At 41.6% G+C, this 144,179-nt stretch overlaps 2 protein-coding genes across 6 annotated transcripts in view; one reads left to right on the top strand and one right to left on the bottom strand.

Annotated features, from left to right (window-relative positions):
• The window catches only part of SLC49A3 (solute carrier family 49 member 3), a 22,209-nt gene extending 8,214 nt beyond the window's left edge, over positions 1-13,995 (bottom strand). For both annotated transcript variants that reach the window (XM_027670264.1, XM_027670265.1), the window contains exons 1-5: positions 13,858-13,995; positions 5,473-5,631; positions 4,368-4,587; positions 777-853; positions 520-657 (exon numbers count right to left, since the gene is read on the bottom strand). In XM_027670264.1, the coding sequence (XP_027526065.1) occupies positions 520-657; positions 777-853; positions 4,368-4,587; positions 5,473-5,631; positions 13,858-13,986 (723 nt within the window). In that variant the 5' untranslated portion in view covers positions 13,987-13,995. The remainder of the gene's footprint in view (positions 1-519; positions 658-776; positions 854-4,367; positions 4,588-5,472; positions 5,632-13,857) is intronic.
• A 33,891-nt stretch (positions 13,996-47,886) lies between these two features.
• PCGF3 (polycomb group ring finger 3) lies at positions 47,887-103,260 on the top strand. 4 transcript variants are annotated; one of them, XM_027709680.1, is made up of 11 exons: positions 47,887-48,168; positions 73,809-73,851; positions 77,087-77,214; positions 81,410-81,527; positions 85,692-85,788; positions 90,721-90,776; positions 91,698-91,808; positions 92,308-92,396; positions 94,146-94,283; positions 96,012-96,092; positions 97,827-103,260. In XM_027709680.1, the coding sequence occupies exons 4-11, from the start codon at positions 81,419-81,421 to the stop codon at positions 97,872-97,874; spliced, it is 729 nt and encodes a 242-aa protein (XP_027565481.1). In that variant the 5' UTR covers positions 47,887-48,168; positions 73,809-73,851; positions 77,087-77,214; positions 81,410-81,418; the 3' UTR covers positions 97,875-103,260. The 4 variants fall into 4 exon arrangements, with proteins under 4 accessions (XP_027565481.1, XP_027565482.1, XP_027565483.1 ...); XM_027709681.1 differs by lacking the exon at positions 77,087-77,214; XM_027709682.1 differs by lacking the exons at positions 73,809-73,851; positions 77,087-77,214.
• Positions 103,261-144,179: the final 40,919 nt, after the last annotated feature.

The following is a 144,179-nucleotide window of genomic DNA, read 5'->3' as shown; positions in this document are numbered from 1 at the left end:
GGAGGGGGGGAAAGGGCCTGGCTCTGACAGTAGACTTGAGGGTGAGCAGGTGAAAACGCTGACAGGGCAACCCTGTGATTACTGACGAAGTATGGCTCTGTCCTGTCAGTTCAGCCAGAGGACAAGTTAAAATGGGGACCATGTAGGGAGGAAAGATCTCTTCAGTGCCCAAATTCTTCCTTCGTGTTGCCATGTGCTGTCCTACCCCTTACCACATATGTTCAGAGAGCTCAAGTTGTGTGGTCCTCTTGGGTGAGCCCAGGTGTGCCTGTGTGAGGTATCTGAATGACAGCCAGCCCACAGCTGAATGCTCAGATAGCATCTCTTGCAGCCTTGCTGTGAGCACCTTCCTCTCCCTGAGGAAGGAAGGAATCCTGATGTCCTTCAGGGGGCTTTCCATGGCAGGTTTGGGGAAGTGACGTTCTGAGTCTGCTTTGTAAGCAAATTCCTCAGCATACTCCTGTCTGGCAGGGCTGTATCCCTGACTCCACATGGCACTCTCTGTGCTATAGCACTTACCATTTTGAGCCCCGTGAAGAACGGCTGTGAGTTGGAGTTAGTGGCGCTGGCTGAAGGAGGCGTGGGAGGAACCTTCTCACGAATCCCCAGTGTTGCCAGGGCACAGGCTGTTACTGCTGGGACAGCATAAACACCCAGCTACACAACATAAGGACAAGACAAGTTACCAGTCTTTCCAGCTCCAGTGCCCCCAGACAAATAAATCAGCTGGACTCAAATTAGCCCAGTTAAAACTGATAAAAGCAGATTTCATTTACCATCAATGGAATGTGCTTTCCTTCAGGAACTAGTGCAGGTGACAACAAGTTTGCTATAAGAATGCCCAATGGATTGGCTGGAAGGAAATAAAAGAGAGACATATGATTTTCATGCAGGTAGTCAGAATTATGTGTCTGCCCCTATTGCCTGCCAGCACCAGAGCTGCAGTGTGCAGCAGAGTAATAAGGACAGAACAAGGTATATACAGGGAGAAACTAGTAGGGGAACATTCGAAGAAGCTGACTGCTTGGTCTTACTGTTGCCACATCTATTCTCTCACCCCCATGAAGCCCATCCTATAAAACCATTTCCCTACAACTCCCAACCCCTCTAGACTGTTTTTCATCTGTAAATTACGATGTACTCACCCTCAGAAGCCTGCCTCAGTAAATGTCAAGCTGAAGGGACAAAATTAAGGTGGATGAATCCATGTCATCTGTCCTGGTGTTAGATGGCAGGAGTTACAAACAGAGATGTTTTCCATTCTTTGTTACCCCATGCCATTAGAGGGAATACACCATCGTGTGTAAGAACCCCCTGAGGCTTCTGGAGGGTAAACAGTCGCAGCTCGCTCAGCCTCGGCTGGCATCACAGATGCTCCATTCCCTTAACTGTCTTAGTGGCTCTTAAAAGCACTTACACTAATATGTCCATGCCCTTCTAACATTGAAGGAATCAGATAAGCTGCAATACCTTCATTCTTGCAGACAGTCAAAACCCTGAATAGAGATAAACCTGGGCAACCTGGTCTAGCCAGGCCTGACTGAGCAGGGTATTGGATGAGATGATCCCAAGAGGTGCCTTCCAACTTTGTCTGTTCCACAGTTCTGCTGAGGTATCATTAATAGTGCTATAGCACACAACAGCTGTAGTCTTTCTGCTTTGTACTTGAGAAAGTACTAGCTTATGATGCTGGTGAAATGTTACCTGCTTCTAAGTACATGGACACAATTAAGCAACAGTTTCCAAGGAGATGGATTAAATTTTCTCTGTTGGGGTAAAATGCAACTGGGCATTGTCGAGAACATTTGCAGGTTGTAGCCTGCAAACTAGTCAGATGTTTTCATGAACTATAGGCATGTTGAAGCAGTTCCAGAAGGTATGGCTGAGGGTTGGAAATGTGAGCATTAGGCTAAATTTTAAAGGACTGAGACTACTTGAGTAATTACATGGTTTCAGCTGCCTTCTTTTCCTGGGAAGAGAAATTTTATGAGCCTAAACCTTCTATAAATGCAAAGGAGATCACTGCAGTTAATCAACTGCACATTATGGTCCAAGAGTCCTGGTGGATTAGCTTGCAGTACTCTGCAATGGAGCTATGTGTTTTGTGGTCAGTGATGCTGATGCACTGAAACTCCTCAGGGTGCAGACCACAGTAAATGAAGAATCCTATGGATGAAGCAGGGGTCACTTCAGTGGAATCAGACAAGACTGTCTACTTTTGACACAGGAGAATTTCTCATGGTGTTCACAGGAGATCTGGCACTGCTTCTCTGTGAGTAAGTCTCTAGAAGTGATGGGTAGGACCAGAATACAATAAACACTCCAGAGCCGAGTCATTAATCACTCTGACAGCTGAGTCATAGTGATTTCAGCTGCTCAGCAGAATCCTGGGTGCAAGGTCCATATTTGTCACAAAAGCCTGGGGAAGCCTACCCACTAATAGCAAGAGGCTGTAGGGCCAGTTTCTGTGTGCAGCACTGATACCAACCATACTGGAGTGCTGAGTGCTGCTCTGGCAATTACACAGGAAATGGGTATTGATAATTTGGAGTGAGATGAGAGATAAAGCTCAAGTGACCAACAGGAAGACATGGAGACAAGTGGGAAGAAGCAAAGGGAAATGTGGCTGTAAAGTTACTTTTTCCTAGACAAAAGAGAGAAGAGGTGATTCTGTCCATAACTACCTGACAAACAGGTGCAACAAGACTGAATAGCTGGGGGATAAGGAGCATCGAGATGAGATGTAACAGGCTGACATTTGCCAGTGATGTAATTAACCACTGGAACAAATGACTGGGGCTGTGGTAGGTCCTCGTTCTAGGCAATATTTAAATTTTCTTGAAATGAAATCCTGATTTTGTGCAGCAGACATTATGGGTGTAATCAGGCATTATAAATAGAAGCCCTCTGTACAGCAATCTGCAGGTGTTGCTGCAGACAATAATCACAGCCCATTCTGTCCACACTCTGATGTCCCAACGTGGCAGAGACTGAACGGTTTCAGGTTTTAGGAATCTATGGTTTCTTGCTCTTCAGTTTTATTCTTACCATAGTTAGATCCATTTGGTCCTGAAAAGACTAAGGAGCTATGTGAAAGAAATGCACTGTGGCTGCTCTGTCTGCTCTCTTACTTAAAAAGAGCAAGTTGTCTGCAGGCTGGGGTTCTTCAGGGCTATAAAGCACTGAGTGCCCAGTGGTCCTTGGTGGTATTGTATGGTGCCACACTGACAAAAGAGCTTCTTCTCCAGCAGGGAAGGTGAAGTTCTGTCTCAGCACTGGGAAACAAGGTGAGTCATTAAGTCCACCCTATTCTAGGAAGGGCAGCGCAAAAAGATTTTATTTGTTCTGACACCATAAATCCATTCTTGCTAAATAAGACAGCCCACGCTCTAGGCTTGCAGAAAGCTGTACAGAGGCGCTTCTGTACTGCCCTTTTGCCCATGCCTACCCCTTTTCACAACTCCAACACAATGGGGAGGGAAAGCAGCTGTTGGCTGTTTTGACAGAAGGACATACGGGGCTCCCACACACATGTAGGTAGTGTGAGATTTCCCAGCTGGAGCCAGCGAGCCAGCCCAGTTTCTGAAGCATTCCTCAGGTCCTTGGAGAAAAGAGGAAGAGATTTCTTTGGCTGCTGGGTAAAAAGTCACATGAAGGGAGGAAACAGGTCTGTCAAGTGCAGTATCCTGTCTCTATCTGGGCCCAAAGGAGCCAAGAGAGGAACGAGATTAGAGCAAGCTTATCTGGTGCCTCTCCTCCAGTTTCCCACCTTCCAGGCACTTAGCAAGGCAGGTGTGGTTTCTGTGTGGGTAGTCCCACCATTTAGCATCCCCAACATGTTTGTGTGGCCAGCTGAGAGTATTTTATCTGTGTATGCATACACACCAACTAGGAGTACATGCTCAGTCTTGCTACTGGACGAACAGGTGGACAACACTGCCACAGCAGTCCCAGCTCTATCCAGTTACAGAATTAGGCAGCTGTGACCATTGGTACCATATGCAATTTGGACACCTTCCTAAGAAGCTGCAAAATTAAGGCCATTGAAGACTTCGTACTTAGTAACATTACGGGCTGTCCCCAACCTCTATGATGTTTAGGCAAAGATGATAACCTCTTCATGGCAGAGAGGAAGAAGGCTAGAAGCCTGGGTGGCTTGCTCTGAACATAGCACCTAGATGTGGCTTAGACCCACTTCTTGCTCCCGTGTTTTGTTGCACGTGGCCACAAGAGTCTTGGGTGGAGCTGCATTTGCAAGGGCAAATGGCTGCAGTACAGAGGATTTCCTCTGCCTGCTACCCCTGAAAAGCAAACAAATGCTAGCAAGTTCTGGGAGGCAGCAATACTGCTTTGAAGCTATCACTTACCCATTGATGCAATCATATTTGCTGTCGCTCTCTGGTGGTCTGGAAACCACAGTGCTGCCAGCTTTGTTGGTGAAAAGATGATAAGAGGCTGAGCCAGTGCACAGAGGCATTGCCCAACAAACAGGTACCAGTAACTCCGGGAACCCAAGCTCAGGAACTTCAGAACGCTGAACATCCGGATGATGCTACCCATCATGTTCAGCCATGCACTCAGGATCACCTGCAGCAAGCAGAAACAGGGTTTGTGTGCTGAAGCTTGAAGGGCAGAACTTAATAAAATAGATTAGCATGAGCAGGGTCTCATATGAACCACAGAAGACACTGGGTGTTATTAATAAGTGCCTGCAGATCATCCCCACCTCCTTGGGCCACTGCAAGATGGTCCTGATCCAACCTGTCTCCTTAGGGAGCAATGTGGTTGTCTTGGCCCTGTATGAGAACTACACCACAGTGTAGCTTATGCAAGAGAGCAGACACTGGCATGGAATGGATGAGAAATGAAGTTCACTAATTACACCCTATTGGCAAGTTTGTGCCATCACCCATATATTTCTGTGACAATCTAAAGATCATGGCAATGAATCATCCAGCATATGGATCCTGCAAATGCTCTTCTATACCACTAGCATGCTAGTGTTTCAGTGCCACATTTCACAACACAGTTTTGGGAAGACTGTGTAGAGATCCCAAGCTGGCTTAGCAGAGACCAAGCTCTGAGCTGACAGAGGTCTCTTGCGTGCATCCTGCCCTGCTGCTCCTTAAACTCATCCTGCAAATGAAATAGCTATGCTAACACTTTTCCACAGCAAATCCTACCCAATTACAGCTCTGTCTTCACAGAGTCAGCTCACAGCATCTATCCCTGTCAGTGGGCTAAGACAACAAAAACTAAAGGAAAGTAGGGGTGCAACCTTATTCTGACTTTTCCCACTGTTCTTCACCTCAGAGGTGATGTGACAGCTGTTACTGAAACAGAAGAGCTTTCAACATGCTCATCCTCTGTAGCATTTGGCAAGGCTCCCATCTAAAGCATGCATGTTAGTGCTTTCTGCATCTGCTGCCTCTAGGTGAAACTTCCTCAGGGAAACAGAACACTTCAACTCACAGCACACCGGAGCCCCACGCTGTCAAGAACCCACGTTGCCACCAGACCAAACGGGATGGAGATGAGGAGGTACACTATTGAGAGCCAGTTGACCGTCTCCAGGGAAATGTGGAAGTAGGCAGCTGTCTTATCAGCCACAGGAGCAAATGTCAGCCATAGCTGCAGAGTAGAGACCAAACACGCGTAAGCACGAAAACCTCCAGAACAGAAATTCAGCATCTCCTCAAACTGAGTTGCGAGGAGGCTCACTATCTTAGTCTCTCCCTGAAATTAGGATTTTAAGGCCGTTAATAAAAATTCAAACCTCCAGTGTCTGCAGTTACTCGGCCCAGAGCACCCCATCCATTTCACTGCCTCATCCCCAATCCCCTGGACCTGATGCTGGAGGCTGCCAAAAGTAGAGGTCAGTACCTTTTTCTGTCACTATGTCCAACATGTTGGCCCCGATGCATGCACTTACCTGATGTAAAACACAAGCAATGCTTCTATACTAGCATAAACAAAATAGAGGCTGCTGCCTCCTCTCTGCAACTAAGAGCCTCTTAAACTCAGACTGCTATTTACAGTTCCGCTGGTAACTCCCAGACATCTTGCAAGAACAACTTTGTTATGTGTCAGCCAAGAGAGATACATTATTCCATGCTTTCCACTATACACTCAACTGATAAAAAAGGGCCTAGAAATTTGCATTATTCAATGTATCAAGACATGTAAAATGGAAGGTACACACAAAAGTAGTACTTTGATAACTATCTATATTTTTCTAAACCTTTTTTCAGGCACTAGTTTCACAGTTCCTGTCTGCTTCTGGTATCTTATAAGAATGACAAGACCTACTTGATCCTCAAATCAGGTCCTGAGATCGTGCCCACACAAAAGAAATTTAACCCCAAATTTAAGGATGTTTCTGTAGATATTTTGCAAAGATGCCTCATGGTGCTTTTCAAAAAGATTGGCCTAACCTGAGAACAGGTTTCAATAATGCAGATGTTAAGCTACTCTGGTGCTAGAAGATGATCTTGCTGCTGCTGAATACTCAAGATTATAAAGTTTGCAGAAAAGTGAATAAAAACTCCAGCTATAGCTTTCTACAAAAGAATTCCAGCCACTGTTGCTTTCCAGGTACTCCTCCCCGCCATCACAAGCTTCTCTTCCCAGTCTGCATCCTGCAGACAGGATAATCTGCAGCATTAATGTGTAACTGAAAAAGGGCTCAGGTAACCTCAGAGGAAGGTGTGTCCCTACACTCTACTTGTTATTTCCAGTGTTCTAGTACTTTTCTTACACACTAGGGACCAGATTAGACAGGAGCAGAAGGGGAGATGGACTTTTGTTCTTCCTAGTGTCACTGTGTGAGAACAGCCACGTGCAAATCACTGTTGAGCAGGTCTGGCAGGGGATGGATTTGGTATTTGCTCAGCTTCTTCAGTCAGGTGGATGAAGATGCTGGGTGCTGAAGGAAACTGTACTCTTAGACAACACGGAGGGTATTCCAGATCACTTCTCAGACTTTCATCAGACTGGGATAGGAATTTAAATATTTAATGCTAATGTAACTGTTTAGATGTTACAAGCATCACTAAGGCATGAGCATTAGTTTGATTATGGGATGCTAAACTGCTGCTAAACAAATCCCAGCTGTGTATTTCCAGCAATAGCAGTTCTCAGTTCCTCATGCCTTCCAGATGGGGGTGGTGATGATGGAACTCTGTACCAGGAAACAGTGTAATTAAAGAGATGATACATTTTGTAAACCAGCTTCAGGTAAATTTGCACCCCTCCTGTTCCTCTACACAAGACGCTCACCCATGCATGACATCATTAGGAGAGTCATGGCACAAGTCAGAGCACAGCATTTTGTGTACAACGTATGTGTCTACGCAAGCTGGGATTAAGTATTCTGACGCATTTCCATTAGACCTAGTAAAACCATTCCTTGCTGCAAACCAAGCACACGGGCTGCGCTGCACTCCTATCCTGAACAAGAACTCCAGTTCTGTGTGTGAGAGCACAGAACCTGGAAAGTTGCCACCTGTCCAAGCCTGAGACTGTACCTCAAAATAGGAAGTGGGTTTCCTCAAGGGTCTGGAGAGAGAAAGTATGTTTCGTTGTTTACCATGTGTTGCTCTAACAGAGAAATTCAGAACTGGGCAATGGAGCTCATGGTGTTACTACAGTCAAAGAGGCCACCAAATGCCCCTGCAACAAAGAGATGGCACTGTGGAGTGAGGTTTTGCCAACACAGGGAAATAGTGAGTGAGTATGCCACCTCCTGCTTTTGGTTTTCCCAGCTGTGATAATTTCATCCACAGTAGTTAGTAAGCTCTTCTGCTAGGAGCCCTTATCCTACATGTTTCTCTGAAACTCTGCACTGCCAAGGCTGGTACTTACACAGAGATTGCCCTGATTCAAGTCCCCTCAGGCAGAACAGGAAAAGAAGATGCAGTTCTTTCTTGGTGAGGTCAAAGTCCTGTAACATCTAAAGATGCATAATACAGGCAAAGGGAGGTTCCACTATCCTTCACTCTCCAAGGGCCATTGTCTTAACTCAGCCTTGGCCCACCAAAGCCACAGAATCACAGAATGACAGATATTCTGAGCTGGGAGGGACCCACAAGGACCATTGAGTCCAACTCCTGACTCCAGGTCACAGGGACAGATGCAGGAGGAGAGAGAACATGAGAGGTCATAGGATGTCAGCTCCCAAAATCTGGTTGCTTCTGGGACAGGCAAAGGAAAAAGAAACAGAGAGACAGATATCCCTATGGAAATACACCCCTGTGGTCTGGTCAAGCTGCACTCAGCTCCATTGCCTGAGAGGCCACACAGAACTAGAGCCTCGGTGTGAGGTGCAGAAGGCATCAAGAGGAGCCTGTGTTACGTGCTGCGCTGCTTTGTCCGTGTCCTCATCTGCTTCTCTGGAGGCAGCTCAACAGATGTCACAATGTCAGTTCCTGTTTGCGATGGTGACAAGCAATTTTCACTCACCTACTATAGCTCATGTGCCTTCAGAGCCCTGCCAGGGCTACAATTAACCAGAACCTTTCATCACACTTTGACAAAATTCCCAACTTGGCAAAAGTTGGAACAGATGATGTTGGAGGTCAGCAGCAGTTCACATTTTGGGCCATGGCATGTTAGGTCAAGGGATTTATACAAAAGCCCATGCAGAGCTAATAAAGCACAGGGACTCTTTCCTTTGAAGACCAAACAGCTACAATGAGTGGGTGAGCCCAATCTCTTAATACTTGGCAAAACTCATTTCCCAGCATTACCTCACAGATTTTGCATTAGTTGTTCTCAAATGAAGCTTCTCCTGTAGTATAGTCCAGTGTCATTGGTAATGTCCACTCGTGTTGTAGAGAATAGTATTTGCTCCTTCAGCATTTCGTATGGACCATTCCCTCCTTTCAGATATGCATCTAGCAGGATGTTGGAATAGCTGCTGTAATAGCATACACCATTTCTTCTCCAAATACACGAATTGAAGTTCCCACACTCCTCTCCCGAGCTCAAGCCTTAGAGTCAGATTCATCTCACTGTGATTTCTGGGTTTAGGGACAGCAAAAGCTTCAGTGCATGCTAGTGTGGGCTGGAGTCCTACCTCAGCACACATTCTTTGCTGTAAAAACTTGTGCTCTGCACAGCAGGCACAGCAGCTGAGGAAGTGGACAGAAGGTCCCCTGAAGACCTGCAAGCCTGTTCTGGTTTGCAACGGAGTGCAGATGCAGCTCCCACTGGTACACAGCTGGCTGACTGGGGAGCCATGCCCCATCACCAGATGAAAAGGACAGAAATGTTTTCCACCCAGAGTCTACTTACATCCCTAATTACAGGGGGGGCCCTCCACACTTTCTTTAACAGTGTAGGACAACCAGGGAAAGCTAGGGCACTGACAGTCAAACCAGGTGATTGGTATGGATGTTGGAGGGGTCCTGGCTCCACTTTCAGCTCTCCCTCCCTTTGCTTTAAGCTTCTTCTTCTAGCTTTTGCATTTAATCCTCCAGCACCTCCCAGGGACTGCCTGGTCCCTTCTCCATTAACTGAGGTTTAATGTCCTTTAAAGTGGGCTGACAAGAAAGATGGAGAGGAACTTTCTGCCACATAGTGGTAGAACAAAGGGGAATGGCCTTAAACTGAAAAAGGGTAGATTTAGATTAGAGATTAGGAAATTTACAGTAAGATTGGTGAGGCACTGGCACAGGTTGCCTGGCGAGGTTGTGGACTCTGGAGTTGTTCAAGACCAGGCCTGAATGGGGTTCTGAGCAACCTGGTCTAGTGGAAGATGTCCCTGCCCATGGCAGGAAGGTTGGAACAAGATGATTTTTAAGGTCCCTTACAGCTGAAACAAACAATTGCAAGCCTTCATGGGCATTCCTGTAACCAAGAACAAGTTACAGCTGTTCTCACCCTGATTCCATTCCTGGTTTTCTGTTACATTTTCTGATACCCTCTTAAACCCTTAACTGATTTTTAAACATGGATTCAGCCCTCTTTCTCCCAGAATCAGCCCAAACCCTCTCATTTTCCTCCTGCTTTCATTCCCCTTCCACCTCCATCTTCTCCTGGTTCAGTTCTTCCACCATATTGCCCTCACTGTTTCCACACCCACACAGACTCTCCAGGAACTATTTCACCCACAGGACCCAGTTTCCCTCCATAAATTCCAAGGCAGCCAACAGACCCCAGCTTTGCCTACGGCAGTTCTCCCAGTCCCAGCATGCTTTCTCTCATGCACCTGGACACTGATTACAGGGCGATGCAGGATGTCTTTCTGCGGCACGGAGGCTGCCCCCTCACCCTCTGAGACCAGGCTACAAAGCCCTTACATCACAGTCCTCATCTTCAAGGTTAAAAGGGCCATGCAGTCTGGAAGCAAACAGCCCCTGGCCTCAGACGAAGGCACAGGAGCTGACACAGGAGCCTAGGAAGTCAGGACAGAGGCTGCCAGGGGCAGCAGCTCTGTGTGCATGCGTATCTACAGGGGCACTGCTGGAGCAGAGTGGTGCGGGTAAGGAGCGTGTGCACCCTGCCCTGGAGCACGCCAGTCTCCACTTATGCAGCTCTCCTTCCTCTCCCAAGTACACTAAGAGGTGTTGTTAAGTCCTTCAGCTGGTGAGTCAGGAACCACTTGGCCAAGCATGAGCCAGCTTCAAGTCACTGCTCCTCCCCAGCTTGCTCCAGCTGACAAGCACAGAAGAGAACAGTAAACGCACCTGGTTTCATTCTTCTGTATTTTTCTGTGTCCCCAGTGTGAGAAAACAAGAAAAAGTTCCTCCCCTGAAACGTAAATTTCCAACCTGTTTGGCTTCACAGGAAGGAGGCAAGAAGGAATGAGGCATTTGCTTCAGCAGTTTACCACTATGGCAGCTGTGAGCACACCATGAATACCCTTAAACATTAAGTCTTTGGATGAAAAAACCCACGCTTAAAACCACAGCATCAGTTTGGCAGAACAAACCTGGGGAGAAACCTCAGGCAGAGTTATGTCACACCTCACCAGCTGCAAGAGACAGCTGGGGATAAATCATCTAAGCTTAGCTGTGGCTAGAACATCCTCTCTGCCCAGGACTTTAGGTAGCAATGAATTATGCTGATGTCTATGGTGTTTATGGCCTTCTTAAGACAGGGTGGGGGTTTGTTTCTTACACTACACTGTCAGCAAGGAATTCACAGAATAGCTGTATTTAGGAAATGAGAACCAAATCCTGCTAAGGCAGTACCCGCCTTGTACAGCAAGGAGAGACAAAGGCTTTCAACCTCAGGTCAGTGATAGAGGTACAAGTAAGGGGCTATTTATTATTGGTGTAAAAGCCTCTATTACAATATTAACCCCACTGTGCTCTGGTTAATGAAGGAATTGCACGCAGTGATGTAGAGCAGAGGGATATAGGAAAGAGCACCCCTTTCGTCACCAGACGGTCTGTCCTGGTTTTGCTCAATCATACCCTAAACCAGATCGAACTAAGAAATGCTCCTTTCTCAGCCTGCCCTTCCTGCATGACCAAGCATCCTTTCCTGCAGTTAAGTTGCTTCTACCATGTCTTCCTGCCACTGACAGGGACCCCCTCTCAGGACTGTCTCCTGACTGCCATTTTTAGTGACACTGAAGGCCACTAATAGAAAACTGCCTGTGTATGTGCAAGAGTGGCAAATACAAGGCATCATCCTGGAAGCTTGGTCCAGAAAATGAGGCCCAAGTCAGACAATTCAAAAGTTGTATGTTCTCATCATATGCATTTGTAGATAGGCTGACACAGGACTACAGAGAACAAAGTGCTGCATGCAACATTTGCACAGGAATCAAGGACGCATCTTAACTTGCATGGCAAATTTTCACACCACAGAACTGGTAAATTAATCTTTTCATCTGGAACTTTTAAATAGCAACCAAACACTTTGATTTCATGGACTTTCAACCACTCCCTCCATTTTAATGTGATTTTTATCAGAAACATTTCAGAGAAACTTCAGCATGGGTAAATGTTTGGTTACAACTTTATACATCAGCATACTTGCCATTCCAGACCTTTGCAATGGCTTAGAAACAGTATTTCCACTCCAGGATTAGGCACCCAGTTTTGAAGTGATAAAGTTCCGGTCTAATTTCATACTGTGGAAAAATAATACTGCAGATAGTCAGGAAGTTGTCAAGAGAACAAGGAAACAGACAACAGGTCAATCTCTCAGGGCTACAAAGTTTTCAGCAACATGACTCAAGACACAGTTACACTTGCACATGCACTGAAAGGACCATTTTAAGTAACCCTCCAGTTTGTTTCAGTGTTAGGTTTCAGCAAAGTCAGAATCTGACAAGACATCCTGAAAAGGCTTTGTACAGCTTCCTCCACCCCATGCTGTCACTGTCCACTTTTAGCAGGGTGGGGGATTTTTTTGCCACATAATGTTCTTCTGCTGTGCCAATGTAACTGCAAGCAAGCAGTCGAGCTTTTCTGCAAGGCACTTTTTTTTTACACTCTTAAAGGATGCACTGATTTTCTGTTGAGAAGGTGCATTTTCTTTTTTTTTCCCCATATAGAGCCAAATTCTCACTATGGTTTTCCATTTCTCTACTCCAGTACTCTTGCATCATGGAATACCTAATCTTCCTTCCAGCACTTAAATGTTTGCAGGTTACAGCAACTGATCCTGTCTGCCAGACAGTCTGCATTCACAGCGTGGTAATCCTCAAGCACATGAATAATTCTACATCAATCTGATAATTATCAACAATGTCCTCAGTGACTTGATGAGCTTCTGGGCTTCTATCTTGTGTAGTAAGCCTTGCTAAGTTTATGAGTTTATCTCAGTAATTACTGAACTTAATTTAAATCTGTTCAACAGGTGGCATGGGATCAGGCATCCCATTTTTTCCTGGTCTTTCAGAATAAGGCAGTAAGAGTAGGCAGTAAGTTCACATAACCCTCTGTTTAGTGAAGAATCACTCCTATAGTGTTCTGTTTGTGCAACAGACCCTGAAAGTAAACCTAGTTGCTCCTTTTCGTGACCAGATAAATCTGCTGTCCCAGGCCAGCAATGAGGCCGAGCTAACTCGTGCTTCTCTCCCACGGCGTTTCAACACTGCTCTGCTATTCTTAGGCTTGAAACATGTGACGCTCACAGACGCTGAACACTTTCTCTGTCTCCCCATGGCCTACGAAGTGGATTCGGCAACAACTTTTGCTGTGCTCCAGGACACACTTTGCTTCATCCCAGTCTGACTTGACGCTGCGGTACTTCCTGCTATGCTCTTGGAGATCACACACATCCTCCCGCCCCATCCTGCCCTTCCCCTGTCACCACCCCTCCGTGTCCCGGATCCCACCGGTCAGAAAGGGAAGCGTGCAGGCCGAGGTCGCAACCAGGGAAACAAAGTTCAAAAGGAAAACCACTTATTCGGTCCCTACGGCACGGCTAGGCTGAGGCTTCTCTGAGCTGTGGGGGTACGACCGAGTCCCGGTGCTCCGAGGATGAGGGGGTGGATCTGAGACAGGGCACTGGGGCAGAGCCCTGAGGATTGCCTGGCTGCTTCTAGGAAGAAACAGGAGGTGGTTTCGGCTCTGGAAAGCCATATCAGCCCGTCCTCCCTCCGCAGCATCGGCAGAAGCCAGAGCTGCTCTGCAGAGCCCCTGCACAGGCGGGCGGGAGGGAGGGCTGTGCGCGCTGCCTCCGCCTGCGCTCGGGGCACGCCGGGGCTGCCGGGGCGGCCGCCCCCTACCCCACCACCCACTCCCCCTCCGGAGGAGCGCCCCGCCGCCCTCCCGCCCCAGCCGCCCCCGTGGGCTCCAGCGGCGCCGCGGGAGCGGCTCCCGGCGCGGGGGCAGCGGGACCCGGCGCGGGGGCAGCGGGACCCGGCGCAGGTGGTGCCGCCGCCGCCGCACTCACCATGGCGTTGGAGCAGTTCAGCAGGCACACGGCGGCCAGCAGGAACCACCGCCGCCGGTACGTCTTGAACTCGGCCAGCTGCCCTGGGCTGCGCTCCCCCAGAAGGCTCGCCGCCTCGCCTCCCTCCATCGCGGCTCGGATCGGATCGGCTCGGCACTGCCCCGTCCGGCCCCGCCCCGCCGGCCTCCCTGGGGCGGCCCCGGCCGCGCCACCGCCCAGCCCGGCACGGCCCAGCCCGGCCCGGCACAGCGCAGCATAGCACGGCATGGCACAGCCCAGCCCGGCACGGCACAGCACAGCCCAGCACGGCACAGCACAGCCCAGCACGACACAGCACAGCCCAGCATGGCACGGCACAGCACAGCATGGCACAGCACAGCATGGCACAGCCCGGCCTGGCACAGCACAGCCCGGCCCGGCCCAGCCCGGGGCTGCTTCGAGCTGGGCGCCAGCCCTTCCCCGGGGTCCGGCCGTCCTGCCCGCGGAGCCGGGTATGCCCCACCGCGCTCGGCAGCGAGGGAGAGCCCCGAGCTCCGAAACGGGGCTGCCGAGGTGCGCAGGAAGTGGGGAGCCTTGGCCAGGAGACGCCTCTCCCTGCCCCCTGTGTCTTTAAAACAAGAACAGCATCTCCAACATCCTCAAGCCCGTTGACGGCTCCGCGTTACCGTAGGAGTCACCGCTAGTCTTGCCTCCGGGCAGCACCGGAGCGGCAGCTTGAGCGGCTGAGGGTGCAGGTGATGGCAACAGGAGGGAGAAGCCTTGTGGGAGCAGCACTGTCCGAGGGTTGATCGCTCACTGGAGTAGAAAAAGGACTAGAGGAGAATAAAGGGAGAATTTTAAGACCCACAGGGGTCTATCAGCCATGGGATATATAGTTTGGCTATGAATTTATATGACTGGTTTTGCTACAGGCAGCAGTATCTTCTTTCTCCAATGCAGAGACACCCACAGTAGCTGTTAACTCCTCAGAAACTCACCAAGGGCAAAAGCCAAAAGTGCAAAGGGAATCCCCCGTCCTTCCAAACAAGACCTGTGACTTCAAGTTGGTCAAAGATTGATAGTGCCTGGATGTCTTTCCCCCAATTCTGAGATCTAATCACCCTCCCACATCCACCATACCCCCACTACTCAGCCTCAGAAGTACTGAGCCAACAGGCCAATGGATTCCAGAAATGGGCCCAAAATGTTATTCAGCCCTTTGAAATCCTTGTGCCATTCCTCATCACAACCTGCTAAGAGCACAGTACCTTCTCAGTCAGAGGCTGGGGTCACTTACTGTGAGAAGGACTTTATTCCAAATGCTTTGAGCATACTTGGAAGAGTGGATAGGGAAGGTTATCCTGCATGCAAGTATTCCCTCATGGACAATTTTAGCTGAAAATTTCTGAGGGTGTGGAGGGAGCAACAGGGAGTGGAAAGAGGGGAAGGAGTGAGAAAGAAACCATTTCTACCTCATGTAAAGCCTTCTGTCTCAGGGTAGAGAGAAGCATGGGATGTTTGTGCTAGCAAGCAAGAATTTACTTGGATTGTGCCTTCTAGTCTCTCTCACCTTGAATTGGGGGTTGACATTTCACAATAGCAGTTGGCATTTTGTAACAGAAAGTGGGAATATTAAGGTAATATTACTGATTGACATGTTCCGCTGTCTACAAGTGCCTGACCCAGTTTGGGGGGCGTGTGAGCTGCTGATAAATGAGCACTGCTGTTTGTTTGCTGTAGGCCCATGCACAGAAACTTCTGCCCTGCTCTGAAAAGACATGCTGTGGCCTGGGTTGTGTGAACGAGTTAACTGCCCTCCTGACCCAGAAGCACTGACACATGAGGAGAAACTTGTACAGCAACATGCTAGAAAGAGGCCGAGGTGTATGGGACAGCAGAAAGACACAGCATCCCGTGCTGACCAGGAGAACCACCGTTCCCTTCTCTCTCTGGTCACTGCTGATGGCAGGCAAGGCCTGCATGAAAATGAACTTCACTGAGGCTCTGTCCATATATGATCTCCACTGTGCTTACTCCTTTTTCGGGTTAAAATCTCCATTATCAATAAAGATGTCTGAATAATTCTGTCAGAAATCAAGATCCCACATGAAAGACCCTTACTGCTTCATTTTTTTAGTAAAGTACATTAAAAGCTCAAATTGCACATATTTGTAGGACAGATCAGAATCAAGGCTGCCCTGTTTATCCTCTTTCTGCATTATTTCTTATGTCAGGATAACATGGTGTGCTGCTTTCTACTTGAAATAGGGTCCCAGAGTGAGTTGTATCTGGAAAGTGAAGAAGTTGCTCTCTGTGAGAGCTCTGTCACTTTGGGTGCAGATATCAGAAGGCAAGTGTGAAACAGGGCCACAGAAAGGCAAAAAGACAACTGCAGCAGGAGAGAACTGCTTTGCTGTTTGGAGCAGAACAATCAGCAGAACAATTTACTCCTACAGCTGGGACTAAATTAAATCTTTTTCTTCCCTCATATATTCCCTAGATGTTATTGTATGGCTGTACGTACCCTACAATGACTAGGCTGGGGTTGCAGGAAGGTAAGAGCACTCAGAGCAGCTCTGTGTACCTTCATTCCTCTGCTCTATACCATATCTCCCAGGAACACGGGCACCACCTGTTACTGGCAGCATACCAAGGACAGCAGTAGGATTTGTGTTGAAGGAGAATGACCCCATCTGCCTTGCACCTTCTCATTCTTTCCTGATGCTCTGCTTCTTCCTGATATATCTCTGTCAATCCCTTTCTCCCCAGCATCACCCACTCTTTCTCACATCTCAGCACATCCTATAACCTATTTTCATCCTTGTTTACAGAAACTGGAAGCATAAGCCAGATGTCATAGGGGCTTCTCAGCTAAGAAGTTTCTTGTTTTGTAGGTACTTGTACTGAGGTATCGGTGGTCTCTGATGTGTGAGCGTATGTAAAATACACTGAACAGACCCAGCCATGCAACCTGTACACTAAAAAGTTCCTGCTAAAAAAAAAATAAAAAACTCATGCCCCGCCCCCCCCCCCAAGTTTATTTTCTCTCAGGGAGATAAAAACTTATAGGTGTGGGAAAGACAGTTTTCAGTGATAGAGTAGTTGGAAAAACGGATGTAAAAAAACTTTGTGCTGAGAGAGGATTCTGCATCCATAGCACTTTTCCAGTATTGAGTCCCTCTTACAGCAATTACAGGATCATCCAGGTTGTAAGACACCTTTAGTCCAACCTCCTGTTCAAAGCAGAGTCAGCAATTGTGGCGTCCCACCCTTAAGGGGAAGGAAGCACCCACAATTCATAGATGCTCATGGCTGAAATAAATTACAAAAGTCAGGGAGTCCACAAAAGCTTACAAAGTTTTATTTGTAAATTACACACTTGGCTTAAAAATTGGTACATGTTAGTCCTGGACCTACTATATAAGTACACGGCCATGGGTTTTGGATAAGGGAGTAGGGTAAAAGGGAACAGAGGGATGAATTGAAGAGGAGAAGAGAGAAAGAAAGGAAGAAAGTGAGAAAGAGAGATCACCAGTCCTGGCTTCAGTGTTGATCCAGCTGATGGGATGTCCAGGATTCTGGCAGTGCCTGTGCATCCAGGTTTTGTGGAGGTGCCTTTTATAGATAAATTTCCCCAACTTGGAGACAAATTTCTCACTTTCTGGGCAAATTAGTTATCCTGTACAGTCCATTCTCCTAGACCTTCCTGGGAATGGGTTGGAGGGCTTCAGGGATCTTTGGTGGTCTTGATCCCCTCCTACAGTCCCTGCCCACTTCTCAAACTCATTCCTGTGCTCACGCTGTGCTGTGTTGTGTTTATCTCCAGGAGCCAGAACAAGGAAGTTTGTCCCAGAAATGTGCTGCCCTACATTCATACGGCCCCTTCTCCAGCCACATCCTGTTCTTTCTCACAGTGTGTTATCACCAATAATCCTTGGCTGTTGTTACCAAGAATCCATGGTTTGATCTACAGCTATTTGGCTAATGGTGTTTGAGACATACACATCAGCCCCCTTGTCTCCTAGGCTTCTACAACACTGAAGTCAGATCAGTTTGCTTGTGACTCAATCTGGTCTTGAAAACCCTCAACAGTGGAGACTGCACAACTTTTCTGGGCAGTGGATTCTACTGCTGGATTGGTCCTAGGATAGAGCCACAATACAGCCTTCAGATAGAGTACAACCAATTAAGCACAACCCTCTGACCAAATTCAAAGTTGGATCAGTTGGCTACCCATTGAGACCATAATGTCCTAACTTAAATACAAGAACAGTGGGAGACGGAGTTGAAAATGTTGCTAAACTTGTGGTAAATGCAGTCAGGCAGGTTCATAGGTATGATTTACCCTTTGTAAACCCATGCTGAATACTCTCAATTGCCTACTTCTTCTTCTTCATGTGTTCAGAAATATCATCCAAGAGAATTTGTTTCATGTTTTCTTCCCAGAGATTGAAGTGAGACTGGACAGCCTGCAGTTGCCTGGGCTGTCCTTCAAGTTCTTTTTAAATATATGTGCAACATTTCTACAGTTGGCAGGGGTATCCATGGCTCCTCAAAGATGATTGAAAGTGATCTTGTGCTGGCATTAGCCATCTGTCAGCATCCTTGGACACAGGCCTTCTGTTTGCAGGATTTCTCCAGCAATTCCTAACTCACTCACTAGTGGTCATCTTTCCTCTCCATGAATCCCAGGCCCTCAGGCCTGGGAGCCCTTGCTGTGTAAAGAAGGCATTGAGTTCCTCAGGTTTGGCTGTGTCCACTTTCCATAAATCACCCACCCTACTCAGTGACTGACTGCCATTCCCTTGTTTAGCCCTTTACCACTATGCAGCAGTTGAAGCTCTTCTTGTTAGTATTGACATGCAAGTTAAAACTGAGCTTTGGCTTTCCTGACACTGTCGCTACATGTCTGGGCAATGTTTTCAAATTCCTCCTGTGTAGCCCATCCCTGCTTCCATCTCCTGTATATTCTTCTTTTGCACTGGAGTTCTGCCACGATTCCCTACTTATCCAAGCTGTTTTGCTTATATGTTTCCCTTTTTTCTGAAAACTGAGATGGCCTGTTCTTGCACCTGGTTGAAGCTTCAGAGATCTCATCACTGCTGGAAACAGTGACAGAGCGAAAAGCAGCTCCTTCACCTGCTGGGCACTGAAAGAGGCAGGGAACAAGATGTCCTGAGCTGCAGAACCAAGAAGCCAGATACTGGGGGTTGATTAGCACTAAGTTGCAACCTTCCATCATGACTGGGGCATTAGTAATATCCTCCTGCTGCATGGATCATCTGCTTGCTGCTGACACTGCAGGTTTTCTGTGCTGTGGGACTAATAGGTTCTTCTCTCTCTTTAGCCACAGGTTTTCATTAAACTGTAGGGACTTTGCTGCTGTTGAGAATGCTGTCCCTCTGTCAATTTCCATTAAAACTTGGTAACATTAAAAAAAAAAAGGGAAGGGGAAGGAAATAGGCAAATGTACTAGTTTATTGCATTCCCTACCTTCTAAGGAGCACACTTTAAAATGGTACCTGAAAGTGTAATTAAAGACCACGCAGGCTCATTAAGTGCAGAGTGTGTGTATGGGGGTGGAGGTGGAATGAGGATTGCTCAAGCAATTTTTATTCTGGCATTTCCTAATGTTTTAATGTTTGAATTAGCAAGTCTCAATTCATTTTCATTACACAAAAATATGGTGAAAAGTTTGTTGTTGCATAAATGGATCCACTGTCCACTGCTGTTTTCTTACTAGGTCTAGTGTTAGAAATGTGAGGAGATTTCCCAGGGAATCCTGGATTTTTGTTTATTCTGGACCTCTTAATGCTAATTAAAGTGTGTATTTGAGTGGTTTGTGGCAGAGTGGGCCCTGAAGACTCATCCTGCAAACCTGGAGGACAGCAAGCATACTGTTTGTTTCCATAGTGCACACTGGAAGGTGAATTGGAAGAAACCAGTAAAATCTTCATTTCCGAGACTCTCATGATGCAGGTCTAAGACCCTTCATAGAGCAGAAGATCATACAGTAAAAACAGCAGCAACAACAACAACAACAACAACAACAATAAAAGATTTAAAAAAGGAGAGCAATCATTGAGTGCAGGGAGCAAACGAGCACAAAGTATCTCCCAGACTGCAAGAGACTATTGCATATGCAAGTTCTGCATTACAGCCAGGCATGGAGAGGAAACAGGAATGCAGAAATCACTGCACTGGCATGTTTGCAGACTGCCAAACCAGACATTTTCCTCCAGAGGTAGATTAGTTGCTTGCTTCAACAAAGAGAACAAAACAGATCAGTCAAATCAGAAAAAAATATCATAGAAGACAGCAAAATGCAGGTTGAACAGTCTGGGTAGCAAAGCAGCTGTTGGGTGGCTGAGTCTATTCAGAGTGAAGCAGATCCTCTTGTTCCCATCTCTGGCAGTTGTAACGCTGGAAAACTGTAAGAGAACTGCAAGCAGCTGCCAAAGGTGCAGAAAGCTAAGTCACCTCTGCTCCTCTAAACACCAGTGAAAGACCCTTATGCAGTCTTATCTCTGAATAATTTTCTGCAGGATACAGTTTTAAAGACTTGTCTACACTTTGGCTCACTCCTCCTTGTTCCCTATCCCAAGGCCAAGCACAGATTTCTCTTTGTAGCTATAACAATTCCTGCAGATGGGGGAATCCAACCTCATGACAGGTCTTTTCTGGCCAAAATAAGTTACATGTTCCTTAGAAAGTTCTGTTTGTGGACTCTGAGAATGTGAAGAAAAACACACATTGGAACTGCGTTGTCAGTCTTTTCTGATGCCTATGATCACTCAATGCAAGACTTAAAACGTTACCTAATGTTTTAAAGTATTTTCTTATTTTGTTATTTAGTCATCCTTGAGCCAGGTTTTTGCCATTTTTGTTTATACTAAAGTTTCCCACTCATGTAGGACAAGTGAGTGGTATTATCTGCTTGTCTACATAAAAAAAATCAGTCCTTTATGAAATGACTGCTTCATTAGTGCCTTGTAGAATGAATTTTTCAAGGACAGAAATGGAAATAATATTTTATTTTAGTTTACTATTTTATTTGTTTTATTTTCTGCATGGAAACACAAAATAATTTTAATGGCTTTGCAAACATGAATAGCTGAAACTATTTTAGAATCATTATATGTGACCATATTTCACGCTCCATTTAAAATAAGTGAATGCAAAATCCAAACAAAGTAGATGCCCAATTTACATTTTGAAGCAAATGGAAATTTTAACAATTAGCTTTCCTGAGGCAGCATTGTCTCTGGGTTTTTTTGTTTTTTAATATTCCTTCAGCAGGACAAACATGGCTCACTGGGCCAGCAGTGGCTGGCCCTTGTCCCCCAACAGCAGACAGGTAAAGACAGGCTTTTTCCCAAAAACATTTCCAGATTTATCCTTTGTTCTCTGCACAAAAAAATATGTTAAATGGGAGCTAATGGATGGAGTAGGGATCCACATATTGCGAACAAGATTAGATGGTCCCAGAAAGCAACTGCTTCAATTCCAGGTGCACTGCAGCCAAGATGAAGATGAGAAGAGGTGGTCAGTGCTGGAAGTGAGCTACCCAGGTAGAGCACATAAGGGACATAGTTAAATCAGCTTTGCAAGGATATTGTGCAAGGGCCCTCTGGTTATCATTATTACACACCTCAACACATCTTTCCAGAAAGCAGTGATACCTGTGGACATTGGCTCCCTGTTCTCCCTTTCTCTTTTTCTCTCTCCCCTTCCTCTTTCATTTTGCCTCTCTCTGAAAGACAACAAAAAAAGGTTGGGTGACTTATCTGTGCCTTTCCTGCATGTTTGGTCATCTTAGTTCAATTTCTAGTGATTGGAAGACCTTTTTGTGGTAATTTCAATTTCTCTTCAGTGCAATTACTATGTGATTGGATGCATATTCCATTGCATGTTCTTTCAGCTGGACATTTACCTGGAATGGAATTCCCTTCTCAAACATAATTTAAAACACCAAAGATGATGTCATAATTTGTGATTGTTAATAACTACAGAGAAGTTCTCAAAAGCCTGTAGAGAGCAGCTACAATATGCAGGCTGGATGAGGAGTGTATAGGCTGACAGAGGATTTTAGAAAACTCAGTGAAAAGGCCTACGAGGACATTTCCCTCTCTTCTGTTTTGCCTCGCTCTCTGCATTCGAGAAATCCCCAGCAGGGGACTTCTTAATCCCTCTGCAGGAGAACACACAGGATACACAGTATGTTCACACACCCAGAACACATGGAGGTATGCATGCTTTCTTTACTCCTGGCGTTATGCTGTAATTGCAAAAGAGTAATTCAATATTTTTATCACACAGTGCTGCAGAAAGGGGCATCTGAAACCTTCAGAGAAGTCCAGAAGTTTAGGGAGTGGTCTCAGTCTTTCTTTTGTTCCTGAAATAGCTGTTGACCAGCAGACATAAAAGGAAACAGTTGGGCCCTAAACCACCCCAGAAGGATGAGAAATAGCAAAGCAACTATACTTGTCAGGCATGTAGTCAGTGCTACTGAAAATGAGAGGCAGCAAGTATTTGTGAAAGAAGCACAGTTCCCCCAGTGCTGCACTAGAAGGCCCAAGCCCTCGACAAGAGAAAAGGCCGTGATCTATATCAGTAACTATTTGTATCTCTTGACCAGCTTCAGTCATGCTGGATGGAAGGGTGGAAATCCCAATGATTCTGATGCCTTATAAATTTTGTAAAACTTGGTATCTAGGAGGACCAGAATGAAGACACAGTACTGTGTTTAAGAGAAGGCAGAGGCAGATAGGTGCCCTCTCTTCTGGTGAGCTCCCCAAAAGCTCAGAAGCAGATTTAAGCTGGGTAGTTGGCACCCTGTCTCCTATTCCGAGCCAGCCAAGGCACACACTACCTCTTGGCCCCCTGTCAGCTTAACCAAAAACAGCTCAGGGTCATTGGATGCACTCTAGGTCTTAGAGAGAGACCAAAAGAAGAGATTTACGTGGCAGAGTGGACACTGGACAAAAATGAATGAAAAATGCATGGGTTTTGTAGAAAACTCTGAACTGTTAGTGCTGAACTGAATTGCATTTTTAGATGGCTCCCTTGTAGACCGAAAGGTTTCCAGTAAGATCTTACATTTTTAACATAAATGGAGAAGTGTCCACACTAATTTCATAAGGTGAGTTTGCTTACTTTTCACCTATGCACTCAGAAAATGAATAGCACTGTTGAAAAAAAAAGTGCCCTTAACTTTCTCATGCCAGGAGTACTGTAATTGCAGCAGAAGATCCTATTGCCTACTCAGACATCAGATTCCTACGCTGGAAGAGGTGACTTCCTGCTGACAGTAACTCAAACTGCTCTCCTCTACTTTGTCTCCAAGTACAGCCAGCATGACTTCAACAGTAAAACTGCTAAGTCTGCCCAGTTACCGAACACTCAACAAGGCACAAGGAATTTTTACTCACTTTTGATTTGGTGCTGAAATCTAGAAAGAGAACCAACAACAATAACAACAACAACAACAACAACAACAAAAAGTCAAGTGGAGAAGGCTGCATCTTAAAATTCAGTTTCTCCTCCATGACTTCCTGTATTTCTTGGGTAGAGATGGTGTCTGCAATGGGCTATAAACTACAAGAGGCTTAGAGTGCTGCCTGGCACTTGTGCTTCACCACAGCATGCTCATAAGCTTTCCTTGCAGTCAGCAGCTATATGCTCATCACTTCTGACACTGGTGTGATTTACCTAGATTCCTGGGGTAGGGTTAAGACCCTTGCTTCTGAGATCTATTTCTAAAACATGTAGGCCAGGTTTTCTCCTCTGACCCCTGCTATATCTAGAGCAGTTTGCATTTTATTCAAAAAATAAGGCTTCCCTCTATATTGTTATAAATATTTCAAATACCTTTGAGAAAGCAAAAAGCCATCTCTCTGCAACTTAGCTATACAATCTGTCTTTCATATTTTCATTTTCCTAAGGGGACGTATTTTGTATAAGTCTTACTGATATCATTCTTTAAACCATAGGCATTCATCCATTCAAACTTAACTAATTTTCTTCTATGGCTTCTGACTGTTTTATACAAGAGTTAGCAGCTTCAAAGGTAAACCTATTATGCTAATTCTATAGTAAAAAGTCCAAAGAAGTTTTCTACCTTTATTTAGGTTCAACATCTAGGTTCACTTAGATAAAAGACTTCATAGTAAAATAATCACTGAAGATCTCAGCGAACTTTTCAAGCATGTATTTAGGTCCTATATTAATAGTTCATGTTCTGTTCTTTAATCTGGTTCTAAGTTGTTGGAGTGGCACCATTTCAAGTGACAGCATATTAACTAATTAAGGAAATAAAAGGCTAGGTAGAATAGTATCACTGAACAGCAAGTATGCTAATAATGTTCAATGTTTAAACTAGAGAAACCATTTTGAAGTTAATAGTGAAGAAACTGTGAATGGAGACACCTGTTATAATGAAGACGGTTGATGGGGGAAGGTAGATAAATCATAACAGCACTGACTGCCTCTTGCTGAGAATGTGCATGTGGCACTACCAACAAACACCAAAAAACAAAAAAGCTTCTCATGCTCTGTGATGTTGGTGATGCTTTGTCTTTCTTTTTGAAGGCTTCCTTCTGCTGTGGATTGTCCTGGATCACAGCATCAAATGCACAAATGGTCTGCCCTGGAAATATGGTTGAACTGCTGTGGATTAAGAATCAGTCACACACTGGCAGTCAAATCCCTTTCGACCTGTAGCTCAGGGGCACATCAGAAATACCACAGTTTAACTAATCTTATTACTAACACAATGAAACACATACCACACACACAGTGGAGGGCAACTGTTAGGATAAAACTGGTTTGCATGAAATTGTAGGAGTTTTCTATAGTCTAGTGTGAAAAGAAGTACTGTTTTAGCATGTTTGTCATATATTGCTGATGTTAAATGTCTGGAAAAAAAAACTTGGTGTAATGTGCCCTATTATCAAGACGGAAACATTTGATACAGGGATATTGGTTTTAATTAAGCCATAGAGGGTTCTGATTGAAAGTTGCCTGTCTCTTTGCAGAACTGGTTTCTATCTATCTGTGTAGATGGATGGATGGAAACTAACTTGGTAACCGAGGTCTCTAGCCTGCTTCAGGGTTGCTGCTTGAGAAATAGGTAGAAAAGCTTTACAAATCTGTTGCTGCATCCCCTCTGCAGAGCATGTGGCAAGGTCTGGCTTGCAATTTAAAACCAGGATCAAAAGCATACATATCATAGTAATGAATCCTTTCGTACAGCCAAGTTCCTATCTCCAACAAATCCTCATAAAAAAGACTTCTAACAAGATAATTTACAAGCCTGGCCTAAGTGGAAAAATGCCTATTATAAAACTCTGCTATGTCCTGAGTAAACTGGGAAACAACTTTCAGACAATAGCACATCTGGTATGGCAATGTGGTTTACAATATCCTTTATCAGACAAAGCAACAAGAGCAAAACATGAACATTTTTTGGCCTAGTAGTCAGCCCTGCATCTGCCTAACGTAAATATTCACTTATCAAGAAAAGATAATCCCTACTCTGCTCCATTTTCCTCAATGCTACCCAGATGTTAAATTACTCATTTAAGAGAAATAAAATGGGAACTTCATCCTTGTCTCCTGATCATCAAGCTTTTAGGTTCCCTTGTTTGATTTCCACATTATTTCCAGAAGACTAGATTTTTTCTTCTATATTTTCAAGAGGTCTTTTTAGTGAAAATTTTTCATTCACATACAGTCACATGTACCTTGAGAACTAGATCTAGTTGCAGGAAGATCTGGACTACAATAGGGTATGGAACCCCCAACCCCTATTTGCAGCAGTCTCTGCATTGTCCAATATGTTTTCCATTGTGGGTCTTTTTACCCAGTCTCATTCTTAGCATAAAATTTGACAACATATTCTTGCCATACCCACATCTCTAAATCACTCAATTTTCGAGAATTTTGTTTCTTCCTTCTAGTTAATCTGAGTCAGCAGTTGAATTATGTTTGTTCAATTTATGTCCAGCGAGAACGACTTGTTAGGCTATTTTTTTTTTAGCATCCTTTTGAACAGGGTTTGAATAGAGAGAATGACAAGATTGTTTTTGTTGGAAGAACATTAAAGAGCATAATAAATTAGATCAGCCATGCTCAGGTCGTTTCTGCATATAATCTGTAAAATTGCTTTTTAAAGTAACTTCAGAGGAGGAATGTATTTGTTCACATTAACAATGTCCTAAAGGGTATGGTAAATGAACTCATGTCAGCTCCTCCTATTCCAATGAATGTTCTACCTCTCATGTGCAGCCTGTTTTTCCTGCTGGTGGTTTGCTGTGCGTGGGTATGGGAGGCTGTTTGGAGCATGGAAATGTTATTACAGAGGCGAGTCAGGACTCCAAAAGCAAAGGCTCTCAAAGTCTGTGGCATCTGGGAAGGTTTTTTGCGTTCATCACACTGGCTGCACTTGTGTCTCCTGTCAATGACCTTACCACCACAGTACAGCTCTGGCCTTTGAATCATGCTGCCTGTGAGCCTGTGGGTTTTTATTTTCTCTGTCTCACCAATATGTCCCATGTACTGATCATAGCTATTACACTGAGGCCAGATAAAGACTCAGTCTCTACAAAGAGCTCCCTCCCATATATGGTGACAGCAAACAGTGAGTTCCTCAAGAACTGTGCCTTCAGCACCAAGCATCTTCTCTTCTTCCACAACAATGTGAAGCTACCCTCACCACCAGCACTGGCCTCCAGAGAAGCAGCCTGTGTCACCTGAAAGCAACTTCTCTCACATCTCATGTGGGAGCCTGTGCTTTCTGGGCTTCTAAGCTTTGGGGTCTCCTTGATCCCCCAGGTCAGGGCTTCAGCTTCATGCACAGGGCTTCAGCTCCAGTGGTGCAGCTCTGCTCTGCAGCTCTGCACTCCGTGATGAAGTGAGTGCCTCACCATTTTCAACCCCTCTTCAGCTTTCTTCTCAGTGTGAGCTCCTACAAAGCGACCTCAGCCCAGCAGGAAATCTTGCCCTCACCCTGCCATTGCAGCTGGTAGGGGTCTTGCTGGGCTCTGGTATAGAGCAGGAGCAAGGAGCTGAGACCTCCCAGCCTGGGGTTTGTCTGGGTTGCAGGTCTGTGCAGGGCTGTCTTAGGGTGGCAGCTGACAGCATCTCCTTGTTGCCATGGTGGGGAACACTGCATCACAGGGCTGCAAAAGTGGAGAGTGGAAGGGGCCTCTGGAGGTCCTGGTCTGGTCCAACATCTCTGCTCCAGCAAGGTCACTGAGAGCCAGTTGCCCTGATGAGATGTGAGAGTGAGCTGGATTTAATTGCTGAGGGAGTTTATGTTAGACAGAGTCTGCAAACTCTCTGCAATTAAAGACAGCTAGTGGCTCCCAGACTGCAGACAGTAATTATATGTGGTTTCTTACTTCCCCTTCATCTGAAAACTGATGCTGTAGGTTTGTGACAATAAGTTCTTGCCACTCAAAAGAAAGAGATGCTCTTGTTTTCTGCTCCTCTAGGATTGTTTGTGTGTACTTTTTATCTAAAATGATTACAGTAGGACTGAGTTTGAACCAAAACATTTACTCTGCTAAAGTGGTTGATTTTAGTTTTTCAGATTTAGATCTTACTCAAGCTACTTACAAAGCAATTATAACTGATCATCTTTGGAGTCAAGCTCCAAATCCAATAGTTTATTAAAAGAACCTAAAATGATTTCCATAGATTTTTGTGTCTAAAATTAATTCTCTCTTTTTGATAAAAAATTTTTAAAGACAGTTTTAGATTAATTCTTTCCTCCTGAAAATAATTAGTTTCAGTGGAAATGAAAAGCCTTTAGCTTATTGTACAAAGGCAATGGTGTAGTTTTGGAAAGGTACCTACAAAAATTTGAAATAAAATACTTTCATCAATGTTTAAGTATTAGTACGGTGTGTGTAGATACCCCAAGGTAAAGGTTAGAGAGTCTTTCAGTTGTTTCCTGCTGGACAAGAAAACCTTCTACCCTGGGCAGACAGGCAGTGAGACATTATTCATTTTATTATGCAAGACTATGGATCACTGTTTCACACATCAGCATCTGTCAGAAGAGAAAAGCAAAATTAATAAGTGCAAATATTTCACAGAAAATTCTGAGTTGGAAGGGACCCACAAGGATCATCAAGTGCAACTCTTAAGTGAATGGTCCATACAGGGATTGAACCCACAACCTCGGTGGTATTAGCACCATGCTCTAACCAGCTCAGCAAATCTCATGGCACAAAATAGATTACAACCTTAAACCTGTCACTTTTTTCCCCCACTTAGGAGGCCAAAGAAAATCAAGTACAAGAACTTAAGGAAATGACAGTGGAAAGGAACACATCTACTCCGGTATCCCTTGAGGACAATTTTAAACAGTGTTCCCCTGCAGGGCTGGCACAGTATTAAGGAACTACTCTATACACCCTATTCTGTGCCACTCACACTTTGATGTCTCCTCCTGGAAAAATCATTATCTTGTACACACTAATCTCTGACCCAAGAATCCTCTTGTCAAGTTCAGGAGAGAAACAAGGCCACTGTTTCAGATAGCTCTGATAGACTCAGCTGCCTAAACTTGCTTCTGTACCACTTCATCCGAATCTTAGGTGTCTTTATCCTTGCATCAGCATCACTGAGCCTGACTGCATCTGGGGACCTGTGTCCAGTCTGGCCTCCCCAGAGCAGGCCAGCCATTGACTCCATGGAAATAGTTCAGCAGGTGCCACAGAGATAGGGAGGGTGCTGGAGCACAGCCCCTCTGGAAAGAGAGGGAGAGAAAGACTCTTATTCAATCCAGAGACAAGAAGGGAAAGGAGGATCCTTTTGGATGTCTTCAAGGTCTTTGTGGTGGGGAAACAAAAAGGAAAGAGATTGACTCTTCTCTGAGGTGCAGAGGGATAGCACCAAAGACATTTGGCAGAGACAAAGGGGCCCCTTATTCCACAGCAGGATGCTTGGCCCAGAAGAGAGACCCAGAGAAGCCATGGGAACTCCACTCCTGTGGATCTTCCCAGCTCTGCTGCTAGACAACGCCTGTGGCAACCTGATTCAGCTGGCACCACCTTAAGCATGGATCTTAAAGGTGTGATGGGGCAAGTGGTGGACCACAGACCTCCAGAAGTCCCTTGTGAAAAAAAAAGAATTATTCTACAATACTATCTCACAGCTTCCCAAACATTGTTTCAGCTCATTTTCCTGAAATATCCTCTGCAACCTGTTAGCATTTCAGAGCTAATGGGAGTAGTAGTCAGTGTGTTGGGTGAATCCTTATCTTGGAGGACAAATACAGGCAATAGAAGATAATTTGTTGTGAGGTGGCTTTGCCATGAAGCTGTAGTATTGGTGACAACTGACCCAGTTGCAGGCTACCAAGTGTATTTCTATTTTCCATTCTGCATTAAACTATGATACCTGGATTTATCATGATTTCAGAAGTTAGTAGTGTTTTAAAATAAGAGACTTTTAATGCATCCTGTCACAGTCAGGCAAGTAAACTGGGATTTCTCCAGGTATAAAGCTTCAAGAAAGCCTTACAGGAAGAAAGGGAGTTGAGGCCTCTATAAGTAAATCTAGATGGTGCTACTAGAGAGAAGAAAAGTTGATGGTAGAACCTGTAGTAGCAGCACCACGTACAAACAGGTAGAAAATACTAATGGCCTAATCCAGGGAGGAAAGTAGCACAAGAAGATTCCTATGAACGTGTTACTTGAGGAAAAAGAACAGCTTAGCAAGGAAAGGGAGAGAGCTGAAGTTTAACACGGATACATGCTTTCAGTTTGTCACAATGGGAGAATACTATCAGTTTGCCTTGCTCAGAACATGAAGTTTTTTCAGAGGAAATTGAAACAGAGCTAAGGGAGAATGTGTTTCCCTTTATAGGTAGTCCTTTTGAGAAATACTGTGTGGTTTATGTCTAGATATGGACTTTGGGATTATTTTCTATTTCCTAGGTCTGAGCCTTGTGTCCCATGATTTGCTTTGGCTTCCTTAGCAACAAAACTTCAATGTGCATGCTGAAAAAAATTGAGCTGCAATGTTTTCCTAGTGAGCAGCTGAAAATAGTCTTTGTATTCCTTTGGTATCCAGCTTCACAAATGTGCCCATTGTTTCTGCTTGTTTTCTGCCTTTTGCACTAAAAATACTGAAAAAATAGTGCTGTTGTCACGGAGCTATACTTGGGAATCCAAGAGCTCATATCTCAGCTCCAAATTTCTGTGTGGCTAGGACAGTCTTTCTGTCTGTATTTTTGTTTTGTGGTCTGTTTGAAACACCTTCATCCTCCTTTTAAACTGTACTCAGGTTACTTAAAGATCTGGCTGCTTTTTTCCTGAAGCCAGGAATCCACCACTGACACCTATTATCACTATATCACATCTAAATATGACACTGCACTGGTCACCATAGAAATACCCTGTCACTCTGAGTCTTTCAAGCATTTCTCATCATGGAAATACATTGCTCAATTTTCTTTTTTAAATCTGAACTGCAGTAAGCTAACCCACAAATGACTTGGTATGATCACACTATTAATCACTGACATTGCTTTGTAGGAGCCTGGCATCCGGTGTTTGCAGTTTGCTCCTTGATATTAAGGCTAACTTGGGAGGAGGGAAGAAAAGTGGGATGACACCTTCACTGCCCTCAAACTCTTGCCTACTCAGGGCTGAAAAAGCTTATGGAAGTTCTATGCCACTGAAATAATTCTGCAGCCTCCAGATCCTCCCCCGTGTGCTTGGAAATGTGGCACAGATGGAGCTGTGCTGTCTGTGGGGATTACATACTGGGGGAGAGTGGCTACACACAAGAACCTTGTTAGTGTTTAAACCCACTCACTGGAGGCTCATGGGCTGAGTGGGAGGAAAAGAACACGAAGAGCTGTGACATCCCAGCACTAAGCTGGGTCCAGTCCCAGGCAGGGAAGCACAGTTTTTAGAGGCTTTCTTCTGACCACGGAGAGAGAGGTACCTCTGGAAGCCCACAGTGGAAACTGACTTCCTAGCACCTCTAGGAAGGCCGTAGGTGAGGCTGAAAAGTAGATTTTTTAATGAGCAAAAGAGTGCCAGGAAAAGAAGTCAAACTATGTATGCTTTGCATTTGCACGGAATGCAAGTTTACAATCCAGGGGCCCAAAAGGATCAGACCAGGTCAAATGGAAGTAACTCCTGGTTTTTGCTACTGTTCCCTGAAGAGCTATTTCTTCACAGTTCCTATTTTCAGGACACAGTAAGTCCTGCATGCTGCACCACTTGAAGGCTACACATACTACCAAATCAGGATGTGCCAAAAATCCTTGTGAGATAATTTTTCCTCCTCAAAGAAGAATCATGCAACGTTTTGTACTCAGGACAGTTTCAGATTTTCAGTGTCCATCTGGTGTTAGGCATGGGGCTAATGAAGAGGAATTACTTCTGAGGCCACTTACTCAAGTGGAGGTCTCTGAGCTCCTGCAGATTTTTTTTTTATTGCTATGCTTTTTTAATGATACTTGAGCATTATATGTATTTCAGATAATATGGTAATTGAGCTGGTGCTGTTGACCAAAGAGGTTATTTTAATGAAGTGGTGGATGGCTGCTCAGTATGCAGATGTCATAATGACACTGGACTCTGGAAAGTGAAAAGCACCCATGTGGGAACTGTATTCTGTAGCGTGCGATAAATCTTTGAATTACCCGGTGTTATATGAGTCAAGCTGAATCTTTAAGTAAATGGGTGTACATTAACCATTAGAGAATTATCTTCAGTAATTGATTGAATTCTAACCTGCAGGACTCAACAGAATCCTCTTTGCCAGAGATTTGGGCTCCACAGTGGGACCTGTTCCCACCCACAGCCACACACTGCGAAGTGGAAGGTCCTCCTGTAGTAATCTGCTGAGGGATCTGCTCATCTGTAAATGAGGAGGCCAGGATAGCTGCAGTCCATTGCCCAGATGGTCCCAGCATTGTCCTCAGTCCATGCCACAGCCCATTGAGGAAGCAGATCACTTCATTAGACTGGAGATAAATGTGAAGATTTGACTCTCTCTTTACATATAATGGAAATTTCATTTACCTATCTTAAGCATAGATTCAAACACAAAACTTTGTGTTCAAACTGGTGAGGTTGACATTGATAACTGGATCCAATTTCAGAGACCTCTGGCTGATGGAGCCATGATGGTGTTGGCCCTGTTAACTCCTCACCTTCTCCAAAGTCCTTTATTGTCAGCTGTGTTTTCTCCCAGGTTAAGAGTGATGGCTAACTCTCCAAACCCACCTAAACAGTGCTAATAAGCCAGCATTTGAGATAAAAAGAAGGAAGAAAAATGTTAAGGAAAAATCCAGAGTTTCAAAGCAGTCTATAACATGGTTGGTACTTCAGAAGTGCTCGCAGTTTTACTCAAGTGGATTAGGCAACCTACTTTGTTCTCAGAGAAACACGGCACACTTTCATTCAAGCCAAAAACTTCAGGAAATCTAAAATGGGATTTAAGAATGGAAGCAGGTTGCTGACATAATTTTGCTTCTCATAAAAAAAGAAAAATTAAAGACCAAAATATTTCGAAAGGGACCAAAGGTATTGATTTAAGAAACCAAAACCAGATGACCGACTTTCAGAGTGAGCACGCAATATTTCTTGTACTGTGTCTCTTTGAAACACCCCAAATCATTAGTCATTGGTGAATAACATCATCTTCAAAGTTCACAGAAGGGATAAATATGTTCCTGTCCATGACCAGGAACCTCAGCAGACTAAGATTCATTATTCAGCACTGCCTTTTCCTCAAGGAAAATGACAGCACTTCTAAATTTTATCTGTAGTTTTCATATGTGCTGGTGATTTGGCTGACTCATTAACCCTGGGCAGAGATTGTTAATCAGAGGATGACTACTATGCGTGCCACGAACCCATGATTCAGATTTGCTCCTTTATGGGAATGCCTGATGGAAATAACAGCGTGTCTTACATTAAGATGTAGTCTTCTTAGTCTTCTCATTTTGATCTTTGTTTTCCTAAGAAACATGGCTTTTGTAAACAGTCCCTGTCTTTCTCTGCCTTCCCCTAATCTTTGCTTTCCTTTGCCCACCTCCAAGACATTCAGCAACAGTGACCAGTCTCTGTTTGTCACAAGGTTTATGACAGGTGGCTCGTTCAAGACACACTATGTCAGTGTAGCTCTCTTGACAAGAGTTGCAGCCTTTACTAAACCCTGGTGGAAGAAGAAGCAGAGGGGCCAGGCCTTCACTTCCCCTGTTAGTCTCGGTGAGTGCCTCACAGCTTGAGGCAGGTCCTCCTTCTGCACAGCTTCTGCATACAGAATGGCTTTTAGATATGCAATTACAGATCTCCTGATGAATTACTTGCATTTTTTCCACCCAGCCAGTTAATTTATTTCTTTGTTTTTGAGGTAAATAGTTATTCTACATCCCAGCATGCATTTACAGAATGGGACAGATACTATAGGTGTGGAAAGGAGAGTTAGTAGACTTTATTCAAATCTTAGGATTCTCCAGTATAAATTACTCTTAAAAACTTATCTCAGTCATAAGTCTGTAAGTGTTGCAGGGCTTAGTACACAGAGATGGACAAAGTTGCCCCAGATTGGTCATTCCTTAACTAAAGCTGTTCAAGGGAAATCTGAAAAAACTCCTGAACTTTATAGGGGTTGGATTTTAGAAGAAACCCCATATGCCAAATGTCCTTTCAAAAATTGACATAAATTCAAAACTTCAACTATAACTTAGTTCCACATACTTTGTTTTGAAAGTGAAAGAGCAATGCACTAGTGTCAATTTGAAAGCACAACAAATCCAACATGCCAGGTGGCTTTAGGTTATGGCACATAACCTTGAGACACTGCCATGTAACCTTCTGGGCTCAGTCACAGGTCACACACAGAGCAGAAGGGGGAACACGCATTTTATTTTGCCTACCAATGCTTTCAAGCTGCATGCAATAGAGGAGTATGTTTGTGGAATGGATATCTGAAAGTGACAAAAGGGGAATCAGCTTTTACATATAGCTATTACACTTTCCATAAAAGTTGAGAAAAAAACAAATCCAAACTTCATATGCTGTCTTTACTTTCTCTCTTCCTCCCTTTCCTCCCCCACTACAGGCTTTCACAACAGTTCATATTAACTTTTTCCCCATTATCTGCAGTATTCTTCTCTCCCTCACTATTAATTTGTGCTTAATGTTTCCCTGCTTCGTTTGCCTAGTAGATCCCACAGTGCACATCTCCCAGCCTTCCTTTGCTCCTCTCACACAGCCCATTGCTTTGCTCCTGGCCATTTTTCCTCATTCCCTGCAGCCATGGGCCCATTAATTTGACACTCCTCCATTTCTCTGCCTCTTTTCAGTCCTTATTGTTTGCTCCTTCTCCTTTCTCCTTAGTCTTCTGTGTTTTGCCCACTTCTTTCCTTCTGTCTTGTTTCCCATCAGTGGTTGAGGCTCCCATGGACCCCTGACCTCTCTCCAGCTTTCCTCCCTTCTTCCTACTCAACAAGTGCTCCTTATCTACCCACGGTGAAACTCAGACCCAAGTTGTAGAGTTATTCACTTGTATGGGATTTATGTGACAAGGTTTCAGTAGCAGAGGGGTGCAGGGGGATCTTTGTAAGGAAGGGCCTGGGCTGCTCCGTGCCAGAGCCACCACAGGGCACAGCTGAGCCATTCAGACAAGACGGTGGCACCTTAAAAAAGGGGAAAAATGCCACAAAGGCAAAGTTGGTAAGGAAAAAAAGGTGTGAGCAACAGCCCTGAAGACACCAAGATCAATGAGGAAGGAGGAGGAGGAGATGCTCCAGATGCTGTGGCAGAGATTCCCATGCAGCCCATGGAGAAGACCGTGGTGGAGCTACTGTACCTCATAGGAGACACACATTGGAGCAGTTTGTACCTGAAGAACTGTACCCTGTGAGAAAGGCCCATGTTGGAGCAACCTGTTAAAGACTTTATCCCATGGAAGGAACCGCACAATGGAGCAGGAGAACAGTGTAGGGAGAAGGGAGCAGCAGGAAGGAATCATTATGGACGAAACACCACTCCTGTTCCCCATACCCCTGTGCATGAAGGAGTGACATTGAGCCTGAGAAGAAGGGGCAGGGTGAGGGGAAAGTGCTTGTCTTTGTTTCTTAACACCCTACTCTATTTCTAATTGGCAAGAAATTTATATAATTTTCACCAAGTCGAGTCCATGTTTGACTGTGATAGTGACTGGCAAGCAAATTCCCTGCCTTTATCCATGAACTTTTCCACCTTATTTTCTTACCCTGTCCTGTTGGTGATTGGTCACTCTCCACTAGGCATCCTCCTTCACCCACTTCCTTCCTTTTTTTTTCCCTTTTTTTTAAATTCACCACAGCTGTCCTCCACACTCCCCTCAGCTCTCTTCTCTCCTTTGCCCCAGCACTTTCTGGTATTCACTGCTTGACTGCTCTATTGCCTGTTGGCTGCAGGATGCCGTCGCTGTCCCATCCTCATGTGGCACTACAACTCTAACCACGTGGGTTAAGTCTGTGCTCAGCCCCTCTCTCACTGTTGGTTCTCTGTTCCAGGACATCCAGGAACAAGTTGCCTTCTGAAATCCAGTTTAAACTTCATCTTGGCATCCACTTTCCCTTCTCTGATGTAGCAAACTTCCCCTGCACCATTCTCAGTCACTATAATCCCATGCCCACACCTATTGCTTAGCTTCCTCCTGCTCCACAGAGGACTGGCTGCCCTTGGACACTAACAGTCAGGCACAGAGGAAAAGGCAACACAGCAGCTTCTCCTGACCACTACAGCAGGTGACATCTAGGGGCAATCCTGTTTGATGCTGACTGCTCTATCTGGAGAAAGCAATTATGGGAAAGCTGACACCACTCTGTGTAGACAATCCTATTCTGGTCATGACTGGGCTGGATTACCCGAGGGGATTGGATAAAAGTGTTAACCACCTTCCTTTCCCACACCACATACATATTCAAGCATTCTTTAGCATCAGCGAGGAAAAAGACTTCACTTTACTCAGCCACCTGGGCAAGGAGTGATCACAGCGCATCCGCATTAGAAATACAGGCAGTAATTCTCCTAGGCGAAGAGGAACTTGGTTTGCTCATCCCTGAAAATGAGCTTGCTGATTCAAACTCCTCGTACTGAATATTACAAGCATGTTAGCTTAGCTAGTTCTTTCAGGCCAGAGTAGAACACATAGACTGACCAATGCTGGAATGAAACAGTGCCTAAACTTACTTGCCTTGCAGGGAGGAGGGAGGACGCACAGCATCTTTCCAGGCAAAGTGATGTTGACACTAGAAAATATGGTGAGACTCTGGTGTTTGGAGTAGGGAAGGAAGGCTGATACAGTGGAGGAGAATTGGAAAATTCTGCCTTCTTTGGAAGAGTCATCGCCTGAGATCTCTCCAAGCCCACAGTCAATTGAAAGTTTCTGATAAAATCCTCTAATCCTCTTTGTTTTATTTGGCCATTGCCAAGCCCTTGATATGTAATAACCTGTGAGTCTTTTCTCTATCTCTTATCTTTCACCTTATTAGGCAGATTGAATATTTGTTCTTAGGCTATAGTTTTCAAGTAAGCTTCCAGAACTCCAGTTTTCAGTTCTGTCATTGGAGACATGAGCTTGGAGCCTGCCAGTGGCTCAGAACTCATTTTAGGACATGGTTTCTATTCCCTCCTGGCCTTCTAAGAGGGGATCTCATTAATGCATATAAATATCTCAAAGGCAGGTGTTGGGAGGATGGTGCCAGATTCTTTTCAGTGGTGCCCAGCAACAGGACAAGGAGCAATGGCCGTAAACTTAAACAGAAGAATTTTCACCTCAACATGAGGAAGAACTCCTTTACATTAAGAGTGGCAGAGCACTGGAACAGGCTGCTCAGGGAGTCATGGAGTCTCCCTCTCTGGAGATATTCAAACCCACCTGGACGAGTTCCTGTGTAAGCTGCTCTAGGTGACCCTGCCTCGGACTGGATGATCTCCAGAGGTCCTTCCAACCCTAACAATTCTGTGATTCTGTCTGGTCTAACAGCTGGTTCTGTTGGAATTCAAGCTTCCCCCATGGCTTCTAGCTACATCTGTCCCTTTGTGGTCTTATGATTTATTTTCAAACAGAAATCCTCACAGCTGTCAAAGGAAACACTGATGCCTGTATCCATAAATAAGTAATACATTTTCAGGAAGTCTTGTGGTTGTAGCAGCTTGTCCAGATTGCCTATGGTGTGCAGTGTAGCAGTTCTGGCTAAATTTCTTCAGTAGCTTGAAGGTTAGCATGTATACCTCTTGCTGATCAGCCATAGGTTTCTGCTCTACTTAGAAAAGCGGTTTTTGTTCTTCTACATTATCCAGGATCTCACTCAGAGCTGAGGCCTCACAAATTATTTTAATTTGCCTCTTTGTCCTAAGGGAAATAAATGCTAGGAAACTGAGGGAAGTCCACCTACAACCTCCAAAAATAATCCTTTTTTATCAAACCCTTTTCTTTTTGTAGAACTATAAAACTGGATCTGGGGTCTTGGAGCACACGAACTTAACAAAGCAGACCTATTCTTTCAACCCGAGATGCACTCATTGAATCAGAGGTGCTCTCAAATGAAGCTGAAAATTTTCAGCTTTTATTTTGAACAAGAATATTACAAAAGGATTTTCTGATGAAGCAGATAACTTATTTAGCACCTGACCTGTGAACAAAAATGTCTACTGACAGTGGTGGTCCCCTTCAGAAAGACCAGCAAGTGCCGACTCTGCACAACTGCTCTTGAGACTGAAGCTGAAGCATCCTTGAGGAACTATTGGAAACTCTACATGTTGGTGCAGTGGCAAGTAGAACTTACTGAAGCTCTCACTGCAATGTATTAAATCTCTCTGCAGTGTACTAAATAAATGTGAATTTTTCTTTGTTTTAAGTCATTGCACATGTCCAGAGGAAAACAGAGTGGTGCGCAAACTCCTCCAAAGTAGAAATGGAACATGAAGAAAACCGGAAAGAGAGAGGAAAAAAAGGAGAAATATTTGAAATAAGCTTCTGGAGGAAGAGTAAGTGTGGTATTGGTTCTGAGGTGTGCATTACTTAACAAGGTGACTGGTCTGATTTATAATAATGTCTGCTTGAATTCAGGGAGTAGATTGCAGGAAACCTGCCCATGACTTGGGCGTTGGACCTTATTTTTCCACTGGTGCAGACAGAAACTGTACAACTCATCATCATCATGGCTAGGCTTCGCGAACGAAGATTTGGGAAGGGCTCTACCCATTTTTCATGCAAGCGCGTTGGTGGCTAAAACAACTACTTAATAATTTAAATACAAAACTCTCCTGCCTAGGGCAAAAGTCTGCAAGGGGTGGCAAATATCAAGACAGTGGGTATATGCAGATGAAATGGTGGCCACTCCTGCCTTCCAGTTTTCAGTCCTGCTTCTTCAGCAGAGGTGATTTCCCCCTTAACAGGGATGGCCAATGGACGTGACCATTTGCTTCTGGTCACCAGTTACTATCTGTACTGACCTAAACAAGGAAGCTGTTCAGAAAGTGGACAATTTGTACTGTTCCCAAAGCTTTTGAGTAGGTACCAAGATTGTAGTACAATTAAAGTCCTTTGTCAGGAGAACAACAATTTTTTAAAAGTTTTGTATGTTTATACATAACCTTGAACAAGCTCCAAGAAGAAAATTAACTGTATCCCAGACAAAACTAGGACAGAACTGTTATTCTTTTGTTATGAATGTAAATTTAAGTAACACTGCTAAATAAAGAGTTGGGCAGATAAAAAAAGGGAGGTAAAATAGTACCAAACTGAAAATCAGACTACTGTAACTAAACTGTATTTAATACCTTCAAAAGGATCTTTTATTTTGTTTTCATCTTTCACTTTTGTTTAGTTTTCTTGATGGATTAGGGGATAGATGGGATGGTCAATATATAGTATTCCTTTGGTATAGCCAGCTGTTTTACCCTTATTCTTCATAGCATGAAGCATTTTCTGACTTGCTAGAAAATTAGGAGGCACTTTCATGTCTGTGAAAGGTTAAGCTGGTGTACTTTCTAACTCCTGACTGATTTCAGGAAAAAAAAATAATTTCTGATGCTCTGGTGAACTATTCTTCCTCTTAGAAGGGGCAGTTATTCACTGCAATGATTTGAAGGCATTGCTGGAATCCCAACTTCTGTTTATCTGCCTACCAACCCTGCAAAATTCCAAGGATGATCTGAATCCCTGCCCCATATTTTTTAAATCTTGCTGAGTCCTTGAAATTGAAATGCTTTCAAAATGTCACCTCGGACAAAAATTGTGTGCCAGGGAGTGATGCCAATTTGACTGGTAGGGTTCAAAGTGGAGGCAAATATTTGTGCATTAAATTGTTAGACTTAAAATCCAGAATCTCTCTAGCTCCCTCTTTCTGTAGTTCAGGACTTCCTAAATTATATGTCCTTTTGGTGGTATGCAAACCATTTCAGAGTAGTATTCTGCCATAACAGACTGCAATCTTTTCACTCAGGTTGAACTAGTAGTACCTCAGAAAAGTTTGGAAACCTTTGATCAGACAAGACGAATAGAAGATCAGTCATTCTTCTTCCTCCTCATCTAGCTGAGAGCTGGAGGCACAGAAGTAGTAGAGCCAGGATGATAGAGGATATCCATGGAAACACTGAGATTTCAACTTGTGTGTGCCCCAATTGCAGATTTACTGTTTCTTTCCTTGGGAGAGATCATACTTTCTTTGCTGGGTACATGGCAGCAGGGCTCTACTGGACCTGGCAGTCAGAGAACCTTAAATGCAAGTTCTTAAGCATGACAGCAGTGTCATCTCTGCAAAAAAAACAGTGCAGATTTCTCCCTGCTATGGCAAATTTTTCCTCTTGCTCTCTGCCTTTCCTGTCAAATCCCCAGTGGCCACATGGTTCAGGGAAGGCTCAAACTCTTCAGGATGTTACGTTGCAAATAGTTCATGGGATGACTGGATCTTGTCCTTAATCACCTCTCACTTGTACCCGTGTTTTCAGATATTGTTTCTCTAAGAGAAAAAGGAAAAAATACTACACAGTAACCCATGATGGGGAAGTGGAGGAACCAAATAAAGATTTATGAGTAGGTACTCTGATTATAAAGAATAGTACAGTTCAAACACTTCAAGTGTTAATATCTACAAGAGATTTGTCTTGACATGTCTAAGACTGTCTTTGGACAATTATCTCACAAAAGTATACCAGTATCACATCCGAAAGACAGAGCTATTTTGGGGACTTACACTCACCATTAAACATTTCTCTTTGTAACAGGTTGTGTCTCTTCCTCCTTCCTGGTATAAACTCTTCCAAGAAAATATCATAGAAGCAGGACACTGGTTCCCCTGTGAGACAAGATCACAAAGATCGACCAGAAATAAATTGACTTACAGTAAAGTGAAGTGCCTTGCCTTCATTGGGGGAAGGTGGTTATTTTTCACTGGGTCACATTAGCTAACTAAATGTTAAATTATAAACAGTATTTTCTAGGTGTGGGTACAGCTCTCTGTAAGTCCAGGTCACTAAGAAACTGGTTTATCAAACAGGTTTAGGTATCCTGTTTGCCCTTCACATATAAACATTTGAGTGCCTAAAGTTGAGTGTCTCACATGCCTCCAGGGAGCTTCATGGTAATGAGATGATGGTGCAAGTAGTTCCTGCTTTGAGAAAGGCTGTGAAAATGACCTATGTGATGATCTAATTATTGCATGGGATGGCTCTGTGTCACTTAGAACAGAAGGTCTCATGCAGAATCCCTGTAACCCTTTGAACACAGTCACAATGGAAAGTCCAGTTTGATGCCATCTAAAGCTGCTCAGAACATGTTTTCCCCCTGTGCCTGCAGGTACAGCCTATTCTTGCCACATTCAAGTCCAGCCATCTGATGTAGCTTATCATATCATAGTTTTTTCCATAATGGACTTTGAGTATTTCCTCAGACTGAGGTGTCTGTGGCTGCAGCTGGTGCAGTAGGAATATGCTAGTCTCCCAAATGGATATGATCAGAAGTTGAACATATGAATTCTTGAGGTCTTGATGGTAGTGAATGAGTCTTCTTGAGCTTTTTTCCCTCCCTATCTCTCTCTCCTGATTCCTAGATACACAGCATATTTCACCTCAAAAGCTGTAGCATCATCTTGAAACATTTGCCTTCTCGTACATCCGCTGTTGTCACCGATCTGACAAACTTTAGCATATCATCAGGATGTCCCTATATTTTTCCTGCCACAAGAAAGCTGATCATAACTTTATAAAACTTGTGGTGGTCTTTCCTGACTACATGTCCAGCTCCATGCAGATGACTTACCAAGTGACCATACTTATGAGGAGGAATGCTTTCTGCCCAGCTACTTCCAAGACAATTCATAAATCTCGTGTAATACCATTGCAAAAAATGCTGTGGGGGAAAGTACAAGGAGGCTCAAGGAGGGTCTAAAAACAAGACTATTAAAGGCCTAAGGAATCCCCATGACATGCTGGAGATCACAGCACAGACTATATGTGTCTTCCCATAGAAAGACGTATGTTCACTTCAGCCCACAAGACAATAGGTAATAATCATAGCCAGGATGCCACTGGCCTTCTTGGCCACCTGGGCACACTGCTGGCTCATGTTCAGCTGCTACTGACCAGCACACCCAGGTCCTTCTCTGCTGTACAGCTTTCCAGCCACTCTGCCTCCAGCCTATAGAACTGCACAAGGTTGTTGTGCCCCAAGGACAGTACCTGGTACTTCACCTTGTTGAAACTCACACCATTGGCCTCAGCCCATTAATCCAGCCTGTCCAGATCCCTTTGCACAGTCTTCCTACCCTGCAGCAGACCACCACTGCTGCCCATCTTCGTGTCATCTGCGAAATAACTGAGGGTGCAATCGATCCCCTTGCCCAGATTGTTGATAAAGATGTTAAACAGAGCTGATCCCAATAATGAGCTCTAGGGGACAGCACTAGTGACCAACTGCCAGCTGAACTTAACTCCATTCACCATCACTCTTTGGGCCCAGCTGTTCAGCCAGATACTTATCCAGCAAAGAGTATGCCCAGCCAGTTTCTGCAGGAGAATGCTGTGGGAGATGGTGTCAAAGACTTTACTGAAGTCTAGACAGACCACACCCACAGCCTTTCTCTCATCCACCAAGTGGGTCATCCTGCCATAGAGGGAGATTAGGTTGGTCAAGCAGGACCTGACTTTCCTAAATCCATGCTAGCTGGGCCTGATCCTCTTGTTGTCCTGTACGTGCTGCATAATGGCACTCAAGATGATCTGTTCTGTGTCCTTCCCTAGCACCAATGACAGACTGACAGGCCTGTAGTTCTCTGGATCATCTTTCCAGCCCTTCTTGTAGGTAGGTGTCACGCTGGTCAAGATCTAGTCAACTGGGACCTCCTCCATTAGCCAGGACTGGTATATCAGCACACGCTAGATATGCAAGAAGATATTTTTTTTACCCCTTTTTCTAAATGTCACTTTCTCTGTAGCTTTCTCCTCTTTCCAGAATTTACTTCTAGTTTTCCACTCCTGATTTTGATTTTGTACTGGTTATCTGGAAGTTTATCTGAAATTGAATTGCTGGAATTTAAGTGTTGATGTTTATGGTTTCTACAGGCAATAAAAAATCTCACCAGTGTTCTGTACATCTGTAAATCTCATCAGTGCTCAGTCTGGTATGTTAGAGCCAACCAATGGTCATAAAGAACTGCACCCGTCAGGAAGGTAATGTTCTCCTCAGCTTTAATGCAGAAACTACAGCCGACAGTCACAGGGACAACACATTGACTTGCACAATGCAGTAGGTTGCTGACAGCTTTCCTCTCACTGGAGCAAGCTCCAAGTTCCGAGAATGGAACATCCCAGATGCAAAACTCCTGGGAACTGAGTGAGGGTTTCTGTTTTTCTTGTCCCTGCTACCCCCTGCCCTCAGCATAAATTTCATCACTTGAAAGTAAGGATACAGCTGAGGCTTTTGTGCTTAAAAAACATGTCACTGAGGGAATCCAAATTCTGTTTATGTAAGTAGTTAGTGATAACAGATTCTTATTTTCTGAGTTACTGAATCCCTCACTATTTCCACTTTTCTATCTAAGGCTCATCTTTGAAGAAATAAGAGGTCTTCTGGTGAGGAAAAATTCATAACCAAAAATTTCTAATTACTAGCTAATAGTTATATGCTCCAGAAAAAGCATTAATCTTTTACTTAGCAGTGGGAATATTTGTAAGCCTAGAGACACTTAAATGTCTGGTATTTGCTATTTCATCTTTTCCAAATGATTGCTGAATCTGTATGTCTTATATAGTTGAGTGGATTTGGCTAGAGAATGAACCTGATTTATTTGACTTTGAGACGGGAGAGAAAACAAAGAATTTTTTTTTCCATAGGAAATGGAGGAACTTGAAAGCCAAGTAACTGTGAGGATATTGAAGAGCTCAAGTGGGTTGGAATGACTGAGGTTATAGTTAAATATCTATCTCTTGGGTTTAAATCTCTCTGAGTTTTATGGTATCCTTCAATCCTAAAAAAAAAACAATGCCGCAGATCAGTTTAGGAATCAAACTGTTCAGCTAGAGATTGAGAGCATGCTTTAGCAATTCTATAGAAGGGACAACAGAGAGAAAAGTATCAACTCCCCAAACCCAGAGACTATTGAAAGAAACAGAAATATCCTACTATTTTACAGATGAAGGAGGTGGCATAACAGCTATGGAGTTAAAAACTGTTATGGACTGTGCTTAAGCTAAAGTACACCTATAACAAAATGCTGATTAATTGTCTGAATTTTCAGAATGTCTGAATTTGTGGGGCAGTGAACCTCCAAATTTTCCCTTGCAGATTTAGTTTCTCTGGTTGATTGGCTTGTCACCTATACAGCTGTATCCACTGGGGATGGCATGTCATAGCTCCTCCTATAAAGGATCTCTAGGTCCTTTTTTTTTTTTTTTTTAAATCAGAGGATTAATAAACCACATTTCTGAAGCCAGAATATAGTTTTGGTAAAACTAACATTCAGAAGATTGTTTCCCAGTGATTCCTGAGCAAGAATGACATTATCATTCAGTCATTAGGATGTCCATGCAGAACCTACAATGTAAGAATGACAGTGCTTGGTCTGGTGATAACTAAAGAAGCAACACTGCCTGCTCTACCTTATCCTCCTTTGAGCAGGGAGGCTGTATTGGGTGATCTCCAAAGATCCCTTCAAAACTCATCCATGCTCTGTGCATGTTCTGACAATGTCCAAGTCTTACAGACACTTCCCATAAGAACAGGGTACTCAAAATATTTGTTTATGGTACATCTATGTGGAAGACAAAAGCTGGTCAATGTTTGGGTTCTTTGGTTTTAGGCTGCAAGATGTTTGAGCACAGCTATGAGATCTTGGATGACTCCGTGATTTTCTCAGGGATCAAAGTGAAGCTGTAGTTCCCTGAATTACCTTTCCTGCTATTTTTTCAAAGACAGGTGAAATACTGGAGTACTCTCCAGTACTCTCTAGGGAGTTCCCTGGTCATCATGATCTTGAAAAGGTAATAGCTGGGGAGTAGCCTTGCAATGGTGCCAACAGGCTCTCTCAGCACTCTCGGATGGAAACAGTCTGGTCCACAGACCTACAGATAACTCCATTGCTCTAAGAAACTACTGGAAATATTAGTTCTCAAAGTTGTTTTTAAACACCATCTTATAATTAGTCTTAAACTAGAATAATTTTGTCATATGTTTGCCTACTTTGTGCTTTATTAATTTTATGAGCTACTTTTGTGCTTTGTTCATGAAAGTATGCTGGTTCAGTTTCCAGCCATTTCCCTGTTTATACCATTACCATTAATGCCCTCATGCTGACCGATTCCTTTTCACTGTTAGAAGGCATAGAGGAGACAAAAAACTTCTTTTACTTGAAATGTTTGAGGTTTTTTTCCTGTCAAGAGGTCTCAGATAGATTCTGTTCCACAAACTGTTTTAGCTAGGAAATACATGTTCCCAGAAGCTAGAGATTCAATTTACCTGTGTTCATGTTATGCTCTTATTTGGGTGAAAACTGTAAAGACTAAAGTATGTAAAGCTAATTGAAAGAATCCTTTAAATGCAGTTCCTAGTTCTCCTCGAGTCACTCTCTGAACTTCTGTAGCTTCACCACGGCTCACAACTGCCATTCAAATAAAAAGTTTCACTTCTCTTCTAAAATCAAGCGTTGCAGCTCAGAAAAGGCACACTAGTATGATCTTAGGTACTAGAGTCACTGGCTAAACTTATATTTCAGAATCATCACTTATAGGCTAAAATGCACTTTAATGATATAGCCAAAGGCACTAGAAGTGATGTTAGGTAATGAGGTTGAGAAGAGACCAAACCATTGCCTGAGCTCTCCAGGAGTCACAACAGTCTTGCCATTAGAGGTATATTATAGTAGATTAACTGTTTGAATACGCATGGCTATATCATCTTGCTTCAGGTGCCAACTTCTAAAAAAGTTCTATAGTAAGGGAAAACCAACATCCATAGACTCTGGTCTTAATGGTTTTCCCAATCTGGAGTGCTTGGTCTGAAAACACTAGGAACAAAACAAAAGAAGCAAGCAAAAAAAGCAGACATTTAATTTATAATTTCATGCCTATTCTTACAGTTCATTACTTTTGCTTCTGGCTGCTTGAACCCCAATTCCAGAGGTCAGGCAGGAGGTCCCACTACTTTCTCTAACATATGTCTGTAAGCAAAGGCCCATGCAAAGTAATTTGTGGTTAAACTGGAAACAGAATTCATATTTCTGATAGACAAGGTGCACCTGTGTGACTACACAACTCTCGAAGCGAAAGAAAGCAAATCTACAGTGCTAACGTATTTTCCATTAACACAGGTTTAGCTTCTGGAAAGCTAAGCTAAGCTTTGCTCCTAGAGCAAAGCACAGACCCTGAAGTCTTGGTACACAATAAAGGCTTGGTAGTTTGTCGGACAAGGACAGACCATTGTTGGTCAGACAGACCATTTTCAGTAGCATTTCTAGACAAGGTGGAAGACTGCCTTGTGGCTTGTTCTTCGTTGGCAGAGAAGAAAGGAAGAGAGAAAAACATAGGTATTTTAATGCATTATATGGAAAATATATGCATAATTGGCAAAGTAAAGATTGCTTCAGTGTCTTAAGAGTTTGGACAGGTAAATTTTAAGTACTTGTCTTCACAAGTTTAGCATTCAGCTATTTGGTGTGAACTTGAACTTAGTATGGGCTTCCCAAGCTTTGTGCGTACTCCTTGACCTAAGACCCCGCGGCTTCGGAAGACTGAATCTTTGTCATTTCATCAGTTGGAAGTGTTTTGAGTCACCCGCAGTTTGACACCTGTGAGCTTTTGAGGAAAACCTTGAGAGAGAGAGGAACAATGCAGAGCCACATCCTGATGGAAAGCCAACCACCTTTGCTGACCTCACCCTCCTGCTCACAAGTTGGATTGATTTTTCAAGGCCAGGCACCCTGGGGTCTTACTATCTCTGCTCTTTGTTGGTGTGGCCTCACCTTCAATATTGTGTGCAGTTTTAAGCACCACAATATAGGCTGCTGCAAGAGAGAAGCCCCGAAGAGAAGATACAAGGACTCCCTGAAACAACATCTCAGCCTTGGCCATATTGATCACCATAACTGGTCTACTCTGGCCTCCAATCGGGAGGCCTGGAGACAGACCTTCTAGAACGCTGCTGCTTCCTTTGAGAACACATGGAGGATCACCCTTGAGGAGAAAAGACAACGCAGAAAGAATCGTGCCTTGCAGAATATTCCACTTAAGGAGTCCTTCTGCTGTGCCTTTTGCAACTGAACTTGTCTATCTCGTATTGGCCCTTTTAGCCACCAGCACACCTGTAACAAATGTGGTAGAGCCCTTCCCAAGTCTTCATTTGCAAAGCCTAGCCATGACAGGAAACATATTAAGCTACTAGAGAGTATCCAAAGGAGATGAAGGGCCTTGAGGGAAGCCGTATGAGGAGCAGCTGAGGTCTCTTGGTCTGTTCAGCCTGGAGGACACTGAGGGGAAACCTCATTGCAGTCTAGAACTTCCTCACGAGGGGGGCCAGACACTGATCTCTGCTCTGTGGTCACCAGTGACGGGACCCAAGGGAATGGCCTGAAGTCAGGAGGATGTTTAAGCTGGATATATTTCCCTGTACTCAGTGCTGGTGAGGCCACACCTTGAGTACTGTGTCCAGTTCTGGGCCCCTCAGTTCAAGAAGGACATTGAGGTCCTGGAGCAGGTCCAGAGGAGGGCAACGAGGCTGGGGAAGGGACTCAAGCACAAGTCCTCTGAGGAGAGGCTGAGGGAGCTGGGGCTGTTCAGCCTGGAGGAGGCTCAGGGGAGACCTCATCACTCTCTACAACTCCCTGACAGGAGGTTGTAGCCAGGTGGGGGTTGGTCTCTTTTCCCAGGCAACTATCAGTAAGACAAGAGGGCATGGTCTCAAGTTGTGCCAAGGGAGGTTTAGGTTAGATATTAGAAAGAATTTCTTTACAGAGAGGGTGATCAGACATCGGAATGGGCTGCCCAGGGAAGCAGTGGATTCTCCATCCCTGGAGATTTTTAAAAAGAGACTGGATGTGGCACTTAGTGCCATGGTCTAATAACCACAGCGGTAGTGGACCAAAGGTTGGACTTGATGATCTCGGAGGTCCCTTCCAACCCAACTGATTCTATGATTCTATGATATTAGAAAAAGGTTCTTCCCCCAGAGGGTGGCTGTGCACCGGAAAGGGCTCCCTAGGGAAGTGGTCCCCGCACCAAGCCTGACAGAGTTCAAGAAGCGCTTGGTCAATGCTCTCAGGCACATGGTGCGACTCTTGGGGATGGTCCTGAGCAGGGGTAAGAGCCGCACTCGATGATGCCTGCGCGTCCCTTGCAGCTCAGAGCAGCCCGCGACTCCACGCCGAGGTCACGCGCTCGGGGCCCGGCCCGGCGGGGGCTCCAGGACCCCCTTTCCCGGGGCTCCAGGACCCCCTTTCCCGGCCCCTCTCCCCGGGGGAGGGAGGAGGGGGCGGCCGGCGCCGCTCCCGGGTGAGTGCCCCTCGCGCATGCGCCGCGAGCGCGGCGCCCCCGCTCGGCTCCGGTCGGGCCGCGCTCGGCTATTTCCGCCTCTTTGTTTTAAACTCCGGGCCGAGCCCTTTAATTCCCCCCCCCTTTTTTTTTTTCCTTTTAATTTTCCTGGGAAGGGGAAGAGGGACCGGTGCTCCCCCTCCGCCTCGCGCTTCCGACCCGTCTGCTCTCTGCTCTACGGTGGCGCCCGGGGGAGGACGGGCCGGGGAGCGGAGGGTCGGCGGCGGCGGGGGGAGCCCCCGCTGTAGCCCCGAGCGGCGGCCGCGCCCCCCCCCGTCAGGTCAGTGCAGGGCCGGGGGGTGCGCGGGGGTCCCAGCCTTGCCCCGCCGAGGGGCTGGAGGGCAGCTGAGGGGCTCGGGGGCGGGGCGGGCCCGCCGATCCCCCGCCCTCCGCGGGGTATTTGCGGTGGGGGCCGCGGGGTACGGGAGGGGCGGGGGGGGTGCGGGACGAGGGTCTTCTCCGCCCCGAGGGCGTGGGGGGCTGCGGAGGAGCGGGCCGGGGGCTGGGGGGGGGCTGCGCTCGAACTTTCGGGGCGGGCGGGGGCCGGTCACAGGCGGGGTCGGGGTTCTGTGGGGTTCACGCGTCAGGGAGCGCCCTGCGGGCCGCGGGAGCGCCTGTCCCTGTCCCGCACCGGGGGAAGGTGGCTCTTGGCTGCTGGGGGAAAGGAAACCCCGACACCCCCCCCACACACCTTCCTACCCTCGGGAGGAGTTGCCTGTTGTGTGTGGGATCTGGGCAAGGCTCCAGAAAGCCTATGGCTTAGGGAGAAAGGGTCTCCGAGGGGGGAGTGTGGATGGCGTTTCCAGTGAGCTGGAGAACAGAGGGGGACGCGTCCCTTGGGTGTGCGACCTCAGCCGTGCAGGTATGTGGATCCAGTGCTGTGTGTCTGGGATTTGAAGTCGTGAGAGATAGGGAAGGAATTGGTACTTGCAGGTAAAATGTAGAATACTAGTGCTTTGGATTGTTTTAAGGTGTAAGGACATATGTACATATATTATGTATTTGATATTAAAAAGTTCTGATAGTTTTCTAAGCCACTGAGTTCTAGTGAGTTGTGGTGTTGTCACATTTGGCCTTTTAAGTTGGTCACTTTTAGTCTGAAAGTGTTGATTATTACTTTGGTGTCCTGTGTGGAAAGTTTAGCATGTCCCAAAGTTAGTAAGGCTCACAGGAGGTTTGATTATTATGAGTTATGACGTACTTAGGTGTTCTTTTGTTACTTTGTATGTTCACATTTTCTTTTTTTTTTTTTTTTTTTTTTATTGTTACAAAACTGTTAGTCTGTCCATGCTTTCTGTCAAATCAGTTTAGCCCTTTCATGCTTTCTGTATGAAATGCATGCCTCTGAGAAACCAGTTAAAGAAATTCTGTTTTATTACCTGTATATGGTTTGGAACTTGCTGAAAATATTTTTTTTTTGGCATTTTGCAAAATAATGCTGTGTAACTGTCTTCATGCATTTCGCTGAAGAGTTAAGTTTGTGGATGAAAAGCTTTGAGTTAAAAAAAAAAAAAGTTGAGTGAGCCTTTATGTTTAAGGAGCATCCCATATATGTTTCTTCCAATGTAGATTGGCCTTCTTTATACATAAATTTAGCATAAATTAGGTATATGCTAAATATGTTGTTTTGAGTCTTTTTAGTACTATGTAATGTGCTTTTTAAAAATTATTATTGATTATTGTTGTGTAGGATACTTGTGAATCTTTATCTTTGTTCTTTTAGTGGCAAGTCAGGTGAGAATCTCAACTGCAATACTCATCATGTACCTCATAAAGGTGCTCTGCAATTCATAAAATTCTTTGTTTGGTTACAAAGGTGAATAGAAACAGAAATCAGTAGCCTTTCTGTTTCTTTTTAAGTTGTATTTGTTGGTAATTTGAGAATATTTAAGAGAGTACAGAACCTGTGCAGAACCAAAGGTACTTGGTGAAAACATGTAGGATGCATTAGAAGAGGGTCAGGCAATTTTCTAGAGATGCATAGGTGTACTGTGATAGAGAGCTTGGAAATATAACATTTCATAAACCACTTCTTGAGGAAAATCTATTTTGATTTCTCTCTGTGGGCTGATCTGGCCTGCTTGATCTTGTTACTCTGCTGTCACATAGAAAATCAAGACTTAGCACTTGTAAATGTTGTAATGAAGTCGACTTAGAGTTTGTAATTATCCTAGCCTAATACTAATGCCTAGAATGACAGAAATTAATTACCGTGCTAGGAAAGATTTCTGCTACTAAGAGACTGTAAAGTACAGCTTTTGGTCGCTGCAGCTGTCCTGCTCTTACTTCTCCTGTCTACTTAAATGATTTAGAGGACGTCATCTCAAAGCTTTGTATTTGAGATACGGGTAAGTTTTTCCATCAAGGACTATTCTACACTTGCTTTAATAGCTTGAATTTCTTTTTTTACATGTGGCTGTTTAATGTAGGTGTTGTGGCCTTTCTAGCTTTTGTCAAGTAATGATCTCCCAGGACTGAAGTAATTCCAGATTAAATTCCTGAACTCTCTGGGAAACACTGTTAGAAGAAGTAGGAGCGTTTGCATTGAAAGCTCTAAGCTAGGTACTACCTGTGATGTTGATGTGGACATGGTGTTTTGAAAAGCAGTGCATGTTGATAACATTTCACTCTTCAGCTACTGTCTTAAGATATGATACCAGCTTACAAGAAAGTGTAAGGACATCTTGTATGTTATAAAAGAAACATTTTCTCCCTTTGGCACATGTGTGGAATTAGAATTACCAAGTGGAAGCCTGTACTGATAATGGTGTTTGGAGGTGTAGTGGATTTAAGACTGTCAGCATTCCTGAGAGTTTATTAATCTAAACTCTGGTCTCTTTTTTTCATTGCTAGTGAAGATGCTTAAAGATAGTTGGAACTTCTCTGATTTGCCAAGTTAGGTGTGCTGTCATGTTTAAAGGAAATGTAGAGGAAAACCTGCTCAGGGCAGTTTGATTGTAATAGGTTAAAAGCCAGGCTTAAGCTGCCCATGTCTTTTAGTTTATACAAGACTTATTTTGAAGCTCTGTCTTGAAGTAAACTTATAGTATTCCTTGCACCTCCCTTTTTAAAATGCAAGCTTGCTGTTTACTTCTTGTTGTTGACTGCAAGTGTAGCTAGTATGTGGAAGTCATATATGCAATAAAAGGGAAAAAAGAAAGAGGTTATTCTGTGTTCAAAGCAATCTTTTCCATTGTGATATGTAACACAGTTTCATTGCTAAAAGAAGAAACACTGTAAACAGTAGTTTGTTCTATGTTTGTTCTATAATTGCTCTAAAAAGCCAACGGAAAACTTGCTGATTTTATCTAAATTCATAGAATAATCGAATGGTTTGGGTTGGAAGGGAGCTTAAAGATAGTCTAGATCCAACCCCCCTGCCATGAGCAGAGATGTCTTCCATTAGACCAAGTTGCTCAGAGCCCCATCCAGTTTGGCCTTGAACACTTCAGGGGTGGGGCATCCACAATTTTCCTGGGCAACCTGTTCTTGTGCCTCACCACTCTCACACCTAATATCTAATCTAAACCTGCTCTCTTTCAGTTGGAATCCATTGCCCCTTGTCCTGTCAATACACACCCTTGTAAAAAGTCCCTCTCCAGCTCTCATGTAGGCTCCATTCAGGTACTGGAAGGCTGCAGTTAGGTCACCCTGAAACCTTTTCTTCTCCAGGCTGAACAATCCCAATTCTCTCAGCCTTTCCTCACAGCAGAGGTGCTCCAGCCCTCTGATCATCTTCGTGGCTCTCCTGTGGACTCAGTCCAACAGGTCGATGTCCTTCCTGTGCTGAGGACCCCAGAGCTGGACCCGAGAATGTTCCAGGTGGGATCTCACCAGAGCAGAGTAGAGGGACAGAATCCCCTCCCTTTCCCTGCTGGCCACCCTGCTTTGATGCAGCCCAGGATACAACTGGCTTTCTGGGCTGCAAGTGCACATTGCCAGCCTCTCACACACCAGCACCCCGAGTCCTTCTCGGCAGGGCTGCTCTCTGTTCATCCCTGGCCTGATTAGTTCGTGAGGGCTTCCCTGTCCAGACGGAGCTCTGGGTTGTTGCTTGGGAGTCCCTGAGCTCGGGAACCCCCCTGTACAGCTTGATTTAATACTCGCCCTCTGACTTACCTCAGTCGCTGCTGCTGCTGTTGCCTCGCCGATGGGCTTAACATTAGATTTTCTCAAGTTAATTTTATGGAATAAGTGCATCTGTGCTTAAATCAGCAGACTATAAAAGTGAAATACCCAGCGTGGTGAGAACTAGTGAGAATGAAAGTCTTATTTACCACTGAAAGTTTGATTGAAGGTTGCTACTGTAGAGACCTGAAGTCTTGCAGTCATATTGGAGAGCCAGCATTGTAGGAACGGATAAACCAGCAGTAAGTTCTCTGTTTCCCCCCTCTTTCTCCTTCTCCTTGATTCGAAGCAATACTTTATACTAGGAACCTCAAACTATATGTAGGAACTTAAGGGTCTCTTTATTTTTTTGACAAACACAACACATACTTTTCAAGAGTAGGGAGTGGTACAGATCATTCAAAATTAGGGGGAATGACAAACTATGGTGAGCTCAAGTTACTTGTTCTTTGTGCCAGAAAATGACTGTTCTCACAGTTATGACTGCCTGTTTTTAAATCACAATTGTAAGTTGATAGAGCCAGTGGGGGAAATTGTTGAGGGGGTAGGGGTGAGAACTGGAGAAAATAAGAGGTATGTGTAGTGGTGTTACTATAATGTATGGTGAGATTGTAAGGAAGAAATACACAAGTGTGGAAACCAGGCCTTTTTGTAGTTTTGCTGGCAGTAGAAGAACTCGCTTAAACTAGGTCTGCCATTATTTTCCATCTCTGCAAAATATCAAGGAGGAGACTTGTCCCTATGGACATTTATTTGGAAGGATCTTAAGGATCCTAAGAGATAACTGACTTGTATTCTGACTTTGTAACTGATAATAATTTAGAACTTTGTCTACATTAGAAAGGCTCATGTTTTGGCAGCAAAGTAAGAATCCTTCTTGTTTGAGACTGTCCTTATTGTTGGAAACTGTTGCTTTGTGAAAACCATAAATTCATTTTGATTTAAGATAGAAAGCATTCTGTGTATGGTTGGTGTCAGTGAAAATATGCTGTGCGGTATTTGCTTAATTAAGAGAGGAAAAGTTTTTTCAAGTTACCAGAATGAGTATGATGTTACTTGCTCACTTGCAAATGGCCATCTTGTCAAGCTTTTCACTTTTATTTAAGAACTTTCTTTTTGCTCTCCACATAACCAGACAGTGTATAGTACTATCTTTAGTTAATTATTGTCGAGTAACATCACAGTTACTATATATGTAATATAAATTTTATGTGAATTATGGGTGATGTTATGCCAGAACAGGTCATCTCTGTTACACTTTTGCAATATGCATGCAAACATGAATATAGTGTTTGTTATCATACATGTCATTTATTCATGGAGACAGGTCAGTGCAGTGTTTGATGAGTTTTCAGGTAATGTGTTGTGCTGTACATTTTTTTCTAGTTTGTTACATGAAAGAACAAGCTGAAAGGTACAGTACAGCTGGCTAAGTTATATATTCTTTATTTATGAATAACTGTCTCTGGCATTTGTTGTTGGCATATTGGCATCATAAAAGCCATGGGTCAGTTAATTACTTAGTAAAAAGGACATTGCCAAATTTTAACTTGTTAGACAAAGTGGTTTTTTTTATTATAAAAAAATTTATTTGTTGTACTAAGCAGTGGCAATCAGTAGAATAAATTTGAGGAATGGGATTTTTTTTTTTTAACATAGTGCCATGCTTTGTTCCTTCAGAGTGACTTTTTCCAGAAATCATTTGGATATAGAGACATCTGGAAGCTTAAGCTCTGTCTTGGGACTAAGGTCAAAATGGTCTAGAATCTTAACTCCTGCATTTCAGATGATTTATTTCATACCGTTCTATTGTGATAATCACTGGATTTTGTTTAGTTTATATTTTTTCCTAAAATATAAACTATGTTCTAGACACAAGGACTCAGATATTGATTTCAGGATTCAAAATAGGAAGAGTTAAGGGAATTTTTTATGTGCTTGTTTAAGTACCTAGTCACACACACTGCTAAGAATACATGTGCCCCTGTTTCCGTATCAAATTATTTATATTTCAAAGTGTAGCTTTTGTTAAATTTGTATCTGTTAAAGATACTTCTAATACTGTTTCCTCACTTAGAGTGCTAACACACTGTGTTCAAACCAGTCTTAATGCATGTAATGTTTTTCCTTCCATCTTTGAAGTTATTCCTTTCTTCTCAGGTGTGGATCCCTAACTAATAGACAGTGTTTGCCTGTTTGCTTCTGGCTGCACTTAGGAAAGCCCCCCACCCCCCCAGCTGCAGTGCTACAGCAAGGGTTTAGTCTTTCTTTACCATTGTTCTAGTTGGTTGTTTACTGCCCGTTTTTTAAGCTTTACTCAGTCTTTTTCAGGGAAAGCAAGCATAACATCACCACTTGTGAAATGCTCGCTTAGAATTTCTTGTTCACAAGTACAAGTTGCTCTTTCCCTGTGCGAAAGTCTGCACTTGTGGAGAAGTTCTTCAGTGTGTAAAGAGATCAGTAAAAAAATTACACTCTTGAGTGAAATTCATGGGCTTACAAATAAGTACTTACCTGTTTTAGTAACATTTGCATGCATTTGTTTAATTTGTTGAATGAAATAATTAAACTGTCTTTTCCTTTAGCAGTTTCCTTAGACTGATTGCAAAGTAGCCTTGCATCTTTATCCTTTAGGATCATACTTTTTATAGTAGGTTACCATGAGACGAAGATTACTTCGCAGATTTTTAGTTAAAATCTTGGTAAAAGAAAGTTCTTTGGTCTATGCTTATACTGTTCTCAGACAAATCACAGAGAGATGCCCAATATTTTTATATTTTTCTCTGGAAAAATCCGTATATGCTTTTTCTGTCATTGAAATACTCTAGCAATACCTTATTTTACCAGAAGTTTCAATCTAACTATTATTGACTAAGAGGAGTTTAAATGAAATGTGCTTTTTAATAATGTGCTTTTTTAATATACTTGTTAACAGTAGCATTATGCTTGGTGGCACCAGAGTAAATAGTTTATTTTCATACCAATTTATTAATTTTACATTTCTAATCTTGTACTTATCTTTCTTGACTGACTAGAATGAGGTCGAAATCCCTTCAAAGATCAGGTTATTCCGTTAAGAAGTCTTGTGTTTATATTAGTAAAATGCTTCATTCATCCTTCTTTCTTTGACCACTGGCCACAAGAAAAGTAGTCTAGATTTGTATAGGAGTGTGTCTGAGGTAGTGTAGATGGCACCAGACCAGGTAAAAAGGATTCTGGGTAGCTAATGCAGCAGTTTTCTTCAGTTCACCTTACTTGTCAGGAATTTTGATAGAAGTTACCAGAAACTGTCTGTGCAGATTGATCCATGTGGTATTAAGTGAATCTTGAAGGTTTCTTTTCATTATCTTCAAAGTACATAGGCGCAAAAAGTGCTGTATTAGTTGCACTAATTTTTAATGTAACTTTTTAGGTATAATCTTAGGTACTACCACTGGAAATTGTTTATCGGAATTCATTTGCTCTAATCTGTAACAGTTATTCAAATTATGTAAGGTTATTTTTCATAGATAATAATAGCTCTTGGATTGTGTAATTATGATTTAATGACTAACAATGGCTTGAATTTGGACGAATTTTTGCAGATACAGACAGAATAATTTCTTGGTTTGTTTCCCTTTGGTTTTGGTGTTTTTTTGGTTTTTTTTTTGAACAAAGATGTATTTTACCCTGGCCTTTGTATGTATTCACTGAATTTTCAATGCTGTGGGATGAAAATAAGTGTAGGACTAATCCTATATATAAGCTATTCTGTGATCAATTATGTAAATGAATTATGGTCTTCAAATGAATTATTTTTGCTGTTTCCCTTTGGGAAGAGGAAGTACATGCTGTCCCCAGGTTTCAGGTCCTCCCTCCATGACTTTCATATTGGAACCTCAGGTAGACTTCCAAAGCCAGTACTCTGTCAGGGCATTTAGTCTTCAACCACAAGCATGAGTTGAAAGTGAGTTGAATTTCTGGAGGTGTTTGGAAAGTGTCATAGACATTTGTTTGATCTTTAGAATGGGGAAGTACAGCGTGTCAGCATATGTGAAAAGATTTTGGAATCCTCTTCTGTAACCTCCATTATTATGCCTGATGTTACCATAAAATATATTCACTGGAAGAATGAAGACAAAGGAAAAATGAGCTGCTTTTTCTTCTCCCCCAGATTCCTTAACCACTTATGGCTTCCCATGATAAGTAACCTTTTTTCGACTTACTCATCCATTATCACCATCTGCAGAGTTTGACAATTTTAGCATTCAAATGGAAAAAAACCCCAAAATTCAGCTCTCTCCTCACTGCTTTAATCCAAAACCAAAGGAATGAGCTTTTTTTCATCTTTTTTTCCCCTCTGAAATTACTTCTTTCAAGTATGAAGAGACCTACACATGGTAAATACTGAGAACAAAAAGTCTTTCAGATGCCCAGGGTTTGCTGTGTGGAGATCTTTGTGGGACATGGTCCTTTCTGACCTTGTCAGCCAAACTTCTACTGATGCCTGTTTGTTGTGATGATTATTAGGTGTGTTCTGAAGAATGGAGGGAGACAGTGACAGTGTAGATGTCATCTGTGTAAAAAACTATTGCATTTTTGTTAATGTTGGTACATTGTTTTGATTTTTCTCTTATGGCAGTTCAATCTCCAAAAGTAGTTCTCAGTGAATTGCAGAGAGGAACCAAATTCAAGCCTATAGAGGCTACTAGCAGGCTGCAGTAGTTAATATTTTGCACTGAAGGACTTTCTTCTCTTTTTACTACATGTCACACATCCATTGTTGTAGGAAACAATAAGGGTCTATGAAAGTGATTTTGCTTTTAAAAATTCCTGTGGGGAGACTTAAAGTATACCTGGAATACAATTATTATGATAAGTAGCGGAGATGGTGTTTGTTTATTCACTTATACCTTGCATGGACTGTCAGACCCTGTTTAGGCCGAGCCTTTTCAGAGAATATTTTCTTTCTGCAGTTTTTGAGTAGTTTGTATCAATGTGCAACTGACCAGTTTTGTTGGTAACAGCTCTCTCTTTGAGTGCTAATCATCAATTCTTTGATCGCTCTGTAAGTTCAGTGATGTTTCTAATGATGGATACCTTTTCATACAGAATGAGTCAAAGGTAGATATAAAAAGCTTTAGTTAATAGAAGACGCTGCCTTCTTTGTAATTTGCTGCTTTCTGATCTTCTACTGTGGAGTAGAAAAGTTCTAGAGTCTATCATAAAATCATTATGTCCATGTGAAATGCTGTCATGACTCCTTGCAGCATAAAAGCCATTGAGTCGTTTTTTGTCTGCTTTCGTACTAGTTTTCCACAAGGTGTCTCTTCTACAAAAAAACCAAGAAGTTGGTCCACTGTTCCATTCTTCTACAGATTTTATTTTTCATTAAGTCTATTACTTTGTTTCATTTGTCTGTTAGTGCTGTCTTTTGTACTTGAAGTTGGCAAGAGCTAGCTGATTAGCTGTTTGTGTTCTGTTTCAAATTCTTTATTTTCACCAGCATTACCTGTAGCCGACATCAGTGCCTTGTTTTAAGGGATTCTGAAGACCTTTGCGCAAAGATCTAAATGCAGAGCATGTCTTCAACTTGGTTATGGACTAAAACTAACTTTACTGAATTTGAATACAGACTATCATATACTATCATATACTATCATATACTAATGTATGCTGTAAGAATAGCAGTTGAGAATTTTGTCTGTCAGGCAAGTTGGTGGATCTCGCTCTCATTACACCTGCCTTTTTTCCTGAAGAGTTTTTTCCTTGCTCTTCTGCTACATTAAGTCTGTACTACTATGAAGTTGCCTTCACCAGTAATTGGTGCTAATATTCTGTACTGTTAAAAGAATCACCTGATGTGCATGGAATTTTAGCTTCAAGGTGGCCTTCTCCAGCAAGGGGTGTGGACAGTTGCAGCTTGTCATTTCTAAAACTGCAGAAGTGAGGTTGTTGAGGCCCTTGCACAAATGAAGCTAGCCTCATGGTGAAATTATTTTGTTGCCTTAATAATTTATACCTTTCAGCTCCTGCCTACTGTTTTAAATAAACCAGCAAATGTCATGTCACAGCATTGATTAGGTCACAGTGAAGAATTCGGTTGTAAGTGTTGTCATCTCTGATGCTGTTGTTGTCCATTGGATTTTTCTGTCTAGAGTCTTTGTCCGCTAAGCCAGTGTCATGGTGCAGTATTAGGACACTGACAGAGAAGATAGTGATGTTGTAATGGTGTTGCTCTGCTTTTTGGTTAGAGTTTGCAGAACTACCTGTTAAGAATTACTTTGATGCAAAGTTTAAGATGATTGAATGATATTCTGTATGTACTATTAGGTTTTCTTGAATTGTGACGCATTATTAGATTAACTGTGAAGATGGTTTTTTTCACTGCATAAACTTTGGAAGTCTTTCCTTACTGCAATACTGCAAAAACAAAACCACAAAGAAACCAACAACCTGAAACGAAACAAAACAAACCCCCAAACCAAAACCCAACAAAACAGGAAAAGGTTTGATAATTGCAGATATTTTTTCTGTGAACTGTCATTTCATTGTGGAAGATAATGCGTGTTTTCGTTTGCTATACATTTAACTTCTTCCCTCCATTCCTACATGTGTGCAGAACACTAGATCTAATGGTGACAAGAACATGAAAATAAATGGAATGTGATGGCTTTAAAGGTATAATTCTTTCTACAAGTTTTCAAACACTTATTCTGCTGAAAATATTGTGAACCATTTTGAACAGGAATGTTGGAGCAATCTTCAGTCATTGACTGAAGTAATTCAGGCTGGAAAGTGTAATAGTTGTTTTACATGACCACACGCAGCAGTTTAAGGAAACTTTGGAGATGCCAGGCTCATGTCTCCATCATAATTTCATTAAGCCTGCCACAAGCATGAGTGGAATCTTTCCGTCTTGAAATGGGACTGATCCCAAATGCAAACATATTAAGACAAATTCAGAACATATGAAATGGGAGAGACATGGCCAATGAAATCTAGTTATGAATGTCTTCTGTGTTTTGGTAGAAGATACTTTCAAACCTCTGTGCTTTCTGGTGGTTCTAATGGATAAAGCACCTAATTGCTGAAAAGTTGAAAAGGTAAAAAACTGTTATGGCTGGGTTACAATATCAGTAGTTTAGTGCTGCTCTTTATGTTCCTATTCTGATTTATTATGGTAAGAGTGGTATGGTCAGCATGTCAAAATAAGCTCCGAGCTTAAAAAGCTAGAGTTACTGTATTGGAGGAATGGTTTTTTGTGCTGATTGGACGAGTTCAGGTTTTTTGCCCTGTCTTTACAATCCTCCTTTGTTCAAACCACTGTTTTTTCACTTTCTATTACCTGTTAATGTGTTAATTTCTTTCCTAATTCCTCTCAACTATTCCTTCTTCTACTAGTAGTTTACATGCTTTTGTCACTCTAATGGCACTCTAATGGCAGTCTTCATTTTAAGTGCTGTTTACATTGGGGGCTGTACTTTGAGTGCAGTTGACATGAGTACAAAGGGAGAAAAGGAGAGTTCTGCCAAACTTGATTTGTCCAGGTTGCTGGTTTTCCTCTGCCTTTGTAGGGTTGACAGGAGCTTATTCATTGCCCTTGATTCTGAGGAGGACAGAGGGCCCTGAGGGGTTTTTTGCAAAGCTGAGGAATAGAGAGTCACAGTTTCTGGACAGTTCTGCAGCTCAGTTGCAGTTGATGGAAATACCTTTTGGGCCTTCAGCACTGTTAGTGACTGTCCACTGTCTTTCAAGGGAAGTTTGTCACATGTAATGAGTGGCATCTGAATGACTTACCATGAGAAACATGGAGCCACATCCTCCTTCAGGCATCCAGCTTCTCCAGCATGGCATCCTCCGTGGGCTGCAGGTTGATTTCTCCTCCACTGAACTCATTCAAGTGTCGCAGTCCCTTCAGCTCAAGTTCAGACCACAGTTCCAGCCTGTCCAGTACAGCAGCACAAAACATCAGCAACACCCTGGCCACCTGCCAGCCCAGGGGCATTGCCATGGTTGTTGTCAGAACGTTCCCTGGCACAATTCAGTGAGGTGATCAGCAGCACAGCACTATAGCAAGCAGCAAAAGCAAAAAGCAGACACTAACAAGCACTAGGCTCTTAGTATACAGACAGGAAAGCCAGCCCCATGGCAAGCACAGGAGCCTGCTGCTTACTAGCTAAACAGCACTAACAGCTGTAAATTCAATCTAGTACATCCCGATCAAATCTGTCATTATCTTGAACCCTTTTTGCCCGACAAAAAACGACTGTCCTGGTTTAAGCCCAGCCAGCAGCCAAGCCCCAGGCAGCCACTCGCTCACTTCCCCACCTGCAGGGTGGAGGAGAGAATTGGAAGGGCAAACACTAGAAAACTTGTGGGTTGAGAGAAAGACAGTTTAATAAGGAAAGCAAAAACCACATACACAAACAAAGCAAAACAAGGGATTTATTCACTGCTTCCCACGAGCAGGCAGGTGTTCAGCCAGCTCCAGGAGAGCTGGGCCCCATCATATGTAATAGTTACTAGGGAAGACAAACACCATCACTCTAAACATCCTCCCCGTCTTCCTCCTTCTTCCCCCCACTTTACATACTGACCATGATGTCACATGGTCTGTAATATGCCTTTGGTCAGTTGGGGTCATCTGTCCTGGCTGTGTCCTCTCCCAACCTCTCATGTAGCCTCAACTTCCTCGGTGATGCTACAGTACAAAAGCAGAAAAGGCCTTGGCTCAGTGTAAGCCCTGCTCAGCAATAACAAATACATCTCTATATTATTAACCCTGGCTTCAGCACAAATCCAAAACACAGCCCCATACTAGACAATGTGAAGATAAATTAACTCTACCCCAGCCAAAACCAGCACAAAGACTCTGGTGCTTTTGTTTTGACACCTGCAGATCACATGGTCCTGATTTTGTGTTGCATTCTTGTGACCCTTCCTCCGTGTTTTCACTTTGACAATTGTATTTCTTTTGAGAGAAGAGAAAGCATGAAAAGTGTTTTCAAAACTGAATTTTCAAGACTTAAAGTTAAGAGGTCTTGAGACAATCAAATACTGGAAGATATGGAGGACTGAACAGGTTTTGGTAGAAATAAAAAACAGCTTTTGTGCTCTATTGATTATTATTCCGTTAAATATACTGTTAATACTAAGTAAATAATGCAGGCTATCAGGTTTGTTTTCGTATTTGCAGAGGTGAGGATTGTGGCTGGGGTAAGAAGACTGCAGCAGGTAGTTCAAAGGAGACTGAGTAACTGTTGTATCATTGCTGCAATTTATGTCTTAAAGAGCTGAACGTTACAACACTGGGAAAGGTGCGAGCAGAGTGCATCTTAAAGCCCTCCCGGGGTTTCAGGAACAAAAGAATGATTTTGCAAGGCTCCTTATCATTAGAGTTGTATGGTACATGGGTAGCTAACTTTATGTGAGTTACTATCTATACATTTGAATTCAGAAACAATACAGAATGCTTGCTAACCATTTGCAAGTTATGGGGAAGTTCTAGCAACAGTTGCTTATCCTTTGTTGTATTAGCACAGAGGCAATTATTGGATAAATCCGTGAAGTTGTAAAGCTTTGGTCACTGAATTGTTTTAACCAAAGTCATGGATATGTAATTTTTCAGGTCCTTCCAAATCTTTAAGTTTTGTTTGGATTAGTTAACCATCAGGTTAACTGTTATCTGGACCTAAACTACATAGGAACATTAAAAAGGGATTGCTGGTAAAGTGTGCATTCAGCTGAATTGTAGCACCTTTCTATTTCTTACCTGCTGGTAGCATCTGGCTTCTCAGTGCAGATTTCTGTTTTGACAGCTACTCTTTTACTGCTGTGCCAGTGTATCTGGACCAATACGTGGAGTCAGGTGACTGAAAACCTGAATTTTTAAAGGCCTTTTCATAAATAACAAGAGGAATTGTCTTATGACAATTACATGAAGATTCTTCCTCTCTTTTTCATAAGTAGCTAATAGGGAAAATTGTTATTTCTGGTAGAGATCTGTAACCACTTCAGATGAAAGATACAAAAATCCTAGTACTCAGGTTATGATACAGTTACTCACTAGGGATACACATTTTCCTTGTCTTTGTTGTTGATTTCTGGGGTTCTAGAATTGCGTTTAACATTTTACGTAACTAGATGTGTTCATTGTAGGATTAAGATTTTTCAACAATGAAAGTTAAAATATGCATATATAAGGGGAAGAAGGAAGGCGAAGATCACAAAAGCTAAAGTTTTTTAAGATCTGATGGCACAGGACCACAGTTCTTTGTGGTGAACCTTTCAAGCCCTTGGTATCTTGCATGGATGGAGTCATGGACTAATCGGTGCAAATGTACACCATCAGTTCAAATGACAACTGAAAGCCACTTGGTGTTTTGAGTTGCCCATCTGTTCTGCAGAAGACTGTGAGGAAGACTACAGTCTGTTTCAGCTGTGGTTAAGACCTTAAATTACTTTCTCTGAAATGCATGGATATTAAACATTCAAGGAAATTATGTGGATTCGGATAGTAGAATCTCACTGAAGGGTTTGGTTCTAAAGAACTTTCTTCTTCATGAGACTCAGGGCTGGTTCTGATCTCACACTTAAATTACTGGAAGTCAAGGATCTCTTAGTCTCCTTTTGGTCTGTATGAAATGAAGTGCCCCTTTAATGACTTGTAAATTACATCTCTAAATTCTCAAAAAGGAGGATGTTGGAACATACTATTCCAGTGTATGACAAATGTGTCTGTACCATTTTGTCAAGACTTAATCTGGGATAGCACTCAAGAGCAGTCTTTTCTTCAAAAGCCACCTGCCCCTAGCAGTGATTTTGATTTCTGCTAATGAGCCAGATTGTATTTAGAGAAGATCGTAGTGGTGTTCATTAATGAAATGAAGTTCGCTCCTGCAAAAATGCTGTGTTTTTATAATATTTTTAAAGACTTCTAAGACCTTTGACACTTTTAAGACCTCTTCCCAGTTTTATCAATGGTTGTAAATGCATGTTGGTTGGAAATGATCTTTTACCCTCAGCCCTAAATAAAGAAAACAACAGAATGTAAAGAGTAATTTGAATGTAATTAAGCTAGTGATTTTTTGTCAGAAATGGAAAAAATGTTTAGTAGGATAAAATCTGGCCAGTCAGACGTTTTTATTCAAGCTGTCTTGCAGAAAATGTTAACTTCTTGTTGCACAGATACTCTTCTGTGCCCTAGTATTTGTTAGTTTCTTTTAAGAACTATGTCAAGACCCTGTCATGACCAATTCATGATATGAACAACTAAGTGTATTTTAATTGGAAGAGGTGTGTGGAATGGACCTTACTTAAGAGTTTTGAAGGAAGTGGTTTCACAGGCTGTGGAGTCAAGCTAATGGTGTGTTACTGCCAAAAAAGTTCAGTTTTTCACTGTGCAGTGCATCCTCTTGCCTTGGGCATTCTCAAGTTCTCCGTTAACCTTCCTGTGAATAAATGGATTTAGCAGTCCAGCAGAAGACCATCCGCAGATTTATGAGTCATTCCCAAAGCATCCCTAAGCCTTGAAACAGAATACCTGTCTGGAAGATGTTTTAATGAGACTTTATTAAGAGCTGCTTTGAATAGTGTAGTGATGAAATTCTAAAGTTCTGCTAATCAAGACAGCTAGGTGGCAGTTAAGGAAATACATTTTCTAATGTAAAGTGCAACAGAATTTTTTTCTTGCAAGGAAATTTACTGACAATGTAATCTCTAAAAGTTTTTCTAAACAAAAGTTTCACTAACTCAATTGTATTTTAAATGTATGCCTTACTAATCTATATAGAATAACTTTGTGCACATATAGGTATTATACAATAGACCACATACGGTAGTAAGTCCATTTGATTTAAAAAGATTCCCCCAAATAAATATGAAGAATAATAGTATTGATATTTTAGCACTTTAAAACCATTAAATCACCTTTTCTAGTTGGATTATATTACAAATGTATCAGATTCGTTTAGGTTTTCTATTGTTAAATGCAGCATCTGCTTTGGGGCAGTGTTTTCCTGCTGTAGTTCTTCTCTGCTTATGCTGCAGCTGCTTAAGCTCTACCAGCATGAAATGGAAACGGCTTATATTGCCATAACATGATTTCTGATAGGTATGTGTAATGCTTGCTGTTAGTGAAAGCATCTTGGTGAAAATGGTTCCTGTGGAGGGCGAGGTACTGGCTAAACTTAAATACAAACTGTAGAGGTTTGAACGCGGCAGTCAAGTGAGTTTTAAAAACTCTGCCCTTCTTATTAACATATGAGTGCAAAAGTTACAAAAGACGATTCTTTGTCCTATGATTCTTTATATTCAATACCTTTTTCTCCGAGATGGTACTTAGTTTGTTGGGGGGTGTGAAAGATGGGCATAAAATTCTTGGTAATAAAATTTTATCCTATTTGTAAGTGGGCTTAATAGTGTAATAAACTGACATTATAGTTAAGTACACAGCCCTAATTTCAGTGATACTGAATACAAGTAGAGCAGCCACAACCAGTGCAAGACACCAAGTTCTGAAAGTGTTTTATTGTTTTCAAACCCTTTTTGTCTCGCCCTTTTCTCTTCCCTCTGCTTTTGTGCTGCTGACTCCTACTCTGCCCACTACATTACTTGTCTCAGAGCTTAAAAGGAGTGAATGATTGAGAAGGCTGGACTTGAAAAAGAGAAAATACCATTTCCCTTAGCAGCTGGTGCTGCAGGTACAATGAAACTGAAAAGCTTCCATGCTATTGCTATAGGGCCACCTCATACACTAACAGTCTGCAAGTCTCTAGACACGCTGCCCATTGCAGATCTTCTGCCAGACACCTTTCCCACTAAGATGCAGAACTTCAATACAGTTCAAAAGTTTGGAATTCTGATCCAGAGTGATTAGAGTCTCCTGCTAATGTGGTTCAGAGTCTTGCATCTGAAATCTGACTGGCTAGCTACATGCCTCCTGGGGCCTGATGCAGAAAAAGTTGATGTAGGACAAGGATGTCTTAAGTGATAAGAAATTTATAACACTAAATGTCCCTGTATTTTTGTAGTGGTATGTTTACTGTCATTTCAAATGCCATTCAAGAAGCCTAGAAAAGTTTATCACTTTCTTTTCTCATTTTTGAAGTTTACAGGCTAGCTTTAGTAATAAGTAATAAGTTAATAAGTAAGACCAAGACAATTTATGACTGTAGTGTGCCACTTTTGAGGTGGCTGCTTGGAGACAAAAAAGCAAACCACCACATAAACAAACACCACCCCCCCAAACCCTAATATTTTAATACACTTCAGTAAACTAATAGAAAAAAATAGTCTCTCTGAAAGCACTCTGAGAACTGGATTAATCTTCTGTTTTCTACATGTTTGGCAAGTTACAGGAACACATGATTTTTATAATTTATGTTTTTTTCTCTAGGATGTTTTTGCCAGTAGCCAGCTCTTTTTTTTTTTTTTTTTAAATCCTTCTTCTTTTGTAACATAGCAGCAGTCTTCTGGATTAGTTTCAATAACTTTTAAGTATTGATTTGAAGATACAACATCATTTTACAATGAAATCTTGTAACTTATAAGCTCAAGTGTATAGATCACTATAACTGCACTTAAAGTAGCTTTTTAAATTAATACTCTGAAAGAAAACTGAAAGTACCTATAAAAAATTCTCATATCATGTATTCCTTTATGTTCATTATCGAGTTTTATTTCTGATAAGAGATGCCTGCCATCTGTTGCCACTTGAAAATCTTCCTATTGCTGAAATACGGGAATGTGATCTCTTCCTTAATTACACTTCCAGTATGTTTTGTGTGGATGTAATACATATTTATCCCTTATCTGACTGTAAGAAATGTTGAGGCAGTGGAAAAAGTGGAGGAGGAGGGATATGGGGAATAACACACTGGGGCTGACAGTTGTGATGGTAGGTGGGAAGCAATCAAGTAAGTAGGCCAGGTTGCATTTAGTGTGTATGTACATGTTTCTCTACTTTAAAATTCTTCCATTCTCTTATTTTTCACTCTTATTACTCTTCCTCCTAAACAGAACCTTTAAAAATGCCAGCTCTGATTTAGTATTGATGCTTTATGCATATTAATATAAAGCAATTTTTAATCATTGTTGCTTGACGTCAGGAGAACCTTAGTCTTGAATTTCTTTGCACTGTGTCTGCTTTCGCCTTCAGAGCTGAAGGCAGCTGATGCCAAAATCTGTCTCCAGCTCTCTGTATAGATGCAGGGTGGTTAATTTCTGTCCTCTTTTGAATTCCCATTTGTGCATTGTAAATGCACTATCGTTATCTTCCTTCATGACATAGTCCTGCAACAAAACTCTGTAGTGGGCTTCTATAACAAAGATTTTGAGAGGTTACAGGTGATGTTTGCGAGGGGGATTTAATAATGGTTGTGCTGCAGTTTAAAGAGTTGAGGGTATGACATTGCTTGCATTTGTTGATCTGGAGTTGGCAGAAGAAAAAACATATTTATTGTCATTCTCCCAAGTTTGCTGTGACCTTACTGTATCAGGGGCAGCATCTTAGAGAAATTGTAAAAGCCTGAAGCTTTGTCTGGATCATTTAGTTAACTTTGCTTTTGTTTCCACCATCTCCCACTGTCTCTTAAGTAAACAAGCTGCCTGATTACATTTCTATGTTATGTGAAGTGTTAGACTATTACACATATTTGGGGACATTTTTCTAAAGCCCTCCTAAACATAATTCTTAGATAGTTTATGCCTGCGTTTTCTTTACATTGCAAATTTTTAATTTAAATAACTCTCTTTCTATTTTCTCCTTATCTTATAAGTAGCAGTCATAAGCCCTCTCAGCCCAGGATGTGATAGGTGAATATAGGAAAGACAGAGGAGTTTTTTCATTCACAGGCTGTGTCCTTCCAGTTGTGATTACCCTTTCTGGTACTTGGTCCACTTTCATGCGATTCTTCCTTAATGTGTTCATCTAGAATTGAATATTGTTTCAGAAGATGCTTTACCAGTGGTTTACAAAATTGCATTGACAGCAGACCAGGCTGTGTCTATTGAAGTTGACCCCTGATACATTCTGGGTTAATCTCTATCTGATTATAGCTGCAGTAAATCTTGTTAATGTTTGGATGGAAGGCACTGTCCATGGGGGTTTTTATTTTATACTGCTAAGTCATGGCGACTATGAGTTCAAATCTACAGTGAATCTAATAAAACTCAACATGTATCAAAAATGAAATGAGTATCAATGCAGGGATGATGTCCGTCTTCTTTGCAATGTTCTATTACGTTATTGGGTAGGTAAAGATGTAGATGTGTTTTTAAAGTAGAGTAATATACTGCATATTACAACTTTCTTTTGCCATTTTACTAACAAAGAGGTGTTTATTGCCTAGTTGATTTTATAAGAGAAATAACAGTTAATTATTTACTTAATTTTCAATATATCTTCCTTAATTTTGTGCTTTGTAAGCATCTGTTGTCAGTTGTAAAGTTAAAGAAGAAAACTAATTGATAATTTGGGTACTTTTATTTGTCTCTGGCTGCAGACATAGAGGGATCTATTGTGCAACCATTTCTAGCTAAAATTTAGCAAATAGTTTGTTCAGAACTCTAATACAGTCAATTTTAATAAAGACCCCAAATCTAAGCAATATATAAGAGAAAATATTTAAATAAAACCTTATATTAAAATGTCTTTGTATCCAGCCCTGGTATTAAACATGTCTAGTACCTGAGATTTTTAAGATTAGTTGCCAAACTGAGATTGAATGGCTCTTTTTTGTTGATGGTGATGGTTTTGTGGGGTTTTGTTTTGTTTTAATTTACTTTCAATATATTTATCATTTTAAAAGTAGTTATGTTTTGTGAATTTTTAAAGGAAGTTAATTCCTGTTAACATCTGGGGGGAGGTGGAGTTTGATGTTCTTCATTTCTTTCTTCAAAAGGAAATGACAGAAAATGTTATCAGAATTTGTATGAGGGGTGTAGGGCCCAGTTTTGAGTCACTCAGTTTACTTCAACTCCATTTTTATTTCTCCTACCTTACTGAAATCTTTTTTTTCCTCACTGTGTCTTTTACGAATGACATCTAAGGCAGAAATTTTGGCTGTTTTGACAATTTGTTGCAGGGCATATTTCATTTTTTGTGGACAGAAAAACAGGCGTTTATGGAAAATATCAGATACATCAGTCTCTCATTGTACCATAAAAAAATAAGTATGTGCTGTAAGTAAAGAATAAGTGGGTAGATTTAATTCTACTATGCCCTGATTATTGCTTCTACTTTATCTCAGACATTTGTATCAGTTTTTACATGTCATTTGTTAACAGTGCTGTCTTTTCCTTTACACTGAAATGTAAAAGTGAATGTGTTTTGCTTTGGGGTGAACATTTCTTAAGCCACCCTAGTGCAACTATTAGTAATGCTACGACTACTCCCCAAGTAGTTTCTCTTTAACCTTTCTCTGTTAGGCAAGTCTCCTCAAAAAAGAGCAAAGTACTCTTGAATGTACTAGATTAAAGAAATAAATACTACATGGTCATTTTCAGAGGATGTTTTCATGAAAGTGGTGTGATACTGAAGACTCCTCTTTGTTTTTTATTGCCTTACCATTAGTAATGATCCAAATTCTCTAAAATAATATAACAAATTTAATTTCAAATAAGTTGGCTGAAGATTACATTATTCATACTTTGCTTGGCTTGTCTACTCTTTGTCTTTTGATCATGAATAAACTGTTTAAAAATATAAGAGCAGTGTGAAATGGCTAGTGAATAGTAAGAATTTCTAACTTAAGAATCTGTCTAGCATAAAACTCATCACTGAAGCAGTCTCTTGGGGAGCAATATTGAAGATCAAGTTATACTTACTATGTGTAGGAAATTTTACTACAGAAGTATTCAGAGAGATCCTTTTTAGTTTGCCAGGTGGTTGCAGGGAGGGAGAGAAGAAGCATCTCACTCATTTGTCTAGTTATGGAACCAAGGCTAGAGATGGAAAAAAAACCCCCAAAACAACAAAACTAAAGCAGCCATTTCAGTTACCAACACACATAGTCACTTTAAAACTAGGATTATAAGCTTTGGGGTTTAAAATTTTTTTCTCTTGTGGGTATAGTAATACTCTTGTACGAATTAAAAATTTTAGGATGTCTGTCTTGATGCTTTTACTTGCTGTCTACAAATGAGGTGGGTTTTTTGTTCCTTTTTTTTTTGTTTGTTTTATTTACTATTTCTTCACAACTGTGCTTTAAACAAATAAACACAGACTTTGGGAATATGTCAAGGTGAAAAATGTGATAGCAATGTAGAGCTTTAGGTACTGGTGCAGTTGTTCTCTTTCCGCCTTTCCTTTTGCTTGGTTGTGTGACTCAGATTTTGTGAATGTGTTTTGTAGGCAGTGTTCTTGATGCCAGGAGACAGTACCTCTGACATAAGCCTCCAATAATTCAAGATACTGGGGAGAAATCAGTAACTTCCCTGCATCTTATGAAGTTATATCTTCTAAAGAAAGCTTCTGATTTTTAGGGAATGGTGAAATATCCCAGCATCCCCACCCACCTCCGCCTCCTCCCCACCTTCAAAAAAAATACAAACCAAAAACCCAAGTATTGGGATATGTAAAAACAAAATAGGTGCTGATATTAGCTTGCTCTAGGAAAGTATGGTGACTTTCTAGTCCCTTCATGAATGATTAAGTACATTTTGATAACTGTATTATATAGGCCTTGTAATGTTCTAGTTTTTAATCTTGATTGACTGACCTGATCTCCTTCAGTGACAAGGTGACCTGCTTAGTGGGTCAGGGAAAGGCTGTGGATGTTGTTTATGTGGACTTCAGTAGAGCCTTTGACACTGTTTCCCACAACATTCTTCTGGAGAAACTGGCTGGTCATGGCTTGGGCAAGTGTACTCTTTCCTGGGTAAAAAGCTGGCTGGATGGCCAAGCCTAGAAAGTGGTGGAGAATGGAATTAAATCCAGCTGGCATCAGTCACAGGTGGTGTTCCCAAGGGCTCAGTGTTGGGGCCAGTTCGGTTTAATACCTTTATCAATGACCTGTACCAAGGGATCAATTGCACCTTCAGTCAGTTTGCAGACAGCATCAAGTTGGGTGGGAGTGTAGATCTACTGGAGAGCAGGAATTCTCCGCAGAGGGATCTGGGCGGGATGGATTGATGGGCCGAGGTCAATGGTATGAGGTTCAATAAAGCCAAATGTCAGGTCCTGCACCTGGGCCAGAACAACCCCCTGCAGTGCCACAGGCTGGGGGCAGAGTGGCTGCCCAGCAGAGAAGGACCTGGGGGTGCTGGTCAGCAGCAGCTGAACATAAGCCAGCAGTGTGCCCAGGTGGCCAAGGCCAGTGGCATCCTGTGGCATCCAATACTGTGGCCAGCAGGACCACGGCAGAGATTGTCCCTCTGTATTTGGCACTGGTGAGGCCTCACCTCAAGTTCTGTGCCCAATTCTGGGCCCTTCTATTCAGAAAGGACATTGAGGCGCTGGAGCGTGTCCAAAGAAGGGCAGTGGAGCTGGTGAAGGGTCTGGAGCACAGGTCTAATGAGGGAGCAGCTGAAGGAGCTGGGGTTGTTCAGCCTGGAGAAAAGGAGACTCCATGGGGACCTTATTGCTCTCTACAACTGCCTGAAAGGAGGTTGTAGGCAGGTGGGGGTTGGCCTCTTCTGCCAAGTATTAAGTGATGGAAAAAGAGGAAATGGCCTCAGACTGTGGCAGGTAAGGTTTAGATTGGATATGAGGAAAAATTTCTTTGTGATAGAGTGATCAGGCATTGGACCAGGATACCCAGGACAGTGGTGGAGTCACAAACCCAGGAGGCATTTAAAAGACATGTAAACATGACATCTGGGGACATGGTTTAGTGGTGGGCTTGGCAGTGTTAGGGCAAACAGTTGGACTTAATGATCTTAAAGGTCCTTTCCGACCTTAATGATTCTATGATTCATTGATCTTTAGTGAAATTAACTTACAAATGTGTTTTAAAATAGCGATTATGAAGGAACTGACATTGGGCTGTAATTGGCTAGAAACTCTGTGGAGAATGATTGGTCATAAAAGTCGGGCTGTTAACCACACCAGTTGTGGCAGGCAGGTAACTTGGGCTGGAATAAATGTGGGTAAAGAGGGGTGAGGGGATTTAGAAGGTCAGGCATGTGTAGATAGTTGGCTAGTCAGCACATGTAACTGGCTGTGCCCAGTGTATGATCTGTGCCATCTCTTTTACCTTCTTAAACTCCTTTCTAACTCCTCTGAGGGTGAGGGGTGCTCTGTTCTGTGTGTCTGGGACCAGGGGGCCTGAGGGGCAACAACTGCGAGTCAGACCATGACTCAGGTGGCCCAGGGTGCCAGCAGCTGGAGAGGCAGGCACAAGTGGACTGAACAACCATCAACAGGACTGGGACCTCAGGTCACTGGAGCCCATGCATCCATGGGGCCAGGAACTGGAACAAATAAAGGTCTGGGGTGTTATACAGCTGGAGTGGGTCTGCACGCAGGAGGGACTGTTCTCGACTGCCAGTAACTGCAGAGACTGGAGTGAACGAAACCAAGTGCCAGACAGGGGGGTAGGACAGAGACCTGTGTGTCCATAGTGACAGCAATTACAGTGAGTGAGTGTTATTACTGAAGAGCCAGCCAAGCCAGCCTCCATGGACAGGTGAAGTGGCCAGGTGTGTGTGCATCTGCAAGGGGCAGACCAGGGGATGAGCTGGCTGTTGGGGTGACCCAGTGAGTCTGGCTGGCTGCCAGGGACACCATGGGATCTGAGAATGTCTCTGGGTAACACTGCTGGTGAATATGTGTTTTCCTTGTCTTTTTGTGTGTGTGTTCAGTTATTAAGATACATACCTGCTTTATTGAAGTTAGGGTACTGGTGCCATCTGGTGGTGTTAATACATTGCCAGGAATGAAAAAAACAACTCCATTGAGATGTGAGAAATTGCTGGCAGGATACTAAAAGAATGTAATTATGCTGTTGTATTAAGTCATAAAAGGGCTGTACATGCACTCACAACTTGGCTTGCTAGAGAAAATTTAATCTTTAATCTACTTCTTTCTGCTCAACAGAAAGGTTTTTTTCTAGTAGTTTCTTTTATTAAACAGTGCTTTGCAAACACAACATGAAAGAGTTTTGTGGGAGTTAACAATATTTTAAAACTCAGTCTGAAAGACAGATTACTTCTGGTATTGCATTTTGCTAAAGCCAGGGCAACATTCTCATTGCTAATATATTTGAAGTCACTGTTTTCTTTTCTAAGTGGCTGGTAATCTGACAAGTTGTCAAGAGCAGTCACAGCACTTGAGCAATCCTTTAAAGAAAATATTAGTACTCAATTCTGTTAGTGTGCACAGTAACAAGTGTGGATCAGGATCAGTAGAAGGATCTACTTGCCCAGTCTCCATCAACCATCTCTATATAAAAATGAACTGAATTTACCTGTCTTTAGCTTTTTTTAGTGCATCACTGTCCTGCTGTAACCAGAATATGAAGAATATGGTGATGATTTAGGACCAACTGGTTTACGTTTTTTTTCCTCACAAATTGAATGCCAGTTTCTTCTTCCAGATTAATCAAAGTGTAGCCTTGTCCTCTTCAAGTAGCAGTGAGGGAAGACAATTCCTTTTGGAAGACTATTGCTCGAATTTTTGCTGTGATGTGCTCTTGGAACAGGGATAAGCCTCTGAGTTGGTTTCTTCAGAAGCAGTGTCACTGGCTGCTCTGATCTCCATGTTTTGCTGCAGAAACGCCTTATGGAGTTTTTTCTACTGTCTGTATGCGAGGCTTTCCATCCTCAATGAGGATTTTTTTTTTGTGGGTTCCAACAAAAGAGCATCCTGTGCAACTCTGCACTGCTTTCAGTTAGTAGAAGTTTATTTCTTTGAATGCAATCAAAGAAATTCGCAGTGGAATTGCTAAGAGATTTTTACTTGTTCTGAAGTTCTTGTCTAGTGCTGTCATTAGTATCTTGTTGTGTCATTGTATTTATAATTCCGTTACAAGTATAACAGCAAAATCAGTAACTACGGGATATACCTTTTGATTTTTTGGAGCAGGAAGATGAAACTGGTAGTACTCTTTACCTGTTTCTGTAACATCTGAATGTTCCCTGTATTGAATCAATAAGAAAAATTTCTTCTTCTGTCAAACTTATCTATTCATGTGAGATTGTGTCACCTTTCCTTCCCAAATCTTCGTTCGCTAAGCCTAGCCATGAGTGTCACCTTTAGCCAGGGGATGAAGGTGTTCTTTTTAACTATTTTTTTTTAAATATAATTTTATTCTGGAAAATGTCTAGAGATTCTGGAAAAACAAGTTATTTCCTTGAAAGTATTTTTGGAAGATTAAGGTACAAAGAGCAGATTACTTGCAAATACAGCTTGAAAACTGAGAGTACTGCTTATCTGGCTGTGGATTTTCAATCCAAAATATTTTCTTTTCTTACAGACTAATCACTGTCTAGTCCATAAGTTGTGCTTCAAAGTTTCTGCTTATTTATTTGGTTATTTTCCCTGTCATTTGTGAAGATAAGTAATTTCATTTTGTCACATGGTGACAGGATTCCTTAGTTTTTTGAGTGATTTTTCCTTGTCTAAGTGTTTTCTTTCATAGGAGACTATGTTATATCTCTTTTCTCGCTTTTTTTTTTCTGAGGATCTAATTTTGACAGTCTTTTTCCCCTTTTCTTGCTCACAAGTGCCTCTGCCCCACTGTTACCTTAAATCAATACAGATACCTAAATACTTTTAGGTGAATATAGTGAGCTAAGTATTTCTTTGTGGCAGCTGTATTTTGAGGAATTTTGGATGTTAACTTTCAGACTATTTTTCTGTCTTTTCAGGTCTCTGGATGGCAGACTCTGAAAAGAAATGCTGTTATAAGAGGTATGCCTCATGTAGGCCAAAATATTCCAGACTAGTGTCTATATAAATGATAAGGCCATACTTTTGAGGAGTCCCTCTGCTGGTCCTCTCTGTAATCTTGCATGAATAATAGTTTTCAGCACTGAAATCTCTCTGAAAGGTGAAAGCTTTTGCAGAGATATGCAGGGTTGTCTTACTGGTGGCACAATTTTAGTAGAGAGACCTGTAATACGTTACTTTTTGCTTGATCATCTTAACAGAAAACTGCCTTAGTGGATGAAGTGGATGAAGCATGAACAAAATGCGTTGACTTTCTGGTGTGTGCATATCCCCTTCTAGCCTCTCCCGACTCTGTGTGTGGATTTTTTTTGTTTGCTTGTTTTTTAATTGGGACTATAGTCCACATGCTTTTGTAGTTGTCTTCACTCACTTCCTTTCAGTGTGATATAAGACTCAGCAGACAGTAAGAGGCTGACACCATGCCAGCAGTGTGGTTTTAAATAGTGTCAGTTGGAACCAATATGAAGAAATACTCATATTTTTGCAAATGATGATTTTTTTCATGCTAGCTGAATGTTTGGAACATTTTCTGTGTTTGTTTGGGGTTTCATGTTCCAGCACTTAAGAAAACTGCCTCTTCTCTCTCCATTGTTGGTGTATTGTTTCTCAGTTGCTTGGCAGCTGTTAAGAAAACAGTCTCTTCAAAGTGGAATTCTTTTACCAGGTCTACCATCCGTTTCAGGGTTCCTAAGTGGCAGATCTTAGAAAAGTAGGCTTTGTCTTTGTAAGAGAAAGGTTCGTCTGACCCAGTCTTTTCAAGGCTTCCCTTTTAATTTATTTTTTTTAAAACAGGATGTCTTAATTCTTTTTTAGGCATTTAAGGAGGGTTCTGGCTTCTCTAAAGACCAGTAGAGTGCTGATTTGTTTTGTTCTGACTCAAAAATAGTTCTCAGGATGAAGTGCTAACAACTTGGGTTAAAAGTGGCTCTTCAGCTATTGATTGAGATTTTGGTGTTGGTGTTTTTTGTGCAGTATTTACAAACTCCTAAAGAAAGAGATGCTAAGAGTCAGGGAAGACTTTATTATTGCTATTTTCAACACAGCCTGTGGATGGAAATCAGGATGATGGTGCTACCCTGTTCCTGGAGGTGGACTCTTGTAGGATGAGAGGCATTGTACCAAGTTGTAATGCAGGACATTTCTGTGAGACAGTAGGAGCATTTGTGCCGGTGAGGGTGGTCAGACCCTGGAACAGGTTGCCCAGAGAGGCTGTGGAGTTTCCTTTGTTGAAGGTTTTCTGAGTGGAGTATGTCCACAGTAACTCAATTTATGTGGTCCTGATTTGAGTGCAAGGCTGGATTAGAGCAGCTTGGAGAGGTTACTCCATTACATCCACGGCATCATCCTGTGAATTTATGTAACCTGCTGATGGGATGCTTTTTTTGCACTTTACATTTTCTGTAAAAACAGTTGAGGCTCAGGTTTCTATGTTTTGGTGTGTTGGGTGTGTCTTTTTTTTGGGTGGGCTTTTTTTTTTTTGGTTGGGTGTTTTTAAGCAGCATTTGTTGAGTTGAGAAGTGTTTTGTGATTATAGAATTGAGGAACAACTTCTTCCTATTCCACAACCTGTTTGGAGGGAGAAGGATTGTGCTTTGGCTCAAGTGTTCGCTTGTTGGCTAGGTATGGAGTAAGATTCTTTAAGTTTTTTTAATCAATTGTCACTGTTCAGACAGTGAATTTAAAATCTCAAAGTTATCTACTGTTCTTACAAGTTGGAGATTGCTTGCTGTTGTAGGTTACTATTTGAGTGGGTAAATCTGTTTAGAGGAACTCATGGGTTTCTGTGTCATACAGATTTTCCTTTCCTGGCTTTGACCCTCTAAAAACTGAATCAAGGTCTGACATTTCTGTTGTCCACTAAGAGCCGTGGAGGTTTAATGGCAGGTTCAAATAGTCTGTTCTAGAGGCTTGCTATTCATACTAAATCCTGCACAACCTGGTGAGTTTATAAAGTCTCTGTAAAAAAGGAAGTGTCAATTTTGGGGATACATTTTTGTTTTGGTTTTTTAAAAAATTTTTAGGCAAGAAGACATCAGCCTAGCTTGTGCTTTGGAGAAGTAAACTTGCCATCTCCTCCTGTTATTCCTTCAAGCTGGTGTGTGTGACTTTAACATGAGCCTGATTCTGTGAGTTTTCTTTTTAAAGCAACCAATTTTAGATGTTGAGCTCATGCTGACTTCATTGATCTGATGTCTCTGTGATTATGACTGGGCAACAGTTGAGATAGTCAAAATAGTAACAAGTTCAGCTTATGTATGACATGGATAGGCTAAGGTAGTGTGATAGTGTAGTAAGTTTATAGGTTCATACAATAATTCAGGTTGGAAAAGACATCAGGAGATCACGTCTGGTAAGAAGCAGCGGGACCTGAGGCATGAAGCTGTGTCGGGGGACATTCAGGTTAGATACTGGGGAAAGGTTCTTCACCCAGAGAGTGGTTGAGCACTGGAACAGGCTCTCCAGGGAAGTGGGGCACCACTCCCCAAGTTACGGCACCAAGCCTGACAGAGTTCAAGAAGAATTTGGACAATGCTCTCAGACACATGGTGGGATTGTTGGGGATGTCCTGTGCAGGGCCAGGAGTTTGATTTGATGATCCTTGTGGGTCTCTTCCAACTCAGGTTATTCTGTGTAATCCAATTGGTCAAAGCAGAGTAAGCTGAGGTCAGACCAGGTGGCTCGAGGCCTTATCCATATGCCTGAACAGTTCATGCTCTTAAGCTACAAGCTTGGGAATGTGTGTTCAGAGATGGACTTTTGGACTTCTGTTGTTTTTCTGTTTAGGGTTAGATTACTTGTTTCAGAAGCTTATGAATTAATTTTTAGCTTTCTTTTCAGCGTATCACTACTTGAGAAATGGGAAGATGAGTTCTGTGGAGACAACCTGGAGTTCAGATTTGAAAAAAATCTCATTCCCATTTTCAAAGGGAAAGTGTTTAAGGGAGACGTGTATTTGTCTAGAAAATAGAAAAGTAGGTTGGGTGGTTCTTAGTCAAACTTGATGTTTTGGATGTTGTGTAGTCTTGCTGTTTTGTTCTAATTTGTATGAGATTACTGATATGGATTAATTGCATGTGCAGAAGCTGTCAGTAGTCTAAGCAGAAGGATGTCACTTCATTCACAGTTGTTCAGAGGAATCCAGTACCTGGTAAACATGCTTTTCTTTCTTTCTTTATGTTATTACATGTTAATATAGTAAAAGTAGCTCCTTGAGAGTGCTACCTAAGTAACAAAAACAGATGCTGAGACGTCTGAAGGATACTGAGAATTTTATCAAGAGAGAGGTCTTCTCGTATTCCTGGGAGGCCAGCAGTTAAAAAAAAAGTAAGTAGGTTTTCAGTTGCTTGTTTGATAAACTCAGTATTTCAACTGACATTTTCAGGGTAATTGGACTGATGTAAAGTCTAAAAATATTTAATAAATATTTTTTTAATTCATTATTGTACTGATAATGTTGAAATAACAGTCTATAAAATAGTTAAGGTGGAGTGAAGATGACATAGAAATAGGAGTTGACATATAATTTATGATATATTTGTCAGCGTTCATGTCTTGGAAATTTTTTGTGACTTCTGCTTGCGTCTAATCTCCAGATCTAATCCCTGGTTTTTTTCCCCTTCAGCAGTGTACTTTAGAGTGTATGTGGTTACTTGAAATGTATGTTTGGTGTGGGGTTTTTTTGGTAGGGTGATAAGAACTTGACTTTCTTATATGATAAAAGTGGCATTTAACTTTTGTTTGGCAGTAGGCTGTAGGGAATGTTGGGAATGTTGGGACTCCTTCCCAAGAGCAGATATGTGGTTCAAATAGAATATCTGGGCAGATAGTTGGTATAATCCAGACAGGAACATGAAAGACATCCTGTGTTAGCCATCTATCCACATGGAGAGTTTCTTCTTAAGCATTGTGAGTGGTAGCTTAGCTTTGTGTTTCGTAGTATGACTGCGTATAATTTTCAAATGCAATAATAATGACAAAAAAAATAGTTGATGGTGAAATTTGCAATTATGTACTATTTCCTCTGAAGTGATACAGAACAGGCAGGTGATAAATGTGGAATCGCTTTACATAATATGGAATTACTTTATGTTTTTAATTTGTTGCTGTGATTAATGAATTTAATTTCTTATATGAGGCTGTAATATTAGTCTTTCTATTTTTTCTTTATATATTTCATTAGTTCTGCTAAAAAGTTTTTTGTGTTTCCCTCTAGAAAGCAAGAAGTTTTCTGGAAAGTATGAGTATTTAAATATGCTGTCTAACTGAACAGACATCTTGGTAATACACCATTTTGTTGTGAGCTTATCTCTCCCTTTCTGTATACATATGAACTGGTCTGGTTTGGGGGTTTTTTTAAGTTTTATTTTTCCTAATTTTTAAATTTTTAACAAGTCCTGTTGTAACAGGTGTCGACAGAGAGGCTCAGGAACAAATCATGCAGAGATCAATGTGATCAGATGATGTTCAATTAATTATTTAAATGAGTTAACTTTTATACAGTTTAGTTTGTTCCAGGTACATACTCACAACAAGGTGACTGGGTAGCTCAGTCTGTGCACGCGTCTCATGCTTTCAGTTCATTGGATTTGGTGGTCTGTCCATGCGGCCTGAATTCATATTTGGCATGTAAAGCCCCTTCTATTGATTCGCCCCCGGGGCTTTCCAAAATCTTGGAGGTGTCTCATTATCTCCAGTTTCTCAAGGTCTTCCTTACTATAAACATACTATTTTCTCAAACCTTATAACTAAACACACAGCTAATGAATATAAACATTGCATATTTTCACACAGTCTGTAAGTATAAACATTACAGCTTACAGCTTCTAAAGCAATGTTAAGCAAGGCCTACAGAATTGCAGGAAAAATTGTTCAGAGAAATCTCTTTGCTCCAGCCACAAACAGGTATAACTGTTTTGAAAAGCAAGTGAGACATTCTAATTTTCTTCTTTTTCTTGAGACTAAAGGGCGTGGGTCACAATTGCACAAGATGCAGGCCAAAATAAAGTCTGACACTGACAGTTTGCTTACAGACCTTAAAAAGTTGAATTGCCTGTTGGAGATTCAAGCTGTGATGAAGCTACCATGTTGGACCTGTGCATGAGCAGAGAAGAGATCCTTCTCATGTTTTAGCAGCTGCAACACAGCAGTGTGGGACAGGCTTCTGGAGGAATCTCCTACTGTAGGTTTTATCATGTTTTGAAACTGTAGCATCTTCTACTCTGGAAAAACCTGTTCCCTTTGTGTTGCTTCTTCCAATAGTTCTCATTTTCAGTTCTTTAAACATATAAGGAGAGGGTTTTTCTGTCCTTCTTGAAAGGCGTATGACATTTTCATAAGGTTAATTTGACAGGCTTGCTCTAGGTGTTCTAGAAGACATTAATTTTTGGAAATGGACATTAATGTACTGGAAAAATCCCATTCAGTCGGTGAAGTGTGTATTATCCTTGCTAGCTTTTTTTTCTTTTTCTAGCACAATAGGGTTTATTACTATTTTGTATTATTTTTATCTTCTTCATTGTGTGGTTCATTCACTGTTCTTATAATACCATACCCCATCTGAACTGGTTTTTATTTGTTGATGATTCTTCTAGTGGCAGTGCTTGTGTCTACTGTAATGAGGAAAAATTGTCGTGCTTTTTCTAGAAAATAAATAATTTCCCTGTTTCACATTTCGCTGTAGTATCTTTGGCTCTTCTGCCTTGGTGTTTGGATTCGATCTGTTGTGATCCTGAACATTTTCTTCTGAATTCCTGCCAACAGAAGTAACTAGAATTGTATTAATACAGCCTTTTTAAGTATCCGTGGAGGTTAATTTCTCATTTACCTGTCATGGATTGTGTTTTCTAATGTTGCTGACTTTCTGTTTAACTGGTGGTTTTAAGCCATCTCCAGAACTCTTTTAAAAGAGTAATGTTGAAGGCTCTTCTTCTGTGCCACAGAAAGGTACCTGCATCATCCAGTAGCTTTTACCTGGTGACCTCATGCACTAACTTGCAAGGATTTAATATGTGTCTGGTTTTCAGATGGTTAGAAATAAGTCTATAGAATACAATTTAGAGAAGTAATTCAGTTTCCAAGGATAAATTCTGACCTATTTTGTATACTGCAAAACCAGTTCATTCTTCTGTAGTGACTAGTCACTAGCTTAATAAATAAATCACAAATACCATGAAGTAAGTTTGATTTTTTTTTTTTTCCCATTACTTGTTCTTAGCCATGAAAACTGGAAGTTTTCCTAGTCTTTTTTGTATAGGACAATGCAGATTTGAACGTGTTGGTGTTGGATATGCTTTCCCATAGTTTATAGTAGAATATAAGGTACTTTTCAGCAGATTGGTGTGGAAGTTTGCCTTTTGATAGTTCTTTTTGCTTAGTACCACTTCAATGAAAATGAAGATGGCAAAGATCAAACAATCTTGTTACAATATTTCTATGTGAAATTTGGGGAACATGTGTTACCATTCAAATTCTGAAATGTTTTCCAAACTGAACTAGATGAAAACCAGTATTTGTGACTCAGGGACAGTAAAATCAGTTTAATGGAAAACAGTGTAATTTGGTGAATTCTGCAGTGTGGGAACCAAAGGTAGTAGGTTGTAAGCAAGTTTAGCCTGCTCTGTTAATTAACTAGAATGCTGCCAAATTATGGTAACAGTACAATTTTCAGTATACTTTAAAAAACATAGCTGTGTTTAAAAGATAAGAGTTTATTTGTTAAGACATGGGCTTTATGTGGTTTTTTCTCAATAAGCAATTGAAATTGCTGCAAAAAAAAGTTAAATGAGCTGTTTCATTTTTAATGTCTGATATTTCTTCCTTTTAAAGGTGATTATGTCATCCCACGCTCAAAAGAAATGAAAACTGTCTAATTCCAGTTTCTTAGTACAATAAACTGCAGCTCTGCCTGTGAAATTATTTTAATCTGCAATGTAACTTTTAATTTACTTGTGTTTAAATAAAGGGATTTCAAAAGGTTAACTTTTCAGGTCCATTATTGAGAGACAGATTCAGAATTGTGGTTTAACCATACTGACACAAGGCAAACACTTAAAAGTGTGATTAAATATAATATGCCAAATCAGACCTAGTTATTTTGACTTCTCAGTTGTCAAAACACTTTTGATTCTGAAATTGCTTTGAGGATTTTCTCTCTCCGTGTTTTTGTGAGTTTTTCACCATTACAAGACTGAACGTGATGACTTAAGTTACTCGAGAATAATAGGGTTTCACCTTAAATCCAGGTCCCTTGGTTGGTAATGGAACTTATCAATAGCACTGTTTTCTATGCTGTTGAAATACTGACCTGCAAAATAGCATGGGGTTTACATTGTTTCATTTCTGTGAAGTGACATAAAAGTTAGTGCTGTCATTGTGTGCGTGTATGTGCACACCCACGTAAGTTACATGCGTGTAAAGCTGTATAAAAGCTTTAGGGTTAATGCTAGCTAATTGTTTATTCTTAAGTAACTTTTGCCTTGTCACTACAGCTGTGTTACTTTATGATATGTCTTTTCTGCAGGCACCAAAGATGCTAACAAGAAAGATTAAGCTTTGGGACATTAATGCCCATATAACCTGTCGTCTGTGCAATGGATACCTGATTGATGCTACTACTGTAACAGAATGCTTACATACTTGTAAGTAAAAGTATAATTAAGTTAAAGTTGCCTTTTTTTTTTTTTTAAATTTGATATCCAACATGTTGTAGTGCTTTTGAGTTGAAATTTAAAAATATCTATTGTGCATCATCCAGAACAGTTTCTGTTTTACTAGACACTGCTTTTCTTTAGCAGATTATTTGCTTCTTTATCAAAGCAAATGAAGGGAACATTAAAGCTGTATTGCACAAACTTGAAGCCATACACAATTAGTGGTAATGTAAGCATTTAGAAATGCAGTCTGTCGTCCTGCTAAAGGAATGTGGAATACCTACACATATGTTACAGTTGACATAGCATATATTCTCTACCTGGAACCTTTGCAGTGTCTCTCACTCTCCTGTTCCTCTGCAGAAAGCAGCTGTAGTTTCTGGATAAAGAATAAGTATTTTGTGTTGTACCCTAGAAATAAACTTGTGTTCCAAAATAGTGTAATAGGGTAGGTGTTTGTTGTTAGGTTACTTTGTAAATTTCTGATTTCGTATCAGTGAAGCATGGCCTAGAGCCTTGCAAAGCATCTCATGTTTTAAAATTATTCTGTCACAAAGCTAATATGTTGTTGAATTGTCTGAATGACTTACAGTGCTAAATTTTCTTGGAAGGCAATTATTTGGTGACAGTGTCTTCATTATAAAATGAGAAGTTTCAGTAGACTTCTTCTTCACCTAATATGTCTAAAAAAGGGGAAATACAGTGCTCATGATTGGTCAATGATTACATTTTTTATTATATTCCATTTAGAAGCTCTATTCATCAGCTTTAATGAGTTTGTTTTTGTCACATTTCGTGTTGTTTTGGGTGTCCTTATAGGGTCATAGGATCATAGAACGGTTCATTCTATGATTCCAAGAACCAAAGAAAGGTTCTTGAAACTAATTCCGATCTATTGGATTATGTTGTTCAAAGCCTATCTAACCTGGCCTTGAACGCTTCCAGGGATGGGACATCCACAGCTTCTTTTGGCAGCCTGTTCCAGTGCCTCACTACCCTCACAGTGAAAATTTCTTTCTAATATCTATCCTCCTTCAATTTAGAGCCATTCCTACTTACCCTATCATAACATGTCCATGTAAAACATCCCTCTCCAGCTCCCTTCAGGTGTTGGAAGGCTGCTTTCAGAGCCTTCTGTTCTCCAGGCTGAACAACCCCAACTCTCTCAGCTTGTCTTTTAGGAGAGGTGGTCCATCTCTGTGATCAACTTTATGGCCCTCCTCTGGACTTGCTCCAAGAGGTCCATATCGTTCCTTATGCTGGGAACCCCAGAGCTGGATGCAGCAATCAGTGTGTTGTGTCCCTCCTGCATTTGTTTCACATCTTAATTTCCATAGTGTTGTTTTCAAAGTGAGATCCTTAAAACTAGATTAGTTTTGCCAGAATTTCTTTACTGCTGCTATTAAGAAGATTACATACAAAACCAGTATTATAACAAGTTAACATGGCTGACACAGAGCTAGGGGGTCATTTTTCATTGTTTTTTAAAATAAACCGAAATGCTATAAATACCCCTCAGCTGACATCATCTGCACCATTTCTTATATTTGCTTATGGAAGAAATTTGTAGATTAATCCACAGTGCTACAGTGCTTGCTTCCAAAACCAGGGCATGCGCCTTACTACCTTCTGCTGCTGCTTTTTTGGGGGTTTTTTGGCTTGTGCCTCTCTTATTTTGACAGTTGATGTTTTCTGAATAGTGTTTCACTGTGTGTCCTGTAGAATTACAGTTCTGTGAGAAAAGCACACAGCCCTGTCTATGTAAAAAAACTTCATACATATTGGCACTGTTTGTGTTGTGTATGGTGATGCTAATAATATATGTGCCTGGAAAAGCAGCCTTCCAAAATCTATCATGAAATTTCCATGCCTGTTGAGACAGTGAACTCTCTTCAGAGTTACACCACTCTGAAATTTTCATTCTGTTCTACTCAGAACTGCACAGTTTTCTTTCCTTTTTCATTTTTCTCTAATGTTTTGACCTTCAGCCATTTGGAGTCTCTTCAGTAGTAAATGAAATTCTTGAGTCCCTTGGAGAGACTCATTTGGAGGACCAAGGCCAGTCCTCTAGATGGACAGGGCCAAATTTTGTAAAACTGAATTCAGCCAATTCCTTATCCACTGGATAGTTCATTCATTAAATTCCTGTCTCTCTGATTTAAAGAGAAGGATATTGTGGAAGACCTTGTCAAGAGTCACTCCAGAAGTCCAGATAGATGACATTTGTAGCTCTTCTCTTCTCCACTGATGCAGTAACTCCATCATAGAAGGCCACCAGGTTGGCCAGGCAGGACTTGCCCTTGGTGAAGCCCTGCTGACTGTCCTGAAGCACTTCCCCTACCTTCTCTGTGCCCTAGCACTGCTTCTAGGAGGATTTGTCCTATGTTCTTCTCAGGCACAGAGGTAAGGCTGACAGGCTGGTAGTTTCCTGGGTCATCCTTCCTTTCTACTACTTCCTAAAAATGGGTGGAATGTTTCCCTTTTCCTAGTCACCAGGGACTTCACCTGACTATTGCTGTCATGACTGTTTCTGTGAGTGACTTGGCAACTACATCAGCCAGCTCCCTCAAGGCTCTGGGAGGCATCTCATCAGGTCCCATAGATTTATCTGTATTCAGGCTCCTCAGGTGTTCACTAACCTGATCTTCTCTTACAGTGGAAGGGACTTTACTCCCCCATCCATGCGAGAGGTGTAGGAAGAGAGATTGCCAGGGAAGAGTGAGGCAAAACAGTTGAGTACCTCAGCCTTCTCCTCATCCATTGTTACTGATTTGCCAGTCCTGTTTATCTGGGAACCACACATTCTTTGACCTTCTTTTTCTGACTGACATACCTATGGAAGGCCTTCTTACTCCTCGTGTCCCTTGCCAAATTCATCTTCAGCTGTGATTTGGCCTTCCTGACCCATTTGTGCACAAGCCAGCAACATCCTCATACTTTTTCCAGAATATCTGTCCCTGCTTCCACTGTCAGATTCTGCTTTCATCAACTTGGTAAGACTGGGGTTTGGCTTCACTTTTGCAAACGGATCTACTGCTTTGACACTCCACTGGAACAAACTGCTCTGTGGGATCTGTGCATAGTGTGCAAAGCTATGAGGCTTTGTCAGACCTGTGCCAGCCACAGTGCTGTCATCCTAGGTGTGTAAATACAAAGCACAATGCAAACTTAAAATGCTTCATTTGCTGTTGCTTTTTTTTTTTTTTTTTGGTATTAATAGGTGTTTTTAATTGTACTGTTATCTTGTTTGGGAGGTAGATGGCACTATAGCTACAGAAGTTCTTTCATTTTATGTGATAAGTGCATTAATATCAAGACTACATGAGCTGCTGCTCTTCAAAAAAAAGCTGTTCCTCTGGGATTTTTTCCCCTCTAATTTATGAGTTGTAACCTCAAGTGAGTCAGGATATCATGTAGTATTGTATTTTATGGGTACTGTTTTTGGGCAGGACAGAGGAGAGTGGAGTGTAGATAGTTCGCTCTGAAAGAGATACGGGTGATTGTGTGTATGCATGTGGAAACAGTTCTGGAAGCATTGCAGCTTTATAACGAATGACTACTTTGGCAGCTCCTTCCCAAGCATTTTACTAATACTGAAGGTCTGCAAATGTAATTTTTTTTTCTGGTGGAAGTTTAGCTGTAGTGTACTCTGTGAAAGTTAGGAGTAAAATAACGCCTGGGTATCCATTTTCTGAAAGTTTTCTGTTCTCTTAAAAAAGTACTCAGCTTTGGAATTTTTTTTTGCATTGGTTCATTGCCACCACACACATTTGTTCCATATGTGGCCTTGGTTAAAGCAAATATGCTTAGCATCTTAATGGTGTACAGTTCCTGTAATGTTGGCCATGCAAACTGAATGTTGAGCTGCTAGAAATTGCTCTAGTAAATTTTAAGGGTGGGATCTTGTGTTGTATGCTGTATTAGGAAGGTTGTGTGTAGGCACAAATGCCTTAATTCTAGTTTCCTGTGTGAAAAAAAATTAATGAAACATAATGAAAACTGTACTCTGCATGATTAAACGTCATGCATATATAGTGGGAAAAAATGAGCTTTGTGTAAGTTTCAGTAAGGTGCATTTCTGTGACTTTAGAAAAGCAAACTTTTATTATGCTACTTTTATTACTTTTTAATTGTGAATGTCTTTGTTATCAGTCTGTAGAAGCTGCCTAGTGAAATATTTGGAGGAAAACAACACTTGTCCAACCTGTAGAATTGTTATACATCAGAGCCACCCATTACAGTATATTGGGTAAGTATAAAAGCAGAAGTGCAAGTAATTTCATTCTAGACTGGTTCATCCCTTTTAATACAGATTTTCCCAAATTTTCTTTCTTGCTTATCAGCATATTAAACATTTAAAAGGAAGTTTGAAGGTGATTGAGGAGATACAGGATCAAACTTTGCTATGAATTTGAAATTCCTTAGCATGACATCTTCTTCTAGAGTTAAAAACAAGCCAAGTATGCACTTCACTGTTTAATTTCTGTGTGATTTTAATAGGATTTAGTCATTCCACATTTTGTATGCTTGGGTTGTAAAAGTTATATGTATGAAACATTTGTAGAAATTACACTTTTACAAAATCCTCAATAATTATTCTTAGTTGAACAGTGCTTTTCAGTGTCTCACAGTAATGAGAGAAATAATTTTCAGCACTGTCATTCAGTTAATCTTTCAAAGGTGTGTTTAGGTCATAGGAACAGGTAAGAATATCATAAAATCATCATAGAATGGGTCAGATTGGAAGGGACCTTAGAAGTCATGTAGTTCCCTGCCATGGGCAGGGACACCTTCTTCTAGATCAGATTACTCAAAGTTCCATACAGCCTGGGCTGAACACTTCCAGGGGTGGGGCATCCACAGCTTCTCTGTGTAACCTGTTCCAGTGACTCACACTCTCATGGTGAAGAATTTCTATTTATTATCTAATATACACCTACCCTCTTTCAGTTTAAAGCCATTCCCCCTTGTCCTGTCACTACATGGCCTTGTAAAAAGTCCCTCTTCAGCTCTCTTGTAGGCTCCATTCAGGCACTGGAAGGCTTCTCTAAGGTCTCCCTGGAACCTTCCTTGTCCAGCTCTGTAATCCCCAGATCTCTCAGCTTGTCTTCACAGGAGAGGAGGTCCATCCCTCTCATCATTTTCATGACCCTCCTCTGGACTAGCTCCAACAGGCCCACGTCCTTTGTATTCCAAGGACCCCACAGCTGAATGCAGAACTCCAAGGTAGGGTCTCGTGAGAGCAGAGTAGAGGGACAGAATCACCTCCTTCGGCCTGCTGGCCAAGTTTTTTTTGATGCAGCCCAGGACGCAGTGGGCTTTGTGAACTGCAAGCCCACATTGTTGTGTCAGGATGAGTTTCTCATCCACCAACACCCCCAAGTCCTTCTCCTCAGGGCTGTTCTCAATCCATTCTCTGCCCAGCGTGTATTTGTGCTTGGGTTTGCCAGCACCCAGGTGCCACTTGACCTTGTTGAACTCCATGAGCTTCACATGGACTCACCTTCTAAGCCTGAATGGCATCCCTTCCCTCTGATGTGCTTGACCATACCACTGCACTTGTTTTTGAAGAACTTGCTAAGGGTGCACTCGATCCCACTGTCCATTTTGCTGACAAATTTGCTAAACAGCGCCAGTGGCATTACTGACCCTGAGGAACACCACTTGTCACTGGTCTTCTCTTGGATTTTGAGCCATTGATCACAGCTCTCTTGAGTGCGACCAGCCAGGCAATTCCTTATCTACCAAGTGCTCCATCTGTGAAATCCATGTCTCTGCAGTGTAAAGACAAGGATGTCATTCAGGACAGCGTCAAATGTTTTGCACAAGTCCAGGAAGACGACGTCAGTCACTCTTTCCTCATCCGCCACCTCTGTAACCTCATCATAGAAGGCCAAATTTGTCAGACATGATTTGCCCTTAGTGAAAGCCTTGTTGGCTGTTGCCAATCGCCTCCTTATTTTCCATGTGTGTTTCCATAGTTTACAGATCTGCTTCATGATCTTGTTGGGCACTGAGGTGAGACTGACTGGCTGGTAATTCCCCAGGTCTTACTTATTTCCCTTTTTATGAATTGGGTTGCATTTCCTTGTTTACTTTCAGTGGGAAACTTACTGGACTGCCACAACTTCTCCACTGCCACAACAGTGGATAGTGGCTTAGCTACTTCCTCAGCAGTTCCTTGAGGACCCATCAGGTCCCCTGGACTTCAGATTCCATAGATAAGTCTTGAACCTGGTCTTCTACAGTGAGTCGTTCTTCATTCTCCCAGTCTCTGCCTTTGCCATCTGCAACTTGGGCAGTGTGGCTGGAGCACTTAATGATGAAGACTGGAGCAAAAAAAAGTCATTGAGTAACTTCAGCTTTCTCCACATCCCAAGTAACCAGGTCTATTTACTGCCAGAAAGAGCCCACACTTGTTGCCCTTGATGTCCTTGTCCAGAATTAATTCTATCACAGCTTTAGCTTTCCTAACATTATCTGTGGCTGCTTGGACAGTTTCTCTGTACTCCTCCCAGGCTATTTGTCCTTACTTCTCTCTCTGCAGGCTTTCTTCCTATGTTAGTTAGTTAGTTTGTCCAGGGGTTCCTTGTTCATCCATGAAAATCCCCTGGCATTTTTTCCTGACTTCCTCTTTGTCGGGCTGCATCCCTCCTGAGCTTGGAGGAAGTGATCCTTGAATATCAACCAGTGTTCTCGAGTCCCTCTTCCCTCCAGGGCTTTTTCTCGTGCTACCCTACCAAGCAGATCCCTGAAGAGGCCAAAGTTGACTCTTGTGAACTCCAAGCTCACTCAGGGTAGTGAGCTTGCTGTGCACCCTCCTCACTCCACTAAGGGTGTTGAACTCCAACATTTCATGGTCACTGCTGCCCACGCTGGCCTTTGGCTTTGTATTCCCCATCAGTCTCTCCGTGTTAGTGAGAACAAGGTGCAGGGTAACATCTTTCCTTGTTGGCTTCTCTATTGCTTGGAGAAGGAAGTTACCATCAGTGCATTCCAAGAACCTTCTGGATTGTTTAAGCCAGCAGTATGGCAGCAAAAATATTAGACCAGAATGGATGACCTTGTCCTTTGTTCTGTTTTGATCTCTAATACGAATTTAGTGTTGTTCACCAGTTTCCTTCTTTTTTTACCAAGTATTTTTGTTGGTTTTTCTTTTCCTTGAGTGCTTTCTTTTCATTTTACAGCAGTGTAGTAACTCTTGCTGATGAAAATAGTTGTGACAGTATGTTTGCATTAGCTATTGCATATCAAGTAGTGTTTTACCTACCTTTATAAAGAGTTTGCATTTGTTAGTAGCATTTTCCTGTGTGCCTTTCTCAGTTCTGTAAAAATTTCTGAAGCAATGCTTGTAGCAGATGAGTCGGGTTGCACCTTCACAGAAAACTGTCAGTGTTGTATACACACTCACATGGCTTAAGCTCATCCTCATTCAAGAGCCTGAAACTAGTAATGCTGTCCCTGGAGTTGAAGAATAATGGTGTACACTGATAATGTATTATATGATACACTGATAATATTTTGTATGAGTGTATAATTAAAGGGACAAGTAGGTGAAAATAGGCAAGAATGAATAAATTACATGTGAGAGAATGTTTGTCTTCTGTAATACCACAAGAATATACCATTGCCTGTTTCCTGTGCAAAAAGGGACCAGGAAACAGCATCAAACTGAGAACACCTACAAAGCAATCTGTTGTTGAATATGCCTCAAGTGAAGTAAACTGCTTGAACTAGTTGTAAAACATTACCCCTTCAAAACTGAAACAGGCTTTGTCCAGACTACTTTTGGATATATTTATGGAATCCTTTTAAATAAAGAATTGACAGAAGTTTCACAAGCTGTCTTAAAATGTAGCTCCTCTATTCATCTCCCTGTGTCTGGAAAATAGGTAAACCAAATGCATCTCCTTTTTCACATTTCTTAGTGCTGTTAAATAGAATCATAAAATTGGGTTGTAAGGGACCATGAAGGTCATAGAGTTCATCTAGGTAAAAAAAAATGATGACCAAAGATCATCTAGTTCATCTGGTTCCAACCCCCAAATTCTCACCTCTGATCTGTTAGTGATGTCTTATTTACTTATTTTTGTTGAAACCTTTTTGGTGATGTGTCTGCAGTCCATATGTGGCACTTGATAATCCCAGCCTGTGCAAATGGGTTTGCTACTGATTGAAGTGACATGAATTAAGAATTATTTGTATTTTGATTCTTCTTGTAGTGCTACTTAAAACACTGTAATTACTGGTTGTAAATGTGTTGATTTGCCGCCATTTCTTTACTTGTTCATTGATCTCCACTGCTTTGAAGTGCTCATGTCAGGGGATGAGAAGCTTGAGACTGCTCTTGTAAGCCTCTTCTGTTTAAGTCAGACTCAGGGTTTGATATTGCAAACTCTTTTGGGGTAATGACATTGCAGCAGCCAAGACAGACACTTGAAATGCTTCTGATAATAGTTACTAATTGGAGTTTAGGGTATGTTATTAATATATAACTTAATTTCTTAAGGATAATACTTAATTTCTTTCAGACAGTGACTTATTTTAGACTAGAACAGAATTTTGTCTAGATGAACTGGGAATTAAAGTTTAGAATCTTAACTGGTCCCACTGCTCGAGTTTCAGTGGGATCATTGTCTATTTTTTATTTGAGCCACACTACCTGTACAAGCTACTTAGCTACACAATGTTTCTCACAGTCAAAATGCTGTCTTTGAAGAGCAAAGTAAAATTTAATTGTCGTGATCTTTTTCTGTCAACTGTTCTCATGGATTTTAGAGAAGCCTAGTAGAGATGAGTCTATAAGGGTGAGAAATAGACTATCCTTGGTTCTTTTGTAATAAAAATGAGTTTACCTCAAAGTTGTCTAAGAATTTTGAGATTATTAGTGACATACTTGCCTTGATGTTGGAGGTCATATCCCATGGATTGATTTATTTCCTCCACAGACTATTCTTTGTCAAACTTCTGTTTGGTTTTTGTCTTAGGCTGTACTTTTTCATAATTTATTTTATGTTACTGTTCTTTCTGGTTTGATATAAGTCCTGATTTGAGAAGTGAAATTCGTCTTAGGTGAATTTAGAAACTTTTACATTCATTTAGTACTGGAACTTTTTAAAGAGAAAAGTTTTGAATCAAGAAGGTTGACTTAAGCTTTTGATTTTGTTTTTCTTCTTGCTAGTCATGACAGAACAATGCAAGATATTGTTTACAAACTTGTACCAGGCCTCCAAGAAGGTAAGTTGTGGTATGGCCTTTTCTGGAGGTCAGTTTGCACATACTTCTTTAACATAAAGATAAAAGAAAGTTTCAAGTGATGAAAAACTGAGGGCAACTGAAGAAAAATACAATGGAAAACTATATTCTTTAATGATTCATTTCATACCTGTACTAGCAGCAATTCAGTGTGGGGGTGGTGGGAGGCAACATGGGATATTTCATCTGAAAGCACTATTATGTAAAGCGGAATAGTTGTTCTTCTTTTGAGTGTTGGCACACCATAACTCTGATTTGGTTTTGTTAAACTGTGTTCTTAAACCTGCTGTGCAAGCTTTCTAGAATTCTCAGAGGTAAAAGGCAGAAAAGCTTTTAGTTCCTGCAATTCTGTGAGTCCTTATCAGGGAACTTTATTTTGTGTTTTCGTAATGCTCTTTGGCACTAGATCTGTTTTAACTAAAGAAGTACTTTATAGAAATGTGATCTTTTTGTCTTAATATATGTTAAAACTTTCATTTACATAGAGGATTTTAATCAATTTAAGCTGAAAAACCAGAACATTTTCAAACATCAGTAAGATGAAATAGATTATTAAAAAATTATTTCTAGGATATTGGAAATCAGAACTGTAAATAAAAATTCAAAACCAGTGGTTTGACTGAAATGTTGTGGGTGGATATTCAAAAGTAACTACAGTATTTTAAATACCATCTTATTCTAGTAGGAATGCTACAGCAGTAGCTATGCAAATGACCTTATGGTATTCTAACTCTGAAAAATAAGCTGAGGCATGACTTGATGTGACAGCAGAGATAGAATATAGTAAATAATGACAACACCACTACTTGCTGGCGATCCTTAAGAGGGAAGGGATTTGGAATAACTTCATAAATATTGCATTAGAAATTTATTACAGGGATTAATATTTGCAATTTTAAACAGCGGAAATGAAAAAGCAAAGGGAGTTTTATCACAAACTGGGCATGGAAGTTCCAGGGGACATCAAAGGGGAGACATGTTCCACAAAACAGCACCTAGATTCTCATCGAAATGGTAAATGGTCCTTTATTTACTCTGTCTTTGTTGGGTGATGGCTAGTAGATTGATGAACAGACCTGTTGGAGGCGTGCCTAGTTAATGTATCACAGTCACAATTATTTCATAACAGTGAAGAATGCAGTGAGCATAGAATTGTTGCTTTGTCCCTGTTTTGTGCAGAGAGTCTTTGTTTTCAGCTGGTCATGGCACATGGGTTGTGGCAGTCGGTCTCCACAGCAGTGCCTGCATGGGGACTGTGAAATTGCCTGGCTGCTGGGCTGCTCACTGTGGAACTGAAGGTTGTGTTCCATCCCCTCTTTGATGTTGACAGGCTGTTGGCTGCTAGTTTTGCCTAAGCTGATAAGGGGAAAGGCAAAGTTTATTCTATATTGCAATCCTGAACTGGGCTGTTTTAATTGTATTAGCATTATAAGCTGCTGCTGAGTATTTCTGGGTCTTATATATGAAAATCATATATGTAAAAAACACATATGTCTGGTGTATTTTATCTAAGGTGAAACTAAAGCAGATGAAAACTTAAATAAAGAAACTTCAGAGGAAAAACAGGAGGAGGATAATGATTACCACCGAAGTGACGAACAGGTGAGCTTATAGGGCTCTAGTTTTATCTTGTGTTTTAGCTGAAGTGCTTTGATATGCTAACTTTGGTAATCTAACAGAGAAGAAAATAACTGTTTCAAGCTGCTTTTTCTGTTCTGCAATACAAATAAGGTGCAGTTTGTCCAATGCTTTTTTGTAAGCCTGAGGTTTTTTACCTTTGGGTTTTGGAAGGAATGAAGAATACATTAAAGACATTTGCATTAAGATTTGATAGTTCTGACTGTTTGAGTTTCCAAAGTATTTATTAGCTTTCATAACAAATTCAGGTAATTTGCCTCACCTTCTGAAGGGGTGTACCTCAGTGTTACTGTGACATGTTGAGCTGAATGTGTATCTGTAATTATGAATTAAACATTTTGCACTGTTAAAGAACACATTCAGTGCCATTAGCTCGGTGTGCAGCTGCAGTGGGAGCTGCAGGTTGAGCTCTGGGTGGGAGCCCGAGGCAAGAGGCCAGGAACTGTTGACCCTTTGCTTAACAAAGGGCACAGGGACCTGTGACCCAGCCAGGTGACCAGACATTGAGACACAGCAGGAGCCAATGACCCCCAGACTTATGTGTGCTTAGACTGTGAGGGTATAAAAGCCCAGGGGTTGCTTTGTTCAGGGTCTCTCCTTGGAGGCACCAGCTCCAGTTGTTCTTTTGTTATTTAGTTACTGCACCCACCAAGATTAAATTATTTTAAGGATGGAACATCTGAGACTCTGCTATGGGAAACCTGGGGTTGGGCTGGTAAGGAAACCTGGCCTGAATGTGTCAGTGTGGAGTGTGTAGCTGCAAGGGGTCTTCCATCCCAGCTCACGTCATGCAAGTGTGACTGCCAGAGTGGGTCTTGGATGGTTGGACAGGGAGGTTGCCTTAGCAGCACTTTTAGTAACTTACTATTTATTTATCTTGTTTTCAATCTCTAATACTGAGTCAGTGTTAACTCTATAGCATAAAAATAGTATAAAAGCTTGGAAACCCACTGTTAAATTTTGGAGACAAAGCATGTCTGAAGGTGAAAACTTCTTTTGGAATAAACAAGCCATCCCTTTCATGATGTCCTGTGATGTGTGTTCAGAGTAACTGTAGCTTAGGTTAATTTTCTCTTCAACTGCCATGTAAGGGAACTTTCAAAGGGATTGTACCTGTCACTAGATCCATTTAGTGCATAAAGTATATAATCACAAAGAGGTTAGACTAATTAATGAATAGCTGGATGGGAAAAGACATGAGAATTTCTAAATATTATCCCTCCCTCCTGGGGGGTGTAATATTTAGAACTTGAAAATTTTTTAATAGTATTTGTATTTATTCTTTTTAAACTTTAAATTCTCATTTAAATGTGTTAAAATTCTACTTTAAAACCAAATTTAGCTATTGCATTAAAAGTAAGGTATTAGAAGCAATCATTAAAATTGTCAATGGTTTTTCTTACCGTTTATCTGGCTCTAACTTTTAACATATGGTCCTCTTGCGCTATTGACTACCTATCAATTTGGGATGAAGCAGCCTTGTTCCAACATCAAAAATTCTTTCTTGAATTTTTTTTGTCTAGTGCTTATCACTTAGCTTACAAGATGTTAAAAAATGTTGTGTTGGGGTTTTTTTAAGGCATTTCAGTTTAAGGAATACTGGTACTGTACTTCTTGACTTTATTGTATTAATAAAAACTGCATGTGGAATACGTTATGGGGATTGCAGAAAATTATTCCAGCCAGCTCCTGATTGTTTGCTTTTTCCTGAAGGTAAGCATCTGCTTGGAGTGCAATAGCAGCAAATTGCGTGGATTGAAACGAAAATGGATTCGTTGCTCAGCACAAGCAACAGTTTTGCATCTAAAGAAGTTCATTGCCAAAAAACTCAACCTTTCTTCTTTTAATGAGGTAATATGTTAATTTTTAAAAATAAATCTACATATATAAAAGCTTTTAAAGGGTGGGTTTGTTGTTTTGCAAATTAATGTCTCTTAGTCTGATTTTATTTTCAGAAAATAGAAGCGTACACTGGTTCTTGAATTCTTTTATATATCCATTTTCTTCTTTCATCTATAAGTAGTTGAGCTAAAAGGCTTGGTTATGCGCTTCCACATGTGTTGAAATGGACTCTGGTAAGATGCTTTGTAGTTAGGTATAACCCCCACCCTTTTGGAGAGTTCACACTTTGTACAGGGGTCAGGCAATGAAAAAAACCACATTAATGCTACTGAAGCCCAACTTAAGAGAAAGCACCACAAAGACTTTGTTCCTTTCTGTGCTCTCAGTGAAGCTCAACCTGAAGTTTCTGCCTACCACAACCAGAGTGTTACCAGACACCTATTTTTCCCTCCCTTTGCAGCGAATACTTGAAACAGTCAGAAGAATTTATGGTGAAAGGTACAGAAAGGCAATTCTTTGCACTTCTAGATCAGATTCAAAAATTAACAGTGGCAAACTATGAATGCAGCCTCTGTTTACTGCTTTGCTGGGCCTTGGTCACAGCCTCTGGACATCTCAGTTGACTCTCAGCTTGACATCTCTGAATTCCATATTATTACACTGATTCACTGAAGACTTTTCATTCAAATCAACTCATGTGCTATCCAGCCCAATGTGTCAACATGTTTCTGCTCAGACTTGTCAACAGTGAATTTGCATCTCTGTAACTTTTCCTTCCTTCCTAGCTTCTGGTCACTTCAAACCAATACTGATTGGAATATGCCCCCAAGCACTGCCAGTCTTCCTGAAACACAGCAGTATATCCTGTCTTATCCTTAGCTGGCTTGGAAATGGTTGACTCCTGGCTGTAGCCCAGCAGCTTCATAGCTACAATGGTTGCTCAGAGGGGGATGGTTTTGGGTTTTTTTTCGGTATGAGTAGTTAAGCCCTCCAATGCACTTTGCCAGTCTGTGATTTAACAACCTACTTGGCTTTTACTGAAGGAAAAACTTTTGGGAATACTGTTTATTCCTTTGCTATCCCTTCCTACCTTCTTAAGAGTACATGAATTATAGTGTAATTACTGTACTGGTAAAAAGCAACAGGTAGATAAGTAGAAGGATTTAAGCTTGTTTGCTTGCTTTAGGCTATTGTAGGTTTGAGTTACTGCCGGGTAAGTGGACTGCATGCACATTCAGGCCTTTCTGAGCTGTGTGGTAAAGTGTTGTGATACCTTGGTGGAATTTTCTGTTTTCATGCATGTTCCCTGTTTTTAGTTCATGATGCCGCCTGACTGGCAAAATACCAGAAAAGGTAAAAAAATTTTCATAGTATGTTAAATAACAGTGGTCTTTGAGATTTCTGTCTCCTTACTCATTTTATTGGACCTTTTTAAAACCATGTAAAGCTCTCAGGAAAGGGCGTTAATATTACTTGGGAAGATAAATCAAGCAGTTAAGTCCAGATCACACAGTATTTCCTAGGTAGGCACAGACATGGTCTTTCAGCACTTTATGTTGAGAGCAGATGTTATCTTTTCTTTCCTGGTATTATTTTTGTCTGCAGAGCAAATGCAAGATGAAAAGGTACAGTACATTCAAAGAAAAAAAGTATTGTCAAACATTTGTAGTATTATCTGAAATATGTTGTTTCATGTAGCATGTCCCTGTGAATTAACTGTCACCTTTGTTTTGTCAGCTGGACATATTATGCAATGAAGAGATTCTTGGCAAAGACCACACGCTCAAGTTTGTAGTTGTTACTAGATGGAGATTTAAGGTATGACACTGTGGTTACGCGTAAACAATGAACTGGCCAAATAAAATGTTTATAAAATAGGTATGATTTGGGACTATACTGCAGTAACTGCAAACTCGATAAGAAGATGCATTTATAGATATCTAATACAGCATCCTTAAGCACCCAAGTATTAATTTGTTTCCAAGAAAATGAAGGAAAGGAGAATTAAGTATTAATTGCAAGGAAAAAGGGAGCACTACATCAGATGTCAAATTATCAAGTCTGGCAAAGGAAGTGCAAGCTACAAGAAAGTATTATTTTTAACCATTTCAGGTAAAACTGGTTTTAGTCCACATATGTGGGGGAGTTGATGCAGAAAAGGCAGAAGTTTCCAACACAGTGCTCTTCTGTACCTCAAGAAGGGAATTTAACTTTTAAAGAAGAAATGGTAATAGCAATGTTTTTCTATCCTAGTTAAGGAGACTTCAAGAAGCACGTACTAGGCATAAACAGGTGTGATTAAGATATTTTAATACATCTTTGACTTGCTCACTGTGGTTTCTTTAAAAAACTTCCTTGAAATGGAATAGTAAACTTGGGAATTCATTCTGAATATTACTTATCACATTAATAATGCAGCTCAAATGAAGTGGTAAGGATGAATAGCAAAATGGAGCACTTAGGAGGCAAGTCAACTCTGAAGAGAGTCAGTGTATGTATATTTGAACAAGAAGTTAGGATTTGTAATGGACAAGCAACACATTCTGAGTGTACAGTGTACACTGAGGTAAAACCACTTGATGGCTTAAGTGCATATCTATAAGAGGTGCAGGTGGGAGTAGAGAAGCATTTTTCTGCCTCGGAGTAGAAAAACAATTGACTTCCATAAAAGTCACAGGATAAAGTCAGTGATCAGTGGTAAAAATGCAGAAGTGTTGCAAGTGGAATCCTACTGGAATGTCTTTCATCCAATGTTTCTGAATGACCTGGAAATGGATTCGAGTATTTCAGTAACAGTGCACTGACAGCATTGTGGTTATTTAGGTCAGTGAACACAAGTTGATGATAAAGTATTGGATGAAACCTTTACAATTTGGAGTGACACCTGAAGCTGAATGTAGGTGTAAATAAAAGAATACAAAGCAAATGTTAGGATGTGGGAGCTAGGGGGAGAACCACACAGGAGCATCAAATTGATGTGCGTCTGTACAGTCTACTCTTCACCTTTATCACAGAGATCTGTAAAATTGTGAGTCATATGGAGAAGGGAGAACTATAAACTGCCTTCTCAAGTGAAACAAGTTAGGGATGTAAAATGAAACTGAGAGGGGGGAGGTCCAGCAAAAACAAACAGAAGTAATTGTTTTCATGAGACACAGATATCCATGGTGCAGGATGTCATGGTTGTTAGAAGTTTAGCTATTCATAAAAAAAAATCAGTGGACACTTTCACAGAAGAGGAATCAAACCAGAGCTGTTAAATGTGAAGTACCACGTACTCTTATGCTGCTTCCTGGACGTGTCCTTTACTGGGAATCAGTTTTCCAAGTAAAACAGATCTACTCCTGAGACAAAGGGGAAACGGTTCTTTATCTCTTGTTTGAGCCCCACAGATGAAGTTGCATCTTGTCTTTGTCCTGGTGAATTTTTGACAGATCAGATAGCTGTTCTGGTCTTTCATTGAAGATTTAGCTTATGAAATAGCAGATTTACCTACTGAACAGATCAGTTCTGAGTTTGTTTCTTGACTAACCTAATATTTCTGTCTTGCAGAAAGCACCTCTACTGCTACATTATAGACCCAAAATGGACTTGCTGTAAGAGAACTTTATTGTCCTTCTGGACAGAGTTTTTTGCAGAGACTATCATCTGGCACCTTCTTAGTGCATCACTAATCACATCACACAAACCAGCCGAATAATTTTGGAAGACGAGGGCTTTCATAGTGGACTGTCCTGAATATTTCTTCTATGGATGTGTAACCTAGACTTCTGGGCAGAAAATATTTATACTTTTTTTTTTTTTGTACGGAAGAAAGAAGTCTCAACTCAACAAGACACTACCAGCATTAAGTTTACAGATACTGAAAACACTTCACAGTTCCATGTAGCTCAGCCTGATTTGTCTCTTACAGTTACACAGAAAAAAAGTTAGAATGTTGTGGGGTGATTTAAATATGTTGCTTTTGACACCAAGTTGCATTTAGTTACTTTTCGCATTCTGAATCTTTAAAAACTATATTTTTGCAAAGTGTTATTGTCTTATATAGTATGCCTGATTGCATTGGCTTTATTCAAGTTATTCTGTAGAGCATTGAACATACCTAATGATACAGTGACTGGTGATAATTTATTATGCTGCATTGAAAACTTCGGAAAATCTGGGAAACCAATAAATTTGTCATTTTTGCCCAGTTATTGCTTTCCCTCACCTTGTGTTTTAATAAAGTTTTGATACTTCTGTATACGTGTTAATTTGGTAAGAGTAGTAAAAATAATTTCAGTTGATTTTAATGTGCCCTGATATTTTGCTATGGCATAAATTGCACCACTTAATGACAAATACTCACAAGTGCTAGATTTGTGAATTTCTTAAAAAGCAAATGTTTCTTTTGTAGTTGTGGCTTGCAGAAATCAGTTTTTAATTTAGAGAGAATTTGCTTTCACTAGCTATTGAAATAGTGGCTCTTGAACAACTTTGGGAGTATTGCAGACTTTTCATTTCACTGATTAAAAATTCCTTAGATATTATAAGCAGCTTTATATTTCCTTTAGCTGTTTTCTGATGAAACGACAGCATTTTCCTTACTGCAATTCCTAGCTCACTTGGGGTAGGGTGGAGGGGGGAGTCAGACAAGATTATTTTAGCACCTTTTGGCCTTAACTGATAATTTTGCTTGCATCAGCCCTAATGGATGCAAGGTGATACACACACATGTATATATGGGTACATACATTTATATACACGTATAACTATATATGTTCTAGAAAGCACCCTCAATGGCACTTAGCAGGGTTCACTGCACTTTTTGTAGGGCTTTTTGAAATAATTGGCTTTTTAAAAACAGTAGTTGAAAGTGATTTCTGCAAGCTGTATACAGTGTGGCATATATAGTATGATTGTGAGAATATTTGTCTGGCACAGGTGTCAAGTCACTGAAAGCAGTCTATGCCATATTACTGGCAGCTGGAAATAGTTAACCTAATTTTGGAAGAGTTTTCCAGTCAGCTGAAAATGCTAGTTGCTGTTCCTGTTGTTTAACCCTGTTATTTTTTGATAAATTGTCTATGGATAAGAAAGCAAGTTTGCCTGTAACTGTCCTGCTTCCTTTGGCTGTGCTCCTTCTCCTCTTCTGCTAGAAAGTGTTACTCATTAACTCAAAAGCTGATCCTGCGAGAGATTTATCCAAGCATTTTAAATCTTCCTCTTCTTGAGTTTTCAAAGCACCACATTTGTCAGCACATGTCCCTCAATTTCCTTCTTTGGAGCCTTCAGTCCTTCTTTCCCAGCTCCACTGCTGCAGAAGGGATGCCCCAACTTTGTTTACCTTTAAGAGCAGAGTTCCTCGTTTTGATTATGGTCACAGACGTGAATGGGAAGGAAATCAAAAAGTACGTGAGCAGAGAATGAAAGGGAGCCTAATGAATTGTGGAGATGGAAAGGAGAGCCACACAAGGGCCAAAACACGCTGCTGTCCTTGCAGGTGGAAGTATAAGATAGCTGATTTGATTGTTTAGGTTACACAGAAACCCACGTCTGCGTTCTTGCGTGGGGTTTTGCGTGTGCGTGCGTGTGAGCCATGGAATCGAACTTGGCTCTGATTTTGTCTTTTTGTGGACTCAACTATGTGTATTTTAGCTTTTTTTTCTGTCTTTTAACATTACTTGAACTGGCAGAAAAGAACAAATGAGTTCATAGGTCTACCATTTTTATAAACTTTCCGTGAAACAGTGAATGCAGGTAGTATGGATGTGTACGCAAGCTGACACACTGGGCCTTTCTGGTGCTGTTTATGTGGTTGTTGCTGTTCTAGTGTAAATAAGGGGCTAGCGTTGCCACTGAGGCACTGAGAATATGGACAGGACTGTAAGTGTCCCCCCTCTGTGCACCCAGAGTATACACACAGTGACTGTACCTGATGTAGACATAAAATTAAAGCTGCCAGACAGCATTCTGATTAACCACCTTAACCAGGAAATATATATACATAAAAACAAGTGTGTATATATTTGGTTTCCATATATATATATATACACACGTGTGTATATACATATGGTTACTTATATATACATATATACACCTACATATATATATGAGATCTGTCTACCTCAGAGTGTGTGTATTGCAGAAATTTTTTTTATGACTAGATATTGATGTAGTGCTGTTTAAGTACATTGGGATTTTATTACCTCCCTGTACTTTGTGCAACTGAGAAATTAATTACAAACACGCAAATTCAGAAGCCTTTCAAATCTATCTCTTGCTGTAATAACAGTATAGAACTTATAAGTTTATAACCACCTTTAGAATCACTTGAATTTGTTATGGTGCTATCAGTATATAGAAAACTCTGTTTATAACTATATGGATACATAAATTCAAGCCAGCATTAATACCTACAGCTGGGTTTTTTGCTTGTAATTGTGTGTAACTGCTTTTGGGATGTATTTAATCTGATAAAACCTCACAAGTAAAAAGAGAAAAAAAAAAGAAAACCAACAAAAAATCCAAAGCCACTCAGTTATTTTTCTAAATCACATGTGACAACATCTTCACTACAAAAATTCTTTCCCTCGGGAGTGATGTGACTGTGTCTGGACCATTTGTTAGCCTCAGTAAAAGACTCCAATACAGAGGGAGGTTGTCTTTGGGTCAGAGTCTTGTTTCACTTGTGTGATGCTTAAGGGACAGTTAATTTTTATCAAGATTATATTGGGTAGAAAAATTCTGATACTGTTCAAAGTTGAACTAAAATTTAGACTCAGACATAGGTGTTTCTTAGTCCTGATGAGATCATGGTGGTTTGTTTTGGCTTTTGTGAAGATGCCATTACTGTGAAGTAGTTTTTACAATTTCTTACGCTGAAAAATCATTGCAGTAAAGGAGTATCTTGTTGCATTATCCTCAGCAGCAATGAGACCGATGAATCATTCATGCTCAGAGTCTCATTAAATATAGTTTCATTAAAAAAATAAAGAATTCAGATAGAATATATAATATTGAATTTAAATAAGATTTGGAGGTTTAAATTTTAACTTTATAAGATTATTTATTCTACTTTAAGCCTTCTGTCTTATTTTGCCATCCACGTATTTTTTGTTTCGGTGTTCCAGCTTTATTTACGGGCATATAAAATGAAATTGTATATGTTTTTACAAGCTTCTTCCTTTTACATTGAGTTTGAGTAGCTTTCATTTGTATGTTTTTGTTTTGTATGGATAAAGAGCATTACTTATGCTTTTGTGCAATAGGTTTGAAACATGCATTTATTAGGCATATGTTTAAATTGTAAATGTAGCATCTATTTACCATTACATTTAAAAGGAATGTAGACAGCTTTTCTCACTTGTTCAAATGGGGTTTTATTTGGGGCTATTATTTGGGGGTGGGTGGGTGTGTTTTCTGATTTGTTCCTTTTTTTTTTATTTTACGAGTGAAATAGGGGATTTAAAAAATGTGTAAGTACAAGAACTATCTGTCAGCAATATTTTAAAATAAATGATCTTGCAAGAAACCTTAATGTGAATTGTGGAAGCAATCGACAAGACTTGCAGCCTATCTGAAAATGTTTTGTGCCATTGTTAGGTCTGGTATATTTGTGTACCATCAAACCTGGGAATATTTATTTTTATTGGTTGTGCAATAGCATACACAACACTATCACCTCAGGGGATATGGGACCATAAAAAATATCAGACTACAACTATAATGGTGCTATTTTCTTTTCCAGTAGGCTATGAGCCTTTGAAAGCTTGTCTGGCTCTTACTGTCTTTATAACAACATAGTTAGTCCTAGGGGATTTACTGATCTTTTTTCTTCTGCTGGATGATAAATATAACTTGCGTATTTTACAGCATTCTGCGTCTTACATTGAGCTAAATATAATAGGAAAAAGCCAACCAGTCTGTACATCAGTGAGATGAATCTTCAATACTCAAAATGCATTTTGTACAGAAGGCTTTACTGAACAGAAAAATCAAGTTTCTGTTTTTCCTCAGGTAATCAGTTTGGATGTTTCACTGGAAACATTAATGCAACCTACACTTCAGTTAATCTGCCTAAAGTTGATAACAGGGAAAGAAATTGTCCCACACAAGAAAATCTCTACGTAAGATACAATTAGCTGCAACTAAGGTCATGAGATCTGTTGTTGAAGTAAAAGCTGCAGAGAACAACATTAAAGAACACGGAACAATGTTTCGATCCTTGCTTTATTCAAAAATTGCAATCAGGATAAAAACTATCTAGGAACTTGGGTCTTGTGGCAAGTCAATAGGTAATGTTTTACTGTGAAGTTATGGTTTATTTATGTACAAACTAACGGTATGGTTCCGCTGTTTGATCCGTGTTTGGTCATACTTAGAGCTCTTTGGAAATCTGTTGAGGCCACAACGACCTGTCCACATCCTGGTGGTAGGGTAGGAACTAAATGTCCAGTTCTGTGAACACTTACATTGGTAACTTTACTATTAATGTGGATGGTTCCACAGAAACCAGCGGGATCATTCATGCAAAACGGATAGGTATGGCTGAAGGAAGGAGCTGTGATTTTTGAATGCTGATATTCCACTATATTTGTTAACTGTTATTTGAAACTGAAAGTATTGGTTTGATGGAATCTTGAATTCAAGTGACCTGACTGGACAAAAGGAAAGTTTGTTCTTCTGCAACAAGATTGTTTTACAGTTAAGGGACAATAAGCCAGTGCAACCACTAAGCCTTTTTCCTCACATGTGGCATAATAAAGATTCTGGAACTGTCACAGTGTAAAACCATATTTTTGGCTTAGCTTCATTTTAAAGTTTACAATTTTTTATGCTTTGTGTTACTGTGTAATTTCTGTACTACTGGTGGCTAGTTTTGTCTGAATAAGCCTTTTGGGGATTAATGCTTAATGTTCTGATTTTATGATAGTGAAGCTTGTATCCAGTGTTTTGCCAATGAATATTATATGCTTGTTAATAAAAGCAGAGAAACTAACTGAAATAGCGTCAGGCTGGAAGTTATTGTCCCGTTTTCCCCCAAGAACATAAGGATCTAGCAGTCATCATAGTACTGAATAAATGCAGTGTGACTGAAGCAGAGGTGGTATGACATTGCATTGTCATTGTCAGCCTTTTACTCAAAACACAAGGATGGCCCAAAGTGTTACTCCCCTGCACAGAATGGCAGTATGTCTGTGACAAGTGTGTGGCAAGTAGCTGCCAGATGGGAAATTGAATGGCTTCAGCCACCAAGAGGAAAAACACCATTGTCTCCGTGTCTTTATGTACCTGACCTATGTTCCTTTCAACCTAACCCTTACCTGGGGTTGATGCACAGGCACCTGCTGCAGTGTCCTGAAGCACAGACATTCACTTGTGCAGGTGCTAAATAGAATGTGTGGAAACGTTCTTTTCAGGTTTCATTTTACTTAGGTGTGCTGCTAGGGGGGAAAAAAGGTCTCTTACTTGTAGGAGGCTTAGATTGGTGAACTGAATATGTTTTGTGTCTGTCACATTGGTGGTTGCCCACTGTGTAAGTTGAAGAACTTTTTTCCTTCAAGATCCTTGAGATTTATTTTAATACCTGCGGGGGAATTTTTAGGTAAAGTTAATTGAAATGCCTCATTGACAAAACACGATAATGATCCAAAGCAGATGCTACAGTAGTAGAATTTCTTGCAGTATCTACATGCAATAATGCAAATATATAGTTTGTGAACTCCTCTACATACTGAGAGGCCAGCACTCTTATTCATGCTGTTGGCTTGTTAGGAACTACCCACAACTCTGAGTTAGTTTGAAGTCAGGATTTTATTCATACATATATTTCTTGCTTGTACTCATGGTACCAATGTGTAATTGTCCCGAGGAAATTAGGCATTTACCACTTAATAGATTCATTTAGATACCAGCATGAGAGACTTACCATGGAAAGGTCCCTTTTCCTGTCACTTAAAAGTGAATAAAAGTTACCACTTATTCAGCAAGTGTTACATTTTGTAAATCTTCATGGTTTCATTATTAAAGGTTCTAATAATGAACTTTGTACTACTGGTTGCTTCCATCTCCCTGTGAAGTAACCAGTGATGGGCCTGGCTCAGCCTGCTTCTTTCCTTCTTGAGTTTTCAGAAACCATTACAGGAGACTGGAGAAGATGTGCTCAAACACAGGGGTTCTGTTTCATAAGAGTGTGATAGATTTTCTGAGCTTTATAAGTGCTGGAGTAGTTAGGAGATGACAGGAGCTTTCTCCTCTGCCGGGAGAAGTACATAGTGCTGTACACAAGTTGTGGTCGCTTTAATTGGCACACATATCATTGAGAAACTGCTAAGGTTTGCAGAAGGAATGATTGCATGTGTACCTCACTCTAGGAATGATTAAAGCACCACCATCAACGTCTGTTGAAAATGTGACCTTTGAAATGGTTGTGGCAAAAGTTGTATTATAAGTTATATTGTTTCATGTAAAACATACTTGTGAAAAGCCTAAACAACAGAAATACATGACGGATCTGAACTAACTTCCCTCCTTACCTGAATGTGATATTAATCTAATACATAAAGAGTAGAACTATTCCAGTTTGGCTGAAATTCCCAAGCCTCACAAAAAGAAGTTGTGCTAGTAGTTTTGTTAGCTACCCCTGAAATCAGCATAAACCTGCCCTGCAGCCAGTAGGAGCTAACTACATTTTTAGCCCAGAGATAATTCACTGTGAGAAAGCTGTAACTGGTATTTCTTATTTTATATGTAACTGATATTTTCTTACTTCACTGATTGAGTGTTCTGCTATAAAAATCAGTACTTCCAGTGAAATATCTCTGTGCAATAACTTCCTCAGGGTTTCCTTGAGCTTGGAGCAGTCAGGGGAAAAAAAAAATCCATATTAATTTAATATGTGCACTTAGATAAATTCAGCTGTTTAAATCCTGATGTAGATACAGTCACTCAGGATTAAATTAATCTCAACTCACTTAAGTTTAATCCGGTACCACATCTGAGTGAGTTTCTGAATAGAGGTATGCTGCAGTGCAACTCCCCATGCACCTCTATGTAACAAGTCCCTGCATGTCTTTAATGGACCTCATTTAGCTTTCTATATTCATGATTTTTTTTTTAAAAGGTTCCTTTTGATTAGTTTTTCTTTGAGAAATTCAAGTAATGGCCTGGCTTTATTGGAGCAACAAGAGTAGCCTGAGAGATTCCCCTGCTAAGAGTAAGACACAGGCCACATCTGTCTAAATATTGTCACGTCTTTCATGTGGCAATATGCTGGGATTTGTACTTACACTGTGTAGAGGTGTTTTATTGAAGGGTTTGGAGTGGACATGTCTGTGCTCTGTGTATTGTGTGTAAAAATTGTGTCCTGATGTGTCCAAACGTACCATATCCATGAAAATAAAAACAGAACAAAAATCTAAGCAACTGGCTTCGACAGGAAGACTGACTGGGTGGTTTCCCTGGGGACATGCTGCCCTTACAGCCTTGCCTCTTGCTTTTGGCCCCTGCTTGTAGCATGTAATTGTTTCTTCACGCACTTGAGGGAGGGGAAACTTCATTCTTATGAAATTCTTTAAAGCTATTTATTTGTTTATTTATTTTCTCATTTGATGCAAAACTCACAGTCCTTCGCCTGAATTTTGACTCCTTTTTTCAGGAGAACACAAAGCCTTTTATTCTGGATGCTCTAAGGCTGCACCATATGAAGGTTTCCATTGCTGTGGTGCACAATGCTGACTGCTCATGCAGAAAATTATGTCTCTACTTCTAGTCCATTCTGGTTCTCAGCAGGGTGCAGAGCACAAGTTCTGCATTGATATATTTTGTAATACAATGTACTGTCCAAATGCTTCTGTTTTCCCATTTAAGCAATGTCTTTGTAACCATTTACAATGGATTGTCTTAGCATTACTGGGATTATTGTTTTAAATGTGCTGATTTATGAGAGTGCCTGTAAAGAGATTGATAGTACAGTAGTGAACTGGATGTCAAGTGGTATGTATCCTTTGGGCCTGCTTTCACATCCTCTGGAAAAGATTCCTTTCTCTGCTTCACATCAGTGTTGCAGACTGCAGCTGCAACATCTGAGACTTGATGATTTCAATTTTTTCCTCCACTCAGCTTTGAGGCTCTGTCTAGATTTTATTGTAGCCAGCATTGCTTGAAAGTGGTCGTAATGCTGGTTTAAAACAAAGACAATGAGTTGTTGTTTCTGGACCCTCTATCATTTTCACCTCAACAGATGTTGTCTGCCCTGACTGAAGAGAAAACAGGCTTCTCTCTCTGCAGAAAGTCTCCTCTTTCCCTAGAAAACAAGCGGTCACAAATCTCTGTGCGTTCTGATCTGGCAGGGACTGCTTCACCGTTTCTCTCTTCAAGAGCTTTTCAAGATTAGAATATCTTTGACAGACAAGGTGTACATGGTTCTACTCTGGTTCACGAAGTCTCACAGAAACTTTACTACTTTTAGTCAGAATGGCTGGAGACTAAACATGTGAAAAGAATTGCTATCATAACTTTCCACAATTCACAGAAAGAGGTAGGAGCTGTGTGTACACTAACACACTAAGCACCTGGGAAATACAAAATGCACTTGTTGTAGCTGTGGATCTGAAAGAACAGCCACTGTTACAGAACTGATAATAGACTTAATTTTAAGTCAAAGGAAAAAATGGAATTCTACAGGAGATCCTGGAGGTCATTGGAAAGGGTGAGCTGACTGTGAAACAGTGAAGTCTGTGCTGGGACAACATAAAAAATACCAGCTTCACAGGGGTGCTTGGGATGACTAAGAAGTCTATACACTTTTGAGTGCAAAGTTAGTTAGCTAGTTGGAAAAGGGCACAATGGAAAAGAGAGATTGGTTGGGAAATTCCTGCTGCAGTACGTGACGTCACTTTGGATTTTGTGTTGAATGCTGTTTAATTTTCCATTGCATGTTGCTGGGTGCTGAGCATGTGTCCTTGCAAAGATCCTGGTGACCCAGCTGTCCCAGTGCAAGAAGTCCTGTGGCTGCAAGGGAGTCAGATCCTTGGTTAGAAACACTGAGGTGGCCAGTCACAGCTGCTGGGAAAGAAGCTGTGTCCTGGGGTGTTCCAGGATCACCTCTGAGTTGATCAAACAACCAGTGGGAGAGGTAAGCCCAGGAAGTAGAAAGAAGGGCTTCCAAACACTGGGACAACACATACCTTTATGGATGGCCACGGGCCAGACAGCCTCAGGGAAGAGAAGCCATATCTTTCAGAGAATGGGCAGTGCCACATCATCAGAGTGACAGCTAGGGTGCAGTCATTAACTGCCAGGTCAATGGTCCACCTGTCATCCACCTGCCCTCTGACAGATCAGTTTTGTCAGAGATGCATGCAGCTATTGTAGCGCTGATCGAGAGTCACTGTCAGCTGGATCCCACCCACCTGCTGACAGGAGGTTTGGGAGCACAGGTCTGATAGATTTTAACATGTAAACAGGTACTACTCCTGCATTCAAAGTTCTCATAGGTTTGTACTGTGATCAGGCTCTCTGCTTATTCCACTTTTGTAAGTCTTCTTGGTCTTGGAGTCCAAAACCGGCTCTGATTATTTTAGAACTGGATTTTCCTGATTTAGCTGCAATTTTTCTTTATCAAAGAACACTTTAGTTGGTTTTCCCTTATCTTTTTCTGCTTCACTTTAGGGCATCTCGTATCACACTATGGCAGCTCCTTTCCAAGATTTTTTTAGGTCTGGTTCATTCAGAGATTATTAATGCTAACCGAGAAGTGTTGGATTTCTCAGCAGAGAGCTCTGGGAGAAAGCAGTTGTGCCAGGGCGTGGTGGATCCATTCTCTGAACTGCAGCATAGGAGCAGTTAGAAATTCCCTTATAACTACAGGGTCTAAGGATTTGCAGAGTAGTGGATGGGGTAGATGCTGGCTGCAGATGATCTGATGCACACAAGTGACAACTGATTTTGCCACATATGCTAATACAACTCTCCTACCATAAGAATTGTAATTCAGTAAGCCTTTTGGTTTTGTTCTCCACTGTGCATAAACCCAGCTTCTTGCTTGGCAGGCATGAAACCTCACCTGTATGGGCTTTTCCTTGAGGCTTTTGCATTTGTTTTATATGTTAGTGTGCAGCGGGTTTCTATTCTAAAACTGGGTTCCTTGCTGGACATTTGCAGCTTGTTTTAGAGCAAGCAAAGTTATCCATACGATGTAGCAAAAGAATCAGATGCTGAACAGCACCCTACTTTGTTTTCAGTGGTGCATCCATGGTAACACAGGCAAATTTTAGGCTGTGAAGTTTGTGAATACTGTCAGCTTCCTCTCTGTTTATACTAGAGAAAAGTTTTCTGTAGCTGCCATCTTTAACTTCCTGATGCAGTCTTGCTGTTGGGGTTAATCACTGCTTATCCTCATCTTAATCTGCCCCTAAACTGATCAGTGCAGTCCAGCGTACAAAGCTGTGCTCACATCCCAGAGCTTGGTTCCAAGTGGAAAAGGTGCTCTGACAGTACCAAGTGAGATGTATATGCTTGACAGAACAGGAAGTAGATGAAATATTCTGTTAATCAAAGAACAGATTGATATTATTGGTCTTTAGGGAACTAGGGAAGTGCAAAGTTTTGATAAACCAAAGGTGAAACAAAGACTCAGAACTTGCACCAGTAACAGAACATGCAGACTGCATGTGCTTGTGTGTGTTTGTGTGTGGTGGGGCCTCTGAACTTTACTGTAGTCATTCACAGAAAAAATTCAGTCAGTACAAGGTGGATTCCTCAGGCATCTGGACTCAGGCTCCCAGCCTGTCCAGTAGTTGGATCCCACTCTCCCCAGTTGCTGTTACCTGGCCAGACATAACCATTACACACACATCACTCAGCACCCCTCAGACACCTGCACACAGAACAGACCACCCCTCACCCAGGAGGGGGTTAGAAAGGAATTCACTATGAAGGTAAGACAGATGCTGATCAGGCACAGGGCATGGTAACACATAGGTACCAACCAGCCAACTATTTACGCAAAGCTGACCCTTTTAAATCCCTGATCTGGAGAGCTGCTTTTGGACTTATAATGGTGGGTGTCACCCCTGAATATTGGGCTCATGGATCTCCTGGGACAACCCTGGGGGCGCCAGGCAAAGCTCCTCAGGAGTCTTTAATTTGCCTGTCATTGTGGCAGAATTAAATAGAGGTTAAAAATAAATCATCCTGGTGCAAAAGTGATTTGGTTTTGTTGCTGTGGATATGCAGAATAGCAGGAGAGGTAGTAGATGAGAGCTGGTTGCAGGCCTTGCCCACTTCTCATGTTGGAAAGATTGGACTGGATGGTCACTGCTGCAACTCATGCTTGCATGGGTGATAAAGCACATCTCAGCTCAGCTGTAGTCAGACTTCGTGGTTTTATGAAATTTCCAAGGCATTTTGAATCATCATGGCTAGGCTTCGCGAACAAAGATTTGGAAAGGGCTCTACCCATTTTTCATGCAAGCGCGTTGGTGGCTAAAAAGGCCAATACGAGAAAGGCATGTCCGGTTGCAAAAGACACAGCAGAAAGACTCCTTAGATGGTATATTCTGCAAGGTTCGATTCTTTCTGCGTTGTCTTTTCTCCTCAAGAGTGATCCTGCGTGCCTTCTCAAAAGCATCAGCAGCGTTATAAATGGTCTGTCTCCAGGCCTCCCGATTAGAGGCCAGAGTGGACCAGTTATGGTGATCAATATGCCCGAGGCTGAGTTGTTGCTTCAGGGAGTCCTTGTATCTTTTCTTTGGAGCTCCTCTCTTGCGGCAGCCAGTGGCAAGTTCACCATAGAGCAGGATCTTAGGGAGGCGGTGGTCCTTCATCCTAGAGATGTGCCCTGCCCAACGCAGTTGCGTTCTCAGGAGCATGGCCTCAATACTCGTAATTGCTGCCTGTTCGAGAACAGATGTATTGGTCACATAGTCTGACCAATGGATGTTAAGGATTGTACGGAGGCAGCGTTGATGGAAGCGTTCTAGGAGACGCAGGTGGTGGCGGTAGATGACCCATGATTCGGAACCGTATAAAAGAGTAGACAGCACTATGGCTCTGTAAACACTGATCTTGGTGCTTTTCTTCAAGTGTTTATTACGCCAAACTCGTTTATGGAGTTTTCCAAAAGCACTGTATGCCTTCGCTAACCTATTGTCTATCTCCCCATCAATCTTACCATCTGAGGAGATGAGGCTGCCTAGGTAATTAAACTGTTGGACTGAATTGAGTTCTGACTGGCCGATGGTGATGTGGGGACGGTGGGGGACTTCCTGAGGTGCAGGCTGATGGAGAACTTCTGTCTTCTTTAAGCTGACTTCCAGCCCAAAGAGCTCAGCAGCCTCTGCAAAGCAGGATGTTAAACGCTGCAGAGCTGCTTCTGTGTGGGCAACAAGGGCGGCGTCATCAGCATAGAGCAGCTCCCGGACAAGATGGTTTAGGGTCTTAGTATGGGCCTTCAGTCGCCTTAGGTTGAATAGGCTTCCATCAGTACGATATCGAATGTAGATACCGTCCTGATCATCGAGGTCTGCCGAGGCCCTTTGAAGCATCATACTGAAAAAGACTGTGAATAGGGTAGGAGCGAGAACGCAGCCTTGTTTCACACCATTCTTTATTAGAAAGGGCTCAGAAAGTGTGTTGCCATATCTGACTTGGCCGTGCTGATCCTCATGAAGTGAGATGATCATTTTAAGGAACTTGGGGGGACAACCTAAACGTTCCAAAATCTGCCAAAGACCTTTTCTGCTCACAGTATCGAAAGCCTTGGTGAGGTCGACAAAGGTTACATAGAGACCTTTGTTCTGTTCCCTACACTTCTCTTGCAGTTGTCTGAGAACAAATATCATGTCTGTGGTGCTCCTGTTGGCTCTGAAGCCACACTGACTTTCAGGTAGAATTTCTTCTGCTATAGCGGGTATTAGTCTGTTCAGGAGTATTCTTGCCAAGATTTTGCCAGCAATGGAGAGCAGAGTAATACCACGGTAATTTGAACAGTCTGATTTAGTACCTTTCTTCTTATACAAGGTGATGATGACTGCATCACGAAGGTCTGAAGGTAGTTCGCCTAGTTCCCAACAGCGCACCACAAGCTCATGAAATTTAGCATGGAGTGCAAGGCCCCCATGTTTCCAGACTTCAGGTGGGATTCCATCAACCCCAGCTGCCTTGCCGATTTTCACCTGCTGTATGGCCTTGAGGGTTTCTCCTAGAGTGGGGGCAGTATCCAATTCGTATTTCACTGGTTGTTGTGTGATGGACTGAATTGCTGAGTCTTGTACTACACGGTTGGTACTGAAAAGAGTCTGAAAGTGTTCAGACCATCGATTCAGAATGGAGGTTTGATCTGTCAGAAGCGTTTGACCATCTGCACTGAGTAGTGGGCTTTGGACTTGGTATGTAGGCCCGTATGCTGTTTTCAGGGCCTCATAGAATCCTTTGTGATCCCCTGTATCTGCACATAGTTGAGTTTTTGCAGCTAGATCGGTCCACCATTTGTTCTGGATGTCACGGAGTTTCTCTCTGTAAGGTGGTGGCAGTGCTCATCTCTGCAGGAAGAGTGAATCTCCCTGGAAAGCCTCTGTATGTGATCACCATGAGGCTTGGTAAGTGCTTTGCACAGATTCCTCTCCTCGTATGTTCAGCTTTGCTGGGGATGGAACATATTTCTCTAGGGCCAGAATAAAGGATTATAGCTGGCAAAGTGAGTACCAGCTGGGCTACCCACAGGCTTTGAGTGCACTAACAGCAGTGTGGCAGCTACCTGATGGCTTTTCAAAGCAACAGGCTTTCTAGACAGACTGGAAGTGGGGTCACAGTCAGGGGTGGACTGTTTGCGTAGTGTGGCAGGAGGGAGGGTTGACATTTAGTGAGCACTTAAACTAATGGCTGTTTTTGTGCTGTGCCTCCTCCTGTTTTACATCCTGGGCTGTTCATACTAATACTTTCAAAAGCCAATTTTCTTGAGCTAATTGTGGGTTCTGTGGAGCACATCCTAGTCCAGGGAGTGGAACAAAAGCAGAGCTTAGTTGGATGTGTTGTTTGATGTCTTTCCTTCACTCTGGTCAGCCTTGAATTACTTTTACCATTTTGTAAGACTTCTCTCATCCAGCTATGCTTTCTTTGTGCAGTCTGTGGGCATGAAGGTACTTCAATGGGTTTGGCTCACTAATTGCAGTATTGGACAGAATGAAAGGGGCTGGAGACAGAACAAGCAGAGCTCTCATGATCTGTTTGGCAGTAAGCATGGAGGTACTTAAATAAAGCTAATTTTTCCAGCTTTGCAGGAGAAAGAGAGTCTAAGTCAGTTCAGTCCTGGAGGTCTGGATCCTTCTGGGGCTCCTCCCAGGCCTTCATGAGCTTTCTGCAACCTAAAGCTCCTCATTGCAGGACAATGTCTTTTAACTGGTTTGTGCCAGAGGGAATGAGCAGCATATGCAGAATGTTATACGCTGACATGATGAAATATTTCAAGGGCACCTCAGATGTCTGGGCTGGTTATAAATAGCAGTAGAAGGAGCTGCATGAGAGTCACACAAACCACTTCTAAAAATTTCCGCAGGGAAGTATTTTTAATACCCACCCACTGCACTTTCATTAGCACCACCTGTCTGACATTTGGAGAAAGACAGAGATGATGTTCTCCAAATATTTGTGGTACCCTAAGAAGCAATGCATGCAAGTGATTAAATATTCATAGTGTCCCTTCATATTTAAATATTTCTTTTTTAAACCTCCAGGTGACCATTGCCTGACTTGGAAACACACTTGAGGACTGCAGGATTCTGTGAGATTTCATAGCTAATATCTGAAGCAAATTAACTGTTGGCCCGAGCAAACTTTCAGTTCAGATGTCTGCAATAAACTCAGCTATGGGAAACCAGGAGAAATTCCTGGGGTTTTCATAACTGCGAATTTTATTTAACTTTCTGAAGGAATATTTGTAGTGATGTGAAATAGTAGAAAGATGTAAAATTGAAGAGGCTAATCTAGTAGTATATTAGCTCTGTAATGAGTAGAAAATCTCCCATCTGTCCCAGGGAGCTAGCTGGGGACATTTGAAGCAATCCTGTAGCTCGGTGGCTGTTTTGTAGATTTAGTTAGCAAGAGTAAATGGAAGATTTGGGACTGACTAGGCTGGTCCTGAAACAGTTACTGAAACTTTCTTCAGGATATGAACAAACTTTGACAGGAGAATGTCGGACTTTCTGCTGTTTTGAGAAGACTTACCGTCAGACCTAGGACTTCAGCCAGTTACAATAACTCAAGCTGGGTTCCTGGAGTGGTTCCTGTCTGGAAAACATGTCTATTCCACATCCCAGCTTTTCTTACAAATGAAGTGCAATGGTTCAGTTAAACCGGGAAGTGGCACTGTTCGAAAGGAATGAGAATCAAGCCTGCTGTGCGGCTCCCTGAAGGCAAATTCACAAACAGATGGATGATCGGATGGGACAGTGGGATGGAGCGTATGACCTAGTCACCAAGGTTGTGAGTTACCTTTATATGTCACTACATGAACTCTGAACCAGAATGCTCTGTGGGCGACACCTCTGTTCAAGATTTAGCAAAAGACATGGAATGACAGAAAGAAAGAATCACTGGATTGTTTACTTCTTGCTTTTCAGACCTTCTTCCAGAGCAGTGCCTTTGAAAGGCTTTTACTGTTTCAGATGGTACAACACAGAGAAGGCACACAGACAGCCCAGGTTTTAATCTTAGGGTCTCAGATCTTCTGGAAACCCTTTTCTTCTTTGAAAAAAAAAATAAAAATTCAGAACTATCAGAAATGCTACTGAGAGATTGACATCTGCAAAATTAAAGATGTGTCTCATGTTTTGACCAGTGACGTGGTGGTGCTGTCCAGTAGTATTACATGTGAGACACAAGACAGCACTTGAAAATTTTAAAGGCATCAGACGCTGACATCTCTCTGAGAAGTCATGATTCTCTCTGAGAGAGAGAGAGGGAAGAGTCTGGCTCAGCCTCAGGGTGCATTTATTTCACAGCTTTTCCTTTTGTGGGCCATCTACATGAGCCTTAGCATTTTCCAAACTGATCAAACACTGAATACTCACATCCATAGTTGACTCTGTCCACTACCTGTTTGATCTCTTCCCGTAGCTTTATGGTAAAGGGCTGATACCTGACTGCTAGAGAGAGGGCACCTAATGTTGGCCATGGTGTAGCATTTGAACTGTGGAATACCCTGCTCCATTTCTTAGTGACTCTGAGGCTACTTACAGCAGCACTTTTTGGAAGTTATCAAAGTTTACTACATTGTAGAAGAAATTGTCCTTTTTCCTTTCCTCTCTTTGCCTTGTCATTTGGACAACTAGGCTCTAGGCAGTGCCATGCTTTGATAAGCTGACTGACTGACTGATATGCATCTCCTTTGGATTTTCAGAAGAAAACAGTCTTGAGTGTCTGTGCAGTTGCCCAGCAGCATGGTGCCATCAGCAGCCAATGCCACCATGCAGAGCATCAGGGTCTGGCCAGTGGGCAGGTGAAAAACTGAGTAAAACTTCCCTGTCATCACAGATCTGCATCCTCATTCCATGCAGACTGTGTTTTTCAGACTGTGGTTGTAAAGACTGAGGAGTGCATCAGTCAGAGCCTCTAACAGATGTAACCTGGGAGGGGTGCATGTGCACAGGCACTGCTGATTGATTTCTCCCATGCCCCTGGTTAGCACTGCTGTCCAGGTGTCTAGATGTGGGCAGGTAAAACAGTCCTAATGACTGAGGTATCGTTGTCATGAGAATCTTTTCTGATCTTGGTTTCTAGGTTATTTCATTCATTTAGATCTACTGTAGGATTGTCATGGGTTGCTTGAACAAAAATTCGTGTTAGATTTCTTTTAGAAAGGCAGCTGAAACGGGTAGCTCACCACCCAAACATTTTCAGTGTTAATATTTCTTCTGCATTCCCTGACCTGCCAGTATAAACTGCTACTGAGAATCTCCCAGCAGAGCTGTTGTAGTAAACATATATATCTTTTGGCAGTCTATAGCTGTTTTGTAAATCTGGGCAAAGAAAAATATATTAGCATTACTGAGTAATATATTGGGGCTTCAAGAAATTATCATTCCCTTTTGGATCACTTTTTTTACTTAATAAAATACCTTTTGTTAAGGAAAAAGGTGATCCATTTAGCTTTTAGTTATTAGCTTAGCTTTTAGTTATATAAAAATCTTCAGTGTTTCTTTTTGCATATCCGTTCCTTACAGTTCTCATGAGAATACTCATATCTCCTCTTGGGAGAATAGTGTATTTAATTAAATACATGTATAATAGTAGTGCAGTGACTCACACTTAACTTTTCTCTCCCATACAACCTACTTTGGATGATGCATTTTCAGTGTGGAAGGCATTTAAGACTCCTGGTCCCGGAGTATTTTTATACAGGAGGCATATTTTTTGTACAGGAATTGCTGTTTCTGGTTCTGGGGAAACCTGTAGTTGTGGACTTTCCTGTTGGTGCTGGAACAAGACTGCTTTCTCACAAGGCTCCTTCTTCTGGAGCGAATCCAGAGAAGGGCAGTGGAGCTGATGAAGGGTCTGGAGCACAAGTCTGATGAGGAGCAGCTGAGGGAGCTGAGGTTGTTTGGCCTGGAGAAAAGGACATTCAGAGGTGACCTTGTCGGTCTCTACACCTCCCTGAAAGGGGGTTGTAGCCAGGTGTGAGACAGCCTCTTCTCCCAGGCAAATTGTGACAGGACAAGGGGACATAGTCTCAAGACGCATCAAGGGAGGTTTAGGTTGGACATTTGGAGGAATTTCTTCACAGAAAGGGTGATTAGACAATGGAATGGACTGGCCAGGGAGGTGGTGGAGCCATCATCACTGGAAGTGTTTAAGAAAAGACTGGACATGACACTTAGTGCTGTGGTTTCGTTGGCACAGTCGTGTTAGGTCAAAGGTTGGACTAGATGATCTCAGAGGACTTTTCCAATCTAATTGATTCTGTGAGCCTCCACCTGCATTGTACCCCCACCCCCAGCAGTCTCACTGAGTCACCATAAAATCCACCTTTGACAAAATCACCCTGCTATCCTGGAATTTTAACACCCTGGACCAGCCCCTTGCCACCGGGAAGAGGTAGGTGATGCCTGCAGAAGGGGAAGATCAGAACCCCTGCCCCGGGTGATCGCACCCCTTTGTCCTGCAGCGCGTCTCCGCCCGGAGCCAGCACCACCTCCACGGGTCCCTGGGCAGTGGCCCCTGACACCATCCGCCTGTGAGGGTGGCTGGCTGCTTCAGCTGCCTCTGGTTTGTGCTACCAGCCAGCCCGGCTGGCAGAATTATCCAAGATACGTTGACGAAACTATTTGGGCACCGATCGATGACTTTATCCACCACCTAAATTCCATTACCTAATTTTGCTGGCCAGAGCCTGAAAGTCAAACTGCAGTAATGTCATTTGGGTGGATAATAAAAAAGGAAAAAGCAAAACCACCCTTACAAGTAGAGCCAGGAAATATCTATTCTGTGTGATGCTACGGTTTATGTTAGGATATCTCTTAATTCAATGCAGAACAAAGTTTATTAATTTATCTTATTAACCTACAGTTTATTAATATTTTCCTGCAAACTTGTTGTGTATTCACCTTATTTGAGAGTGCAAGCCATTGTCTCATTGCTTTATTAATGCAGAGAATGTCACTGTGCCTTTCCTAGCTCTCTTCTTTAGTCTAACTCCTTTATATCTTGGCTTTGCTTAGTCTGCTTCCAGACATCAGGTGAAAAAAGAGAATTACAGTTGCCCCAGGAGAGACAGTTCCTATCTTAAATTTCATGCTAAAATGAGTTTTCTGCAACTGGTCTGATAAGTGTGTTCTTTTTTAATTAAACTTTTCAGCCTATCAAGACCAAGGAAGTCATGTTGGTGATTTAGTACAGGGGAAAGTACCACTGCATATTTTGATACTTGCTTTTCTTATTTCTCTATGATTTATTGCTGATAGATACCTTAGAAAAACTGAGTATCAGAATAGATATTTTTTATTGTACTGCCAAGCTGTAAGAAATGGATGAAAATATCTGTTTTTATTGAGGAAAAGTTACACTAGGCTTTGAACTAAAACATACTGCTCATGGACTTACAGATAAAATACTTTTCTCTGGTTAGGAATAGTGTTTGTCTTCTGTTCTATGTTCCTGTATGGAATTTGCAATAGAGTGGATGGGATCCTCACATTTTCTATGGAGCTGGTCATCATCTCCAACTGAACAACAGACAAAAAAAGAACCTCAGAAATAGGAAGGACAAATCATTTCAGTTTGTGACCATCAGAATGTTTTGGTGCAGACACAACCACTGTTTGCTAAGTTTACAGTACTCAGTGAGTACTGTACAGTACTGGTGAAGAGTTTTGAGTGCTTTTGTTTTGAACCCTGCTTTCTTACCAGAGAAATGAGTAAAAAAGTTGGTCGTAGTGAGGATTAAATGGGGGATAAGTGTTTGAGTTGTTGACAGCTCTCTGCTGGGGGAAGACAAAAAGAGCATCATATTATGACAAACTAATTGAAAAGTTATGAGGAAGTGATATCCCTGTCACACATCCACATGCAGGTTCCCTTGAACAGCACAGGAATACAGACTAAGTGCAATCATGTAGGGTGGCTCTGAGTGAAATACTGTACTTCACACTTCCTTGGTTATTGCTTGATGGATCCTTGGCTTGGAGCATCGGAAATCTCAACACGGCTTTTGACTAAGAGAGCAATTCAGTGTGGACAAACCTGAAGCAATCTGCAGTGGAGCATGACAGCACCCTCTTATTCCATCTCCAGAAAGACAGCAAGGCTGTTTTCACATCACAGAGAAGCCTTGCTGCAGGAACGGTTGGGCTTGTCAATAGCTGTGGCTAAGGGAATTGACCCCTCTGGGGATGTAAAAGACTTGAGGAGGGCAGGGGAGAAACATCCTCCACAGAAGCTTTGTCACATGCAGTAGGCAAACTGTGTCCCTTTGGGCTGGTACAGAATGAAATCCTTCCAAGGTCTGCAGGCTGGTGGACAAAGATTGGACACTAACCCTCCACTAGGCTGTGACTGGCTTTAAATTTCACCTTCCCTTTCGCTCCCTCCTCCTCTGCCATACTGTTGATGTTGTAAGATATTAATTAACATCTTCTACAGAAGCAGCCCTTTCCACCTGATGGAGACATGGCTGCCGTTGTTATTGGTCAGGTCTCCAGGACCAGCCTTTGAGCTGGGAGGAAGTTTCTGAGGAAGCTGTTCCAAGGCCTTGCCTGACTTCTCTTCCTCATGGGGTAACAGACTGAACACTGTTCAAAAGAAGAGTTCATAGCAATGTAACTTAGAGTGTTGCTTGGTATGCAGCCTAGCAGTTGGAGCCACAAGCTGTATGATCTGTCTTGCAAACATTTTGGTTACTAATCAGGAGCTTTGTTCTGCATGTGTAAGACTCCTGACACCAAGAAGTTGGAGAGGGCTGCCTGGGATGGCTCTCCTGCAACTGCACAAGGGGAGGTGGACAGAAAGGTACTTGGAAATCTTGATAGCCATATCAACAGGGAAGAATTTTAACTAGCAAAACCAAGCAAACTTTTCCCCCTCCCTGACAAGGACCTTGATGCAGCAATCTGATCCTTCAGGTTCACTGCACAATGTGTGTGTGCAGGGCGCATTATGGGTGAGGGGAAATCAGTACGCATTTCACTGATAACTCTGCAGGGAGCTTCAGAAGAGTGGCCTGTTCAGATTTGTGATTCTTCTGTCTGATAAGTGAATTTCATTTGTCATCACACTCATGAAATCTGCTTGAATGTCCTTGTCGCCCACCTCTGGAAAGTAGATACTCTGAGAGGGAGAAAAGAAAATTTTCCTGGTTCATCTAGAAGAAGTAAAGATTACAGCCTCCCTCATGGTACGACAACATATGCTGTTATTGGTCCATCACTTCTAAATCAAGACAGCATAAAGTGCACCTGAAAATGGAAACAAAAGAGACGGGGAGACTGCTAAAGACCTCAGCTGCTCACAGCATCCACTTCTGTTTTAAGCCTGTCTCTGGCACAAACTGAAACGACCTAAGTGTAAAACTTTGAAACTTCTAGTGAAAATGGGGTGCATAGCATGGGGGGAGACAGTTTGATTTGTGATGGGACTCACAACACAAGGAACCTGTGCCCCCTGAGGTTATATGGGAATGAGCACTTATTTCTTTAGGGGAAAGTGCAGATAAGAGTAAAATAGCGTTACTTAATTGGAGCAATTGCAAAACTTAGACAGTGGCCATAGCTTAGTCAGGATGTTGGTGAACCCACTGAAACAGCACTGTTTGGAGTTGTTTCCTACAGAGTGCCAGAGCCGATTCCTGGCGGGATTACAATTGTATTGTTTTTAATTGTGTCCACCTTTTGTCATTATTCATTTTGGCAGGTGTTGCTATTCCATTATATATATAATATATATAATTTTAATCTGTAATTAGATAGATTTGCACATCAAATAGAAAATGTGCTGCGAAGAATGACAACAGTGTCGTTGAGAGTTATTTAACCCCATAAATTCCTCCTTCCTCCAGCTGTTGCCTCTATTTCCTTCATGCTCTGTACCGCTGTCTCTAAGATGTTATGCTATGCTGGTGCATAAGGAATAAATGCAATGACAACACTTAACAGATCAGGGAAGCAGGTGGTAGTCTATAGCTAGACTAGAGTTCTGTAGTTATACACTCATCTAACACTAGGTCTGTAGTTGTAGTGAGTCATCATTGCACCTTGTGCTTGTCCACAGGAGAAAACAGTGTCAGCTTCAGCCTTAGATGTGACACAAAAACAGAGAGGATTGTTTGGAGGTTGCTAATGGGCTCTGGCAGATTCAAACCCCCTATCCTATTGCTAAGAATGGTAGTGCTTTAGTCCTTCTAGAAGCTTTTTTATCAGCACAAGAGCCTAAGAAAGTAAGTTCAACTGAGCTAAATTAGACCAAAGGTCTGGCCCTGGCTCAATATCCCTGTTAGCAGCTGATACCAAGAGACTTATAAGAATGGGTCAAGCATAATTCTTTCTTAACACTCTCTCCTGGACTCTAGCAGGTATCAGATGTAGGTTAGCTGCCCTGTTCTGACTTTTACAAGCAAATTTCTCCAGGTAAACTCTAGCATAAACCTCTACCATCCTGTAGTAGGGGATCTACAGATAATACAGAGATATTATCTCACACAGATAAATTATATAATTTGAAAGTCATTTCCTTTCATTTGTTTTGAACTTATGACAGATAGATTCATCTGATATGCCCAACTTTTTACCAGAGGAAACAGCTGAATGAGTATTTCTTGGTCACTCTCTCTGAGCCCCCTGTCAATTTATCCAGCTCCCCTTTTCCTGGTTCTGTATTAGAAGACCTAGCAATCAATGTTATTAGCTCCTCCCTCTATTCCAAATGTCTTTGGGGTATATTTCTTAAGCAGAATCTGATCACCCCTCTTGCCATCTCAGTAGCTTTTGTAAATCCATGATATTTTCTTGAGCTCCAGGAAAAATTTGAAGAGGGCATTCAAGATTTATTCACTTATACAGGAAGATAATAAATGTTCTCTACAATGTCTTCTGCTGCTTGTGTAATAGTTCTGCATACTTGATGGTTTTGACGACTGCTGAGCACAGAATGTGCTCAGGTGGTTTTGGTGTATCATCAGCCAAGATACCATTCCTGAGTGGTTTTTGTTAGCTAAAACACCATAATTTTATACATTAAATCGATGGCATTTTTTCCAGCCCATATGCATAATTTAATGCTTATCCACATAGAATTTAATCTGCTCTTTTATTGCCTAGTCACTCAATATTACCAGGTCTTTATGCAAAGTCAGCTCTTGTCTGGATAACTGTGATTAGGCTAGTGAAGTCTCTGGCCTCCCTGCTTCTCTCCTGACCTTTTACAAGCTTATTTGAGACCGTGTTGAAAAGCAAAGGTCAGTAATATGCACCTCTCTTGAGGTTTTCCTCTGCTGAAAAAAACCCACTGCTTTCTTCTGCTCTTTTTCTTTTCTCTTTTAACCGTTTATTGAAGTCTGTGTGAGGGCTTTAGCTTGTAATCCCACGGTAGAGTCATATCCCTTGAGGACTGCGTTGCAAGCCATCAGAAGTGTTTCAAGCCGGCATGTTTGCCAAGCCATCCCAAGAACAGCAATAAGTTTGTAAGGCACAGATTTCCTTCACAAATGCCACTATGACCTGTCCTCAGTGTCTGTATTTTATCCATGTCCCTGTCATCTCTGTTGGTTAGAAGACTTCTTGCTAATTTGCCAATTTGAGACAGCAGTGTGCCCAGGTGGCCAAGAAGGCCAATGGCATCATGGCCTGGATCAGGAACAGTGTGGCAGCAGGAGCAGGGAAGTGATTCTTCCCCTGTACTCAGCACTGGTGAGGCCACACCTCGAGTGCTGTGTCCAGCTCTGAGCCCCTCAGTTCAGGAAGGACATTGAGGGGCTGGAGCAGGTCCAGAGAAGGGCAACGAGTCTGGTGAAGGGACTCAAGCACAAGTCCTATGAGGAGAGGCTGAGGGAGCTGGGGTTGTTTATCCTGGAGAAGAGGAGGCTCAGGGGAGACCTCCTCACTCTCTACAACTCCCTGACAGGAGGTTGTAGCCAGATGGGGGTTGGTCTTTTCTCCCAGGCAACCAGCAGTAAGACAAGAGGGCACGGTGTTAAGTTCTGCCAGGGCAGTTTTAGGTTAGATATTAGGAAGACATTTTTTACAGAGAGGGTAATCAGACATTGGAATGGGCTGCCCAGGGAAGTGGTGGATTCACCACCCCTGAGGGTTTTTAAAATGAGACTGGATGTGGCATCAGTGCCATGGTCTGGTAACCACGGCGGGGTTGGATCAAGGGTTGGACTTGATGATCTCAGAGGTCCCTTCCAACCCAGCTGATTCTATGATTCTATGATTCCATGATTCTATGATTCCATGATTTTATGATTCTATGAAATACAGAGAGCATGCTTGCAGGTCCATGACTCCCCAGATCTCATGGCTCTGGCTCTTGGTTACCTGGTTTTCTCTAGAGAGGTTCCCAGTCAGTAACAGAGCCTGGACACATTAACTAGGTCATAATAATAGATGATTTGCCTGAGAACGTGCTGGAAAGAAAAGAAGAGGAAGAAGCAACCACATAGGGTCTTCATTGTCCTTTAGAGCTTGGGGCAAAGAGGAACAGAGGAGGTTTCAATTCTCTGCTGTGAGTGGTAGAAGAGTAAAGACAGAAGTTGCATGAAGGAACTTATGTGACGAATGAGAAGATATTCAGGGATAATGGGAAAACTAGGGACAGAATGCTGCATTTTGGGAAGGGCATAAGGGTATCCATAGTCTGATTTTTGGTTAAATTAATTCCTAAAGTGAAAAAATGAGAAGAATTTCTACTGCCTTGTTAACAATTTGTAGACGAAGCAGCAACATAAAAACAAACAGTCAGGTCATATTTATTAAGTTTCAGATCAAAGTCACTTGCTTCAGCAGGAGAGAATTTATGATAGGCTCACAATGGTAAGGTTATTTATCCATTGTGTTGGCTTTTGATAGGTGGAGAACTACTCTGGCAGACAGAAAAAAGGATCCATGGCAGTACAAACTGCTGCCTGCATAGCTAATTCTCTGCCTGTGTACAAGCAAACAAATGCTTAGCTGTTAATTGCAGAGGTGCAATCAAGAGTAATTGCCTACAGCCACCTTTGGCCATCATGACTGCTTATCCCATCTGCCCTAAGAATGCCTCAGTTCTTGCCCTCCTGGCTGCTTCCAGCAGCTGCTGTTCATGAAGCAGTACATCTTGTGAGAAACCTTCCTGTACCGTTCTTGCCCCAAGAATAGGATGTTAAGCTTCTGTCATAGTACAGAACATTGCCAAAAGCCAAGTGCAATCATCAGTAGTAATAGCAGAAAGTTATCATTTTAGGTGTGACTAATAGAGTGAAGAACAGAGTGAAGGCTTCATTAGACTAAAGGCCTTACAGACAGAAAAAAAGTAATTACTGCCACCTTGAAAAGCTTATGGCCTAGGGATGCATTTAGTGTTCAACACCTTGTGATCGTTTCTGAGTTGATATAATAGAGAAATTATAACCTTGTCTCCATAAGGGCTTCCAAAGTTCTAAAAAATAAAGCTATGAATTCCCCCCTCTCCAAAGCTGTTATCACTGATTCCATAATTTCCTGCTCAGTTTTCAGCAACAGTGGTCTCACAGTAACAAAGGCATTTTCTTTTAGGCAATAGAAAAGGAACTGTTAAAGCACCACAGATCTTTCCTCTGTCCTCTGTATATTCTTTAAATGACCAGTGCTTGTGTACAGATGTATTAAGATCTCCAACCTCCCCCCAGAAGTCACAGGGCTCAACATGTGGTTTTCCAGGTAATTTTTCAGCTGCCAGATTGTTCTTTCTCTGTAGAGTTGGCTTTCTCTGAAGATGTGGTCACAGCACCAAACCTTCCGGAGTTCAAGAGGCATTTGGACAATTGCTCTCAGGCACATGGTGTGACTCTTGGGGATGGTCCTGTGCAGTCACAGCATTTTCATGACAACATCTGCTCTTTTGCAGTTCTCAACCTGTGAGAATTAATAAGCCGTACCACAGTTATTCGTTGGCACCTCTGTGATGCTAGTCCTATTCACAGTTACTCTGCCCATGGAAAGGCCCTATGATATCCTGGAAACAGATGTAGAATTGCACTTGATTGGGCACACCTCTTCATCATCTCCCTTGTGCTCTGTGTTGTGCTGTGCTCTGGTGTCGGTTTGAATTGTCAGGCATGTGATTCAGAACGACCTGCTTGCTCTTCTTCTTACAGTGCTCATGTAAGCAGTTTAGAGAGGTCTCTGTGCATTGTTCTGACACAAAGAAAAGGGTAAATGCTGCAGAGGTGAAACGATGCTATAAAGGAAAACTGCTGTGGTGCATGCACCAGCAAGTGGAATCTGTGAACTGGGAGAAGAGGATTGTGCAGTCCTCTCAAAGATGCACCATCTAATACTGAGGGGGGGAAAAAAAGTGGAAAACATCTAGCCTCTTCCATGCTTTAATCAAATGGAAACTGGGAACCTTTTAAACCATAGGAGGAAAGCCAACCAAAGTGCAAAATCTGTGTGTGCACAAAAGAGTTATAGAGTAGGAGTTCACCAGTGGAGAAATATTCTTCTCTTTTGTGTCATCCCAGGGCTTATCTCACTTGGAAAAAAAAAAAACAGTTGGAAAGTTGTTTTGGAAAAAAAATCTTTTCAGTCATTAGGTACCAATGCTTTCTGAAATTCATATAAACCATCTGAAAGAATGGGTAAAAGGGTCTTTGAGCCCACTTCTGTAGTAGATAAAAAAAAAAAGATGCTGTTGGACGATATGCAGTAAGTTTCTGCAAAGCTCTGGGAAGTCCTTCTTCAGAAGCTTCATTGTGTCTAGATGTCAGGAGCTGAAGTCTGTCCTGTCTGGAAACTGTGAAAGGGGAGTTGTCAGGTTTTGCCATGGGAGAAACAACTCACAAGCTTGAAGCTTTCTAGTAATAAAATCTTTTGGCTCTCAGTTGACGGAACTTTGCATAGAACAGAAACAAATGCCATCTCCTGGCCCTGACTGCAACACTCTTGAAGTACCTTGTCCATATGCTCAGCTTACTGGATTATATGTGAAGAAAAAAAAAGTATTTGCAAAATTCAGGTTGTATTGCCTTAAAACAGAGCTTTTCCAGCAGATGGGCAGTAACAGCTCCACTTGACTGTGCCAAGAGTTTCAGTGTGCAGATGATAAAAGAAACTGGATAAACTTAGGAGAGCCAGGGACAAAGACACAGACATTTCTGAGGACCTTGTGGGACTTTTTTATTTCAGGAAGCAACTGGAAGTGGTTGGGAACATGGATGGAGAAATGGGTGTTTCTGTGCCAGAAAAACAGTGTTTGCAATGCTTTACTTCAGTCTGTTTCCTCTGGCAGAACTTTCCCCTGTTAGAAAATCACTTCGTTGTTTTTTCTGTTCTGGTGCCAGAGCAGAGGAAATTGGCATCTGAAAGTGCTCACTAGCAAGAAAGGGGTGCTACTTCTTGTCAGGTTTTTGGTCTTTAGGGATTGCATTATGGCCTGCAACACCACGTTTCCTGGAAGTGCCCTTGAGCAGGTAGCTTCCCACTTCCCTTGCCCGTGAGAACTGTAGGGGATCTTTTGTAGTGGAGGGAGGGCAGTGAGTCTGCCTGCTTCACTCAGGCAGCTGTTTCACGGTCGATGTGTTCGAGGAAGAAGGCGCAGCTTAGCAACCAGCGTGTGAGCCACGGCCAAGCCCCTGCACTTGTAAAGGCTTTAAGTCGGCAAGTGCAAAGCAGCAAATGAGCTGACCGAGGGCAGTACCTTTGTGAAAGAACTGAGGCTGTGAGAGTAGCTGTTCTTCCTAGTGAAAGGACTTGAATAATCACAGCCCACGTGCAGTGTGTGCTTCTGTCCATTCCTAGCCAATGCTGGTGCTTTGAAATCATTCTGGGTAAGTGCTTCAGAGCCAATGCAGTCTCTTAACCATGTGGCAGTAAGTGGCTCTTGATGCAGTTTCTGAGCATGAAGAGAACTTGGAAGGCCAAAGCAAATTGTGATTTGGAACAGTTATGCTTGTTCAAATCTCGACACAATCCATAGTCTAGCATTCTAAAGCCAGCATCTCTTGTCCTGCGAAATTTATAAGTGCCTATTGCACTGAAAACTGAGGGATTAGTCTCCTTGTGAAACTATGTTTTTTGAAGTGAGAAACTAAGGAAGCAAAAATTAGAACCTTATTTTTTCTGTGATATTATCCTGGAATCAAGCTAAACTCCACTAATATAAACAGCTTAACTCGTCAGCAGTGATGTCAGTTGCACACAGAAGTGCTTGAGTGGGTTTTGTGTAAAGCAGATATCTTTATTTGGTGTTTTTCTGCAAAATATTTTCCCCTTTCCCTATATTAGTAAGTGATGTTTCAAGACTGCAATGTTTTCTAAACAATTAGATTTTCTAACCTACTGTTCTGGTCTTCACTGGTCTGTGCAATGGTGGTGATTTTAGATGGGGAAGTTTGAGCTGGCCTGGCTGCTATTTGGCTTTTGCACATTGCAACAACCTGCAAGGAACACAGCAACAGACAGAAACACTGTAATGTGGGCAAGGAGAAAGGCTTCTGAAGTTTAGGGCTATAGCAATCTGTGGGGAAGGAGGGCAAGCTAAAGTACTGCCACAGGAAAAGTTAGAGGGAATATCTCATAGGGGGTTGAGGGAGGGCTAAGGTCATTCTCTGTCTTCCTCAAGACCTAGTGTTCTGTAACACCTTTTTTTATATATATACTGATTTTTTTTATTATTTTTTTTCTGCCTCGTGGGAATTTTCACTGCTTTATTTTATTCTCTCCCAATTCAGAACAAAAGGTTAGGTCTAAAAATAAACTGTGCACTGGAAACAGAAAAAAAAGAAATCATCAGCCTACACACAAACACACACATTTCAAAAGAAGAAGTGAGTTTAGTACCAAAATCAAGTTACAAATATTCTTAGAACAAAGAAAATTATAAACTCCCGTTTTCTTGAAAAGTCCTTAGGGGGCTCATTGGTAGAAATGGAGATTTTATGAAAGGCTGTAGGCTGATGACTTTTTTGGGTTGTATTTATCCTTCTCTGGGATCCACTGTTCATTTCAGCCCTTGTATTTGGCTGACTGATCCCATGGGACTAGTTCTCTAGTGCTTAACCTTTGGCTAATTGATGCAGTTGTCCATTAGTCTGCCATTGGTCTTTTTTGAGACTTGCACCAATTCCCTCATCGGGATCTGAAGAGACACCTCCTCCCTCATCACTGGCAATTATTTGGTTTTTATTTTTTCCCTGAATTTTATATTTTGGGTGGGTCTGCCTTGTGCCATGTGTGTGTGCAGATGGGGGAAGGTACTACCTCTTTTCTACCTGCCACCTCTTCCATACTGTCTCCCTAGGGGACACAAAACCTGGTTTATTTTCATTCGTTTGCGTTTCTTATCCAGGTTCATTTTGTTAGAGATTTTCCAGCCTCACCAGGACTCTCCTCATTTCTCAGCATGCTGGCCCAGTGGCGATTCCCAAAGGAGAATTTCAAAGGTGTTGAGGCTGCCGTGGGAGGGCTGGGGTTAAGTTGCACAGGTGACATTCATGCCCAGCTGACCACCTCTTGCCGAGTGGAGTCAAACCACCACATCCACTGCTCACACCACAGTGAGGCATCATCTTGAGGAAACTCTGTGAAAGCTTTTCACTGCCACTGGCAGAAGGTCAGGTCAATAAGTTTTCTCTGCAGTGCCCACTCAATAGCATAGATGGCTCTGAGGTACTAAGAGCTGTGAGAGAGGCATTACATTTATGTTACCCATTTCCACATCTAGGTTGTGGAGTCAGCTTACACTGGTGTAGCAATTCCTGCCTTTGCCAGCAAATTCTATTTCTCCTAGTTTAGCCCTCTTACCACAAAGAACAAAGATCACTGCTAGCAAGTGGTTCTTCCGAACCCCAAAGTTAGGAAGCTCCCCCCTCAGCATTTTTAAAAAACGTTTTGTCTGTTAAATATAGCTGAGAGAAGACAGCACCTGTGAACACCTGGTCTATCTTTCATCATGTACTCCATACAAAATAGCATGAAAGGGTTGTGCCAGGAATTTTAAGGGATTGTACAGATTTTTCCCCCAGGGAATTTGTGTATCATTCTGGTAATGTTTTCTTCAGAACCTTCAGGATTTTAGGGCTTAGAGGAAGGTTGGAACACATGCAAAGCTGTTTCATTCTCATTCAGTTGAAGTTCTGGAGTTTGGCATTTGGCAGAGAACATATGGACATATACTTATGATGGAGGACATTTCTGGCACCCCAGCAGGTCAAATTTTATGAGAAGCAGCGTGAACACCATGTGATTTTCTAAATTCATTTTCTATATTCTTGGTAAGGAATGTTTCTTTTGTCTTGCAATTTATCTGCTAAGGACCATTTGCAAAAAAACCTTCACCACCCCAAATAGTCAACTTTGGTTCCTATAAACAAGGGAATGGAAGAATGGTGTTTTGTCTGCTTTCCCACAGGTGGTTTATGAAACTCAATAGTCTCAGTCGGTTCCTTCTAGATGAGATTTGCTATAACCTAAAGGCTTCAACGTTTTATGGACAGTCAGGGAAGATTTCAGTAATTTAGAGTACATTGGTAAACATAATTATGCTGTCTATTGCTTATTGCAGTGCTTATCAGTGCAGCTAGTGTGCTTTAATGCTGATTTGTGTCTCTCATCTGATACTTAAACTTTGTTTACTTCTTATGCAATCTGAATTATGTTGCAGCAAAACTTCTGTAAGTGCTTGTGCTCATAACTTTACAGTCTGAGAGATTTAACTCATAAATTTTCAAATGAAATGTAACAAATCTTGTCAGAACCAACACTACCATCAAAGCTAAAGGGGTCATGAAGAGAGCATCTTCAGGATGAGCACCAGATGTTCAGGGAGAGAACTCTGGAAACTGAAGGAAGACAAAAATTAACAGATGTTAATGGATCTATGTACTCTTTTCTAAGCCCTGCCCAGGTGTTTCATGCTCTGTCATGAGTTATTCTGTTTTAAAAAGGAAAATACTTTCTTTTCTGAAATGCAATTCTGGCAATCTGGAAGATGAGAAGATCAGTCTTCCTCCAGTTTAGTCTTCTGGTTTTGTTTGCCAAGTATCTTAGCATTTGGTATGCGTGGATCAGAGATGGACCTGAGCTTGGATTCATAATAAGTTTGAATCTGAAAATAGATTTCTGAAGTGAATTGAAATTTTTTTAATCCAGAAATATGACATGGAAGAGCTGCTGTCAATTGCTCACAGCACTAAAATGAATGAAGTCTAACTTCACAATGTAAAATATTCTTTTAAGCAGTCAAATCTTTGAGAAAGGATGGTTCTAGTGTGGTACCCACTATGTGACCAGAATTTGTGCCTCTGTCTCTCATGCCCAGTTGAGAGGTGTGTCCCAGTTCCTTACCTCTACAGTTTAGTGCAGTCTTGTGAAGAAAAGAGTAGCTTCTCAAAGTCTGATAAACTATCTCCTGATTCCCAGGCTCAGCTTGCTGGTGAGTTTCTCCATAGCTTTGTCCATGGAGAAACTCCATGGGTAAGATCCACATGTCAACAGGGGCTACAGCTGCTGGTGTCTGCTGCAAAGCCTGGTCTCTTCTTTGGGACTTCAGTATGGGACAGAAGTAAAAATATTTGTTGGTCAACAATTTAGACTATCTTGGTAAACAGAATCAAAGTCTACTGCTTGCTGTATATACACACACATTTTGACATATCTCCTAAGGAAGATAACCCCATTCTGCTGTGAGGAGGAAAACTTCTCTATGCAGAAAAATGTATTTTACAGAATAAAGAAAGCTGGAGGAAAAAAAAAAAGGAAATCTTCTCTGAGTTTTGCTGCGCAGAGAGGAAATTAAAAATAGGTTCCGCAACCATAGCAAATAACAAAATGTTTCCCTGCTGAACTAAAGGCTCATGTGACTGCTGAGTACTCTCTCGTGGGCTTTTCTTGCCCTCTGGCCAGGCTGACCTCCTCCTAGGAATGGCACAAACATCCTCAGGGGGTCGGGGAGCTGTGCTCATACCTAAATAAGCTGATCTTTCTGATGTGAATCTCCCAGCTACCATTGATTTCCTTTTATCTGAAAGTACACTGGAGTGGAAAAACAAAAATTTTGCCTTGTGGCTTTGTTCTTCATTGGTCTTTTATTGTGTGTGAAGGCACAGATTCTATTTCAAAGACATTAGAAGAGAATTTTCGTTAAATCCAGCAGCCTCAGGACTGTGAAACCTTCTCTTTATCTTCTTTCTGAAAATTCTTGCCAAATCTTGAGGCAGTTAATAAAGAAAGTTGTAGATGTGTTGATTTAATCAAAATCTTTGTCATCTAATGATGCATTTCCTGATTTTTCAGACTCTGGATTTAATAAAGTAATTCAGAGAAGTGTTTTGGATAAAAATTCCCTAAAAGTAATAGAAATAGGAGTCTGTAAAATCTTTACTTCTTTACTTGGTGAAGCATAATCATTCATAGCTGAGGACTCTCATACCCATGGAGCCCCAAGTCCCCAGCTGAGCTGTCACAGACTTTCCAGTGTATCTTAAGGACCACGGAATCCACAGTCAGAGAGAGATGGAGGTGAAAGAGCAACTCAGACCCCGATGTTTTCACAGGGTGTTGTTGTTATTGGAGCCAGATAGGGTGTGAACAGGTGCAGTTTAGCAAACCTTCTGTTCAGTAAATTGCAAATAGTGAAAAGCATATTAATTATGTGAATTCCCTTAATATAACCCCCAGCATTGAGTGGAGTGGTCTCAGCTCCACAAGATATAGGAGAAATAAAAATAAACAGTAAACATTTAGCTACTGAGTTACCAGTTTGTAGTTGAAACACCTTAAGAAATGCTACAGCTTATATGGAAGCAGAATTCAGAAACAACTATGAGCAGATTTCTTTTCTCAGACCACCTTGGGAATGAAATGAGTCACAGAAAATTTCAGCCCAAATAAATTAAAGACTTTTAAAAGTTCCAGTCAAACCAGCATGTGGTCTAGTAATTGGAATGCAGCGTTGCCCAATCCCAAATCGTGGGATTAAATGCAAAACAAAATTCTCAAATAATTTAAATTAACCAGTACAGAAGGAGGGCTATACTGTATGGACTCCTGCATTCATCTGTAACCAGGTTTTTAAAGACTGTGAAAGTTTTAGTAGCCTCTTGTGTGATTTGTGCCGAAGAAAAGTTTCCATAAATAGGAAGCTTGCTAACAAGTAAGTAACAACCTGACAGTAGTGCAGTGCCAAGGTCATATTTGAAGCTGTAGTTACTCAGTCCTTTGAGGGCTATGAATCTTCACAAGCCTAGCATGTCTAGTTTAAAAAACTTAAAATCCAAGCTGATAAACACAGGTATCAAGTGTGAACACAGCTGATTTGTTTGTAGAAGGTTCTGTGGAGTGTCTTTCGAGCTGCCACACCCAGCAAATGTGTGAAATCATGCAGGAGGCACAGATACACCTACCTCAGCTGAACTGATTAAAAGTTGTAGTGGATACGATTACTCAATCCATACCATTCTCAAATCAAATCCTGCAGCAATGTCCATCCACTGCTTAAGTTGGCAGGAGTTCTGTCTCTCACAAGGAGTCAAATTGCTACCAGGGAGGAGGTCAGTTTTCTTTTCTCACTGAATTTGCACTGACTGTGTAGTAAAAAGATGCAGGCCTGCCTGGGACTGTTTTAACATTTGTGAAGTGTTTCAAAGATAAAAGTCCCAAATATTTGTTTCAGCCTCCACTTCTTGCCGTGGCCAGTACAACTGTGATTCCATAGCTGTGCTTTCTGCCAGATGTGTCAGACCACGAGCAGAGGGTTCGTAGTCTGGTCTAAGTTTTTAATTACCTCCAGATGATTTTGACCTTTACTAGCATTTCAGAGCAATAAATTTTTGAAAAAACTCCCCCTCCACAGGGGGAAGAGAAGAAGAGTTTATAATATCTGTATTGGCACTTTGGTTTTGGTTGAGGCTGAGGTGGGTTGGCATGTGCTGACATGGGTCTTCTACTCAGCAGGTGGCAGTGCCGGAGACAGGATGGAAATTTGTGCCTCTTAATGTCAGCCACGACCCAATTCTCTCTCTGAGAGGTTGTATGCAGGTGTTGATAGGTGAAGAGCTGTGAGGGAGCCACCTACAGCCAGATCCCCAGTGGCTTCTAGCTTTCTAGTTTCTGGCTGTCTTCCAGAGAAGTGAGTTGCCAAGCAAACTCCCCTTTGGGATAAGGTCTTGGGTCCTCTCAGAAGGATCTGGGAGTAGGGTCCCATATTACTCCTCAGCCTTGAGGGTGCAGCAGATGGCTGAGGTGAATCTCATGCAGTCAGGATGGTGATGGCTGGATATGCCATGGCTGGATATGGACAGGCACCGCCCATGTCCTTGGCCTGATGACTCAACACAGAGGCAACACCTGCACACTGACTGTGGCTAACAAACACAGAACAGCTGGAAACATATTGAACATGCTCTGGGGATCCCAGGTAGGGCAAGTTTTGTTGGTGTAGAGATTGCCTGGCCGATGACTCCTTGGATAGTCACCTGGTGTGTCACAGGAGCAGAACTGCACAGCTACCTGTAACCTGAGGTGGGGAAAAGATACATGGTTGGTTTGTGTCTGATCTGGTTAAGAATGCAATGATGGCTCCGTAAAGGTGAGTTTGTCCCGACTCAGCAGCGAGGCAGGGAGGGAGGAACTTGATTGTTGCTGGCTTTTACAAAGTAGGGCGTCAGATGTGCCTGTCACAAAGGCTGAGGCAAGGGAATTAAAAAAAGAGTTCTAATGATCTGACAGACTCAGACTCAGCAAAGCAGGTTTTTGTATTTGCTACTCTTAGTCTCCTCCAGAAGAAGCTGTGAGTGACACATACAGGCGATTCCCACCATTCCCTTCTAGGAGACTGAAGAAGTGTGTTTGTGTGCATTTGGGGTTTTTTATCCATGCTGTCACAAGTGTCTCTTATGGTCCAGTCACCTCCAGTTATACTGTGGATCCAGTGTTCAACCCCTGGCCAAACTCTCCCAGTGGGACCAGCACTGGTGGGAAGCCTAAAGCAATGGTCTTCCAGTTACAAAGCCTTTGGAAGCATGAGGAAGGTTTTCATTTCTCTTGCAAACCCAGGGGGACTGAACAGGGCACCCACATTTCTGTGCATCCATGAAAGCTAGAAAGGAAGCTTTTCCACAGCTGAAAGGTTTTTAGTAGAATTTAATGATCACAGGAGGTGGGTATTAGCGTGTGTGTGTCATAGATATTCCTGGCTCTGGATGCAAGCACAAATACTATGCTCATGTATACATCCAATCTCTCTGCAGAGCATAGCAGCAAAATTAAGCACAGAGCAGACACTGAACTTCAAATGTCTTGACAAATTTCCTTGTCTTTTCTTGATATTACCTTAAAGATTATCTGTAATTTGCAGTAGAGCCCCTTTTTTATTCTAGACTGAAGCAGCAGGACTGATTTGTGGGTGTGAAAAGTGACAGTTTTCCTCAGTATCAACATTGTAGAATGTGGAATATGTCAAAATTATCTTAGGTTGGGATGTTCTTTATATACTTTAAGTTGGCTAATTAAAACTTTCCTAATTTGCAAGAAAGGACTCTTAATTAGTGGAACAAACAGTTAGCATTCCTTAGTCAAGGACATCCTGGAACTAATAAGCTACAAGAATGTAGTAAATCAAGACGTTGTACATCTAAGGATACATTGCCAACTTGTCAAAAGACTCAAGGTCCATGTATCTTTTAGTGGAACTATCTTTATTATAATGCTGAAAATCATGCCTATGAGCCAAAAAGACCCATGCCCAGTGAAGACCTTTCCCTTGGGCATGCATAGAAGTTAGATGGGATTACCTGACTTGTGTGGAGACTACTAACCAATTGTAATCGAAGTGCTGCACTTGTGAAGTTGCAAACTCTGAATTTCTGAGCATAAATAAGAGTGCAGAAGGTCCTACTAGTGTGCTTCACTTGTGGAAAACCTCCGTGCACACAGGCTAGCACAAGTGTGGAAGAAATAATCAATGCCTCTCTCGAGTATGTAATTATTGGCTTGTAGAACAGCAGGTAACAAATCCAATTTTCTGGGCAACACCACCACTCTGTGCTCCTCATGGAAGGGCTCATGCGGCGGTGGAGGATTCTGGTGTGAAATTTATGGCACCAGCAAAATGGGGAAGCATTTCAGGCAGGTTTTTTGTCATTCATCTTTCACGATGCATGTTTTTGAAAACTGTTGAGGCATTATACAGGACTTAGAAATAACAAAATCATTTTACTGGAATATTTTGGCCCGTTTAGGGAAGCATGACATCTGCAAGTGCTCCAGGCCTTTGACTGCTTAGTGTTACTTAAAATATAGGATATTTACAGTTCTGTGAGGAAAACAGCTGGAAAACATTTTCTTAAATTGCTGATGTGACATTTACAGAACTTTAGCAGAATTGATTTTGTTACAATTTTTAAGCTGTGAAATTGCTGGGGAATTTAATGCTTCCAAGGGCCATTTGCTATTCTTGAACACCATTATTTACGCTTTTTCACCAGTAAAAGCCTTCCTTGTAGCTGATGATATTGTACTCTATCTGCTCAAGTTTAATGAGGGAACAGTGAAGGGATAGGATATTGAGGCACTAGATAATTCCTCTCTGCAGCCTTGGCTATTGTAGTTTGTGTGCACAGATGGAAAAGATGAGCTATGCTTGTTTTGTTTGGTGTGGCATCAAGTGTATCAGAATGCTGATGAATTTCAGAGGTGAGCTGTTTAAAATTCAGATTTCTCTCCTGTGGGGATTTTGTGACATTTTCACATAATTTTTGCACTTATGCAGAGGGGAAATGGCGCATTTCTCTTGCAGTTTATGAATACAGTTTTGAGTCAAGTTTCTCCTAGTTTTCAGCAGCCTGCCTGAAGTAAGCTGGAAGTCCTGGTGCCCTTACCTGTCAGGCATTTAGCTGAGAGACAGTCTGGAGGACTGGCATGTTCTCTTTAGCTCCTGAAAGACTAGTTTTCATAGGAAAACTTGGGCTAAACCATACCCTACACACAAAAATTTTACAGCATGGCCCAAAGGCTGCGAGGCAGCTTTGAGATTAACTGGTATCATTGTCTTGAGCAGCCACAACACTAACTGATGATGCTTGATGAAGGTGCAGAGCAACTTTTCCCAATGAAGTTAAGGACTGTTGTTCCTCAAATAGGGCCTCAGAGAGGGATTTAGGCTTCCCACTCTTTTGGAGCCCAGATAATTCTTACCACGGTGGCAAAGAGGGCAGAAGGCTGGCATTTATACGTATCCTATGGGAACCCTTTCCCTTAGGAAATTGTAATGATTTCATATCCAGTAAAGCATGAAAATGCTGGGATTTTAAACATTCCTGTTGATGTTTCGGGGGTATAGGCACAGGGTATCACTAAAATGTGATGTGATGTTCCCAATTTGCATTATGTTTCTTTGATACGCTTTCTGTGGCCAGGCACTTATGTGGATCTTGGCATATTTTAGCTGTTGTCTCTGGCATGGAACCTCTGACAGAAACAGTCCATCCTTTTTCAGCCTCTTTTTCACAAATCCTGGCCCATCTGGAGGTAACCTGAATCTCTGCAGGCAGTAGTCAGAATCACTTAAGCAATGTTGTCCCTGCTGTTGCTTATTGTACAGTCTTGTATTAAAGCTGTTTGTGACATTTGTTTATGAAGCAAACATTCCTACTCCCACTCCTGTTTTTGTTTGATCATGTAAATTATGGTACTTTGCAACTTAATTGCTATGGGCTTTATGAAACTGCATTAAGGACTTTGCTAATTGTGTGCTTGCTCCCTTCCTATTTCTGGATGGAATTTGAAATTCTGTAATTGGATGTATTTATACTTTGTAAACTTTATATAATGAAACTGTGGATTAATATGAAAGACACAGAAAATCTGGCTCTGCACCAATATAGAGCTGTTTCTAGCAAAAAGCTTTGTCTTCAGAGGTGTTCTGGCAGTTTGAGCTGTTTTTTAGAACAGTGATCCTAAGGAATCCTTTGTGGATTGGGAGTTGATAATTGGAGAGAAGGGTTCTACAGAAACATCTGAGCTAACCCACTTAAAACTACAAACTGTGGGTAACCTGCCCAACCTCTCCAATTTGATGTCAGAACCACCTTTTGATGGGCCTTGGAAAGTTGTTTTGCCATGACATACAAGAATTTTTGGGAAATAGTCAATGATGGGAGCCATTTGGAAACATAAGCATTCAGATGGTAGGTCTGGCTCACTGCAGGACAACATCCTAGGGTATTGCTGTTTGGGGAGCAGAAAGCTGAATCCTTAGTTGGGAAATACACTCTCAGAAAAATTATGCCTGTGCATTGACTTGGAATGGAGCACATCCACCAGTCATTTTCTATCTCTCTTTGTGAGTCCAGATACTCATATAAAGAAGCTCAGCAAATTTCTTGAATGCAGTCTTTCCACAGCTGGCTGGCCAAAGCTGTAGGCTGTGGATAAGACATTTATGTCTGCCTTACCCTACCAGCTTGCTTCACCTGTTCTGTCACTGGCTCTACACAACTGTGAAAACTGTAACTTATTCAGCAGTTCAGTGAATCAATTCTGCTTTTTCCTGATTTTGTATGTGGGACCCAGCCTTTCATGGTATAATTAAAGCCACGAAGATGAAGAGCAGCAAGTAGGCCCGACAATTTGCAGAACATTCTTTTTATCTGGTAAGTTGTATTTGTTGTTTTTAACCCCCTTTCATAGGTTATCTTATTATTCCTATTTTATCCACTTTGCTGAGGAAATTAAATGCTGCATTTGGTTTTTGTGGCCAGGTTTTGGTAGTGGCAGTGGTGGGTGGTGAGTGGTGGTGTGGGGGGGAGAGGAGCTACAGGAGCTTCTGTGTGAAGCTTCCAGAAGCTTCCCCAATGTCTAACAGAGTCAATGCCAGCCGGCTCTAGGACAGACCCACTGGCCAAATCTGAGCCAAACAGAGAACAGCAGTAATGCCTCTGTGGTAACACGTTTAAGCAGGAAAAAAAGTTACTGCAAAAAAGCAATTGCAGCCAGGGCAGAGAAGAGTGAGGACATGAGAGAGGAATGGCTGTGCAGACACCAAGGTCAGCGCAGAAGGAGTGGGAGGAGATGCTTCAGATGCCAGAGCTGAAGCTGGAGGTTTGCTGGGAATACCAGGACAGGCCTCTGGCAACATATTTAGTGCCTGCTGTGTATCTAGCCTTGTTCCTCTCTCCTGCATTCCAGAAACACAGCGCGCTGACGCTCTGAGCAAGCACTGATCAGAGCTAGCTCATGAGTATGGATGCAGGGAAGGTTTCAGGTGTGCCTCAGTTAATTCAGCCTGCTCTGCCTACCTGACTGCTCCGGCTCAATGGCTCTGCAGATGCAGTGCTTTTTAGTTTGTAAGACCTGCTCTTACATACTGTGGGTGTTTCCTCAGGAAAGATGTTTTTCATTTGCCTCTGGATAATTTTGTAGGAAGATCTAAGCAGCCATTCCAGGTCTCTTAAGAATATAATGATCCCACTGTCCTAATCAGTTTCAGACTGGGCATTACGTCTCCCTTGATCATTGTGGTCTCATTGCACTACTGCATAGGAAGTCTTCTTCATGTGCAATTCCTGACTTTTGCAGTTGTTTGTAGCTGGGACAATACCACGGGCAGAGCTGTGAAGAGCAAATTGAGCTGGAAAGTGGAAAATAGACCTCTACAGTGACCAACTTTATTTTTGCATGTGAATCAAGTGTTGATACAGTTGTACACATCCTCTCTCAGGTTAATAAAATAAATAGGTTTTATATTTATGAACTCAACAGTAAATTCCAAGAACAAGTGGTATGTAAGACCCTCTGGAAAAGCTGCACATTTGTAAAGAAGAAAGGAAGTATTTGTTTTTACTTTACCACCTGGTTGAATGACATCCAAAGCATCTTGCTGTTAGCAGGGGCTGTCTGATTCGTTGAACTGCTGATCTGAAGACCTGAGGAGAAGCAGTGTATAAATAAAACAGTGGGACAATGCACCAGAAAATAAAACAGGACCTTAAATCTCTTGGCTTAAATCAAATTAATTGGTTGGATTTGAAGGAATTTGCATATATATCTGTCATTGAAAGAGTGATTTGATCCCAAAGTACTCTATGACCTGTGGAAACCTCTGCACCAAATGACAGATCTACAGCTGCAGCTCCTGGTTACAGCTATTTTGCATTCAGAGCCTGGAACTTGTTCTCAGATAATGTGTTATTCTTGGCATTTCACTGGTTCTGCGACTTTGTATTGCATCAGTTAGGAAACCTGAAAAGTTATACAATATAATCAGCACTAAAATTTAACACTTGAGTGATAATTTTAATATGAGGAGCCCACTCTAATTTCTGATGGCTTTATTTGATTTGAATTCCATTGAATAATAAAGAGATGAAACACAGGTCTGTAGGCTAGCTTTTTGATTTGAGGAGCCAGTCTGAAAAATGGCAGTGCTTATTTAATTCTCCCAATAATTTATTTTCAAATGCCTTTAAATAAATTTTTGTGTATCATAGTGAAAGATTGGAAGATTCTCTGTTTTACTCACTGAGACTGATTCTTAGTTAGAAAATCATGGTTTTCAGTGGAAAAAGATCCAGAGACCTTGAAATTTCACTAATATACTGCAGAAAAAAATTAAAATAAGTAGTGACTTAACCTCCTTTGCCATTCATACTTTGAGCTATTGGCTGCCATAAAGTGCTTGTTCTGCTTATTCTTGTGCCAAAGCTCACATATCGGGAATGACTTGTCCTTATCATCATGAGCTTCTCTCTCTAAAGTTTGGAGGTGCCAACAGATATTTTTGAACAGAAGTCAGTAAGACTTCTGGAGGACCTAAAGGTGAAGGAAGGAAGGCATCTCTGATGCTGTCTTTGGTCCCTTTATTTTAATTATTTCCTCCATTTTACTTTCCTCTTCCTCCTTTTCTTCCAGAAAATTTTGTCTAGGCTTTCATCTTTCTTCAGCCTCTCTGCTTTGCCCATGTCCTCATCATGCCTCTCGCGTCTGTGAGGAGTGGAGAGGAACTTTCTGTTTCTGGTCTAGGTGCTGTCACTGCCTTCAGGGCACTCTAGGTGAAGGGATGACAGGGAGGACCACATTTTCAAGAGCCCACACTGGAATACACATTACGGATGTAGCTTCCAGGTCAGGGTGTGCCTGGAGGAGACCAGGGTTTGTCTGCAGTGGGAAAATGTATTCCGGTAAGAAACTACAACCAGTTTTCAGAGGGAACAGGCATCATTAGTTTTAAAATATGACACCCTGGGGATGACCATTCACAGTCTAGGCAGGGTGATATGCTGTAAAATACTTTTTGTTCCCAAGATTTGCAAAAATTTCACTTCAACTAGGCCAGAAAATATAACAATGCTAAGAGATGATGCTTCAGCTGATAATGGAAAATAGATCTTCTTTGCCACCTTCCGAGCACCACACTCAGATCAGCACTGTTTGGCTGAGTGCTCTTGCTTACAGAATCATTCTTACCTTCCCTTTGAGTACTTGTCGTTTGCATTTGCAGCTGCAGTCCTGTAACATGGGCATGTTGGGAGAAATTTCAAGCCAGACAGTATACCCAGAGCAGCTTAGGTGACTTTAATAAAATGCTTTTCCTTCCAAAACAAAGTTATCCTATATCAAGCATAACAGCCTGGGTGGGAAACCTCTCCTAGAACCCAGGACATTTCTTGTGCATGGATGAAAAGTGTTCTGAGTATCCCATTTTAATGACTCTAGTGCAAACAAGTTTGATTATCTAAGGATGACGCCTGATCAGAATTTTAGTAGCTTTACTTGCTTCAATTTATTTTTATATCTGCAACTGATACCCTTTCAAGACCCCTACTATCCATTATAAATATTACTTCTTAGGAAACAAATGAGAAGGTAAAAAAGGGTAATCTCAATGAACCTACTGGAGGGAGAGGAGATGAGATAAGAATCAGGTTATACTTCCTTTGTTGAATTCAGTGCTCTGCAAAACCTATTTGTTTTTGATTTAAATGCAGGTTCCATTGAATGGTTCTGCTTTTCTAAGTATTTGGTCATATTTCCCTCTACTGTCTTCAGGCTGACCATGCTGTGGAACAAAAAGCACATCAAACTGTTAAGGAGACCATAGTAAATCATAAATCCATTGTGACTGAAAATACAATGAGACTGATAATACTCTTGTGCTGATTGTTTCCTTTCTCAAAATAAATGATAAAGTTTTTCAGGGAGCTGTAGGTGGTTTTAATAATGATGTGGGTATTACACTGAAGTGGAAACGTGACTGTGAAGTGGTTCTGATTGCAAACAGGTATGCAAAAGTAAAGCCTCTGGAGGAACTGAAAAATAAAAAACAGAGTGGAAAATGTGAGTGCAGGTGAAAATTTCTCAATGCTTTTAGGACTCCAATAGGAAAACAAACAAAACTTTAAAGAGCATAGAACAGCTCTGTACGTGATGAATCAAAAGGGGGATGATCTGCATGAAACTACTTAATGCATGCAGTTGAACTCTGCATTCACTTTGCACCTGTAATACGAGCACTTGGAATGCAAGCAGAGAAAGGGGCTGGGAATCAGTTTGCATGTGATTTTTTTCTGACTTAGTGCTGACCTGGGCAAGCCCTTTCTCTTAATGTACCCACTCCTCATTCTGCATTTAGAGAATGTGGGAAATTTGACAGTAGACAACTTGTGATGTGTGTGCACGCTTCAGTCTCCTCAGGAAGGCAACAGGCATGGACAGCTACTGAGCAAGTCATTCAGTGGGCAACACTGATGAGAAGTAACAATTCTCTACCTCAGTCATAAGGAGTACCAGAGCCTCGAACACGACAGGGCCCTGCTTTCAGCAGGAGAGACAGGAGATGCTTTTGAACAGAGAAGAGGAGTTAAACAAGAGTTCTCTTAGATTTTTAAGTACATTAGACTGGTAAGTAAGTTAGGCCTGTGAGTAACAGTTGTGCTTATAGTAAATTCTATAGAATCTTTTGTTAGAGTGTCTAAATTAGGTTATCGATTAAGTGCTGTTGATCTTAATAGCTGTTAAAACTTCAGGCCTAAACCACTGTTCAAGTCCAGGGCCAAGTTTGACAAGGGGGTGCGCTCTGAACCTTGTGACTCAACGGGAGGGTTTACTTTATTCTTTTTAATCCTTACCCTTTCCTGTCTTTGCCCTTTTTCCATCCTCTGTCTCCACACTGATGATTTTTTTGTTGATTTTAGTTTTAAATTGATTGATTTTTGATTTTAGTTTGTTTTCTCTCTGTGTGCTTTAATCATCTAGTATGTAGTTGAGTGAAGCTTTCCAATGAACTTTTTGTGCTTTCACTTTTATATTAAACCTGCTTTTGCCAATACCTTTGCCCATGACTCTCCAGAGACCTTAGACACTCATTTACAACAGTAGGGTGAGCTTCTGAGAAGAAAATTACCTCTGTCTCAGCTGAAATCAGGACAAATGTCTAAGTGTTTCTCAAAGTGTGAATTAAGCACAATAATTATGTTCAAACCCCATCAAAGCTCAGTTTGTAGAGGAGAGTAAGTATTACTTGTTATGTGCCCCCAAGGAAATATTCTCTCCCCACAGAAGAGCTGGATCTTCTCAGATGTAGGAATGTGGTACTTTCCAAGTGAACTATGCATTTCTTCTTCCTGTCTGTGTTCCATACCACTTCTGAGGCCCCAGAGATGATGTTAACACTTCCAAATTCAGTGTTTCTGTGAATTTAAATAGCATACTGTTGACCCTAATCTTCCAGCTCATTAATAAAATGCTAGAAGATATCTGAACTACAATCTGGTTCTTTTGGGAAATATTACTGCTTAACTTAATACACTGCTGTTTGACACTGCCCTTTGTATGTTGAATCCCTTCATGTTGCTGAAATTTATGCAAAAGTGTTGACAACTAAGATGATCTGAGTTAACACTCTTGTGTAAGATAATTACAGGGTTTGTTTCCAAAACCAGGATGAAGCTTCATCCCTGAAGTCCACCTGTAGAGAGAATGCATCAGAACTTAGTACAGCCAACAGCTGAAAGTGATTCAAGTAGTAGCTATATAGCTGTTACACAATTAGCTGTAGCTAAATCTGTTTCCAAAACAGAGATCAGAATCGTTCTTTAAAATTTCTGAGTGTGTGGAAGTCATCAGAAAAAAATCTGTCTGACTTCTTTGAGCTTGGGGTTGGAGTTTTTGCAATTAGGCCTCTGATACTCTGTCTTCACTATTAACGACTGTGGTGGTCTGTGATTGTTCCCCAGTGAGTCTCTGAATCCCATGTAAGTAATCGATACAAGCCTGTTAAGTGTTCATGTGTCTTTCACCAGCTTATTACAGTGTCTCCTGTACCCACCTGGATTGTGGAAATAGCATTGGATCTTTTTTCCTCCTTTGCATCCCAATGGAGCTTCAGTGTACAAAGCAGGTGAGAGATGATTCATAACCTGGTCCACATTCCTGCCCTGAGTCCTTCTCAAGTGTGGTTGTTGGCTAGCTTTTCCTGCCAGGGCACCAACAGAAGCTGTTATCCAAAGTCCTGGAAGGGGTTTTGTCATGCATTTGTTTACAGACACCAGTTAGTTTTTAACTTGGCACCCCAGAACAGTCTGGAGCCATAACAACACTGCTGGTGATTTTTGGCTTGAGGCAGATGTAAATGTACTATGCAACTTGTCACCTGTCAGCAGTCACATTGGTGTCTTTACCAATGCAGAGGAGAGGAGAGATCTGTTCATGAGGCTGAATTAGATATTCAGGGGAAAGAAAAGCAAGAAAATATGAACATTTTCTCTAATTTGAAGACTGATTTAAAGAAGTACAGGTGTAGGAAACTAATTAGAAACCCCAGGGTTGAACACTGTTTAGTATTCCCTCCATTGTCTTCAGGAACTAACCACACGGAGTCTGGAGGGAGAGCTTTTGTTTCTGAAGGAGGGTAGTACACCAGGACAGAACAGGGCTTGAAAGTAGAATGGCACAACAAGCTCCCCTCTAGTCTTTCAGAGCTTGTGTAGTTGTGGCTTGCTAAATGAAGCCATTAAAAGAAGATTTGATCTCTAGCCCCCAGGAAGGGAAGGAAACTGTCTAGTGCCAGGTGACCAGTAATGCATCTAGCTGAGTGATCCTGTGGTTCTGTCCTAGCCCTGAGCCATAACCTCTTAGCTGGCCTGCTGCTCCAGCAGCTGTGTGGCACGTGGTGGTCCCTGCTCCTTTCCTTCCAGACTCTTCAAATAAGGGATTTATGTCTTTGCCTTGCCTAGCAGTCAAGCACTGAGGACATTTGCTGTCTTTGTGTTATTTTTCCAAAGGTTATTTGGGTGTGATACAAGGACCAGGAAGGAGAGCAGAAGCCAGCTTTGCCCTTCACTTGACCATGGGGTGAGGTGATGTATAAATATGTTGGCTCTTCTCTATCTGCCTGTCTTCAGCAGATGGTTGGGGTTATGAGGAAGGATAGGATGAAAAGTGTAGGATATTACACAATTTTCCCTGTTGAGCAGAATAAGAGGAGGGAGACCTTGTTGATGAGTCTCTAGTATAGGCACCTCTCACATGTTGCTTCATGGGATTAAGGGAAGAAGTGGAGATGTTGACTGGATTAATGGGCCAGGGACTGACATGGTGCTTGTTAGTTTGTGCTAGACAATCTCTTGCTGGTTTTTTTTTCTGCTTTTATTTGTGTCAGCTGAAATAACATACTATTCCAGAGTCTTAATTTCACAGTGCACAGGGACCTAGAAACTCTGCTTCCCATTTAAGTACCATAAGACTTTCATTATCATGGATCACCAAGTATCCCAAATGTACAGGACATTAGCCAGTATCTCCTCAACTCTGGCTTCCTCATACTTTATTTAGTGTTGAGCCAAGAATTTGCTACCAAAGGGCTTATGTTTATTTCTGTTGAACTTTAAAAGCTTTTTTGTTCTTGTTGTGATCCTCAAAAAGGCAACTGTGCTTGCCTGCTGCTGCACCTGCATTATTACCATTAATAATAAATATATGCCATTTAAACAGGGGCTTTTCATGTGCAAAGTGCTTCATAAACAATTTCAAACTCCCCCAGAAAACCTGTGTTAAAAGGGTATAAATGTTGCATGGTTGGGCACTTGAAAGTTGGGAAATGCTAATGTGAACCCTGCCACCATGGTCCTGTGCTGTGTGCATAATTATTATTTATTAATTATTGGCTTTATTCAAGTATTAATTATTGACTTTATCCAAGTCCCTAGAAGTTCCTATTAAGAAGAGGGTTCCATTGAGCTGGAAATGCAGGAGCGGAAGCCAGGACCTG

The sequence above is a fragment of the Neopelma chrysocephalum genome, unplaced genomic scaffold (genome assembly GCF_003984885.1).
Source record: "Neopelma chrysocephalum unplaced genomic scaffold, ASM398488v2 Primary Assembly neopelma1_96821, whole genome shotgun sequence".
Classification (NCBI taxonomy): domain Eukaryota; kingdom Metazoa; phylum Chordata; class Aves; order Passeriformes; family Pipridae; genus Neopelma; species Neopelma chrysocephalum.
This window is presented reverse-complemented; position numbering and strand designations above follow the sequence as displayed.

Bases quoted from the DNA above. Each gene is read 5' to 3' on its own strand.
- PCGF3 (XM_027709678.1), top strand. From the start codon at position 81,395: ATGTCTTTTCTGCAGGCACCAAAGATGCTAACAAGAAAGATTAAGCTT. The intron at 90,777-91,697 runs GTAAGTTGTGGT...AATTTTAAACAG, and splicing joins TGTACCAGGCCTCCAAGAAG to CGGAAATGAAAAAGCAAAGG. The intron at 92,397-94,145 runs GTGAGCTTATAG...TTTTTCCTGAAG, and splicing joins ACCACCGAAGTGACGAACAG to GTAAGCATCTGCTTGGAGTG.